At 32.6% G+C, this 104,100-nt stretch overlaps 14 protein-coding genes across 17 annotated transcripts in view; 7 read left to right on the top strand and 7 right to left on the bottom strand.

Annotated features, from left to right (window-relative positions):
- The first annotated feature begins 2,563 nt into the window (after positions 1 to 2,563).
- LOC148202690 (uncharacterized) lies at positions 2,564 to 3,772 on the top strand. The gene is made up of 2 exons (XM_088108970.1): positions 2,564 to 3,456; positions 3,732 to 3,772. Exons 1-2 carry the CDS (start codon positions 2,583 to 2,585, stop codon positions 3,770 to 3,772), a joined length of 915 nt encoding a protein of 304 aa, XP_087965096.1. The 5' UTR covers positions 2,564 to 2,582.
- A 5,100-nt stretch (positions 3,773 to 8,872) lies between these two features.
- LOC148202689 (AT-rich interactive domain-containing protein 5-like) lies at positions 8,873 to 17,211 on the top strand. 3 transcript variants are annotated; one of them, XM_088110618.1, is made up of 15 exons: positions 8,873 to 9,240; positions 9,433 to 9,487; positions 9,583 to 9,789; positions 9,870 to 10,003; positions 10,157 to 10,196; positions 11,248 to 11,300; positions 13,806 to 13,851; positions 14,044 to 14,136; positions 14,856 to 14,978; positions 15,096 to 15,147; positions 15,220 to 15,295; positions 15,888 to 15,954; positions 16,071 to 16,121; positions 16,647 to 16,739; positions 16,869 to 17,211. In XM_088110618.1, the coding sequence occupies exons 2-15, from the start codon at positions 9,470 to 9,472 to the stop codon at positions 16,971 to 16,973; spliced, it is 1,158 nt and encodes a 385-aa protein (XP_087966744.1). In that variant the 5' UTR covers positions 8,873 to 9,240; positions 9,433 to 9,469; the 3' UTR covers positions 16,974 to 17,211. The 3 variants fall into 3 exon arrangements, with proteins under 3 accessions (XP_087966744.1, XP_087966743.1, XP_087966742.1); XM_088110617.1 differs by having other exon boundaries at positions 9,415 to 9,789; XM_088110616.1 differs by having other exon boundaries at positions 8,874 to 9,240; positions 9,433 to 9,789.
- A 5,319-nt stretch (positions 17,212 to 22,530) lies between these two features.
- Positions 22,531 to 23,919, bottom strand: LOC148202688 (AT-hook motif nuclear-localized protein 29-like). Its single transcript, XM_088110113.1, has one exon. It carries the CDS (start codon positions 23,496 to 23,498, stop codon positions 22,725 to 22,727), a length of 774 nt encoding a protein of 257 aa, XP_087966239.1. The 5' UTR covers positions 23,499 to 23,919; the 3' UTR covers positions 22,531 to 22,724.
- Positions 23,920 to 30,228: 6,309 nt separating this feature from the next.
- On the bottom strand, positions 30,229 to 31,332 carry LOC148202687 (uncharacterized). Of its 2 annotated transcripts, XM_088108518.1 has the most exons (4): positions 31,052 to 31,332; positions 30,893 to 30,970; positions 30,739 to 30,801; positions 30,229 to 30,440 (listed from the first exon to the last, which is right to left on the bottom strand). In XM_088108518.1, exons 1-3 carry the CDS (start codon positions 31,214 to 31,216, stop codon positions 30,742 to 30,744), a joined length of 303 nt encoding a protein of 100 aa, XP_087964644.1. In that variant the 5' UTR covers positions 31,217 to 31,332; the 3' UTR covers positions 30,229 to 30,440; positions 30,739 to 30,741. The 2 variants fall into 2 exon arrangements, with proteins under 2 accessions (XP_087964644.1, XP_087964643.1); XM_088108517.1 differs by having other exon boundaries at positions 30,229 to 30,801; positions 31,052 to 31,331.
- Positions 31,333 to 35,680: 4,348 nt separating this feature from the next.
- On the top strand, positions 35,681 to 40,619 carry LOC124834956 (uncharacterized). Its single transcript, XM_047309793.2, has 8 exons — positions 35,681 to 36,705; positions 36,920 to 37,043; positions 37,546 to 37,675; positions 38,117 to 38,153; positions 38,243 to 38,480; positions 39,046 to 39,156; positions 39,239 to 39,337; positions 40,080 to 40,619. The coding sequence occupies exons 1-6, from the start codon at positions 36,475 to 36,477 to the stop codon at positions 39,141 to 39,143; spliced, it is 858 nt and encodes a 285-aa protein (XP_047165749.2). The 5' UTR covers positions 35,681 to 36,474; the 3' UTR covers positions 39,144 to 39,156; positions 39,239 to 39,337; positions 40,080 to 40,619.
- Positions 40,620 to 42,029: 1,410 nt separating this feature from the next.
- On the top strand, positions 42,030 to 45,352 carry LOC124834959 (SWI/SNF complex subunit SWI3B-like). The gene is made up of 5 exons (XM_047309798.2): positions 42,030 to 42,745; positions 43,164 to 43,589; positions 44,273 to 44,408; positions 44,749 to 44,879; positions 44,969 to 45,352. The coding sequence occupies exons 1-5, from the start codon at positions 42,125 to 42,127 to the stop codon at positions 45,158 to 45,160; spliced, it is 1,506 nt and encodes a 501-aa protein (XP_047165754.2). The 5' UTR covers positions 42,030 to 42,124; the 3' UTR covers positions 45,161 to 45,352.
- A 959-nt stretch (positions 45,353 to 46,311) lies between these two features.
- LOC148202686 (psbP domain-containing protein 3, chloroplastic-like) lies at positions 46,312 to 48,545 on the bottom strand. The gene is made up of 10 exons (XM_088108538.1): positions 48,391 to 48,545; positions 48,257 to 48,308; positions 48,062 to 48,165; positions 47,741 to 47,806; positions 47,551 to 47,631; positions 47,357 to 47,439; positions 47,171 to 47,246; positions 46,776 to 46,894; positions 46,659 to 46,703; positions 46,312 to 46,494 (listed from the first exon to the last, which is right to left on the bottom strand). The coding sequence occupies exons 1-10, from the start codon at positions 48,467 to 48,469 to the stop codon at positions 46,468 to 46,470; spliced, it is 732 nt and encodes a 243-aa protein (XP_087964664.1). The 5' UTR covers positions 48,470 to 48,545; the 3' UTR covers positions 46,312 to 46,467.
- Positions 48,546 to 55,223: 6,678 nt separating this feature from the next.
- On the top strand, positions 55,224 to 59,300 carry LOC148202685 (AT-hook motif nuclear-localized protein 10-like). Its single transcript, XM_088110614.1, has 6 exons — positions 55,224 to 55,359; positions 55,922 to 56,456; positions 56,974 to 57,023; positions 57,905 to 58,036; positions 58,337 to 58,498; positions 58,660 to 59,300. Exons 2-6 carry the CDS (start codon positions 55,958 to 55,960, stop codon positions 58,915 to 58,917), a joined length of 1,101 nt encoding a protein of 366 aa, XP_087966740.1. The 5' UTR covers positions 55,224 to 55,359; positions 55,922 to 55,957; the 3' UTR covers positions 58,918 to 59,300.
- A 559-nt stretch (positions 59,301 to 59,859) lies between these two features.
- On the bottom strand, positions 59,860 to 61,486 carry LOC148202684 (cysteine protease XCP2-like). Its single transcript, XM_088110615.1, has 4 exons — positions 60,998 to 61,486; positions 60,569 to 60,804; positions 60,346 to 60,486; positions 59,860 to 60,236 (listed from the first exon to the last, which is right to left on the bottom strand). Exons 1-4 carry the CDS (start codon positions 61,452 to 61,454, stop codon positions 60,021 to 60,023), a joined length of 1,050 nt encoding a protein of 349 aa, XP_087966741.1. The 5' UTR covers positions 61,455 to 61,486; the 3' UTR covers positions 59,860 to 60,020.
- A 1,484-nt stretch (positions 61,487 to 62,970) lies between these two features.
- LOC148202683 (cysteine protease XCP2-like) lies at positions 62,971 to 64,610 on the bottom strand. Its single transcript, XM_088109324.1, has 4 exons — positions 64,128 to 64,610; positions 63,655 to 63,890; positions 63,420 to 63,560; positions 62,971 to 63,318 (listed from the first exon to the last, which is right to left on the bottom strand). The coding sequence occupies exons 1-4, from the start codon at positions 64,576 to 64,578 to the stop codon at positions 63,103 to 63,105; spliced, it is 1,044 nt and encodes a 347-aa protein (XP_087965450.1). The 5' UTR covers positions 64,579 to 64,610; the 3' UTR covers positions 62,971 to 63,102.
- Positions 64,611 to 70,031: 5,421 nt separating this feature from the next.
- On the top strand, positions 70,032 to 72,354 carry LOC148202682 (protein CUP-SHAPED COTYLEDON 3-like). The gene is made up of 3 exons (XM_088110551.1): positions 70,032 to 70,519; positions 71,018 to 71,307; positions 71,700 to 72,354. The coding sequence occupies exons 1-3, from the start codon at positions 70,315 to 70,317 to the stop codon at positions 72,300 to 72,302; spliced, it is 1,098 nt and encodes a 365-aa protein (XP_087966677.1). The 5' UTR covers positions 70,032 to 70,314; the 3' UTR covers positions 72,303 to 72,354.
- A 13,930-nt stretch (positions 72,355 to 86,284) lies between these two features.
- Positions 86,285 to 91,181, top strand: LOC148202681 (monosaccharide-sensing protein 2-like). Its single transcript, XM_088110613.1, has 6 exons — positions 86,285 to 86,644; positions 86,778 to 86,889; positions 87,178 to 87,738; positions 88,323 to 89,260; positions 89,838 to 90,025; positions 90,567 to 91,181. Exons 2-6 carry the CDS (start codon positions 86,811 to 86,813, stop codon positions 91,009 to 91,011), a joined length of 2,211 nt encoding a protein of 736 aa, XP_087966739.1. The 5' UTR covers positions 86,285 to 86,644; positions 86,778 to 86,810; the 3' UTR covers positions 91,012 to 91,181.
- Positions 91,182 to 92,796: 1,615 nt separating this feature from the next.
- LOC148202680 (protein MULTIPLE CHLOROPLAST DIVISION SITE 1-like) lies at positions 92,797 to 95,644 on the bottom strand. Its single transcript, XM_088108513.1, has 6 exons — positions 95,495 to 95,644; positions 95,225 to 95,407; positions 94,970 to 95,127; positions 94,336 to 94,723; positions 93,337 to 93,450; positions 92,797 to 93,226 (listed from the first exon to the last, which is right to left on the bottom strand). The coding sequence occupies exons 1-6, from the start codon at positions 95,537 to 95,539 to the stop codon at positions 93,029 to 93,031; spliced, it is 1,086 nt and encodes a 361-aa protein (XP_087964639.1). The 5' UTR covers positions 95,540 to 95,644; the 3' UTR covers positions 92,797 to 93,028.
- A 7,705-nt stretch (positions 95,645 to 103,349) lies between these two features.
- The window catches only part of LOC124832869 (RING-H2 finger protein ATL80-like), a 949-nt gene continuing 198 nt past the window's right edge, over positions 103,350 to 104,100 (bottom strand). The window contains exon 1 of the mRNA XM_047307189.2: positions 103,350 to 104,100. This exon is cut by the window's right edge and continues 198 nt beyond it. Within this exon, the coding sequence (XP_047163145.1) occupies positions 103,607 to 104,100 (494 nt within the window). The 3' untranslated portion in view covers positions 103,350 to 103,606.

The following is a 104,100-nucleotide window of genomic DNA, read 5'->3' as shown; positions in this document are numbered from 1 at the left end:
TATAAATAACATATTAAATGTTTATAGTTTGGAGGTGTGGTGATATGCACAAATATGGACCAAATTCAGTTCATGATACGATTATATTATTACCAATTTATAGTTGGAATATGTGATTGTTAAATTATATATATATATATATATATATATATATATATATATATATATATATATATATATATATATAGTGATAAAGTGAATAATTTTGACATGAAAATAAGATAGTCCATGTGATTTTGTATGTGGAAGATTGAGGTGAGGTCAACATCTGCGTTTAAAATCTTTAACTTTGAGTTTTTTTGGAGGTATGCTGGGAAGGTTCCCACCATGGTAGCACAGCTCTCATAATACATGTCATCAACCTTTACATCATTTTCTTAATTAAAGCGAGGGGTCAAATCATCTAACGACAAACAAAACACAATAAAGAATAAAATCTATTAAGTTTTATAATAACTTTCACTAATACAATTGTGTATAAATAATCTATGTCACTATATATTATAACTATAAGAATCGAAGATATTACAATTTAAAGACAATATGTTTATCATAGATATGTCTATTTTTTCATTCAGAATGGAGATATGATATGCTTTTTCATTCCAGATTCAATCCCAACACATACATGTAAAACAAATTTTAAGAAAGTTTCAATTTCTATGCGCATCCTAATTAATTAAAATCAAGTTCATAAAAAGTAAAATTTATTTTCTTAGAACTCAAAAACTTTTTTTTTTTTGTATTTTTTGTCGTTTGATTCATGAACAGTAGTAATTCATTTATAAACTTTAATCATAAATAACTGTTGAACTTAACAGTGTTTTAGGAGCATCTCACTAAGTGCGCATAAGATAAAATAAGATAAAAACTATTTTTGTACACATAAATTTGTTACATTGATTTAATAAATTTTTTATTTTTTATTCTTTATTTTTTTTAAATATAAAAATTCACATTTTTAAAAAAATATAACTTTTTAAAATTATTTCATTCTTATAATATAGGTTAAATAAGGTAACACTATTTATCTTAAAACAAACATTAATGTTAAAAATAAGTTTCTTTAATCGATTTCAACATAAGTCATATACAATCTCTTTACGTCATGATGCGTTGGGAACTCAAGTATGAATTAAATCTCACATTGGGAACTTAAGTATGAATTAAATCTCATATTGGATAAAAATAAAAAATATAATAATATATAAAAATAAGAAATCCAATAATTCATCGTTTTAAAATTTTGAATAAAAAGTTTTTCAAAAAAACTCAATAAAAATATCAAATTTTATATAAAATGTTATTGGTATTTGTATAACGTATATAACCTCGTTTTCGACAGTAACACGTACCAAGCGAATGAGTTCCAATCTCGGTAACAATATTAGATCCAGATAAAGATTTTGCCTTTCCAGAATTTACACCCGTCCTTAGAATTTTTTCAAGCTTCTTCTTTTATTATGATTACAGTGTTGTGCATCCTCAATAACATCGCATCTCGTCACGATCATTTCAAACCAAAACTAACAAAGTTCCCACCTTTTGTAGGATTAGGGATAGTGCGTATGGCAGCCCATCACAGTCAACTACTCATTGCGTTTGTAAGCTGACACTTGGCCTGGGTTGATGTGTCAAGCTTGTATTTTATGAGGTACTGCCAATCCATCATCAACTTCAATACTAGCCTTCGATTCTTTGTATTTGGTATTCCCTTTGTCATAAGTGTTTATGTTCGCCCAATCATTTATACTCTTTTTTAGTAGTTAGCACTATTGGGAATGAAGTTGGTTACTGTCAGTAACCCCTTTCTGTTTTCAGTTTGTTAGCAGCTTTAATGTGTTTGTTAGGTTTTACTGTTTTCCTATGTTTTTGATTGTTGTTCAGACAAGAACTCTATAAATAGAGTTCTCTCCATCTTCTACATTAATAATAAGAAATACTATTGCATTCAATCTGTATCAGAACTATTTTCTCCAAGATCTCAGATAACAAGAAAAGGCTAGGTTTTTCTTACCTGGTTTGGCACGCTCTCCATCTTTGCCTTCTTCACCGTCGTCAACCGCTGCCTCCGGAGCCACCAACTTGAACGGACAGCACCCGAGGTTGAAGGTGCTTCCAGAACGCTCCGTTCTCTCTCTTCATGTGCGAACATCACGCAACTCTGCTTGCGTGGCTCTCCTTTTCGGTATTAAGTTTTCCCGGGTGCACTTCCAAAATGGGCTGGGCCGCACAACTGATCACACAGTGCTGGGCCAACCTTAATATGGTATCAGAGCAGGTCTAGTACCTGCTCTGCTGCCTTGCACCTCTGACTCTATTCTTGGTATCTTCTTGGGCTGTTTCTGTTTTTCTTTATGGAAGACCCCACCAACCCATCCAGCCCCTATTATCTGCACCCAGGTGAGAACCCGGGTCTCACCCTCATCACACAGACTTTGAACGAGAGTAATTACTCTTCATGGAGCAGAAGTATGAGGAGAGCCTTGCTCTCCAAGAATAAAACCAAGTTTGTTGATGGGTCCATAAAGAAACCCCAGCAAACTGATGCATTGTTTGATGCATGGGAAAGATGTAATGTGATGATCTTATCCTGGATAACAAAGACTCTCTCTCCACAGATTGCTGAAAGTGTCATATATGTTGAAGAGGCCAAGGAATTATGGGATGAATTGAAAGAAAGATTCTCCAAAGGAGATTATTTCAAGATTTCTGACCTGCTACAGGATATTCACTCTATTAAACAGGGAGAAAGGGGAGTGAGTCAATACTTTACTGATCTGAAAATCCTATGGGAAGAGTTGGAATTCCTAAGACCCATTCCTAGTTGCACATGTAAAGTTCCCTGTAATTGTGATCTTTCAAGAATCTCCTTAAAATACAGGGAGATGGAGCATGTAATATGTTTCTTGAAGGGGTTAAATGACTCTTACAGTACAGTCAAGACACAAATCCTCTTAATGGATCCTCTACCCAATATCAATCGGGTTTTCTCTCTCATTATGCAGCAGGAGAGACAAGAGAAACACAGCTCTCCCGAAGTCAAAATTCTGGCAAATACAACTGATAAGAACAGCCCATGGAAGGGCCAAGGAAGAGGATCTGGTTCTCGTGGCAGAGGAAGGGGCAGAAATCCCAATTATGGGAAACAATGCTCCTTCTGTAACAAGATGAACCACACTATAGATGAATGCTATTCTAAGCATGGATACCCTCCTTGGTACAAGAAGGGTGACAATAACCAAGACAAGAAGACTGACTGGGGCTCTGCAAATGCATGCCAGACCAGCACTGAACCTGAAGGAGTTCAGAGCACACATCAAACAAACAGTGGTAATAATCTTCCCCCCTTCACTGCTGAACAGGTCCAAAAACTACTCAGGATGATGGACAAAATGGATGAACCTCCTCACAAAGTTAATCAAGTTCAGAGAAGTGACACTCAACATAAACAAGGTACCCTTTCCTGGATTATAGACACTGGTGCCACAGATCATGTGACACATGATAGAACAAACTTTGTCTCTTTTCATAAAATTAAACCTATTTCAGTCAAATTGCCAAACAATGCTATTTTAACTGCTGAACATGCTGGAACAGTACAATTTTCCAAGGATCTTATTATTTTTAATGTTCTCTATATACCTGAATTTTGCTTTAATTTAATCTCTGTTCAAAGTCTCATTAGAGACTTAGATTGCAGTCTGACTTTTTACTCTAAGACCTGCCAGATAAAGGAGAATCATACATTGAAGATGATTGGATGTGCTAACTCTTGGAAGGGCCTCTATTATCTACAAGCTTTCCCTAAATCTGATCAAAGATATACTGTTAAGACTGCTTTCTCGTTTAAGAACCTTGATGTTAACTTGTGGCACTATAGATTAGGCCACCCTGGAAACAGGGTTATGAAATTCATATGTGAAACTTTTCCCTATGTTAAGGTTGACATTAATACAGTTTGTGACACTTGCCACTATGCTAAACAACGAAGGTTATCTTTTCCTAAAAGTGATTCTGTCACCACTGATATTTTTGAAATTGTTCACTGTGATATTTGGGGTCCTCTTAATACTGTTTCTGTACATGGCCATAAATATTTTCTCACTATTGTGGATGATTACAGTAGGCACACATGGATTTTTCTAATGAGCAATAAAGGTCAAACTAGGGAGTTACTGCAAAATTTTGTAATCAAAGTTAAAAATCAGTTTGACAAATTAATAAAAACCATAAGGTCTGATAACGGACCTGAATTCAATTGTGAGGATTTTTATAATAAACATGGGATCAATCACCAAAAGAGTTGTGTTGAGACCCCAGAACAAAACCCCGTTGGCCATGCTGTCTATCTTATAAATAGACTACCTACCATGATTCTTAACCATAAAACGCCTCATGAACTCCTCTACAAAATACCTCCCACTTATTTAGATCTCAAGACTTTTGGCAGCTTGTGTTTTGCCTCAACCCTTGAAACTAATAGAAGCAAACTCGACCCTAGAGCTAGAAAGGGAGTCTTTTTAGGATACAAATATGGTGTGAAAGGCTACATTGTGCTGGACATAAATACCAAGGAGCTTTTTATAAGTAGAAACGTCATTTTTCATGAAAATGTTTTTCCCTACAAAGAGGTGCATGACAGCAGAGCAGAATGCAATGGTGCAAGGGACAAAGCTGAGACTATAAATGACCTTCTAAAGGACCAGTATCCCACTGGTGATGAAAAGCAGGATGAGTTAGATACTGCAGATTCTCCTGTGGAGGCACAGCCAGGAGAACAGTTCTCAGACATTGAAGATGACAGTTATGACAGTAATGACAGTGATGGAGCAGGAGACAGCCATGAAAGTCAGGAGAACAGAAGGTCTAACAGACCCAGAAGAACTCCTACATACCTAAAAGATTATGTTCATCAGGTGAATCAATCCTCATCTATTAAAAATTGTTTTAAGACCCCCTACCCTATATCTGATTTGCTATGCTGTGATAACCTTTCAGATAAACATTTAAAATACAGTATGACTGTTATTGGAACCAAGGAACCAAAATCTTACAGTGAAGCCAAAGGGATGACTGAATGGGTGGAGGCTATGCAGAGAGAAATTAAAGCTCTGCAGGACAATGATACATGGGTTATAACCCAGCTGCCTCCAGGGAAAGCGACAATAGGGTGCAAATGGGTGTATAAAACGAAGTTCAAGGCTGATGGCAGCATTGAAAGATACAAAGCTCGCCTGGTGGCTAAAGGTTATACCCAGCAGGAGGGCATTGACTACCTTGACACCTTTTCCCCTGTTGCCAAGCTCACCACAGTCAGATTGCTAATTGCCCTTGCAGCTTCCAACAACTGGTTTCTACATCAACTGGATGTTGATAATGCATTTCTGCATGGAGACCTTAATGAAGAGGTCTACATGGATCCACCCCCAGGTTTAACAGTACACAATAAAGGACAGGTTTGCAAATTAACCAAATCTTTGTATGGCTTGAAGCAAGCAAGCAGACAATGGTTTGAAAAGCTTTCTTCCTTCCTATTAACTGCAAATTTTGTTCAATCTAAATCTGATCATTCTTTATTTACTAGAAAAACATCTACAAGCTTTACTGCTCTCCTTGTATATGTGGATGATATTGTTTTAACAGGGAATTCTATGATGGAAATTAACTCCATAAAAGAGCTTCTCCACAACAGGTTTCGAATAAAGAACCTAGGAGAACTGAAATATTTCTTGGGACTGGAAGTAGCTAGATCTAAAAAGGGCATTCATCTATGTCAAAGGAAATATGCCTTGGATATATTGGAGGAAACGGGAATGTTGGGCTGTAAGCCTTCAACTACTCCTTTTCTTAGTGATACGAGCTCCTTATATAAGTTGGACAGCTACATGAATGATCCAGGTCCTTACAGAAGGCTAATAGGGAAGTTGCTATATCTTTCAAATACCAGACCCGACCTATGCTTTTCTATTAATTTGCTTAGTCAATTTGTTCAATCACCTACTAACTATCATTATCGGGCCATCCAACATATTCTCAGGTACATTAAATCTAAACCCTCTGAAGGGTTATTTTTCCCAGCTGATTCTCCTATGCAGCTAAAGGCATTCAGTGACTCTGATTGGGCAACCTGCCCTAACACCAGAAGATCCACAACGGGGTTTTGTGTCTTCCTTGGATCTTCTCTTATTTCCTGGAAATCTAAGAAGCAGAGAACTGTCTCCAGATCCTCTACTGAAGCTGAGTATAGAGCCCTTGCAGCCACTGTATGCGAGATACAGTGGCTCAGTTATCTCCTACAAGATCTTCAAATTGAAGATCTTGTAGGAGATAACTGAGCCACTGTATCTCGCATACAGTGGCTGCAAGGGCTCTATACTCAGCTTCAGTAGAGGATCTGGAGACAGTTCTCTGCTTCTTAGATTTCCAGGAAATAAGAGAAGATCCAAGGAAGACACAAAACCCCGTTGTGGATCTTCTGGTGTTAGGGCAGGTTGCCCAATCAGAGTCACTGATTGGCCCAGCACTGTGTGATCAGTTGTGCGGCCCAGCCCATTTTGGAAGTGCACCCGGGAAAACTTAATACCGAAAAGGAGAGCCACGCAAGCAGAGTTGCGTGATGTTCGCACATGAAGAGAGAGAACGGAGCGTTCTGGAAGCACCTTCAACCTCGGGTGCTGTCCGTTCAAGTTGGTGGCTCCGGAGGCAGCGGTTGACGACGGTGAAGAAGGCAAAGATGGAGAGCGTGCCAAACCAGGTAAGAAAAACCTAGCCTTTTCTTGTTATCTGAGATCTTGGAGAAAATAGTTCTGATACAGATTGAATGCAATAGTATTTCTTATTATTAATGTAGAAGATGGAGAGAACTCTATTTATAGAGTTCTTGTCTGAACAACAATCAAAAACATAGGAAAACAGTAAAACCTAACAAACACATTAAAGCTGCTAACAAACTGAAAACAGAAAGGGGTTACTGTCTTTATGACAGTAACCAACTTCATTCCCAATAGTCTCCCCTCAAGCTGGACGGTGGATAGTCATCAGTCCAAGCTTGGGAACAATGGATCTAAATCTGACGCGATGGGGAAACTTCGTGAAGATGTCAGCCAGCTGTTCGTCGGAGCGCACGGGAAGGAGGTTGAGAAGACGTTCCTGAATCTTTTCACGGACAACATGGCAGTCTAGTTCAATATGTTTAGTCCTTTCATGAAAGGACTGGTTGTGAGCTATGTGCCTTGCTGACTTATTGTCACAATACAGGACAGGAGTTCCAGATTCAATTTATACTCTTTTTTAGCACCACATCATTTATACTCTTTTTTAGTAGTTAGCACCACATCAATTTATAGTCTCAGAGCTACAAAGAAATTAGCAAGCACGTTGTAAGTCTTATCGGATCAATTCATAAATGAATGTAAATTTTATTCTACAAGTTGGTTGTAGGGTTGAATTAAGTTTAAAGTTTTCCTGTAGATGAAAGTGAAATTGGAAGTAAAGAAAATGATTCTCTCATACCAAACTCATTTCATATGTCAAAAAACTTTTGAAAAAGTGGGAGAAAATAATACTCTTGACTTTCCGTTATACTTTAATCTTTGAAAGCATTGTAGTTAGAAAAGAAAAACTCTCAAAATTTATTTTAATTTTAAACCTTTTATTTAAATACTAAAATAAAATGTTTATATAGTATGATTATTCTATCGGCTCGAAACCAAACGATTAATCAATCTATATTTCATATACAATCGATAAGCAGTTGGATTAAAAATAAAATTAATATTAAAAATAATCATGTTAAACCAAAGTTAGAACATTATCAACACTGCAATCAAATTAGCCTTCATCAGAAACACATATCAAAATCTACAAACATAATTTTGTGGTAGGTTATTTACATACATTATACATTTATGATTAACAAACATTACGTTGAACTTTAAATTTTACTCAATTTTTAGAATATATTGTTTTATAAATAGATATAATCAATTTTAGTTGTTTTAAAAAAATATAATTTTTCTTACCATTTTAAAGACTATAATTTTCAACTCTCAACTTAATAAAATAGATTATTTTAAAGAATGTAAAATTTATAGATTAACTAATACAAAATTAAAATTCGAAATTTCTATTCAAAAGAGAGAGAAAAGAAAATAAAGTGAAATAAAATTTTAAAACATTTGCCAATTATTTGTGGTAAAAAAAGGTAGGTTGAGATTGAATACTCTTTATTAGATATTTTCAATATTGTCTAACTCATTATTTTTTGCCCACTAGTGATTTAAGTGAAAATATTTATTTGTCAGTATATCTCAAACCTGATCCCAATTCTGCATATCTTTTATATTTTACCTTATATTTTAAAAAATGTATAGATAATTAAAATTAAAATTTTCATTATTAATATAAATAAATTTTAATGTTTAAAAATATTTATTTATTTATATTTTAATTATAATATAACTTGTCAAAATTGTTAAACCACACAAAACTACAACTTTAATAGATTTTAATGGAGATTCATTCCTAAATTTGATGCATACCTATTTAAACCTTCCATAACTAGATTATAAACATTTATTATGTGGAAATAATAGGTGCTACTTTATAAAATATTTGAAGTCGAGAGGAATTGAATTGTTTTGTCTTCTATTTAAAGAAAGTGAACTTGTTAACTTTAAAATATAATTATTTTGTTGAATTAATAAGTTAAAGAGACTATTTATAAATGGATAAAATTTAGAGAAAGTGAATAATAATTTATTTTTTATTTAAAGAAAATGAATTTAATGTTGACTTTCAAACATATTGTTATCCACATGTGAAAAACTTAGTGTATGGAAAGAAACATGGAGAAAGGGATAAGACGGTCTTTTGATATTGAGGAAACAAACTATAGTAGTAGTAGAGAGTGGGTGACTCGAGTAGTGGAGGTGGAGGTGAAGGTGTCGCATCTTTAAGTTAACCGGCGTTTATAATTGCATTTCAAACTCCGTTCAACCGTCACCGGAGGCGGAAGATGCAAATTGTTGATAGGAACTTTTGATTTTCATCATAACTTGGTGTAGCTTTTCTGGTTCTGCTCCATTCATTTCAATTCCATTTCTAATTTCATATCTAAAATAGGAACACGTTCTTCCTCATACTTCACATTTCTCATCTGCAATTTTCATCACCCGCCGAAACCCTACATTTTCGCCTAGTGGTGGATCAGTTTCCGGGGATTCCTCGCCAATTAAGGTACGCTGCTTTTACTTCCTGAGCGGTATTTGTTTCGCCATGACTAAGAACCGTTTCCGCTACACGCAATTTTTGCTTAGGGCAAGGATTTTCGTCCTTTTTCTCCATAGTCATTTCGCGTTACTTTGTTTTATGAGTTGAATGAGTCACGAGATAATGTAATTGTATAATTAGTGTTTACGTGGAGTGTAGGATTGCTGTGTGCAAATATAAGGTTGTGAGATGGAGGATGGTGAGAAACCCACGGGTAATTCCCATGGCATTTCTGATATGGATGTTGTTGATGCGGCTTTGCATGGCCAGCATGTGTCGTCTTCCCCTACTGACAATTCCCCTGCTCAGCAACAGCAGGATCAAGTAATGGTCGAACAGGGCGATGATAACAAAAACGGGGATTCTGATCCTAGTAATGTACCAGAGACTAGTGTAATTAGTGAGAATCAGTTTGAGGTTGAAGATTCCAAGACCGTTTCGCACCATGAACTGATTACTCCTAAGCCTAAAGAAAAGAACATTAGAGAAATGAAGAATGTGCTAAATGATACTGAGGTACTTACTTCCAGTAAGATGGCAGAGCTTTTTGTTATTTCTCTTTTGTACATTGTATTTATCTTGCCTTTCATCCACAGATGACTGAGTATGATGAGTATGGCACACCTCTGGACCGGGAAACATTTATGAAAGAGCTTGAGAATTTCTACAGAGAGCGGTCCTTGGAATTTAAGCCTCCTAAGTTTTACGGAGAGCCACTAAATTGCCTTAAGTATGTATAATATCCCCTGTGACGCAAGGGTGTAACCCCTTTCTCATAAGCATTCTAAAGGCTAGTTTAAGTTGGCCTGACCTCCTCCTTGATATTTGAATGTGTTACTATACTGTTCTGATAATGGATCCCTTACTTTTCAATGGGCTGCAGGTTGTGGAAAGCTGTTATCAGACTGGGTGGCTATGATGTGGTATGGATTTGTCTTACATGTTATTTTTGACAGATCATCCCTTTGAATGGTTCTAGGCCATGTTTGTAATTCTTGCATTACTTTGCTTACTTCAAACTCAAGGTTGTTGTTAATGCTATTTCTAATAGCTCCATCCCATTCATATCTTGCGTAAGATAAAAGGGCCGTTTAAACTTAATATAGATTTAAACATTTTACCAAATGTCAGGTGAGTCATCAACACAATTTCCCTATGTTCGATGGCTTTGCTTGTACCTCATATATACTGTAGTTATGCCTTCAATAGTGTTGTTTGTTATGTTTTCCTGATGTTTGATGGCCAAGCTAATTTTGGTATTATCAATGCTGCTCAAATGTTGGGTAGACACTGGTTGTAGCACAGATAGAACCCATGCAGTGGAAGTCAAACATTTTTTGACTTGGTCCTCAGGCCTCCTGACAACTTTTCAAAGAGCTAATCATTTAGGATTTGTCATTCATCTAATAATTTTTTTTTAAAATTTTGGAAGATATTGTAGGGGAAGTTTAAATAGTTATGATCTGACTTGTGGAGACATAGTAATAGCTTTGGCCTGTGATTTGATATGGTACTTTCTATAGTGTCATGAAGCCAGCCCAGATTCTTTTTTTGTTCTGGAACTTGATTTGAATTTATTTTATAAATTTTGGAATAGGACATATCTTTACATGTTTAGTTTACTTGACATTTGGGTTGCTTCTTGTTGGCTCTTGATATCATGTTTAGAATGAAAGAGAATGAGACATATGATGAATTTCATGTACTACAATTATGCAGTCGAACATATATTTATGTCAACAGACAAATACAAGCATAATTACGTTACATTTAAATTCAATCACTCTGATTAATCATAATTAAATGTCACATGACATATAATAGACTGTATTTTCAATTATTACTATAATTGCATTATTTCTATCAACATCCATAAGTTTTATTTCAGTTGGTGCTAAAATGTTTTAGACCCTTTTGTCAGTTATTCATTACTCGTAACTGACAAAGTTGATCTTATTGATTGGTTATATGTAGGTAACTGGCTCCAAGTTGTGGCGACAAGTAGGAGAGTCTTTCAACCCCCCAAAGTAAGGCCTAAAATATAATTGTTTTGTAGTTCTTATTAAGCTTTCGTAGCCTCATCATATTGTATTTTTGCTATTTACTGTCACTGATGAATTCTTTGTAGTTTTCTGAGTTGTTTGTAACTGTTTATTATTAACATGGGCAATTTACTTTCTAAAACATCAAATGCTTAATTGCATTTTTGACCCCCCCAACCACTCCACTAGTTTGGACCTGTCATGTGTGATTTTATTCCCCATAAAAGTTTGCAAGCTAGTCAGTCCCCCTATGATTAACTTGCCATCCAATTGTTAATAGAATTAGTTAATCTGCCTGGCAGTTTTGCAATGTGGCTAGTCATTGTGCTGATTTTGATTAATTAGCCAATCACAATTCGTCACATCAGAAGAAATTGTTTAAAGAAATTAAAAATGTAATTGTTGATAATATTTGTTGAAAACATGAGTAGCTGTGATTATATTGGAAAATAAAAACTATGTTCTATCTGAATTGCCTTGGAGTTTCTGAATCTTGGTTGTTCAGGTTCTTGAGAGTTGAATGAACGGAAAAAAATCAAGTGGGTGATTCTCAGATTCAATGACATATGTCAACTGGTGGTGACGAAAAATTATCTGAACCGTTCTCTCTAATTTACACTGCAAGGTTGTTGACAGAAGATGTGAAATATCTACCCTGTTCCCCTTTGGTTCTTGCACCTTGCCCATCATCTAGTAGTAGGTTTTCTATTATAGCAAAACTCATCACATAACGGGTTCATGTAGACAGCAAAACCCATTACCTAAGTCCATACAGTTTGCTGGTTATAAGACTGGAAATTTGAATGACTATACAGTATGGAGTTTGTGCAGGTAGAATTTCCTTTAACATCATTATCAGATTCTGAAACTATATTATGCAAAATTTGCTTGGATGTAGAATTGGATATTTGTTATTTTATAGCTCCAAGGACAGATTTGTGGTGGTAGTTGACTATAAATGCTAACCATACAAGTGTGTATAGTACAAAAATGAAAGTAAACACCAACCATACAGGGTCAACATGGTGCAGTTCAATCCCAGATTTGACTAAACCATGAATCTCTCTCTCTCTCTCTCTCTCTCTCTCTCTCATTCTACATATATACATCAGTACCACATGGCAGAGTTTGTGAGCATGTATTAGTACAAAATTAACCATATACCATTGATCATATAACGAATCAAATCAGAACCAAATTAGTGTAAATTAACCATTCTGAATCAAATATCAGTTAACCATATCAAATACCATGTTAACCAGGTTTTATTATGAACGGTATCATTGGGCCAATATAAAGTAACTTAAGCAAAACCAAATAGAAGATAGCCGTAGCAGATACCATAAATTAATCCATTACAGTTCAGAATACCCAAAGAAACCCTTGAAAATAAGATTGAAATTGATTTTTAATCGCTTAAGCGGTCAACTCTTTGTAGTAAATTTTAATTATCAATTTGCATTCAAAATGACTTGATTAAAGGAATTAAATCTAGTCATTACCATCTGAAATTTTTACTAATTACTGATTAAACAGACTATTATATAGATGCAAGGAAACAAATATTATTTACATAGGTAAAATATGGAAATAGAGAATATTTCTACAACCAATACATTCAAAAGTTGCTCTTAACAGACTACTTATCCTTAGTAAGCTAGTCACGAGCCACAATCTGAAAAACAAAATACCACGGTCAATCCAAAAAGCTATTTTAATTACAAAAACTGGTCCTCAGTCCATAAATAGTCCACCTGAAAAGACAAACCTCTTTTCAGATTGGCTCATGTTGCTATAAGATTCTTGATTGGGAACAACTTTGCTGGCTTTCTTCCTTGCTACAAATAGTTGATCGAGGTCATTGACTGCAGAAACTTGGTCTGTACTAAATATTCAGTACTGTTTTTGCTTCCTCTTAGAGGTGCAAACACTTGTCCACCAAGAATGGTCCCCTTTGTCGAGTGCCTTTTTTCACTATTTGGAGAAATATCCTATGCCTAATCTCATGGGAAAAACCCTAGGAAATTGGGTCTTTGGTTTCTGTTCTCAATGTTAGCAGACACCAAGAAGGTTGGTATATGGATATCCTTTTTAGTTTCATGTCATGAGGTATTATTTGATCTTAAGTTCCTTTAATTTTTTCTAATCTTATAAATTATTTTATCTTTGTTCCTTTCATTTTATTTAATATAATTTTTTTAATCTTAAGTTCCTTTTTCACTATATGTAGTGTCTAATAATCAAATGGAATTCTAATATGGAATTCCATTGCCATGTCTGTTAAGTATTTTATCTTAACTTAACAGATGGCACATTTGCTTAATTTTAAAAGGGTACTTGATTGACTTGAAAATATTAGGGGGACAAAAACCACATCTGTGCCACAAACTAAGGTTTCCAGATTGCAAAGGCCAAAAACTTTTTTTTTCTCAACAATTCATTTTAAAAAAGTATTACTTTGCTCAGTTATATTGAATTTTTTTCTTGCAGGACATGCACTACAGTCTCATGGACATTTAGAATCTTTTATGAGAAGGTAATTGGTGGATTGAACTTATCTCTAATTATTAGAAATACTTCATCTTTTTTATTGTAAAAATTGATAAATTAGAGTGGACTTAAGTTTTGGTGATTGGAATTGGAAAATGTTTTTTTTTCTGAAATAACCAACGAGCATCAGTTGTATGATCTTCTAGTTTCCTTTTTCCTGAACTGAACATTTGGACAGGCACTTTTAGAGTATGAAAAGCATAAGAGAGAGACTGGGGAGCTACAGCTCCCTGTTGGAGCATTTCATCAATCTCCAAATGTGGAAAAAGAGGTTTGTATAATTTTCCCTTGTGTTCATTGATTTCATATGCTCACAAGAAGATTACTTTATTATATAAGATCATATGTTGTTTTCAGTTGTCATGTGAACTTGAATAAAGCTCCTTCTTTTGTTAGTTATGCTCCTATTTTGCCTGATACACAAAGGTTGAGGAGTGAACTGTGTACAAATTTGAAAAAATGGCTGCTGGAATGAAAACATTAGGCTTTTACGGTTGTGTATGAAACAAAAGACTTAGTCTAAAGTCCTGGGTTTTTTGTTGGTAGAATTCATTAGGAAATTAGGAAACTAATGATGGGGGTGTTTCTTTTATTGTTGATGTGGCTAATAACTTTTGAACTTTACCACTTAGAGAAGAAGTAGAAACCAAAAAAAATTGGCACATAAGTTATCCATCAACAAAAGCTAACCAATCATGCTAATTAATGTAAGATAATGAAAAGGAGAAACCAAAATAGTTGCTAACAATGCCGAAAATTGCAACCATTGTTGGTGATGCTGACTTCAGAGCCTCTAAAAAGTCCTCAATCTGTGACGTCTAGTCTAGGGATCATCAGAGGTGGTCGGTTGCTGTGGATTCTCTACAGAAAATGATAGGGAAGGAGAAATTTTACAGAAAAGAGCATTTGAAACATGACTTGGAAGCATGTAACAACATTTCAACCTCTACCATCTGTTTGTATATATCAAATAATGAGTTTCTTTTTTAGACTACTGTTTACCAGGCTCCAGGATCAGGTAGAGCACGAAGGGATGCAGCAGCCCGTGCAATGCAAGGTTGGCATGCTCAGCGCCTTCTTGGATATGGTGAGGTTGCTGAGCCAGCTACTAAGGTCTGTTGAGACCTTTAAAACTTACATTCTTATCCTTTTTATCATTTTATTGTTCAGTGTAACTCTGTCTTATAGCAATGTATTTACTACTGGGGTGTTTTGTCTTTTCTTGCACAGGACAAGAACTTCAGTTCCACACCAAAGCGTGAAAAGAACCTAAAAAGCATTGGTATGCTCAGTACTAACATCACCGACTTTCTCTGAATTGATTATCTTATTTATTTATGCGTCAATGAATTAGGTATGATTAATAAACAGAGGACGCCAGCTGGTTTGGAGCATGCTGAGAAAGCTGCAAATATTGAAGGAGATAGACAGTAAGTTACTGGTCTTTTCTGTTAATTGACCTGTAGTCCTGTGCATAGATTCATGATCTCTGTTCACTGTTGGCTTCTCCATCCACCATCTTTTAACTCACGGTATTGCCCACCCACCACTTGATCTTGAAGTAACAATTAGTACTATGGAGTAAATTCTTTTTGCTGTTACACAATCAATAAATGCTGTTTTTTCTGTTAGACTCGTCGGTTTTCAGCAAAATAAAATAAGGAATTAACCAGGACAAGTTGGGGGCATTTTAATGATACTTCACTATACATATCTTATTCGAGTCCTAGGAAACATCTGAATCCTTATTTTTCCTTAAGGAGGTTTCTGTATCTATGTCTTTCCTAGCGAAGGTTTTCTGAGCCAAAACACAGACAAACTGACACAGTGAATATACCCTGGGAGATCCTTTTTTCATTTTCTGTCAGTGAGGATTCCTTTCATATTTACTGATTCCCCAATCAAATCAACTACTTAAAATCCCTACTTTCAATCTGGAAAAGATACGTATGCTCACTGATATTTGTTCCAAGTTCAAGCCTGCTTATTAAATCAAGGCTAATCGAGTTTTTCATTTGTTAGATTGGTCACAGCAGTGGTGGACATTGGACCCCCAGCCGACTGGGTGAAGATCAACGTACGAGAAACTGTAAGTCAGTTTGATTTTATTATTTATCTAACTTTTTCACGTATCACAATGCTAAATTTTCTATCCTGTTAATATAATTTAATAAAAATTTTACCGTTTTCTGTATTTGTGTCCAGAAAGATTGTTTTGAGGTGTATGCCCTAGTTCCCGGGCTCCTTCGTGAGGAGGTAAGAACCGTGGTTACTTGTCTTCATCCATAATTATTTTTATCTGGGAAAACTGGCATGATATTTGGGTACTTTATTCTGTTCGGTGAAACATATTAAAGTTTAACTGTCAAAGTCGTACTCCTTAGTTATCTAACAGTGACACTTGATAAAAATAATTATCAAATCCTTAAATTTATTAAATTGTAGCCTAGATTGTTTCATAAGCGTAACTGTATAAAATGGGATGTACAATTTGAAATTTCTACTGTTGTTTTTTGATGCTTTATTGTGACGAGGTAAATTCTGCCAGCATAGCTTTATGAATGTTTGGGATAATGCGACTTCATTTGTCCTGTAAGGAATCCTGTTTATGAAAAGCACCGATATTGTAGTCTATCAAGGAATCCTACTTCTAAAGACTGGATACAACCTTGTTTGCTCATTTTGGAAACAAACTCACTTTAAATGAGTGTTTTGCTGTGTCATCGATTATGGCTTCTTTGGGTTCAACTTTTATTATTGACCTTGTTATAACAAATCCAGGTGCGAGTCCAATCGGATCCAGTTGGACGTCTGGTTATAACTGGTCTGCCAGAACACATTGATAATCCATGGGGAATTACCCCCTTCAAAAAGGTAAAGTACCTTTTCTTAACAGAGATCTTGATATATTTCTGTTTTCAGGAGGATATTATGACATTAAGAGTAAGTTAGGACGTAGCATCTTAATTGAAAGGTATCGACTGAAATTTGCTGTTTTTTCAGGTTGTGAACTTACCTGCTAGAATTGATCCACTTCAGACATCCGCTGTTGTTAGTTTGCATGGTCGACTATTTGTACGGGTTCCCTTTGAGCAGGGAGCTGTATGAATGTTCCTCCCTTGAATGCTTGATTTGTCAAATCTCCTCTTAAGGGGTTAAAATTAAACAATCAGGGCGAGTTTATGCTTGCAAATACTGAAGCCCTGTTGGGTTAGTCGAAACTACCAACTACATTACCATTTTTTCTGGTAAAAATACCCAATTTCTCTAATACAGTATGCTAGAGTTCTCCCATCAAATGCCTTATTATCCATATACGAAAAATTGGACACTCTACCTCTTTTTAGTTATGTGTTGCCGCATTTGTAACATTAACTAGAGCATTTGTTCAGAAGCTCGTCTCATAGGAAAAAACTAAAGTATTGATATTTTAGTCTGACAAAAGTACACAGCATACTTATGTCTTCCATTTGCGTGTGGATACGGACAGAATATGCATTTACGATTACGCACCCATATAAATCCAAATCTAATACACCTTAACTCAGGTCAAGCTTTTAATCGTCTCTTAAGATTTTGGTTCGTTTTCCAGCGTGTCTTTTTGTCTTAGACACTCAGTACAAAACTATTTTACTATAACCTTTACCTCTTCAGAAATAATTTAGATACGAGGACTTTTGATAATACATCACTCTCTGTTACTCTTTCCCCTGCATTGTTATTTCTTGAAACTTATTGAAAGGTAAATAATTATAAGAGATTCATTAAAAAAACCACAAAAAAGTTGTCATTTTAATAAGTTTTAATTCGTAAAGAATGTGTTAGAAATTTTGTTAAGAATAATAATAAATAAATAATTTAGTGAAATATTTATCCTTTTCAACTTCTATAAATAATTTATGCAATTTTATGAATATTCACCAAATATTGATTGCAATTTTTTTACATATATATAAATAATGATGTAAATTAATTTTCATAAATAGGAACTAAGAACATCTAAACTAATTTCACTGTCTAATATTGTAAGGTCCTGAAAATTATGGGCTAGGAGGTCCTATTTTCTAAGGCAGCCAGGCCCAAAGGGCTAAAGGCACCAAGACCTTAGGAGGGGTTTCCTCTTTTTCCCAACTCTGAACCTATTTCCAGTTTCCCTTTCTCTCTCTAAAACTCAGTTCCACTTCTCTTCTCCTTGCTCTGACTTCTCTCTACTTTTCCACCACTTTCCACCGTTTAAATTTCAAATAGGTGGTGTCCTTTCGCTCACGGAGTTGAGAGCTTCCATCCTATCAGATTAGATTTTCATTTGGACGGGTAAGTCAAATTCTCAACTTTCTGGATATTAGGGCATGCAACTTTACTGGTTGCATGGAGCTCATTTTGATTCTCTGTTTATTCGAGCTCTAAGAGCTATGTTCTATCACCAATTTGGTGATCTGTAGGTTCTGTCAAGTTCTGCGCGGTGTGGAGGATACTGTTAGGGCATTTTATTGAGCTGTACTATTTGACTTTCAAGTAAGGGGAGCTAGTTATTTTGTTTGAAATTAATTTGAGATATATGCATGTTAAGTCCTGAATTGGTGTGTTGATTTGAACTGTTATGTACTGTTTAGTTATGTTTTGTGATGAGCATGTTGATTTGTATCTGCTGGATGTGTGGAAGTTGTGTAACCATAGTGTGCTGAACATTGTTTGACTTGGATGAGCATTATGTTGGCTGTACTGAGTTTCTGGATTTGAATAAGATCTCTGGGAAATAATTAAAAAGGATGGTGAGTGGATACATGTACTGCTTTAGGTTACTGTGAGGGAAATGGAATACTAAAATTGGGTGAATGGGGTCTAGAGTACTATAAGGCAATTAGGACTTGTTGAGAGCACTGTGTTGGTAGGATAGAAGAATCATAAAAACCTGAGTTGGCACATCCCTGATCATAGAGCAGCCCTGGCCTGGTCCAGTACGTTGTGACTAGTCATATGTGTTGGCGGCGAAGGTGAGACTGATGAGTTCAGACATCTGATTCTTCTCCGGTGACCAATTGGGCAGTTGGGATAGTTTAGTTGAGTCAATAGAACTGGTGAGGGGTCAGAGAACTGAGTAAGTCCTGAGATAATGGTTGAGATGAGAATGTGTTCATAAGTTGCAAGGATTGATGTTTTAAATGGTAAAACTGAATTTAATCACTTTACATTAGTGCTAGGGAGGGTTTGGATCATCTAGACAAGAAGAATTACTAGTAATAATCGAATAAGAGGTCTTAGAAATTAACCAAGAGTCCTAGAAATGGTAAGGGTTACTGTAAGTGAGTGATTATGCAGAATTCACGTACTGCAGATTATGCAGTGTCGCTATGCGAGTCCTCTCGCATAGCGAGACCCTGAAAAGGGGTGCTCACTGTTTTGGAAATTCGCTGTGCGAGTTAGTGCGCTGTGCGAATTTCCAGAGGGTGATGCTCACTGTTTTTGGACTCGCCATGGCGAATCCTGTCGCTATGCGACTGGTGGTGGTCTGGGATCACTGCCCATTTAATTCGAAGAGCGAGTGGGGTGCATAGCGAGAGGTTTGAGGTGTGATGTATGTTGCGAATTAATTCGCCATGCGAAATAGGGTGCGCTATGCGAATTTTAGATGCCCCTTTGTCAGGAAAATTCGCCCAGCGCATCAAGGGTGGTGCGCTATGCGAATTTTAGCTGAAAAACACTTTCCCGTCAGGGAAATTCGCTCAGCGCACCAAGGGTGGTGCACTGTGCGAATTATGTGTGGCAGATTGAGTGTTTTCGGTGTTTTTGATGTTTTGGGAGTTCCGGATGTCCGTTTCGGACGTTCTTTAGTTCGTTTTGGGGATTTTGGACCTTTCCGGAACTGTTGGACATGGTTTCAAAGTTGTTTTCTTTGTCTAAGTATGAGTTTAAGGGGTTTTGTGTTGTTTAGTGGTTCTTCTTGGACTGTTATTGCCTATTAATGTACAGGGAATGGTTTCGTGTGATTTTTGATGACTTGTTAAGTTGTTTGTGGTCTTTTGAAGTATAATTAGTGTTATATCTATGTTTGTAAGCAATGTAAAAGTGAAAGTATGTGGTTTCTGAAAAGTATGATGGATGGACGTAATTCCATGATCCTCAAGGAGAGGATACATGGTGGTGTTTTGGGGTTGTATAGAATGATTACATGGTAGCTCAGTTTTGGGGGTCATCCTGAAACTCCAATGGTCTTTCTTCTCATGTAGAGAGGATTGAACATGTGGTGAGGAGTAGCAGGAGGTCCTAGTCTTGGATGCTTCCATATGATCCAAGGTGAGTGATAACGGATTAACCTCGTGACTGTGGCCGGGCGGTAGTGCCCAAGTTTCACAAGGCGGTAGTGCCAGGGCGGTAGTGCCCAAGTTTCATAAAGCCACAACGAGTGCATGACCCGCCATAGCTCGGTAATCATTCTAGTCCGGACGAGTCGGTCTATAAAGTAACAGGTCGGGGTATAAAGTAACAAGTTTTGTAATGCCAATTTACCATGATTGATGAACTTTTACATGTCGTGTGAGTGTGTGAACTATGGTTTAAGGAGTATGCCTTAATTGTTCTTTTATATGAATCTATGTATGATAACATGAATTAACTGTGCTATCTGTATAACATGTTTTTTTTTATATCTAGCTCACCCTTGCTTGTTTGTGTTTGTGTATGTTGTATGTGTTTTCTTTTGCAATGATCATCCAATTGGATGTGAGCAGATGAAGAAGAGGTATGTGTGGAGCAAGCACTGGAAGACGGTGATGTTGCAGCTTAGTATGCTTAGGCTTTTGATTTGTAGAACTACTCTGGAGAAAATTTTCAGTGGTCCTCTGTGTTTAAGAGACCAACTCTGATTTTATTTTGGATGATTGTAACTCATATAGTCTGCCTTATGTCTCTAACTGCTTTCCAATATTATAACTGAATGACGTCTTTATTATATATACATGTCGTATATTTTGGGGATGTCACAAATATAATTTTTAAATTACAGTTCTGTTCCATTTTTATTTTTGATTTCAAATTTGCCAATCTTTAAGTCCCGGGACCTCATTTATAATGAACCTGTTTTTTAATATAGACATAATTATAAACAATGTAAAAGCTCGCTGTCTAATCAATTGTAAGTATTAGTCAATTTAATCTATAACATTAAAAAGGCTTAACTACACATTTAATTTAACTTTTCATAATATTACGTCTAAGATGACTCATGTTAACAAGTAATTAACTTTAAGTCATAGTGTACATGTGATTTGTTAGGTGGATATTGCTCAACCCATTGTACATTTATCTATACACTATCTCTTGTCAGCTCATTAACATGTAGATGTAGATGTTTGTCTGGCAGTAGCTAAAACGATATATCCAACAAATCTTGTTAGATTTAATATCAGTGAATTTAAGTCCAATTCTTTTTTCGATAATCCACTTATAATAAGGTGAAGTTTATCTAATGTACCGTAACCATAAATTAGTTTTACGACTAATCAAAATACTGAAATTTCTAATGCTTTAGAAAGTAGTAAAGACATTGTAAGTGAGTTGTTCCCTTCCTTTCTCTTTAAATTCATTGTTTTATGTAATTAACACATAAAACATATATTATTTTGCATTATTAATTGTATTTTTAATTTCTTAAGTGTATGATTAAATTTACATAAAAGTATTTAAAGTTAACATTATCATTTTTAAATAAAATTACAAATAGTTAATAATTCAAAAAGAGATTTTTAGTTCAATGCACGATGCTAAAGCTGTACAATCCCATTTAGTTACATAAGATTTGGAATGAAATGTTTCAGACAATATGTAATAGATACAACATTACAAATAAGTTACAAATAAATTTAAAATGTTAATATTAAATATATAAAAAATAAAAAGCTGAACTTAATTAGCCCAAGCCAAATTCACAATATAAAATAAAAGCAAGACATATTGGATAATTTGTGAAAGAAGAGATTGTGATGCTTTTAAAAACCAATAGTAGCATTATGAGAAAAACTCCTCAATATGTATAGGTTACATATCACTTTTAGTTTTATTTTCTTCTTCTTCTTCCTTCTGTAGTAGTTGAATACAGTATATAATAAGTCTCTCGTACTTTATGTCTTCATTAAGAAGTGATCGGAATAACCGAATAAGTTCATAGGGATAACTGTGACACTAAAATATGCAGACATGAACGTTGGGATCTGCAAATTGGCTCAAACTTTATAAGAAAGCTGGTCAAGTCATTCGGACATAAAAAAAACCATTTAAAAGAATATTATACATGTTATGGTTGATGTTGAAAATCCTACCCATTTAACATTACCCTAACTTTTATAATATCAAGTTTGTATCTTCTGGTAATAGCTTGACACTTGTTTCCAAGTTCTGTGTATCTCAGAAGTACACATCAAAATCGGAAATTATGATGTTAAACTATCATTCACGATGATTTGGACCTTGCAAAAGAGCGTTATTCTTAAAGTATGGTGAGAAAACTTTGGGTTGGGAGAAGAAAAAGGGCTGAAGTTCAACCTTCCCAATGTTGAGATAGAAATAGCAGGAACTAGGGTTACGTTATGGGACAACAAAGGCTTTTTGTCTGTGTTTCTCCCACGTGTTTTAATTAAAAAGCATAAAAAACCACGAAAACAAAAAAGAATGATAGAAATCAGTTCTAATATTTATTGATATGCAGCCTGAATCTTTCTTTCGTTACATGCATTAATAAAATTATATGGTAAAAGCAGATAGGACATAAGATTTATTGATTAACATTAGAAAGAGAAAAGATGATAAGATTGTTGACATGATGAGTGTTGATAGTTGCAGCACATAAAATATTATAGATGAATACTAGAAAGGAGAAGTTTTTGGTGCTGCATGAGATGATACACTTCCACTTCCACCCGGTTCAAATAGCTCACTCTGCAACCACCACCAGAAGGGGTTGTTCGTTCCATCTCCCACCAGTCCATTTCCGGTGACGGCTGCTGGATCTTCATCGTGATCATGGTGGTGATTCAAGGACAAGGGCAACCTTTCCAACATGGCGTTAGCGAAGGAAGCAGCCACCAACACCACGTCACTCGAAGCTATCAGAGGGGCCACCACGATGCCCCCAACCACCTGTCCCTGCGGCCCAGACAAATAAACCGACAACCCGTCCGAACCAGGGAGTGCCGGTGGAGGAAGGACCGTCCCAGTTATGGAAACTATTTCGAACAGTCCGGGGAACATGAGCACGCTTCCCGCCGGTTGACGGAGTGCAACATTGGCCACCGTGCCAGTGCCACTGAGCACACAAACTCCTCTCCCTCGGCGGCACGCATATGTGGAGAGACTCTCCATCACCTCGGCACCGAGGGAGACCTCCAGCACGTGCGAGTGTAGGGCATTCGTACTGTCGCAAGTGACTATGATGGGTGGTGGCTTGGGCTTGTTCTTGGATCCTGGAGGCCGTCCACGTGGGCGCCGGGCGGTGTTGGAGGCCCCATCTCCGTCGTTCTCGGTGTGTTGGGTCGGGTTCTGAGCCTGGAGGTGTAGGGCTGGTCCGATCAAAGCCCGCGGAGCAACAAAACCAGCTAACTGTAGTTCTTCACTTCCCTCAATGTTGTTGTAATCAGCCATGTTCTGATGCTAATGAACATAAAAGAAACATGTTTGATATAGCTTGGAAACACCTTGGAATTGATGATGGGTTCACTAAGATTACAGGGCCACCGACAAGAAGGGGAAGAACATGTGAAATAGTGATTTGTGTGAGTTGTCTGGTCCAGTTGGTGGAATCCGAGGAGAAAGGCGCGTGAATGGATGGTTAGGGTTTGTTAAAGTGTGAAGCGTAAAGGCCAAAGAGACTAAGGTCTTGAAGGATGAAATGGTGGGAAAGCTGCTTTCCCCACGCTCATACCACACGCGTTTCTTCACTGTCACCGAATTTTGCTTTTCGCTTGCGTATGAGAATTATTTTCTTTTGCCTTAACATTATTTCTCATAAAATTTTAAATTAAATCTTACATTATTTAATTTAAATTTATTTATATAATTAAATTTCGTTTCTTTTCTTGAAATAAATTAAAATAAATTTCTGTTAATTTTTATTATTAATATTTTGTGTGAATATTATGCTAAAGAACATGTATTGTTTTCTATTCTTTATTATTACATGACATATTAACAGTTAACAAGAATTACTTAGTTCTGGAAATTAAATACGCAATTAATTTTTTATGAGAATAAGAAAAAATTTAAGTCTTTTGTATAATCATGTATGATTAGTTGGTCTATTCCAGTTTACAAGTACTAAAAAGTATGTCTGCACCCTCTTAATGATCTCTTATAGACTTACACATATAAGAAGTGTTATGTTTAATTCATTTAAATATGACAAAAATTCATTTACCTTAATATTAGTTAATGTTTACTCTCGTTTCAGTTGTTTCCATCAAAACAATAGATTTATTAAAAGGTTGACCAAAGAAACAAATAATTTTTTAATGTTTGAGTTGAGAAGAGTATATCCATAAATATTAGGTTGTTGACGAAGAAAAAGGAGTAAATCTTAGGGATTTTGCATTGATGAGCACAAATAATTAGGCTACTTTTAGCTGAAAAGAAAGACATTATATGGATAAAATATGAACAAAGGTCTCAAAAAGTTATTTTTTTAAAAAAAGAGGAAAGGGAAATCCAACCTCCATCATTCAACTTCCTCTAATTAATCTGCAAAATTCTCTCCCTATTTTATAGACACTTGGGTGAGACCTTGAATCATTGATGGGATTACCGTAATAAAATCAACCACTCTTTATTCCACAAATTCATGATGATGCCATAAAAGGAAGGTAGAACCAACTATTTATTATTCTCTTTCATTTGTATATTGAGAAATAATTCTATATGTTTGTTTTTTCTATTTATTGGTAAAAAGAAATTTCACCACAATATAATTGTCTCAATCTGAAATGAGACGCAGTGAACACACCTAAGAAACGAAACAAAACAATGTAAGATCTTTGTGTTTTGTTTGACATCAATAATGCAAAAGCCTATCATTTAACCAATTTAAAGACTTGACTTCATCTAATTTATTTATTAAAAGAGGTTAGATATAGGCTTTTTAAAAAGTCATTTTGTTTGAGTGGACTAGACTGTGGACTTTTAAAAAAGCCTACTAGACCTAACAATCCACCTCACTGATAAATAATACTATTTAATAAATATATTAACATTGAATATATAATATTCTATGGTTAACAACTGAAATTTATGTTGAATTAAAACTATGTAATACCTATTGATTTATTTGAGGATAGATAACTGGTTTGTAAAGATAGATTATTTAAAAATTCAATGCACAACCAGTATTTCAAAAGGTTTAGAAACTTATTTACGATCCACTTACTGAACACAATATGATATAAAAAAAATTCATTCTATTGTAATTTAGTATCAACATGATATAAGAATTTTATCTTTACACTTATTTTATTGTCACTCTAATATGTCTTATTCTTAGGAACATTAAGTTAGACTCAATAGCATAGGGTAAATTTTCTTTGTATGTATAATCTTAACATATAATTAAATTGTAACGGTGAACTAAATATTAATTTTTTTTTATTCAAACACTTTTGAAGAAAATATTTTAATCATATATAAATTTCACAAAAACATTTGCAATTTTATGACAAACCTTGCTGATATTAATTTATATCATAACATATATCACTACTTTTTTTATTCAACAATATTATATATAATTATAGTGGTAATTATTGTGACACAAATTGAAATTATATTATTTATTAAAATATTCAAGATAGTATTTCAATATTTTAAAAATATTAATTATAATTTTAAAATCTTGTATAAAAGTTTTGTAATATAAAAGCTTACATAAAAAATATAATATTGGATAATTTAGTTAAAATTGTATTTTTATAATTTTCATAATTTAAAAATAAAATAAAATTCAACCTTTAGAATACTATATATAGTTTTAATGAAAAGTCATCTAAACATCATTAATATTATAACCTACTTTTATTTAGTTTGAAATTTTATATGCATAAAACAATGGATAGGATCATTTTTATCTTGTTTTTATTATTATACCATATCTTATTATATTCTATTTTCTTATCCTACCTAATCATATTCACCAAATGAGTAATAAAAGTCAAATAAAATCTAAAAAAGGCAATAATAAAATTAACTTAACTCAAGATTATACAACAGGTCAATAAATAAACAAAACAGATGACAACACTATAAACAAGTGCGATTTTGTGAATGCCGGCTGAGAATGCACACTTTTGTGCAATGCATGCACTCTTATTTTAAAGGACAAAAAGTAAAAATCCAACATTCATTTACTGTTTCATCAGTTATATGTAACTAAGCATCCTAACTATATTTTGATAGTGAATGATCTTTAAACTATATTTTTTAATTATATTTTGGTAGTGAATATATGACATACAGTAATCTATCTCAGTTCAATCTCATGCGTAAGAAAATCACAATCCTGCTACTACACTCAGAAAGAGCAAGTAGAAAGTCAAATTTATTTCAAATTTATTCCGACATAATTTCTATAGCTTTAGTGTCTATTCAGTCATACAGAAGTAGTGTCAACTACTAAGTGCAAACAGTGTACACCAGTGACCAGAGAACAGTAAATAAAGATTAGAGCAGAGCCAATAAACTGGAGCAACAAAACAAGATAGTCTCTAAGCCGACAAACATCACGAAGTAAGGAGAAAAAGTTTAAACATGGAAAACCCCAACAGTACTAAATAGCTTCATGGATGACAAAATTGTTAGTGTTCACAAGACCCTGCTCAGATTACCCCCAGTTGACATTTTCAAATAAATACATCCTTTCTTACTGACGTAACGAAGTTTTTATGATGCATATTCGGCTCTAAATAGCAAATACTTTTTTACTCATTGTTAATCATCCAAAAGGGGCAACATAGAGGAGAGCAACATAGAAGAACTGTTGCAGGATTTCACCTCCAATTAATTTTTACCAAGGGGATCAAATGTTGGTAGATTTCCAATTTATAGTTGAACTTTTGAAGAACAGGGTGAAAACATAGAAAAACAAATATTGGCACCCAAACAGCTTATTTTGCAATTTGTAGATTGAGATCACAATATTATATCAAAAGGTTTTCTAAAAGTGATAGGTGACAAGTTTCAACGCTGCAAACTGAGAAGCATATGACACCAAACACAATGGATCAAGAAACTACATTGGCATGTATAATCTACATAACAAAAATCTAAATGAGATTCAAGACCCGTGTATTCACCTTCTAAAACAATAAACATACGCTTTGGTAACCACCACGATGGTGGAGAGTTACCCTCAACTACAGAAGACAAAGGCACATCTGGCAACAGTTGACACTAACACAGATGTTGAAAACTACAACAATAGAACAAAGCACTGATTAACATCCAAGACAAAAACAAAGTTTTGTGCACAAAGATGTTTGTTCTCAATGGAAGAAGGGTAATATGCTTCACCGTTCATAATATTTTAAAGGGTTAAATATGTTTTTAGTCCCTAAACTATTGGTCGTTTCTGGTTTTCGTCCCTCTTTCAAAGTAAGGTACAATTTGGTCCTCATTCTTTTCGAAACGTTCGTTTTAGTCCTCGGAATTTTGGTTTTAGTCCTCATTTGTTGCTAAACGAGGACCAAATTTTTAAACAGTGTTTAGTTTTCAAGGACTAAAACGAACGTTTCGAAAAGAATGAGGACCAAATTGTACCTTACTTTGAAAGAGGGACGAAAACCAGAAACGGCCAATAGTTTAGGGACTAAAAACATATTTAACCCTATTTTAAATAATTTCAAATTTGTAATAAGTTTAATATTAATAATGTAAGTTTATTTTAGAAAAATTATGATTGAGGTATCTGGAAAGTGTATAGCCAAAAGTAGATATCAGCTCATTTACATTGCCAATGTCTAAGAGATTTTGAAAAAAGTGTTTTTTAATTGAGGTGGTATGATGAGATCCCAGCAAGTGAATGAAGGATTAGATCTAGACACTTGTAGCTTCACAAGTCAAGACACAAAGATGAGAAAGAACGAAAAACAATCACCTAGTTTGTGTGTTTTCTTGGGTAGTTCTTGGATTGAGTAGGTTGTAGTTTGTATGTCTGTGGAAGGGTAAGGATAAGGGTAAGGATGACTGAAAAGTTATGTAAGGTTTAGGTCAGAACATGGAAGAGTCATTGATGATTCTTAGAGCCAAGAATTGGTGAGAAAAATTTGTGCAAGCTACGATCAATGTAGGTTGGAAATTGGATTCTTTGATGACTCTTTGGTAGGGTTCATGGTAGGGTTTTTCTGAACGTGCGAGGAAAAGAATGGTGTAGGTTCTTCAATTACAGTGGTGATTTGGTGGGGAAATGCCAAATGGTCTTCTTGCTTGGCCTCTTTGAGGATTTAGTTTGGTTTCTTGGTTCTTGGTCAAATCTTGGTCTGCACTTGAACCAGGCTACTCTAAATTGTTCTCCAAGAAAAAAAATAAAAAGGAAAGAACAAGAATGGAAACAAAAAAAGAAATTAAATCTCACCATAACATGTGGCTTCCTCTTGAAGTTAAAGAAAGGAGATGAACTTGATCTCCTCAAGGCCTTCCACCTTGGATAAGCTAAAGAACACAGCTAAAAGAATTGTCACTTGACACTAACAAAGGATTAGAAACTCTCTAGAGAGAGAGAAAAACTCACTCACGTATTTTCTTCAAATCAGTTGTGTTATAAAGCTTACTTGAGTTTCTTTATATAGGCCTTTGACCGTGAGCTAACCAAGGCAGAGTGGGATGTGGGACTTCTTCTGTAAAGAAACCTAGGAGTGTTCGAATGTCACGCCTTCCTTATTCTACCCAAGAACTAGCAAAACCTTTATCCAAACAAGTTGGATATACAATTAGCTATCCTATGCCAATATTTACAAGATATTTATTACATTATTTTCTCCAATATTTTCGCAGCATTATTCTTCATCTTCTCTTCTAGTTACATCTCTTCCAAGTTTTCCGTGATGTGAAGACTCCATTTTCAGGACCATATAATGGTAGGTAAGTTGTGTGAAGAGCATGTCCAAGAACTGTTGTTGGCTGAACATTTCCGAGAACTGATGGTCACGAGCACGAAATTCAGAAAGCAAAGTATAGGAATGGTTGTGATTAAGTCCGTTGTGTGGATTTCAAAGAGTATAATTACTTCTTACACTTAGTTTTTGGGAGCAATTATCCACTATTTCTCATGGTTTAGATCACAGAATCTATCAAATTACACATAAAATGATAAAAAGAATTGTGTATTAATGGTTGATGAATGTTTAAATTTTTGTATTAAAGAAGAGTTGAGGAACTAAGTTACATAAGTGAAAAGCTCCATCACTAAAGCAAAATCAGATGAAGAGAGCAAAAAAATGGTGCGTAAGTCAGAATTCACCACACCTAAGATAGAAATCCATAAGCAAGAAATTATCTTGCTGAAGCAAAACAAATTGACGTGACAAAAAGTGTAGTTATAAAGCCAACCACATGGGCGAGTTGGTTAGTTGATTCATTTTTCCATCAAAGAAAAATTTGAATCTGACTATTATCTCCTCACATTTAGTCCAAATTCTTCATCAATTTTGTAGCAGGAGTTGAATCATGTAATCCTTGTATATAGGTGACCTAATTTCTATAGAGTGCAATTATTTCTACTTCTATGCTTTCAATTCTATTTGGCTTGATCAACCAAACATCTATGAAGATAAAAGTGTTGCAAATCATGTTTACAGTTTAGATATGAAGTACAACTTGTTGAATACTAATTTTCAGGACTTAAATCCTCTATTCTAGGGCTGATTTCTATAATTGGGTTTTCCAAGGGATTAGACATCTGAAATTAGGAATCAAACTCATTAATTAAGTTTTGAGAAAACTGAGATGATTGAATTTGCAAAATGATAGAAATAAGGACGAGAGATTCTTCTTTACATGAGTCAGGTTCCTACAAATGTTTAACTCCAACAACGTTCTTCCAGAAAATATTTTTTTATTCCAACTGTTTGATAAAATTCCCCAAAGAGTTCTATTTGCACTAATCTGTTTATAGATACATGTTTCTATTAATGCACTTAGTTTGATTAGTGAATTTGTCGCAGTTATTGTTTGATACATAAATCTCTAGGGATACGATACTCTACTTATCAAAGTACCAAAACGTGATTGGTGCGCTTCCAGATATTGAACACACAAACTCACAAGATTCATTGCGCAACATAACGACTACAGCAACTTTCTAATTTGTTTCACAAAACTGATGTAATGCAATTGATAGAATAACAGTAAGCATGAAACTATCCTCAACATTGCTTCATGCGTAATGGCAGGACTTATTCATTACAATTTTATAGCATCCCTCCAGTCTCGTGAAGCATGGAAGGTTATTACAAACGTTGATTCTCAACACTAAAAAAATAATAACATGACACACCAAAGAAAAAGCTTACCGAAAGAGCACTGCTGCTAAATGTATAACCTAATTTACTGCATCACCATGTAGTATGTTGTCAGAAACAGCAATACAAAAAACAGTACCAGTATATATAATTTATCTGAGATGAAATTGAGCATGCATCAAAACACAAGATATGCCTTATTAATTTGATTTCATTTTTGACCCCTGCGCAGAGCATTACAAGTGCAGCAATAAATCAAGACGAAGCCATGCCCCCTGACACACTTACATGCAGAGGAAAGACAGGGATCTATCTATGTATCTAGCTTCATTGACTATGCGGAATGTAGTGACTGTATAGCAGTATATGATAGGCAACAAACTCACATGCTAATCCTCTGATTTGCTTTCTCTGTCCTCGTTTCTTTTTCCGTATATCAAACCCGTTACCTGGAATTGTTGAAATTGAAACCCAATTCATTACAAAAGCGGAAGAAGAGTACATGAAATTGGAAAAGAGAGACTGGTGCAAAACTGAAACCTGAGGATCGGGGACGGGTTTTCGAGTCTCAACGTATCGATAAGGATCGGCTTCGGAGGCGGCAAGTGCGGCTTTTTCCTGTGGGGTCCACTGCTACAGTGAGTGCGCTGTTTGCAAATTGAAGTTTGGAGAGACAATAGAGTAAAGAGAGAAAAGAACCTGCTGTTGGCGTTTGAGGTCTTGTGAGGGTTTGATCCAGAGGTAGTAGGCTAGGGTTCCGGCGACCACCCACGAAGCAAGGTTGCTTCCGCCCCTCAGACCACCCATCGAATTGCTCACGAAGGACCTCGCGTTGCCCAACGTTCTTCTCCAGCTGCTCGCCATTCAAACCCACCAACAGATTACAGATTATAGGGATTTTTTCTATGGTTTCAGCGAAATTGGTACCGTCTTAAGAATCAAGAGCCACTCGTATTAGCTAATTACACAACAACCCATTTTTTTTTTCTACACCAATTAATTTTTTTTATACAGTAGAGTGAAATTTATAGAATAAATTTAAAAACTAAAATAAAAATCAATAATTTAATTAGAACCCGAATCTGTTATTAATTTCAAAAATAAAAATAACTGTAAATATTTAGGTTGATAAACTAAATTAATAGTAATCTATACATGAAAAGTGCACACAAATATTAATTTTAGCAACAACAAAATTCAAACTAACAAAATTAAAATGACAAACATAAAATTACATTTTCATTTTTTTTTAATTTAGGGAGGATCTTGAAACAGCAAGGTGCAACTGCACGTGTTCAAACACAATCATCAACCAAAATTGCTAACAGTGACACTACATGACCAACAAAGACCCGCAAATACCATTATTCCAACATTTGGATAAACTGCCATTTCTTTTATATTACTATCTAATACAAATTATCTTAAGTATAAATTTAGAATAATTACTAAGAAAGTATTTCTTTGGTATACCAAAATTAATAGTTAAATAATTTTGTGGAACACTTTTATTAATTTTTTTTTTCATTTACCATTTGTGATTAGGCCATGAAAAATTTCCTATTCATTCAAACTTTGAAATATCTCATTGGATAAGAGACATTTAAATTAACAAATTAATTTTTGACAAAATTATGTCTTTTTAAAAAAAAAAGTTAACTTAAAATGTGATATTTCAATTCACTTCTATCTTCTATATTACTAGTATTAAATATTATAATAGAATAAGAGTGAAGAAAAAGTGTTAAATTATTAGTATTTTTATAAATTTTTTAAAATACCTTAAAAATTACAAGTTTACGGGTATATAGGGTTGATAAGTTCCTGATACAAGTTCTTTTGTCTCATTCTCTTTATGTTTTTCAATGTTCATATTTGTGTTTGTTTCAACATGGATAGAAAGATACTTTAATACTAAAATAAGTTTGAAATCAAATATAAAAATAATTAATGTGTATTAAATACCTTATAATTTGTTAATAGAATTTCTATACGAATTAACCTAATTATAATTCAAATTTATTTAATCCTGATTATTAGCTCAATCAAAGTTATTTACTTACCTTAAGTCAAAAGTTTAACCGTCTGATTTTCTTTTCTACGGTGTAACTGACCAATTGTCTGACCATTCGACTGATCATTCGACTGATAATTGACAAGGTCTTTGACTCCAAAAAGTAAAATAAGTATTTTAAAAAATTTAAACAAAATCAATTAAAAAACAAGAAACAATACATAATTTAAATAATTAAATATTACCATATATCAAATCAGCACAGCAATTCCCATCAAAATCGGTTTTTACATTGTTAAATATTTTTCTATTAGATCACAGCTTTTTCCAAACATATTGTTACATGACATTTCATTTCATACTTTATTTCACATAAATTATATATGTAAAATATAATATCGATTTCAAACTATCAAATATATATATAAATTAACCTGACATATAAATTTTAAAATATAATAAGATATGGTAATTTGAACATGTTTTTTAATTTTAATATTTTGTTTATAAAAAAAATATCAGGACATAAAATTTAATTTAATAATTTCATCAAAAGATTTATTTATTTTTTAAATTACTAATGATATACCATTTAATAGAAAATATAATATACAATGTAATTTATTTGTATACTAAAATGGAAAGTAAAAAATTAATTTACATATTTTATATACTTGAGATCAGAATTAAAAAAAGAAAAAAAGAGTAATTTCTTCCTCGCCCAAATAATGAAACGAGCTCTGTTGCTCTGAGAAAGCGTCGCTGACAAGTCACCAACAGTTGCACCGGAGATGCACAGTATCCATCAATCCGTGTCACAGCCGCGTGGGCTCTTTACATGCAAATTCCAAAACAAATACTAACACCTCATCCATCCCAATTTTAACAAAATTTAATATTATGTATATTTCATTAAAGCCAAATATTTGTTTTTCTTTTAATTTTGATATTCAATCGATCCCGATAAATTGGAATCCAACTCTATATTAAAAAATATTGAAGTTAATGAATCATAAAGATTTCCTAAATAATTTTGCCTTTTGATTTTTCAAAATGTAAAAATTAAATGTCTTCTTACAAAACTGTTTCTTTGAAATATTTTATGAAGTATATGTTGTGTTATTTAATATAAAAAATATTTATAGTATGAATGTTTTGCTTGTTTAAATAATTTTAAATTTTAATAAGAAACATTTTATATTTTGCTTCGAATATTTAAAAAAAATTAATTTAACGTAAGATGTAAGAACCTAAAATTTGGGTTTTAAAAGAGTGATTAGAGCTTTAGTATTTTAATATAAATACGAATTTCTGAACAGGTTCATTAGTCTATTTTCATTCTCTCTCTAAGAACTCAGTTATTCAAGTTCTTTGTCTTCTCTCTATCACATATCTGTCTTTTCCCTTCCAGTTCTCTTCACTGAGCTACTGGATTTCTGTTTAGGTGGCGCTCAAACGTTCGCGACGTAGAGGGCTTCACAACCGTCTGATTCGTTTTGGGTTCTAGGCTGGTAAGTCCTTGCATGCAACCTCTTCTCTGTTCTTAAACCTAGCACATGCAATCTTTGTTGGTTGCATGCGTCTTGTGTTTTTCCTTTTTTGTTCTCTGCTAAATTTCGAGCTCTAAGAGTTGTTTCCATCACTATTTCGGTGTTTGTAGGGTACTGCTAAGTTCTTCACCGAGTAGGGTACTGTGGAAGCAGTGTTGTGAGTTGGACTGTTTAACTCTAAGGTAAGGGGAGCTAGAATACTTTCTCATAAGTTGTTATATGTTAGGTGTATGGACCGATTTATGCATCATTGTGCTGTTTGGGTTGCGTTTTTAAGTTTTAAGTGTATGGAATTATATGTGCTGAAATGCTCATTTGTGAATTTGTGAACTAATGCTTGTGAACTGCTTTAAATGTGTTGTGTGACTGCAACTGAGGATGTTCGATGAGTAAAATCTAAGGTAACAACTGTATGTTGAAAGTTAAGAGGATTGGTAGTGTTTTGGGTCACTTGAAAGGAAGTGAGGTAGTGATTTTGGGCACTGGAGGTCTTGTGTGTTCTTGTGCTGTTTGGGTGGCTCATATAGGTCAATTTTGACTTGTTAGGAAGCCCAACTGGTCTAAAACAAGTAGTAAAATTGGATTTGGGTCCATAAGTTGTTGATTTTGGTGTTTTAGAGTAGATTTTGAGTCTAAATCACTTTAGAATTGTAGTAGGAACGTTTATAATCATTTAGATAAGTTCAATTAGGTCTAAAAACATGAATTAGAGGTGTTAGAAGTTGGAGGAAGGGCCTAGAAATGGTAAGGGTTGCAACACAAGGCTTTCCAATTACACCAGGCTAAGCACGCTTAACCATGAAGTTCTTATGGGTTAAGCTACCGAAAAGCAAATGCATTTTGGTGATATGAGTAGCCAAATCAATTCCTTTAAGCTATCATTCAACTGTATAGTCCCATACCTATACAGTCTCTAGATCCCTCTTATTCCGGTGTATGTTCGATTCTTCCACGTGTCCCTCCCAATGGAAGCTTGCCAGGAACCGCTCTTTGATTGTGCCTCTTGCACTTCGTGTCTCTTGCACCGACGATCATTCCCTGCCCTAGTCAGTGTACGAATGCCGGGTGCCCGAGTGTCACATTCTTACTGGTATAAATATTTTTATAGTGATATTTTTTTTAGCAAACTTAAATATTTTACTATATCTTATTATAATAAATTTAAATATTTTTCAAATGATATCTAAATTAAAACATGTGAAATAAAGTAAATAACTTAAATATTAATTATTTAATATAATAATATAAACCACTCAAATATTAGGTATTAGTTTTTAAAGGAAAATTTACAACTAAAATATATCAAAGATATAAACCGAACTATAACTTTACGCTAGAATTATATTAAACTTTTTTATTTAACATTTAAACTTAAAGGTTTATTTTTTTATTCTTTTAATAAACTTTTCAAATAAAAAAGCAACAAAATCGTGTCCTATAATTACTTCGTATAAATTAGTAAAAAGAAATTGAAAACAGATAATATAAAAGAAGTTTAAGAACTATTTAAAAACATGTAAACTTGGGTCTAGAAATAATATTTATAATGATAAAAATATTGAATTGCAGAAAACATTGTGATAGAATTGTTTTGCAAAAAGAAAGTGAAAAGAAAGGAAGGAAGTGTGTGGGTCCCGGGTGACCACAATCGCAGGCTGTCCAGTTGGGTTTGGAAAACTGAAGTGTCGAAAACTGAAACCCTGGTTCTACTTTTCCTTTTTATTTATTAATTTAATTTTGTTTTCCTATTGATATTGATTCACTCATTCATTCCTTTGATCCAAGTCTCTCTCTTTGTGGCCGTTGCTTCTTCCTCTTGCCTTTCAATTTCCTTCATTCTTTGAGCCACAATGAATGACTTTCACTTTTCTCCCACTCTTCCTCCTATTCCTCCATCTCTCCACCCTGTCAACAAACATCATCGTCACCAACAACAACTGCAACAACCATAATTCATAATTCACAATTCATTACCCTAAAAACCAAAACCCTTTTCTCTTGTCGATTCTCTTCTCTTCTCTTCTACCAAAAACCCAGATTCTTTTTCACTCTCACCATCACCTTTTTCACCTTCTTACTCCAATCACTCTTCTATCCCACCACCCTTCTTTTTTCAATTTTCTTTCCCCTTCTTCCCCACCACAATTCTAGGGTTTTTCCATTCTTCCTTTTTTTTTTAATTTTAAATATATAAAGAATATAATTTCCAAATCCCCTTTTTCTCTCCACTTTTAATTCCCTAGGTTACCCTCTCAAAACTGTGCCTTTCGATCTCCCCTTCCTCTCTCTCTCTCTCTGTATATATACTTCCTTTGATTCTCAGTATATCTCTTCTAAATCTTCACTCTCTTCTCCTTTCCTTTTGGTTTTCTCCGCACACCACACCCACACGCAATTCTTCTTCCTTCTCTTTTCCTTACCATGTCTTAGCAGCCCAACCCAAATCTCAATTTATCTCTATTCATTGCGTGATTCATTGATTTTGCCTCTCCTCTCCGTTGCTGCTGCCGCTGCTGCTGTTGTTGTGTGCCTGTGGCGGAGCATAGTGATCGTTGTTAATGGCGTACCAAGCGATCCAGGGTCCGAGTTCGGGATCGAGTTCGAGTTCGGGGTTTCAGCTACTCAATTCTCCTTTCGGAGACACCACTTACACCAAAGTCTTCGTCGGAGGGTTGGCCTGGGAGACTCAGAGCGAAACCATGCGCCGCTACTTCGAGCAGTTCGGCGAGATTCTCGAGGCCGTCGTCATCACCGATAAGAACACAGGGCGATCCAAGGGCTATGGTTTCGTGAGTATCTCTTTTATTCCATTTTTGGATTTTATTCGTTATTACTGCTGTTGTGCTGTCACTACCAACACTACACAACACGCCGTTTGAGAAGTTTGTTGCTTTGTGTGATTCGGACTGTGTCTTATCCGAAGATTCATATTCCATTATATGATTTACATTTACTGTAGAATGACTTGGTTTTATCTCGTGTGCATGGAATTGGAGGGTATAGGTGACTTTCCGGGATCCCGAGGCTGCAAGGAGAGCCTGTGCTGATCCAACTCCTGTTATTGATGGTAGAAGGGCGAACTGTAATCTAGCTTCACTTGGTCGACCACGACCCCCTTTGCCTTATGGTATCGTGTCTGATTCATCTTCCTCGCTCTCAATGAATTTAGCTATGTAACGTGCTGAACTTACATTGCAAATCTGCGTTATAAAATTTAATTGTCATGTTGGCTTCGTCAGTGACGTCATCATCATTGTCGTTTACTGTTGTTGATATTATTATCATTATCGGACTTCCACATTGGCGTGCCTCTGATTTCGTGATAAAGTTATAAGTAGTGATGGAAAGAGATCGAATGCTTCCACCCCTTAGTGTTTAGTACTGTCATTTCCCTAAACTTATCTTCTGACTCGTATGGACCACCGTTTTTAAAAAATTTACTTACACGTGATGCTGTCTGTCTGATCTAGTAACATATTGCTTGCAATTTCTGATTAATCAACGTGTTTATTTTGCTTCAACAACTTTCTTCAGATGTGTAATGGTCTGCATCAACATAATCGTTCTAGTTTATTCTTCCTACTCAGATCGCTTTTATTTTTGTGGTTGCTTCTTCTTAACTTTTACAGGACGGGTAAGACCTGCCTCCCCTTATGTTGGAAGTGTGCAAACACCTCGCGGTGGCTATGTTGGAGGCTTTGGGTACCAGCAACCGCTTTCTTACACCTATCAACAAGGATTAGTTTACCCTCCATATGGGTGAGTGTGGTTTGCAAAACAAATTTGAAAGATTTCTTTTCACTGCTAAAAATCATTATTTTGTTCGTTCCTTGTACTTGGTTATATATCTACACACAATTTTTCTGTACGTTTATTACTTTACTCGTTATCAACTCACATTTCACTTTTGTTGGGTGTTAAGTGACGGTGATGGCCTCTAAGGTCAATTTTCTTCGCGATGCAGTAGTGGTTAATCAGGAGAGCATAATCCTGAGAGATTTGGTTTTTAGTTTTTTTTGTTTTGTTGTGTTTGCAAAGCCTATTTGAATTGGATATAACGAACTAGTAACTGTTTGTTTATCTCAGTGTGTGCAAGGCGTTCCTAACTACATTTAAATTGTTCATCAGGATGTATTACACCAGAATCATGCTATAAAGGTGATCTTTTCAACATTATATGTGGTTGTTTTATCTTTGCAGGTATACGGCATATGGACCAGAGTACATCTACCCACAGGTTGAATTACCTTTCTTAATTGTCTTAGGAGAATTGATCTTGTTGTCTGTTCACTGCTGACCTTTTTCAACTTCCATCTTGTCTAATAGAGTCTGTATAACCCATATATGGGGCAACAGTACCTTCAGTTATATGGAGTGCCTGGAACAGTGAATACAACTATTTACCCCTATGGACAATTGGGTCAGGCTGTACCTAGTGGTCATGGTTATTCGGCAATGCAGGGTTATACAGTACCAGGTCATCAGATTGTGCCCTATGGGGGATCTAATGTTAATGCCATAACAACTTCACCTATGCCTGCCATTCAAGCCTCATTTCCCAGTGGTATTGTTGTCAACCCTAAAGAATTTTCATCTATGACTCAGGATGTGCCCTTTTGTTGCTATGTTAATTTGTACTTTTCACATGCCCAAATTTCGTGTGATTGCAAGAGTGCTGCAATACATATATTTTTCTTCATTTTTCTTTTCAGCAGCCATAGGAATTAACATTAACTTGAAAATACGTAAGCATGGAACCATTTACTTTTCAGCAAGTACTGATAAGCCAATAATGCAATGAAATTTAAGTTACTGGCATATTGTCCTGCAAATATTTATTAAATAGGTGATTTTAGTTATTGTGCTCATATTTATGTTGGAATTTGGAGCATGGTATTGTCTGAGACGAAGCAGTTTTGATTAAATATAGCTAAAAATGGTGTTTTGATTGGTGGTGCATAACAAATATGTGAAGAGTGTTTGATATTTTTTATATGTAGTTTGGAGAGGTACTGTCTGTGTTTGTACTTGTAGAATGAGGCATTGAAGCATCCATGCGGGATCTCTTGACTTCTTTAGTCTCTGTGTAAAAGGATGAGAAATGATTTGCTAGTGTGTTGATTTTTCAGGAATTGCTGCACCGGTTCCTGGCCAACCGCAATTTATTGTTCCTGCTCCTTCTCCTCAGTTCATGCAAGGTGGTGGTCCTGACCAAACAGCTGGGTGAGGGGGCGAATAAGGTGGGCTATTTTTTTTTTGTATCTTACAGTGAGGCTCTTTATTTCCAATGTCAACTTATCTTTTGAAAGTATCATCTTACAGGTATCCTTAGTTTGCAGCAGGACTAAGAGCAGTGGAACTGCTACTTGAGTGGCGGGATTCCAATCTAGCCTTGGAAGTTAATTATTTTGCATTCTAGAGGTATGTTGCTTTGTTTTACATTGCCTTGATGAGGATGGTGAAAATGGGTTAAACTTGCAATTGATAACTTACTTTCTATCTTAATAAGCTGAGAATAGTAAATAGACATCTTACATTTCTTAAAATTATTATGGAATTGGGATCCTTCTTGAGATTATTTTGTCTAATTCTAAGCTGTAACTTGCAATCCTATTTAGTTTAACACAATTGAGTTCATAAGGCTGGGTCAATTAGCTCCAGGTAACATCTGCTTGTTAATTTGCCTCACATTGAATATTAGTGAGCCATGTCTGAATTAAAAACTCAGTTCTCTTGGCTCATTTCCTGCTGTAATAATTGGTAAGAATAGCTCCTATTATAATCTTAAGTAAAAAAGGGGAGAGAAAATTAGTGACTGCAAGATTTGTTAAAGTTCATATTTCATTATGTTTATTTCGTGAGGGTATTAATTCGCCATGTTATTGATGTACAATTCTTAATTTGTCCGTCTCTCTAAGTAAATAGAGGTTTGCAATATAATAGTATTAACTTTTTTTTTATACAAGTATGTCATTATGTCTGCTATATTTTATTTTGGCATCTTATTGATATTTGGGTCTCATTTACTCATGGCATGAAGGTTTTATTGCTCTAGGGGATCTGATTCCTATATTCGTTGTTTTCTATTGATCTGAAATTGAAAAGTTGGCACTGCAAATTATATTCTTTAGCTAGGCTATCTAACAAATGTTATGATATGCAGGTCATATAGTCATGCTCACCAAGTTGTGTCTGAGTCGCTCCAGATGGCGAAGGAAACTGGAATGTGCGGGCTGCTTTTCCATTTGGACATTTACACTAGTGTATTTATACCTAATACTACCTGTACTCGAGAAGAGTGGCAGTAGTATTGAATCAATGGGTGCTGGAATAGGTTTCCAGCTGCCACGTAGGGAATAAACTTCTGTAAAAAGGAAAATCACGTCTGAATCAAAATATGATTCTTTGTAGTCTTGTCCAGCATTGAGTTTGTAGATAGTTGTCAATGTTGGTGCATTGTGTGACGATGGATGGTCCATCACATTGAATGTGATTTTTGTGCATAGTAGTTGTCAGGGATTCTACTAGAAGACACGGGTGTAATTTTATGATTTTAAGATCCTGCCGATTATGCAGGGTAGAACCATCAGTATATTCCATTAGAGAGGATTGCAGTGGTCCTTTAGTGTTATTATTTCACCGTCATTCAGCACGGAGTCAAATGTTCCACATTTTCTTGAATTAATTTTCAACCTTTTCGTCATGGTTCACTCTATAATTGCTACTGTTCACACTTTCTTTTCTGATTTTTGTACATGTCAACTTCTTTGTAATCAATGGTGGAATCGCAATAATTGCAAATCGTGGTCTTTTCGGCTTGACATTGGGTTGGATTGTAATCACAATGATGCATTAGGTTTATGTAATGCGTAGTAGTTTACGTAATACGTACGCATAGATTGGTGACGACTAATAATGCAGGTATGTGTATCAATGCAGGCTTGATCCAGAAGAAAACTTAAAGAAGAAACTTTGTATCGTGCAGCACCAAAATTCCTTCACGAGAACTGAAGGGAGTTGATTGATTGAGAAATTCCCTGATATGGATTTATTTCTTATATATAAAAAAATGAAGTTTTAAATTATGTCACATTAGGTTAGTTCTCTATATTAAAAAAAGTGTGAAGAGCTAAAATTTATTTGTATTAATACTAATTTTAATGTTAATTTAAACATAAATAAGTCATTTATAAATACTTTTATAAAATGATTCATGGTCAGATTTTCTTAATAATTTTTTAATCATTTTATCCCCTGAATTTTAATGATAACTTATAATGATTAAATGAAGAGTTCTGGATTTAAGAAATAAAACGTGAAATTAAGATTTCTTAATGAAAAGTTCGTGAAAATTAAAGATTTTGAATGATAATGAAGTATTTTACTAATAAAAGACTGGCAAATAATAATAATAATAATAATACTAATAATAATTCAAATATTGAATAAAAATGAAAATCTAAACAGAGAGAACAAATGTATCAAGACAAGATTGACTAAAGTTTTTTTTTTCACTTTTGAGGGGCAATATATTTTTTTAAAATGAATGTTTGTTTTTTAAAATAAATAAATAAGGGCAAGTAGTGCTTTAAATATGACTTATGTGTTTTAAATATATATTTAGTTATTTTAATAGTACTAAAATCACATATTTTGAAATCATATTTTATAAATAAACTTTTAAATTATTAAAAGTTAAGCAGTGTTTTAAAATAGGGCTTTTTTGTATTAGAAATTGTATTTTAGAACAAGACATTTTAGGTAGAAGTATTTAAAACAAATCCTTCCCACGTTTGTATTTCTTTCTTTAAAAGATGATCGATTTTAATAATTTTTTTATTGATTTCTATAATTTATTTATTTTATTATTTTTTGTGACATCTAACATACGAGACATTCTAAATATTTTCAAGTTTTAAAGATTGAAATTTATTCAAAGAAGCTATAAAAATACAAATCTTACAAGAATATTGTAAACATAGATTACAAAAAAAAAGGCATAAAAAGACATTTTGATTGAAGAAGAACTTACAACATCCATAAAGTATAAAAAGATATTTGGATTTCAATTTCATAACACATTATTTGAGCTGACGTGTTTATTTATTTCTAAAGATCCGTTGCAATTTCTGAATGAACTCTTAATTAGTTACTTCAAAATCACATAGATACGTAATTCGAATCTTGTAATAAGGGCGGCCCAGTGACATGGCCACCACCGCCACCTCTGCCCCCTCCGCCCCCTCCTCTGCTGCCGAACCTTCACCTTCTTCTGCGGAAACCCCCCCGGCCCCAATTCCCCCGAAGCAACCACCGCCTCCCCCGCAGCCTGCGTTGGCAGCGGTGAAGCCGGAGGCGCCATTGTCCGACCCGAAATCTTCCGCGGACGCGAACGTAATCGTGGTCCCGAGCTACTCTCGATGGTTCTCGTGGGACTCGATTCACGAAAGCGAGGTGCGTCACCTACCCGAGTTCTTCGAATCGGCTTCCAAAAGCCCTAGGGTTTACAAGTACTACAGGAATTCTATCGTCAAGTTCTTCAGGTACAATCCCACCCGAAAAATCACCTTCACGGATGTCCGCAAAACTCTCGTCGGAGACGTCGGTTCGATCCGCAGAGTCTTCGATTTTCTTGAAGCTTGGGGCCTTATCAATTACCACCCGTCTTCGTCGCTGGCCAAACCCTTGAAGTGGGACGACAAAGAGACCAAAACCGATTCTGCGTCCAACCACACCGAATCTTCTTCCGCTCCCGCTAAACAAAACACGAAGAGACTCTGCAGTGGCTGCAAAGCCGTTTGTACCATTGCTTGTTTTGCTTGTGACAAGGTTACTTTTTATCTATTATTTTTTGTCTTGACACAACTTAGAAACAATTTAGTATATCTGGTGTTATTAGCCTATGATACTTGTAGTTCTATCTCGATAATTTAGAGTATAGATGTTTACATTGAAGGACACTATAAGTTATCTAGTGAAATTTTAACACTAATTGGAAAATAATACACGAGGAATTGTTGTATGATCAGAGACCATCATGTCTCCATATATGTGATTAATTTACATATATGCATTATTTTTTTAATTTATGACAAATAATTAGTGGAACTTGATTATGAGTCACGTGATGGTTATGATTTATGGCCATGGTGGTCTGGACCATACCACAGTTTCCCCAGATCTACCTAAACTACAACATCTAAGTTTTCTTTAGCATTTGATAGAGAAAAAGCTGAAGTGTGTGCAGTATGATTTGACTCTTTGTGCGAGGTGTTATGTTCGTGGCAATTATCGAGTTGGTGTGAGCTCTGCGGAGTTTAGGCGAGTGGAGATAAGCGAGGAGACAAAGACGGATTGGAGCGAAAAGGAGACAACAAATCTTCTGGAAGCTATTACGCATTATGGTGATGATTGGAAGAGGGTATCTCAGCATGTTGCTGGCAGAACTGAGAAGGAGTGTGTTGCTCATTTTTTGAAGCTTCCTTTTTCTGATCGATTCCAGAGTTATGAACTACAACCTGCTGTCAATGGCACTGATGACAGTTCTAATCAGTTAAAGAGGGTAACTAATGCTGATACTGAATCTGATTTGGATAATGTTGCCTCAGCTGAATCTAGTAAGAGAATGCGTCTCACGCCTATTGCAGATGCAAGCAATCCTATTATGGCTCAGGTTCTTTCTTGCTCTCTTTATATATGACCCAGGTTCTTTCTTGTTCTCTTTATATAGAAAGACGAAAAAACGAACTGCACTAACCGCGCTATATCTTAATAATTAGATGGTTACCAGTGTTGTCAATAGCAGATCATGGAATATTAGAATCCATTATATCATATACCAGATGTCATTGTGGGAAGATGGAGGAAGTTGCATGGTGGTTGAAATAGATGATATACATCAATTAAGTTCTATGCAAATTAAACTAAAATGCATAAAAACTAGCATAATATTAACTCAAAAGTTCAATTGGTTGGAGAATTGTGGAGATGATAGGAGGTTGAAGTAGGAGGTGACAGAGGCTGATAGAGGAATCCTCCCTAGATCCTTACGTGAAGGTGAACCGAGGTTTCTGTATTCTGTATGGGGGAAGTTTAACAGATTTTGTGTGGGTGGTAGGAGTGCAATAGCCGTTTGTGCGAGGCAATGTCTTCGAGATTGCAGATCCGAGGGACTCCGCCACACAATAGCTCCATAGTGGCTAATTAACTTAAATGACAGCTAATTACTATGGTCTTGGATAGATTTTTTAACACAGTTATTGATAGCTGAACTGACTAATGGAGAAAGATCTCTTTGGAAGTCTTTGTGTGTCATAAATATAATATATTAACTCTTTCTTATACAATGTTTTGCAGGCTGCTTTCCTGTCTGCTTTGGCCGGGTCAGAGGTTGCACAGGCTGCTGCTCAAGCTGCATTGACAACTCTGTCTGAGGTTTACAAAGCAACTAGAATAAATTATCGGTCATTTCCAAGGAGTACATTGCTGCAAGGTGATTACAGACTTATATGAATGAGTTGATATGTCATCGGTATTAAAGTAATTTATCTGGGAATGGATGGACCGATCTGCATTGTGTTCTTGAATTGTTTGATTGGAATAATTTCTGAATGTAGGTTTGCACTGATATTTGCATCTACATTAGTGCACTAAATTTATCATTTCCTCTTTTCAGTGGTTAACTTTTGTACACGCCCGTAGAAAACTCATTTTTTTTCTCTTTTTTTTATGTAGTTGTTACATGATCTATGTGATTCTGTGAATTGAAAATGGAGACATTAATTTTTAAACTCAATTTCCTTAGCAGAATTGTGGCTTTATGTTTTATGCAGATGCCAGTGTCCCATTTAATGGTAGCAATACTTCAGATTCATTCCAAGGATCTCGATTGCATGCACATATACAGCTTGAGAAGGAAGAGTTAGATGTGGAAAAAGGAATTTCTGCAATTATAGAAGTTCAGGTTAATTTGGTCAAAGTTTATCTTGATGGTGTTTGTATTTACTAAGTTCTATTTTATTTTTGCTAAATACTGGATATTCTGTTCTGCAGATGAAAAGTATCCAAGACAAGCTTGTCCATTTTGAAGATTTAGACCTGCTGATGGAAAAAGAAAGGCAGCAGCTGGAGCAAATGAAAAATATGTTTTTCCTTGATCAACTCACTCTTTTATTTAATAAACCATCTGCTCCAAAAGCCGGAGAATGCCAAGAAGGAAATAGTGTAAAGATGAACCATGTTTAAGAAGTCTCAATTAGCTATTGATAAGTCTCAATTTAGCTATTGATCTTAGGTTTAGCGAATGTATTCAATTTTTCTCTGACGGGGTCTTACGAGACTGTTCAATTTCCTGCAACTCTTTCTTCATGTAGAGGGTCGTTTAAATTTTTCAACCAATTGTACATGTAATATGGTAATGCTTTGCTTGGATATGCAGCGGATGCATACGAGCCTTTTTCTTGAATCAACAAAGTAATTTAAATAAATGAATTTAAAGTATGAAACAAATACAGAAACATTCATTCTCCCAATAATGTTGTATTATAATTGGACCAATATTATAATTTTAAGCAACTCTTCAATAATCAACCTTCTTATAGTAAACATGACAACTCATTTTATTTTTTGTGATAACAAAAAGTAATAAAATTATAATTATAAAAATAAATATAAATAATTTTTATAATTTAATCAAGACAGTCTTTGTATATTTATTTTGTAGACAATTTTATTTATTTAGTAGATGATTTTTTATTTATTTAATTTAGAAAAATAGTTAACCAAAAAGAGAATCTCTTGTATGTATAGGTATAGATTTTCTGTTTGCAGTCATGATATGTTTCTTTAAACATTGTACTGTGTAGTAAAATTATTTGAATGTTACTTCCTCTCTTATTCTTTTATAAAAATTAAAAAATATTATAAATGACAATAAGAAATTAATATTATCTAAAACTTTAAATATAACAGTTAAATAAAAATAAAACATATTTCAAAACTCTTTTTGAATTTTTTGTTTTTATTTAATTATAACTTTTAAGTATTAAGAAAACATTAATTACATAATTTATATTTTCATGTGATAAATACTTTATTGAAATTAAGAAAACTTATTGATTTTCATAATTTTTTGTCAAGAAAAAATCTTAAACCAGACTTAAAAAACATGGAAGTAGTAACACTGAATGGAGGCAGGAAGTAATAAGTTATTGGTGGAGATTATTCATGTAACAAGTTTAACCTCTTATTCAAAGGTTTTTTCTCCAGAAATTTGTGAATCGGACATATATGACACAGAATCCTTTGTTCATAACCATATTCTATCAAGGCTATGACCACTAATTTCTTTTCTGGCTGCTTCAGTTAAGGCAAAGTTTTATCAGAGGCACTCACAATCACTGTAAAATATCTTATCAATCATCTCAAATGGTATCTTACTGACACTAACCTTATATTACTTTCATTCAACAATTTTGAAGAAAATCCAAATTGGAATAGAAAAACAAAATGAAGGGTTGTGAAAAGGTTTCTTCCTCGGCATAACCATTTCTTCATATGAACCTAAAAGATGCCACTACCTGCAGAAACCAAGTGGAAGCTGAATTTCAATAAACAACTTAGAAGCCACTTCAATGACCAACGCTACTTCATCTTATCCACTACATGTCTTGGATCATCGTAACTTCGTAACCTTTGTTCTATTATTAAATAAAGGATTACTTAAAAAAGAAAACAAGTTCACCTTCTGAACTTCTGAAGCATATTTGTCTGTTTCTTCTTCCACAAACTGCATGCATAAACAGAATTAGACTGAACAGATATTGCAGTGTATGTTGTGAGTTGTGATGAGGCCACAAACCTGTCCTGTCACCGTATACAGTCTGTTATACCAACCATTTGATGCCATCCCAATAGCTGAATATAAATATCTGCGACTCTCACCAGGATTTTGCAGCCAATACTCGATGTAATAAATGCCTGATCCATTATTGGAATTGAATTAAAAACTGAAACTTTGGGTTTTCCCCACGTTTTCAGAACTTGGGAAAGTTTTTCTATGGTTCATTAAGCTCATGTCAGCATATGAATAGGGATCTAAAAACTAAAACATGTATTCCTTAAGAATGGTTTTCGCAAATTCGTCACATTTTACTTAAAAAGAGAAGGACAAAATTTACAACATCCTTAATTTTTTTCCTTATAATCTCATAACACATACCATAACGAACCAATTTCAAAAGTAAAAGTACACACCATTAGATGATCTGCAATCCATTAGTTTAGCAGCTACACCCGGGGGTCTTTGCCAGCTTCTGTCTAGTCCACTAACCTGTTGAATTCATTTTAACGAAAAAGGGAGAAATTTTAGCATTGGGTGGAATAATGAGAAAGAAAACTCTAAACCAAGTAATAATTTTAAATCTGATCATGAAATCACACCAGAGTCTGTGCAAACTCATCAACTTTGCCAAAGGATTCCATCCTAGTGAAATCCGGTCCCAGCCCAGTGATGGCAACGCTCACTGAAGCCACAACAGTAAGCAGATGATTTTACACAAGAAGAAATTATGATGGCTGAAGAGACAAAAAATCAGAAACTCAAATTGCGAAGAAATAAACGCTGAGAATAACACCATTGGAATTGGCTGTTTCTGTTGGGTAAAAGGCAGTTATTGATTTAAATCCATTAGACTCTCCATTTCCCACTTGCCACCCTGATTCAGCCATAAGAACACAAGGAGTATATAATTCAAGAAACTGAAGTTGAGTTGAGTCTATGGTTTTAACTTTCTCTTCAAAGCTTGCAATTCAATTCAAATTCACCTTGGGGAATCTCAATCTTGAACTTGTTCTCATCATCAGTGTACACACGAACATCCTCAGACACGTCTGAGACTCGCAAAAATTAACATTATACGATGCATATAGCTAATTAATCAACAAAACATACACACAGTTCCATAAATGTTTTTGAAAGTGTTTTCAATCAGAATTGAAGATTGGTTTTTATAATTAATAAGACATAGATTATGCAGATGAAACTTCAATTCAGAATTGAAAAATAGCACTAAAAATATCTATGAAACCGGATCCAAGACACATAATTTATTTTTAAACTAATTAAAAAGAAAATGAGAAAATCACCAGTGAGTGCCAATGCATTGGGGACTGCAAATGCAGGTACTGCTACTGCGGTGTGAAGAAGAAGTTGCCTTCTATTAACCCCACGTCCTTCTTCGATGGAAGAACTGAAAGAACAAACACAGATATGAAGACCATGTTGTGTGTGCATAAAACATTGGGAATTGAGAAGCAAAAAGGTAATACTTGAATTCTTACAGTGAGCATGACTTAGTCTTATGATGTTCCAAGGATGCGAGAAGCGATGGACCTGAACAAAAAAAACCTGAGCGAAATGATGACTGATATTGAAGAACATGAAAATGGAGTTAATGGGTAGGGAAATGTTGGACCTTTATCTGCCTGAGAGGGTGTGAAGTTGCAGAGTGTGGGTCGCACGTGCACACAACAGAACCAGGAAATGGAAGCCATTCCTTTCGGATGAGCTTCTTCTCTTCTCTGCCTTCATTTCTGATTTTGATATTTTTTCGATTTTTAAACCAATAGTATTTCTAGTTCTCCTAAATATCTAAGATTCTGATGGTTTTGTTATAAATGGTTAGCATTTATCCCCTAACCATTATTCGCAAAGGAATGATGAAAACTTATCATGATACACTTTTTAAATTTATGAAAACTTGAGTTTCAAATACAAAATTCACAAAATTAAGAAAAACAAGTTTAATTAAAACATTTAAACGATGTTTAAATGTTCTTAAACCATCCAAGATGAGTTACAATCATCAAGGAGAAATTAATTATGATCATATTCCTAATATTTTTAGAAATTAACCAAATGATACCATATGATGAACATTTAATAAAAAATTAGGGAAAGATCTTTTTTCGACAATTTTTACCGTATTTGCAATTAAAAAAAATAAGAATACAAAGTTTTACCAAAGATTCTAACACAAACTTCAATTTATAAAATGATTTTTAATCTTTTGATAAAAGTAACATAATAGAGTATTTATATTATGAACCAAGATTAATTGGCTCATCACTAATTAGGTAATCCAATAAACCATATAACTCAGAAAAATAGTGTCCATGAAAAAACTAATTACAATGTATAATTACAAAGGTCCAATGCAAAAAATTATGCAATTTTAATATTAATTGTCCTTCTTAATCTTCAATTCATTCACTCGTTGGAAGGTTTCTTACTTCATCTTTATCAATGAAGGTAATGTAGCGTAAAAGAATAGTTATACAAGGTTGAGGTTAATCTCACAATTACAAAAATACAAACACATAAGGTTTTGTTAATCTTACAACTAAATATTTAGAAGAAGAAATGGTTAAAATTAAATATTTACAAAAAAAAAAATTACTAAAATTATCGCAAACTCTACTCATAAATATTTTGGACTAAATAAATAAATATTATCTCATATCTACAAAATGAAATTTATATTAGAGTGTTGATTAAAATCTCATTGTGAAAATATAATTAACTCGACTTATTTTATTTTAATTCATCTTAAATGTAAAAAAGAAAATATTAAAAATTTTGACACTAGAAGTGGTGAAAAAAATTACACTATCATATCGTGAAATTACGTTATATTTAGAAAATAATTAATTTATTTGAAGAATTTGAAATTTATTAAAGTAAAATGACTGGTTTAGAGAAAAATTTAAAAAAATTATTTCAAATAACTGAAACTATAGACACTGAAAAAAAGTTGAAATTCCACGAGTTTTCAAATTCTTCCTTAATCATGATTAAAAAAGTACATAGATATAAAAAAGTCAACTCATATTCAATTTAATCCCAACATTTAGCTTAGGTCAACTCATCTTGATTATGAGTCTACTTGACTTAAACTTCGGCGAGTCAACTCATTTCTATCTATAGCAATGCTTCAAGATTCCAGTCGATTTAGTTCAATCTTTTGTTTGAGTCGACTCAGCTTAACTCTTTGATTCAGTCAGGCTAAACTAGACCTCCATTTTTGGTGATCTGACTCTACTTTCAGCCTATACCTACTCAGCTCAACCTTCGCTTTAGGTCTACTTGAATAGACATCCTTCACCTTAGGCCTACTCGAATTAACCTTCAGCCTAATGCCAAATTGTCTTAGACTTCAACCAATGTTGACTTATATCGACTTAGTTTGACTTTCAATTAACGTTGACTTGTCTCAATCTCTGATACAGGCCAACTGGTCTCGACCTTCAATTAGACTAACTCAGCTTAGTCTTTTGCCCGAGTTGGCTTAGTTCAACCCTTTGGCTCCAACCGATTGGGCTCAGTCTTAAGGTGGGGCCTACTTAGCTTGACCTTTAGTATGGGCTTACTCAACTTAGTGCTGTCAAAATGGATCACTTAGCCTAGCCTACAATGATTTTTTTTGTCTCGCTCACTAATATGGCTCACCATGGGTTAGTAGGTTAAATGGGTTGACTTATTGACTTAATTATAATTCTTTTTTCATTTAAAAAAAGTTACAAATTTTTTTAATTCAAATCTAAGTAAATTTAAATCCGAAATGTTGTTAAATTCCAAAACCAATTCAAAATAAAAAAAATACAATACAAATCCAAAATCTTCTTAAACTCCAAAATATAATCCAAAAGCAAGCTCAAAAAGTAAAATTAGACAGGTTCTACCCGAGTGAGCAGAGTTTTTAGTAAGTCGAGCTTGCTTAAAATTGGTCCTTTATCGAAATTTTAATATTTTTTCTATCCAACCCGGCTCAAGGCCAAATTACTATAGGTTCTAACCATTTTGAAAACATTAACTTAACTCGAGCTTCGACACGCCTCGAACTTCGATGAAGGTCGACTTGTCTTGAATTTTGACCAAAATTAATTATCTCAACCTTCGACTAGGGTTGATCCATCTTGATATTCTATTCAGGTTAACTAAAATTGCCCCTTCGACTTGGACCAATTGTACTCGATCTTTGATACAGACCAACATGGCTTAATCGAGTGACTCGGATCCGCTCACCTCGACTCTTAAGCCTAATCAACTCACCCTTTGACTTTTGCCTAATCAATTTGGTAGTTCTAAACTTCAATTAGTATAAATATTAATTATTTATACTAATAATTATTTCAAAAGTATAAAATATTAGTTATTTAAATTTCATCGGTAAAATATTAAATAATTAATCTTATTTATACAGTAAAATATTTAATGACATCTTTAATACAAAGTTCTCTAAAAAAATGTTATTAGCATTAATATAGTATATTATTACCTATAATTAACTACAATTCTTTATGTTAACATTACTATACTATATATTTCAATTAAAATTATATTACTATAATTCATTTATATTACATTTAACTTAGTAAAAATATTATTTTGTAATGTATTATAACATGTAGATTAATTACTCTATATATAACATTTAAAAAAGATTAATCACATTCATTTTATTTTCAATATTAAAATATAAAATGCAGGCAGACTCCACATATACATTAATAGATATAAATTTTATTATTTATTATTGGAATTATAGACATTTTGTTACAGAAGTTATATACTATTTTATTGAATACATTATAATTTAATATTTATATTAATTTTAATTATATATTTAAAAGTAATATGTGTGTGTGTAAAACATAATGTGTAAATATTTCTTTATTATTATTTAATGATTTTTTATTTAATATTTTTTACATTAGTAATTACTCTTCAATGAGTTTTATAAACTAGTAAGAGTATTAAAGTTAATTGTAGAAAATATTTCGTTCTTTTACATTTTACTATATTTCATATGTCAATAAAATATATATAATTGAATATGTTTTTAATTCTTCAATTTTTATTAAAAATTATAATTAGTTTATTTTCAAAATTTTGAATTAATTTAGTTTTTTATCTTTAAAAACTCGTGAATTCAATTTTCTTTAATTAAATTTTGTTAAATTTATTTGATGTTCAGTTAACATTAAAATAAAAATATGTCAAATTGAATATCTAAATGGTATTATAAAATATGTTTGAAAAGTGAAATAAATCTTATAAAATTTAACTAAAATAACTAAATTTACACATTTTTTAAGTTGTCGAGTAAATTAAACTAAATTTTAAAAAATAATATTTACAATTTTTAATAAAAGTTAAAGAATAAAAACATATTTAATATTTCTTCAAATTATGAATTTATGATTTTAAAATATAATAAGACAAAATATAAAACTAATTTTTCTAAGAAAACAGTTGGAAAAATAATTATGTATTAATATAAATTGTTTTTACCTATCCCCTTTAAATTGATTTTCATAATTATTCATAAAGAACTTTAAATGTGGGCAGTTTTAATATTTAACTTATGCATATGTAATAATTATGTAATTTGTATCTTTCAAATAAATTTTAAATATTTATAAGTTACCACATTTTAAAATATGTCAGCATTAAAAATTTATAAATAACATTAAAATACAAGATTTATTAATATAACTGTTGAAGTAAATAGTTTTAGCATTTATTAATATCATAATATGCCATTATTATTTTATACTAAGATTTATTTCATAAGAATGTTATAATTTAAAAAAAAATGTGATTATTTTTATAATTTTTGTGCATCTGAATTTAAAATAATAATCTTTTTCAATATCTCTAAGATGCTTTGGTTACAACCATTTGTTTTGATAGTTAAAAAGTTATCCTAAGAATATTGGTTTTACTAGTATTTCACATTCTGTGATTCTATGTAAAATTTTATATATGAATTGAAATATATATTAACATTAAAATTGTATTCTTCCCTTAATAAAACTTTAAGTTCACTTACATATGACTATAGAGATATATTATTTGAAAATTACTTAAATGATTTCAGTAATATAATTTATTAACTATTAAATCGGCATTATATTTCTTATGCAAATAAATATTAATATCATTGTTATTTTAAAATTATTTTATAATATAATATATCAATACTTATGGACCATTAAATACTAAATTTATTTTATAAAAAAAATTCTAATAAGTTATATCTAGTATTATTTATACAATAATTTTTTAAATATATAAATGGATCTTTTTTCATTTTAATTTTTTAATTTTATATTTAAATATTTTTTAAAATAAAATAATTATTTTATCAATTTTATCATTTATCGATTCTTTAAATTTTATCTGTTTTATTATGATTTGATCATATTTTAATTAAAAATTATTTATAAAATAAATAAAAAAATGTATAATAATATTATAAAATTATTTATATTTAATTTTATAGTTGTAATAATAATTTTTTATCATAAAATTGAAGTAAATACATGTGAGTATATATATATATATATGGGTTTGCTAACGTGCGTATGCTTGTTTTTCAGTTGGTACATTTTAGCAATAGATACCGGATTTTAGTAGACAAAAATATCTTTATATATCGTGGATTCTAAGTTTTAAGGTTAAGGGTATTTTCAAACCCCCTAAACCCTTACTCACCTTTGTCATTCCTCTCAATTCTTTCTCTTTCATCTCTCTCACTCCAATTCTCTGTCATACCTACTGTAGCTCCAATTCAAAAAATCAGAAACACTTGCCTTTAAACAATTTGCCTTTGTAAATAGTTGAGTCATTGACATATTCACCTTCAGGCAAAGGTTCATTCAAGATCTCTTCAATTTCACCATCTTCACTAACCTCTCTAATTTCATCATTTGCATACGTTGAATCAACATCTCTAAAAAAAACTCTCCCGGCCAATTACCAATTCTTTTGGATGTCATTATGCTTGTGAAAATTAGATAAAATTATATACAACAAAAATTATAAAATGAAAACTCATTATAAAGTCATTTTTTTGTAAGAAATTGTTTAAAAACGAGTGTTTCTGATTTTTTCCAAGCCAATTAGCAATTCCTTTGATGTCATTATGCTTGTGAAAATTAGATAAAGACAAAAATTATAAAATAAAAACTCATTATAAAATTATTTTTTGTAAGAAATTGTTTAACAGCGAGTATTTCTGATTTTTTCCAGGTCAATTACCAATTCCTTTATGCTTGTGAAAATTGGATAAAATTAGATAAGACAAATTATAAGATGAAAACTCATTATAAAATCATTTTTTTTAAGATTGTTTAACGGCAAGTGTTTTTATTTTTTCAATTGGGGCTACACTAGGATGACAGAGAAAAGAAAGATTGGAGTGAGAAAGATGAAAGAGAAAGGGTTGAGAGGAACCAGAGAGGTGAGTAAGGGTTTGAGTTTTTTATGATATATAAGGATATTTTTGTCTATTAAAATCCGATACACATTGGTAAAATATACCAACTGAAAAACAGACGTACGCGTGTTAGCAAACCCCATATATATATATATATATATATATATAGTATAATAAATATTATATTTACTACTTTTTTTGGACTATAGTGTATTTACTACTTTCAAAACATTAATGATATGACACATAATTATTAATCACCCATCAATATTAATTTATTGCACATTAAATAAAATAGTAATAATATCATTTATAAATGATATTATTAACACAGTTAAATTTTTAAAATTTTCTATGTACTATTGGCTTTTGCTATTAAAAAAATATTATGTGTAAAAAATTTATATTAGGTATTATAATAATTTAATTATTTTCATTTTTAAATATATTTTTAATTTATTTATAACATACTATATTTTTCAGAAGTATTAACTTCCAGTCTTTCTGAACAGACTTTGCAAATTCCACTTATAGTCTTGATTTTGAAAGAAATACATAGAATTCATTATAGGTATTTAATATTTATTTAAGTATAGTTATTAAAGAAGAATTATAAAACTATAATAAATATATACCAATAACTTTGTGAATTTTATTAACATGTTTAGACAAACTCTTTTCCTAAGTGCTTCTAAGAAAAAAAGTTCTATCAAAATTAATTTATAATTTTTTTTATGTATTTCTAATTTAATTTATGTCAAAACTTAGTTTTTTTTTAAGAGCTTAAATATAAAGTTGAGAGTGAAAATAATAATAATAAAAAAAGAACGGACAGATGTCAGGAAGGGCAGTGCATGAACGGGATAAGCTTATCAAAACTGAATCCCATTCTTTTTTGAAACCAAACCAAACCCAATTTTAGCATATTTGTTTTACCTCCTTTTTCAAAATACTAATTAATTAATGTTATAGCACTAGGGGCATACCAGGAAAAACATGTTTTCAGACCTATATTTAAGAATAAACTAAAAAAATATATAATAGAAAAGAAATCAAATCTATTGCGAGAAGGGAGCGCCATCGCGTTTCTATCCTAAATCTCACCATTTTCCCTGCCATAATTCTCACTCTCAGCAATTTTATTTTCCATCAAACTCATTGGTAAGTTGCACATATTTTTTTATTTTTTCCTATGTCAGCAATATTCCTCTCCAATATTTTTCTGCTTTTATTTTTTAACCCGATTGTCTCTGCAAATTAAAAAACAATTCTTTCCATCCAAAATTCAATATTTAATATAAACCACAATCTTAACCAAAATTCTCCTCCTGTAAACTCTGCAATTTCATCCAATTTCTGAAGATTTTTTTACTGTTTTGCTGGATTGTAAAATTAGGGTTTGGATTTTGTGCCTTGTTTTCCCTCTTTCCTTTGGGGTTTTGGGAGGAAGGTAAAAAATTTGCAATCCACTGCAAAATTTAAAGAGGAAAGTAAAACAATGTGTGGGTTTCATTTATGAGCAATACTTAGTTGATTTTGAAATTTGAATTTGAATTGTGTAGTTGTACTATGTAAGTAGAAAAAGGAAAGATGCCGATTGTATTGTATTGAGGGTGTAGAGAGAGGGAGGATTTATGAAGTTACCACTTATGATAAGACATACCATAATAGGATCACCCTAGGGGTTATATTAACCTGAGTTCTCACAATGTTCAAATTGCAGTTGTTGTTGTTCTTGAATCTGCACTGAGACCTAAACATGAGCATGTCGGGATCTGACATGGTGGTAACCAGGGACCAATTCTCGGTTGGGATGCACAACCCTCAATCCCAACCTCAACAACAACAACCTCAACTTCATCAAAACATGCGTATGGACTATGCTGCTGCTGATGGGGCCGCGGTTTTCGGCGCCCCTACCATCAACATCAACAACATCAACGGCGGTGAATCCTCTCCAGTGAGTGTGCCTCCGGGCTTGGGCCTGGGCCATACCCATCCCCAGGGCATGGTGGATAACTCTACTGAGACACTCAAGAGAAAGAGGGGAAGGCCCAGGAAATACGGGCCTGATGGTGGCATGGCTTTGAGCTTGAACACTACCTCTCCTCCTGGTGGGGCCTCGGTACCTGTTGGCCATTCCGGTGGGGCATTTCCGACGGCTCCTCTCTCTGATTCTGCCTCTGCCGGAACCGGGAAGCGTAGGGGCAGACCTCGTGGTTCTGTTAACAAGAATAAGAAAACCTCAAAGTTTTCTGGTAACTGCTTTTTCCTTTGTCTTCAATTTTCCTTTCACTTTTCTTCTTGTCTGTTGTTTTATAGGATAAGCTTTACTGTTTTTTTTTTCTTTAAAAACTGTATATACCTTCCGACAGCAGCATGTTTTTTTTTTTTTGCTTAGTTTTATTTTTCTTCCCCCACCTTCGGAGTGTGTGTCTATGGAGGGGTATTTGCTATTATATTTTTTTATTATTTATTTATCTATATATAATCTGGGATCTATTATTCTATGATTTCGAAAATTACTCTTTTGCCCGTGTGTCATGTGCTGTTGCTGTTGTTCCCATTTGTTCAGTGCATTTTATTTTTGTTTTCCCTGAATGTGCGATTTCTCATTTTCTGGTGTACAATGCTATATTGGATTGCTATTTTAGATTGCTACTTTCTAATTTATATTTACTATTATTTTGAAGAAATTTGCTTTGTTTTGCCCAAGAAATTATGGATTAAATTTCAGTACTTGGGATGGTATTCTCTGATTGAATCTTTGTGCAGGGCCAGGAGGTTTCTTTACTCCGCATGTCATTACGGTGAAAGCTGGAGAGGTATTTGCTTAATCTTATAAAATACTAAGTAAATTATTTTGGTTGAGAATTACTGCTGTGGTCTTTTATTTTTCTAGATAATTTTATTTTTTTTGTTTGTGCATTCCTGTTCGATAATTTCTGTTCCATGCCTCTTATCAGTACATTTATATTTTAATTAAAGCTTTAATCTGATGTTTGATGAATGTGGTTGGCGATAGGGGTATTGATCAATATGTTCCTTCTCTTGCGAACTTTATGAAATTGCCAAGTAGGAACTAACTTAGATTATCTATTTTTGTAACTTTGTATGGATCACATAAATGGAAGATTTATATAGAAAGTGTTATTAATTGTAGAAGACACCAAGTGGCAATTTGATCTTTCAAAGGAAGAAATGAATTATGAATATGATACAAGTTGGTGAAGCACTGAAGTTAAATAAATTTTTAAGAATTTATCTTCTACGCAGTTAACTTACTATGAAATTCTTCTTTTGGAATGAATTCGGATAAACTCTAAATTTAGAGTAAACTTATATAAACTCTTGGGTCAAGTTTGAAATCAAATATAATTTTGGTCCCACTATATTTTCATATTAAGAACATATATTTTATTTAGCACTGGTGTACTAGTGTATTTTATTATTGTGATTTGCTCCTTTTATTTTTTATTTTGATGCCGACATATTGAATTATTTTTGTGTTAAGAGGGTTATGTTATGTGTATATGTCATTAATAATAAAATTTAGTGTTATCTTTTACATTGGGTACAAAATTCCACAAATTTAAAATAAATTTTCGAATTCGAAAACCTTGATCTGATGTATAAATGTAATTCTGTTATGACTTTCTGCTGGAACTTAATATTGTGTTTTTTGAATGTATATTTTGATATTCAGGATTTGTCAGCAAGAATTATGTCAATTTCCCAGAGTGGTTCAAGAAATGTTTGCATCTTAAGTGCAAATGGATCCATATCTAATGTGACACTTCGACAGCCTGCATCGTCTGGTGGAACTGTGACTTATGAGGTTTGTCTTCAAGTCAAAATTATATATTTATAAATTATTATAAATTATTTTGTTGCTCTAAATGGAGATTCTTTTGATAAATTTAGTGTGTTTCCAGTTTCGACATCCTTATTAATTGTATATGTTTTTGTGTATATATATCAATTATTTTGATGCTCTAAATGCAGAGATTCTTTTGACAAATTTAGTGTGTTTCCAATTTCGACATTCTTATTAGTTGTATTTGAGCTAGTTGCATGCTCATAGTGGACAAGTAGATCTGTTCTTAGTCTTTTGTATATATTTGTTATTTGTTTTCAGGGGCGATTTGAGATCTTATCACTTGGTGGTTCTTTGTTTCTTACTGAAAATGGTTCTCATGGCGGAAGGACTGGAGGCCTGAGTGTGTCCTTGTCAGGGCCAGACGGCCGCGTTTTGGGGGGTGGAGTCGCAGGCCTTTTGGTGGCTGCCTCCCCTGTTCAGGTGCGTTTTCTTTATTCATCTGTTTATGTTTTATTCATACATTGTTTAAAGAAGAAAAAATGTTCACAAGTTTATAAAAAGCTCATAATCCTTCATCTTTAAGTGCATGTTATGTGTTTGTCAGTTTGTTTGGCCTCTAAACGTGGTGTCTGCTTTTGTAGATTGTTTTGGCTAGTTTTGTTTCCGATGGCAAGCAATCCAAGTCTGCAAAGCGGATGAGGAATGTATCTGCAGCAGAAAAGGTTGCCACAGCTGGTGGCCAAAGCAGCTCACCATCAAGGGGCACTCTGAGTGAATCTTCAGGTGGGGTCGGGAGTGGGAGCCCACTAAACCAAAGCACAGGAGACTGCATCAACAATATCAACAATATCAACAGCACCACCCCAACGCCAGGCTTTTCAGGCATGCCCTGGAAGTAAACTTGACTCTTCACTCATCACTGTTTTCTGTAGTGTCACATCAGGTTCTACTCACTTGTCATGGTATTACTCATTGAAGACACCTGTTACATTAGCTTTGTGTAATGTTAGTTGGAGGATGAACATTTGAGGGATAATACATATGATCTTGTAGCTTAATTTGGTTAGATATTGCGACAGATATTAGTGTATGTGCTCTTGGGTGATTCTCGAGATTCTGGCAGAATGTAGTTGTGTTCTAGGACCATCGTGTAGGATCATGATTAGATAGCGGAGACTTTCTCATCTGTTTTATTGGAATTTGTTGTCGGTCCATGTGTCCAAACTTTCTCCTGTTGCCCAGTTGTTTGGTGGTAATAATACTTAATCTAGTTAGTCTCTCACCCTATCTATCTATCTATCTCCGTAATTTTATGATCATTATTATTAGGCTGTTATATTGTTTTTATACTATTTCCTATTCTGTTTACATCAGTCATGATCGACAAACATTTTCCTGCATAACATCATTAAAACTAAGGCCGTTTGTTTAACCTTTTAAAATGGGCAATTTCAAGTTGTGTAAAAGTATTTTTTTAGAGATTTTATAGAAAATATAAAAGAATTTTCGTTTGGAAAATTAAAAAATATATATATTTTATTTTGAAAGCATTGATTTTTTTTCACTATTCACAAAATTTGTTCGAAATAATCTGAAATATGATTTTTTTTTTCAAGTATAAGATTTTGTAATGTAATAAATGTCAGAACAAAGGGGTCTTCATTGTTTAGATCGATATTGCATTTGTAGTAGTATGATCTATTATGACATGACAAAGGTGTAAACTTCATTTACACCTTTATAAAACTTCAGACATTTGTAGCAACTTTTCATCCAAAAAAGGAATAACGAAAAGCTATATTAATGGATGACATGGAAAAGGCTACATTCGCTCAAGGAAATAATGTAAAGATTAAATCATTTTATTATCACATAGAAATCGTTACACTGTTTGATTGTTTCTATGGACAAGCTGAAATAAGCAGACACTGAGAATGGATTAGTAGATGGAAACAAATTGAGACACGAGTGGAGTAAGCTATTAAGGAAATGTTCTTTTATGTTATTTCTTCTTGGTAGGATAAGAAGCCATCTTATAGATTCCGCAGATTCCTTCAGGTTTTCCGATGTTTCTCTTCATTCTTATGTACCCTTTTTCTCCCCACTTAGATCCCCATGAATTTTTCACGATGATATAATCCACTCCTTTTGAAGTTCCGTATCCAACAGCTGCCACTCCGTGATCTAAGTCACTTCCGCAATGTCCATCAAAAACACCCTGAATACAGCAATCAATTAAACTCAGTTTATTAAAACTAGTTTCTTCTATAAGAAAAAAGTAGTCATATTTGCCATCATAGTAACACTTGGTTTATAATTTAACGTACCCCACTGTAAAACTGGAAATCTCTGCTTGAAGCCTCTATGGCCACACTGAGGGGTTGGTTCGCAAGAGCCTTCAATAGGCTCTGTTCATTGTTTTGTGGGACGTCATGGTACCCGCTAATTGTGACAACTTCAGTTTCTTCCTGGTGATGGAACAGGTGAAAGACTTTTAGCTTATCTATCTGATAGCGATGTTACTTTAAACTTGAATTTTGTTTAGGTTACCTTTGTCATCTCGCAAGTACCCTCCTCCATAATGTAAGGATAGTCTTCCTCTTTATGGAGTCCACCGTTTTCTACTATAAAAGAGAATGCATAATCCATGAGCCCCCCATTGCAACCACTGTTGTAAGTTCTGTCACAGTCAATCAATTCTTGCTCAGACAAAGATGTCAAATTTCCCGTCACAAGTTGGTTTATTCCTTCAACCGCTGCAACAGTGGAAAATGCCCAGCAGCTACCTGCAACAATCAACATGGTAATTAACCATGTCATTAATGGCTAGATGATATCATATAGAGCTGTTAATCTCTATTTGACACGGAATCATGTTTCTTATATTATTGTGTCACAGATAAAAGCTAGAATCACAAACAATATAATAATTTCTTGAGTAGGACCATGAATCATAATTACGATTATGTATATACTTACCACATGAACCTTGGTTCTTGACTTGCGTTACAGCACCCTTCTTTCTCCAATCAACTGATTTTGGCAATTCAACATCCTTGTAAGTGAATTCTTGTTGGGATTCTCTCCTTCTAGAGTAGTCAACCTTAAGCCCTAGATATTTGTTCTTGAACTCTTGGTGGCTCAAATCAGCAAACTCGTTCAACCCAAGCCAGTAGTTGCTGATCACGTTGTTTCTCTCATCTATGTGCTTTAAGTTGTCTTTGAAAATGTCGAACCTCAGCAGCTTCTCCTCAATGCTCTCGTAAATCTTGCCGTACCTAGACATCCACGATTCAAAGAGTTCAATGAGCTTATCCATGGAGTTTAAGTCCTCCGATGAGTACCCCACAATGGAGAAATCGCGTCCAAAAGCCAAAGATGAGAACAGGTAGAAGGAACAGGCAAGGAGAAGTAACTTAGAGGAGGAGAAAGCCATGGCTATGGCTGTTGAAGAATGTGAATAGGTAAGGGATGAAGAAGAATAGGAAAGAGAGCCTTATATATATAGGTTTTGTGCTTTAGATTTTGGAATTGTTATGAGTAGTATGCTTCAAGCATGCACGTTCTTTTGACGTGGCTTTACATCAAAGCATAATAATACTATATCACATGCCGTAATTTCGGTGCAGTAGGAGAACTTATTCGGATACTATATATTTTACTTATGTTTCGGACCAACTAGATTAATGCAAGACAAAGGCTTCAAACATTGATTGAACACATATGTCAATAATATATATATGTATATATTTCTGGTGAAAGGTTAAAAAACGTGTTAGAAGGATTACTTGGTTGAGATTTCTCTTTGAAAGAACAACAACTGTATTTATTAATTTTCCATAAAGAAAAGTTGAAAGAAAACAATATCTGCACTCGGGTGATTCAAGAGATTTTGAGGCATGTAAGATCATGAGATGGTGGAAACGTTTTCATCGGGTTCATGAAATTTGTAATCGATTCTTAAGTTGAAAGTTTTTCCTTAATATCCTAGTTGTTTCGGTGGTAATAATACCTAATCTATTTAGTCTTCACTCTACCTTCACAATCTTATGAAGATTAATATTAATTACATTAAATTAGTCGAGGTTTGTTGGTCGAAGTAGAGTAGCAGGAATTCTTCATTCTATTTCTTATTCTATTAAATTAATTAGATTGTGAATCACATTCTGCAAATTATGAAAACTAAAACTGATCTTTAAGCATTTCGACAACGTAATTTTAAAGTTGTGTAAAAAATTTATTTACTTATTTATAAATATAATACACAGTTTTCTATAACAATTACTTTTTTTAAAAAAAAAAAAATTAATCGTTATCTTCTAGAAGTTATTCGAAGTAATTGTTTAAAATAATTAGAAATATAGTTCTTTTTAATGTTTTGGTGTTTTCCAAATTTTAAACAAATAGTAAAAATATTAAAATTAATCCATGTATAACAAATGCTAAAACTATGGATTTTTTTTTCACTCATACTTCTGTTATTGTAATTATTTATATTTTGAATATCAATTATCAGTGTCTTCTTAAACAAATATAATAAAAAGGCTATGCTTTTTTTAATTAAATAATTTGATAAATGTTAAAACAACGGCTTTTGTTTCTCATAATCATGTTATCGATACCATATTATCAGGGTAGATAGAGTAATAGAGAAGTCTTTTAGGATTTGGTCTGATATCGTGTTAAAATTTTGGGTGCATAGAAAATTTCACAATACAGAATAATGTTATATTTTTTTCTTTTAATTATAGCGTATGAAACTATTTTTCTAAGACAACCCTAGACGAAAGGTGTGCTGTGTTCTTGTCATGGTGATCATATATATGTGTGTGTGCTCTCATTACACTACTTTAAATTAGAGTGGTAACTGTGGTCTGAGTTCTGCATCTTTCGGTTTTGGAAAGGAAACATAGAAGAATGAAGAAGGAAAAATCCCTGAAGATTTAAGGGAATAACGAGAAGAGTTAACGAAATTTTTATTATCAGTATGTGGGAAAAGTTACATTGTTTTCAAGGAAAAGCTGAAACAGGTAGAATGAAGGAAAGAAATTGAGACACAACAATGGGGTAAGCATAGATGAATCTTATTTCTTCTTAGTGGGATAAGAAGCCATCTTGTAGATTCCACAGATTCCCTCAGGTTTTCCAATGTTTCTCTTCATTCTAATGTATCCTTTTTCTCCCCACTTAGAACCCCATGAATTCTTCACAATGATATAGTCCACACCTTTCGCAGTTCCGTATCCAACAGCTGCTACACCATGATCTAGGTCACTTCCGCAGTGTCCATCGAAAACACCCTACGTTAATTTTAAACAAAAAAAAAAAACATGTTTTAGTTGAAACCAGTTTCTCTGATAAAAATAACCACGTTTTTGTAGTAGTTTATAGTAAAACATACCCCGCTGTAAAATTGGAAATCTCTTCCTGAAGCGTCTATGGCCACACTGAGGGGTTGGTTTGCAAGAGCCTTCAATAGGCTCTGTTCATTGTTCTGTGGCACGTCATGGTACCCGCTAATAGTAACAACTTCAGTTTCTTCCTGTGGAACAACCGATCGAAAATATGTTAATGGGCAAGTTTAACATCCTATGACGGTGCTAGGTTAGGTTAGAGTTGATGTTTGCTTAGACTACCTTTGTCATCTCGCAGGTACCTTCCTCCATGATGTATGGGTAGTCTTCCTCTTTGTGGAGTCCACCGTTTTCTACTATAAAGGAGAATGCGTAGTCCATGAGACCCCCATTGCAACCATTGTTGTAAGTTCTGTCGCAGTCAATCAACTCTTGCTCAGACAATGATGTCAAATTTCCGGTCACAATCTGGTTTATTCCCTCAACTGCTACAACAGTGGAAAATGCCCAGCAGCTACCTGAAACAATAATCAACAATTAATTATGAACAAAGGACCATGATGTCTGTAATACTGAAAATACCTGGGTGGTGGTTCCATATTTGTCAAGACAAGTTCTGACGTACTATTTTAGGGTTTGAATTTGAATTTAACTCAATCAAGTTCTTATAACGTTTATACACAGTATTTTATCTAAGAAACGAAGTCTTTCTACAAAGATCATTGAACAATGTTTGGCATAACAGATATACTTACCACATGAACCTTGGTTCTTGACTTGTGTTACAGCACCCTTCTTTCTCCAATCCACTGACTTTGGCAATTCGACATCTTTGTAAGTGAACTCTTCTGGAGATTCACTCTTTCTAGAGTAGTCAACCTTAAGACCAAGATACTTGTTCTTAAACTCTTGGTGGCTCAAATCAGCAAACTCGGTCAACCCAAGCCAGTAGCTGCTGGTCACCTTGTTCCTCTCATCTATGTGCTTTAGGTTATCCTTGAAAATCTCAAACCTAAGCAGCTTCTCCTCAATGCTCTCGTAGATTTTGCCGTGTCTTGACATCCACGATTCAAAGAGTTCGATGAGCTTGTCCATGGACTTTAAGTCCTCAGATGAATAGCCCACAATGGAGAAATCCCGGCCAAAAGATAAGGAAGCAAGTAGGCAGAAGGAAGCAAGAAGAAGTAGCTTGGAGGAGAAAGCCATGGCTAGAGTTGTTGAAGTGTGAGTATGAGAGAAAAGGGATGAAGAAGAATGGGAAAACAGAGGATATATATATATATATATATATATATATATATATATATATATATATAGGTTGTGTGATGATACTTTGAAGTAAAGTCTGTTGGGAGTGTTATTGCAGGGCACACTGAGTAGTAGTAGTAGTCTTCAAGTATATTTTTCTTGCTGCCTTTACATCAAAGCATAATACTAAGTCATATGCCTTTGATTATTAATATATAAATGTGGCATAAGATTGTGTATGGAAGAGTTCCTTTTACAGGAGCAGGAGAACCTTCACATGTAGAATGATTTTTTATACGCCAAGAATACTTTTATTTTCATGAAGATAGCTAAAGTGATTGCATATTATTTAGTTATAACTAATATTTATTATATGAAAAGTCGGTTTCAAGTATGGTAGTCTTGGATTTTGCTTTGAGCAGAAACTAGGTCATGATAAGCTTCTTTATTATGTAAAAATATACTTTTACCCACATAATTCTTTTTTATTTATTTGATTTTTTTTTATATTTTACTTTTTTTTAAAAAAGTAATTACAAAAATTCACTCTTTATAATTTTTTTACTCTTATTAAATATAAATGTGTGATAATGTATTATTATTTTTATTTTTTAAGACTCATAACGGTTATGATGTTAAACTTGTTCGATACAATTTGATCATTCTACATAAAACGAAATTACAAAATTGATTTGAAGAGATCCTTAAGATGCTGGTTATTGTAATAAATTAAATCCCTCGAGTGCTCCATACTAAAAAAAATCGAACATGTGATTTGTGTAATTGAGAGTATAAATAGTCAAGTTAGATAACACTTTAAGTTTGACCTAAATTGCAAGTCCTTTTAAAGGTTTGATGGGTACAAATATTTGACTTAAATATAAGTCTATTACAAGTCTATTTTAACTTTAAAATTATAAAAATACTAATTAACACAATACCATATATATATATATATATATATATATATATATATATATATATATATATATATATATATATATATATATATATATATATATATATATATATTATTGTTATTTATATGAACAGATTGACATATTATTCTAAAAAGATTTTCTAAAAAACACAACTTTTAATTTTCTTTTATTAAAATTTGGTTTATAAACCACCTTCCTTTTTTGTAGAAAACCCATGTGATAGTTTTTCTTTTTAAAAGGAATTTTTTTAATTATATATAAATTTTAATCCAAAATTTTAAAATAATAAGTTTATATATATATATTATAGAATATTTATTTTTATCTAATATAAAAATTTAAATAATTTATTATTCACGTTACACCAAACTTAACTAAATCATAGAAGTAACTTTTAGGAAATTCTTTCTTTGGAAAAATATGGCATATATTCCAAGAGTAAATAGTATACACATTTAATGACATATTACATTATCACCGAATTTATCTTTATTATGTATGCCATTTTATTGATTTCTTATAACTGGATCCTGTGTGGGTGCCGCTACAGTTTCTATATTGGAATTTAATTCGAATATAAAGAAAAGAAAAAAGAAATAAGACGTTAAAACGAGTGTTATGTGAGGAAATTTTTGCTTGTTGTGGAATATTATGTGAAATGTATATAAAGGAAAGAGACAAAAATTAAATTAAAATTATGAGAAGAGAAGAGAATTTTTTATTTTTTAAATGTGGTCAATACCTAAGCTTGTGTTTTTGTCCGTCTGCAGTATTTGTCCTTGTTATTATTGCTCTTTTATTATGTATGGTTCCTGTCAATACGGCCCAAGCTATGATAACAGAGAGTACGTACAGCGTACGTACATGTAGTTCATACGCTAACTTGTTGCATATCCTAAGTCCTAACGGTTACCCATTATTGTATATAGCCGTACCAAATTATTTCCTTTTTTTTCTATATAAATTTCTCACGTTCAAATTTTTCTATCCATTTAAAACGTTCTAAAATAAATTCTCAACATTCCTTACTAATTCTTATTTTTCCCACACAATCTAAAGAAGTCTAAAAAAAATCTTGAAATCATAATGCAATTCTTAAATTAAATGTTATTTAAATATCACTTTCTGAAATGTTTTTGTCTTTTAGTATAAATTTGAGACGGATACGTTTATGCATGCATAGAAACAAACCATGAAATCAAATGATTCAATTGGCATTTCATTCTTATATTTGTTTGTTTTTTCTTTTTATCTTTATATATTTTTATTTAATTTAATATTTATTTTTTTAAATTGTAAAAAAGACTTAAGCTAACTTATTTTCTTAAATTAACAATTCGAAAGTGTCACATATTTAAAAATTAAGTATAATACATGTCCAAATTTTAAATATTTTTTACTTTGAAAATATAATGTGTTAGATGACATATAGATTTTAATATATATACTTATATTTTGACACTTGACACACCAATTTAACAGAAAAAATAACGTTGAGGTTTTTTTATATATAAAATACAGACTCAATTATAATATAATAAAAGACAAATACAAGAACAAAAAGAATAAAAAACTAAATTATTAATTAAATATAAAAAAATTATATATCTCGGTATCCTTCTACACTTCTTTAGACAGTTCTTTAAGGGTGAAATGAAGAGAGAGAGAGAAAAGTGTTGTGGTAATAGAAATATATTAAGAATAAGGCTGTGTTCGCATGAACGGAATTTACTGTTCATGCGAATTTGCGAGCGAAGAATTCAGCTCGTTATGCGTTCGTTTGGAGTGAAATGCGCGGACGGATTTGCGATGAAATGCGGGATGGTTGCACTGTTCAGTCACCCGCGGTTGTGAAGAGATTTGCGCGGATTGTGAGCGAAATGTCGCGTGTGCCCTCGGTTAAGAAACGCTAGAAACGCGTAACCGGTTACATGTTCGCGTAACCGGTTACGCGTTCGCGTAACCGGTTACGAGTTCGCGTAACCGGTTACGCGTTCGCGTAACCGGTTACGCGTTCGCGTAACCGGTTACGAGTTCGCGTAACCGGTTACGCGTTCGCGTAACCGGTTACGCGTTCGCGTAACAGGTTACGCGTTCGCGTAACCGGTTACGTGATTTCCTATTTATTTTTTTTTTCAAGTTTTTTTATAATTATTTTAATATTAATAAAATTAGATATATTATATTTTTTAATTTATTTTTAATAAATTGATTATTATATTTTCTAATTTTTTTTAATAAATTGATTACTATATTTTCTAATTTATTTTTAATAAATTGATTATTATATTTTCTAATTTATTTTTAATAAATTGATTATTTAGTATTCTAATTTATTAAAAAAATTGATTACTTAGTTTTTAAAATTTTTAAACATTAATTTTATAAATTATTCATAATTTTTTTTTCTTTATAAACATTTTTACAATTAAATATAACATTTATAAATAACATTTTATAACTAGGGACATTTTGGTAATCTTCAATTTATATCAATTAAACTAATTTTTAAAATCTATCACATCAATCAAATCCTACACTAATTTTCACAAACTTTACTTCCAAATCCACTCTCAATTACCCACAAATCCACTCAAAAAAACAACAAAAAAATTACCCTCAAATCCACTCAAATCCATTCAAATCATCTCCCCCAAATCATCTCCTCCAAATCACTCCAAACGAACACACCCTAAAGGATCCTCTAAAATGGATGCGATGAAACCCTAGTAATAGATGATGGTAAGAAAAGTGGAAAAGGGTAAGGTTGAAAAGTTATGAATGAAAAATAATGAAGGGGAATTGCAGTGTTTGGAAAGCACCATAAATATTAGTGTATGGCAGGTGAAGATAGTGAGCAGTGTGGAGTGAGGAAGAAGGCATTGCAATCTGGTATGCCATACCCACATCACAGAGAGGGTGGGGATGTGTGCATATGGCATTGCAAGATAGAAAATAATACAATATGATGAGAAAGAAAGAGAAGAAGCAAAAGAAGGTAAGATATTATGAAAATTCAGCACAGAGAAGGTCCAGGAGCTAAGAACATAGGCTTATGTAACCTACACATACTGTAGCCTATGGCGTATTGGATTCTCGTTCTGCTGTTATCTTTTACTTGGCCAACTCACTAAGATCTAACCTCTACGCACATGCACATGCATCTGCACCTGCTCTCAGCTCCTCCCTGCACCATTCAAAATGTTCATGCCATGCTTCTGTTTCTTATTATTATTACTTAATTTCTATTATCTTTCACTTACACGTGCGTTCTATGTTTTGTTTCAATTAATGACAATTCAGTATTGCACCTCTCTCTGCTCAGCTACACCACACTGCTGCATTCTATTTTTACTGTTACAGTTTACTACTCACTAGCTACCTATAACTCTACCTACGTCATCAGGGAGTACCTATTTCCTATTTCCTATTTGGTGCCAACCACAATCATTTACTCTCTCACTAATCATATTTAATTCTTTCAGCTTCTGTCTTCATACTTTAATTTAACCAACTGCTCCTTCAATGTAATTTTATGCAAACCAGTTCGACCTTTTTCGCTTCAAAACCTGCTTCTTCAAGAACCACAACACACAATTTCATTCTCTTCATCAACCACGATCGTTTAAATGATTCGTAAAAAACGTTACAGTTTCCAAAGTTGCCAGTTTCTTGGTGACAAGAGGAAAAAAAGATCACAAGTCGTGAAGACAATAATAGGTGATGTGATGTGATGTGATGAGATAATCGCTGTTGTGAGGCCATGTGGTTTTATCTTATCTTTTCTTTCTCGGTTCAAACTCTGACGCTGCAATTCAATCCCTTTTCTTTTCCACAAACCGAAGAAATTAATTAAACTGTGCACTGGCCTTGAACTTAATGCAGTCACCCTTAAACAATCAGCTTCGAAACCATGCACTTTATTTATGGTTTTGTTAACGTTAGCCGATGGTTTTTACTAGAAAAAATTGTCTGTATTACAGTTCTTTACGTGATGAAAACTTTCCCATGGAAAAAGTTGTTTAGAAACTTCAAAATCAACTTTCAAAGAATGATGTTATCAGAACATTTTATGGAATTCGTGTTTAACTTACCTCCAACAAAAATTTCAAAAAAATTACCTCCAATAAATGGAGTTAAACAACCTTATCTTAATTGGACCACTGCAATCAAGAACGAGCATCCAACTTTAGCTCTATTTTATAACATTAACTATATATTTGATTTCATTTTCGATCGAGGAACTGTTTTTTTTTATTATTTCAATACTGAACGACAAATTTGACTATACAGTAATAATAACAATGAGTTTTAAAAACAAACCGTATACATTTATGTATTTTATTTTTTTACAATAATTCTGGATCATAATATCCAACTATTTTATGTTCTCCTTACCTATTCCCGTTATTATAAAAGCAATTTCTCTTTGTAACAATCATCGTAACGATTACCTTAGTTTTGGTTCACTAAATACTATAGTTTGTAGCTATCCTCTCCGGTTTTTAACTGATTTACTCTATGGAAAATTTTGATTCTGTACTGTATGTCCACGTTTAGGTTCATACGTATACCTGTTCACCTGTTGGTTTCGATCTACTCCTCCCCTCGTTTTCAGTAACATTCATTATATATCTCACTCCAATCCCTTTTCCTCATCACTATTTCCTGTTCTTAAAGCCAGTTATCGCTTGAGTCTTTCACTTTTCTTTGCATAAAAAAGAAAAAGCCTGAGTGGATTTTTGAGGAGGACATGCTGGCAATGGAAGAGGTACTGTGTGAACTCAGTGATCACGAAAAGAGAAACGAGCAAGGTCTGCCACCGGGTTTCAGGTTTCACCCCACTGATGAAGAACTTATAACCTTTTACCTCGCTTCAAAAGTCTTCAATGGCTGCTTCACCACCGTCAAGTTTGCCGAGGTTGATCTCAATAGATGCGAGCCTTGGGAACTTCCAGGTATATATTCTTCTGCCCAAACCCTCACAACAAGGGTGTGCATGCTCAGTTTCATGATGACAGTAGATACTATTTTTAAGCCTGCTCAGAGACAGATTAAAAGAGTTTTAGTCATTAGGTATATATGTATGTTATTATATATCCTATTATATCAGTTACAGTCAGTTCCTGCTGGATTCGGCCTCATATTTAGGTTAATTCGTGAAAACTAAGATTATATTGTGGGCTATCCACTAGCATGTCACCTCAAATTTCTAATGGCGTCATCAACTTCCCATCTTTGGATCTTCTTCTTGTTTTTCCTGTTCCTAATGATTTGTTTGTGCCGAACGATCGAGAGTGGACAGCTATATAACTCCAACAAAGTTTGAACAAAATTTAAGCAATTTCATATAATAGGTATATATTATTGTTGGATGATGTTATAGATGGATGTTTTCCATGGTGTGTGTGGTGTACATGTATTGAATATTGATGTGAGAAAAGTTATGGAAGCAGATGTGGCGAAGATGGGAGAGAGAGAGTGGTATCTGTTCAGCTTGAGGGACAGAAAATACCCTACTGGACTGAGAACAAACAGGGCCACAGGAGCTGGGTACTGGAAAGCCACCGGGAAGGACAAGGAAGTGTTCAGTGCATCAAGTGGAACCCTACTTGGGATGAAGAAGACCCTTGTTTTTTACAAAGGAAGGGCCCCTCGTGGAGAAAAGACCAAATGGGTCATGCATGAGTACCGTTTGGACGGTGACTTTTCCCTTCCTCACCCTCACCCTCATCACGTCTCAAAGGTACCACTCCTCAATTATTATTCTATTTTTCTTCATTTCATATTTAATGTTTCATCTTCTCTAATAACATCTCATTAATACATATTTAAAATTTCAATCTTGTTTCAACAATGGTGGTGAATGCCGAATCGATAGCACGTGCGCCGTGCGAATCAAGTTACCTCCCATTCCTACTCCCTCCTAAACTTTTTGTCTGCTTCTGGGTTGACCCACCTACGTCTACAGCATGCCATCATGTCTTTTCCTTTTCACCAACCAAACATCACCCTTTTCACCTCCCTCCATGATTTTTTTATTATTAACCTTTTCGGTGGTTCTTTTGATACGATCGATCCATTAGCTGTTTAATCAATGCATGTTGATCCTAGTTCCAATGTTTCTTATTTTCACAGGAGGAGTGGGTGATATGCAGGATATTTCATAAATCCGGGGAAAAGAGAACTCCATTGCTCCAAAACCAAGGACAAGGACATTCGGATGCTTCTTCTTCTCCAACAAAAAGTTCTTTACCTCCTTTACTTCCCAGCCCAGCTTCCTTTCCGTTGGAACTACAAGACCAAAATCACCTCTCTCATTCTCACCCTTATCTTTTCCCATTGCATGCATCACCGCAACTCGCTAACACCAGAAACCATCCATCATTTTCTGACCTATTCTTCAAGCCCTCGCCCCTCTCACAGCAACAAAACTGCATCCTCAAGGAAAAAACAGCTCCAAAAGTAATCAAAACGGAGGAGGCTACAGCATTGTATCAGTACCATTTACTGGGTGACAGTGACAACCTGCGGTTAAACCAAAACCTAAGTGATTTCCCAAACCCTTTCGCTGATGTTGAGGTGGATGGTGCTGGGCTGATGGCATTCGCAGGAGGTCCAAACGGTGAAGTTAGGGACATGTCCCCTTCGACAGCCTTCAAAAGGGTGGTAGGGTTGCAGCAGCTCATAGATGCTGCTCATATCGGAATAGATTCTTGGCCCCTGGCCCAGCATGTTTAAAATGTGTCTGTAATATATATTTATTCACAAATATTTACTGCTCTATTATATATACAGACGCCTGAGATCCGCTGCTACCTTATGTATTTGCGTAACATATATTAATTAAATGACTGCTTGTATTGGATACATGCCTATGTCAAGCTAGATCTTCTACTAGATTTGTTGCATTCCGTGACTACAACCTCAGACACGGACAAGATGGATCTGTAACACATTCTCGGACCTCTGATCCACCATTCCTTGTACGTCATCCGTTTTTACATGGATTTACCGTTACATTAACTTTTATTATTATAGGTATGTTATTCAAATCATTCTGAGTATGCCCTTATAAATTCATTTTTATCAACACAAAAAGACCAACAAGTAAAACAATTTCAAAGCTTAGATTTTTTTTTAATTATTAGTGCATAAATCTTGCCATTTTACAAATTAAATTAAGAAATTTCCAAGTTTTATCAGCTCATGCAAACTAATGCTATTTCTGAACATATCCTTGTTTTCAGACATATGAAGAGTTAACTTTAACCTTCCATGCAAGTTTGCTAAACTAGTGAAACCTCGTTCTCCACACCGGGTGCCATTTTGAAGGAATCTTGCTTCGTGATGTTCAGGCTAACCATAAATCTACCGTGCGCATTAAAGGATATACTCAATCAACCTATGTGTTCGTTTATAGACATATCGTCACTAAATTCAATGAAGTAATAAAACTATAAAACTATGATTAATTAATCCGAGACATGAAGAAAGTAACGTAAGAACTATATCAACAGAACGGAAAAACCACAGTTCTGACATTCCAGCATCACCCACTACGAATAATACAACCCCAACACTTTATATAACACAATGAGATAAGGAAAGAAAGAAATATATATGATGAAATGAGTTATGTGAGACAAAACAAAAGAGAGAACGATGTTACTATTGTAAAATTTTATGAATAATATAACTCGAAATTTTTAATGATTATGATGTTTTTGTTAAGGGCAATAGAAGCAGGAACAGCAATGATGGCAGTAGCCCAGTGGCAGTGAGAGGGTGTCTACTCAGCAGTCATGATCAATTTCACTGTTTCTTCTTTTCAGTACTGCCAATATTTATATACATTTCCTTTTCTTTCCTTGTAGCAGTTCTAGTTTCCACATCGTAAATGGCATAGCAGATCTGAGTTCTACCTACCGGTGGAGACTCCGGACAAGAACCTTTGTGTATGTAAAAATGTACATTTTCTACATGAATTTATTTCTCCTTTTTTCTTTTACAATTGATAGTTCTGCAAAAAAGAAATCACAAAATGCTGAGATGTATGGCCCATTGACAGGGTTTTTTTAGGACAAAAAGTGTTACATACATGACATACACTCCTTCCTGCCTTGCAATGCAATAATGCATCTTTAATTTTTTCCGGAAAAAGATACCATAATTCTTTAGAGCATAAACTTTCATCCATATTCATTAAAAAAAATTAATAATTTTTTCTTTTAGGTTTACTTCATTTGTCTTAAAGGGATGGACTTTAAATTTATCTTCATTTTATAGCTAATAATTATATATTATAAATTAAATTTATTTATAGTCGGAGATCTTCTTTATTTTCCTTGTATTTAAATATTTTTTTTTAATGTGAAAGTAGACATTATTAAATAGACAGGTAATAATTCCATAATAAGTGAAATCATATATGTTCATCAAATAACAAATTATTTTAAGATAAATTTCAAATAATTTTGATATTATATTAAAGGAATACATTTTAATCTTAATACAATTTTACAAAATTAGTTGTAAAGTGACTTTTACAAAGAGACTTATATCATATTAAGAATGAGACTTTAAGTTTAATTCATCCTCACAAAACCGGTTTACCCAAAAAAAAAAGAAATATCACTAGGATAGGCTCTAACCTAGCTCTGATATCATATTAAGGAGACTTTAAGCCTAACTCATCCTCATAAAACCGGTTTGTAAGCTGAGGTTTGCACCCCATTTATATATTATAATTTTGCCTTATCTCTAGTCAATGTGTGACTTTCGACACATTTCATTTATATATAATTTAAATTACCTTTAGTAGATATAAGATCTTCAAATAATTTGAAAGTTTTTATTTAAGACACAAGTTAAAAAACAATATTTTCTCGCAATAATATCTTTTCTTTTATTTCAATGAACTTCATATTAATACATGCGATAAAATTCTCATTAAATTGGAATATATCACTAAAATAAAATTCATTAGTTTATATTGAATCGATTCTTTATCTAATGTCACTAGTTATCAATATAGATATAATAAGGTTTCACAAAATATATTAGCGAACCACTGATTCATTTTAAAAGTTTGCAAATTTGTGTTTTATTTTGTAAAAGTACAATCATATTAGAGACAAAGAGACTCAATTTTCATAATTAAATATCTAAAACTCTTAAAACACCTATAAGCACACAGATGAATGGCACTTAATGAAAACTAAATTACTTATTAACACTGTTAATTAATAAGCTATTGCTCTTGCTTGTATGAAACATATTTTTTAATTTAATATATATATAACGTATGGAACCATGAATCTAAATCGATGAAGTGGTTTATTAGGTCCATTTTTAAATGGGTCGGGTTAAAGAGACTTAAGTGCAGACTTAAAACAAGTTCATCCATTAAACCCATATACCCAATTACAGCATATTCATTGACAGAAGAACAAAATGTTATCATATTAGATTTACAAAAGTTAATTCAGTTTAATTGCAAATAACTTTTACTCAAATAATCATTTGTAATCATTTCATTTTTACTAACATCAAGATAATTGAATCTGCTAATTTCCCGTTCAATGTATATTACTAAAAATAGCAGAAGAAAAGGATTGTGTTACAAATCCAAAGTTGAAAATTTGTAACTTTTTTTATTCACCCACTTCCTCTGTGTAAATTATGAATTACAAGTCGTATAAAAAGTATATAAATAAATTGTTTTTTGTGTTTTATTGTTACAAATTTAAACCGTTGATCTTCTGAGCCATTTGTTTTCTTTTAAAATTATTATTTAATTTTATCAAACTTAATTTATATTATAATAATTAGTTGATTTTTAGAAAATATATTCCATTGTTCCAATACTTAAATATAGAATAAGAGGGGGAAAAAAAAGAGAGTTGAAAAATAGTGCATGTGAATTGGGCGAGACATGAAGCATATGGATAATGCATGGCACATGGAGAAAGGACCTACCATTGTTGTGAAGAAGAGTTTTGTCATTATAAGATTCTCCATTCCACCTTTCAACTTTGAATCACCAATTCATTTCAAATTATTACAATTTTCAAAAATTGCTTCCTTTTCCCTATTTCTTCTCTATCTTCCCATTTTAAACATTTTAATTTATCTGCAATATATTTGTCATGATAAGAATTAGATTGTAGTAAGTGATATTTATTGTTCAATGGGGTAGTGTATTTTTAAAAAAACTTAATTTTAAAACATGAATTATTTTATTTGAAAATTATATAAAATTTTAACGACTCATGTTTAAATTTTTTTAAACTTACTTACAACTAATAAAATAAAATATTATAAAATTGATAAACACAATAAATGGTTTCAATATATAAATATATAATACTAATATAATTATTAAAAAAACCATAATAATAAAATATATCTAAAATAATTAAGAAAAACTATTAAGAAATAATATATATATAAGGATTTAATAATAATAATAATAGTAATAGTAATTTTTATAATAATAGTAATAATAATAATAAAATATTAATAATAATATTATTGAGAGATGGATATTAAAGTAATATGTTGAAAGTATTAAAATAAATTGGTAAATGGGTTGTAAAGTAATTTCAGTAGTATTCTATGAAAAGACAAAAAACCCTAATTTTTCTGTACGTGTCAAATAAAGAGGATGGGTAGAATTGTATGTTCGACTGTAATTAGTGTTTATATCCCTGTTGTCAATTCTAATTCTAATAATAATAATAATAATAACAATAGCAATTGTACCACTAATATTAATTGAAATAATAACCCTAAAAATTAATAATGATAATAATTTTAATAATACTAATACTAATAATAAGAATAAAAGTAATCATAATAATAATTTTATTAATAGTACTAATACTAATTATAATGTTAATTAAAAGAACTATAGTAATTCTAATAATAATAATACTAACAATACTAATAATAATAATAGTAATAATAATAATAATAACAATAATAATAATAATAATAATAGAAATAATAATAATAATGCTAATACCAATAATAATAACAGTAATCCCACTAATACCAATAATACAATCAATAATAATAGTAGTAATAATTCTAATACTAATAATAATAGAAAAAATAACACTAATAACAACAATGCTAATAATAATAAAAATAACAACAACAATACTAATATTAATACTACTACTACTAATAATTATTATTATAATAATACTACTATTTCTAATACTAATCCTAATTAAAATAATAATAATAATAATAGAAATATTAATAATACTAATAATAATAATAGTTTTACCAATACTACTAATACTAACATTAATGTTAATTAAAATAATGATAATTATACTAATACTAACCATACTAATAATATTTATAATAATAATTGTAGTAGTAATAAGAATAATAATAATAGTAATAATATTATTTAATAATAATAATAATATATAATATTAATAATACTATTATTATTAATGATAATATATAATAATTTTTATAATAATATTTATTATAATAGTAATAGTAGTAATATTTATAATAATATTATTGAGATATGGGTATTAAAGTAATCTGTTGAGGGTATTAAAGTAAATTGGGACAAGGGTTAAAGTAGATAAGATAGTAGATTTGGAGAAGACTTACAAGTGTTTTTGGATTCAAAATCTTAAAAGATGTTGTCACGTGCGCATTGCTACCAAAATGTTTTAGTTGGAATGATTTTATTTTATGTCTTTTCTAATTAATGATTGAAGTTTTCAAAATAGATAAACAAAATATATATATATAGATATATATATATATATATATATATATATATATATATATATAACGTTTTTTTTAGTAATTTATTTTTCTTTTCAACTTTTAAAATTATTTATTTATCTCCCACGATCCATTTTAAATCTTACTACTTATTTTTAATCTTATTCATGAATGAGTCCACGTGCTATAAATTGTGCTATAGAATAAAATAGTTTTCTTCAACATGTCAAAAAGAGTGAATATAAAAAAATTAAGTATTTAGTCAATATATTATTAAATAATAATATGATTACAATTTCCAGATAATCAAAATATTTTTATTACAAAAATAAATATTTTGAAATAAATTAAAAAAACTTATGCTTTATTTCAATTCAGAAGAGAGTGAAAAAAAATTGAACAGACTGAAAAGTTGAATGCTTTAAATTAAAAAAGAGAGTAGGAAAACAAAGAAAAATAACGAAAGGTGAATATGTAATTAGATAGTGATATGGTTATTGGATTTAATTTATTTTTCGTTCGTATATTTGTATTTATGTTCGTATATTTATATTCTCTTTTTATATTTATATTTTATTTTTATATTATTTTTAAACAATTATATATATCAATTGTACTCTCTCCCATGAAATAATATACACAATTTTCATCCTTTCTTTTCTCGTAACATGGTATCAGAAGAAAATTAATTCTTGTTCACGTTCTTCCACAACCAATTCTATTACTGTCAAGATCTTCATCTTCTACCTTTTGTTCTTGGTCTTCCTACAATTTCTTCTCCTTCTATGGCTACTCCCTCTGTTACTCTCGCATCGTTATGTTTTATGTTTTGACTTTGCTTTCTAGGGTTTTCAATGAGAAATGCTTTAATTACTCGTAACCCTGGATTGATTTTTTAGGAATCTGGAGAAGTTTCTGGAGATTCGGGTTGTGAAATTTTTTGTCCAATTTGAGGTTGTAAAATTTAATGGCTTCTACAGTTGTTCCTTCTTCTACTAATTCTCAGGCGCAACCACATTCCTCAACTCTAGGACTTTCTCAAGAGCAAATTCATGGTCTATTGACACTTCTTTCTCAATCTAATCTCACAGTCACACATTCTACCGATCTAGTAGTTCTCATAATGTTTCCACTTCTTCTCAGGATCAAGGTAATATCTATTCCCAATGGATTTTAGACACAGGTGCTACTGATCATATATCCATTTCTTTATCTCATTTTATTTCTTATCATAAAATCTCACCAATTACAGTATCACTACCCAACAATAACTCTTCATTTGCTCATTATTCTGGCACAGTTTCTCTTAGCCCACACCTTACTTTACATAATGTCTTGTTTGTTCCTAATTTTTCAGTCAATATTATTTCAGTCACAAAGTTAACTAAGTCTCTATCTTGTAAAATTATCATTTCTGAATTTTCATGTGAAATACAGGACAAGTCAACCCTACAGATGATTGGGAAAGCTGAAGAAAGAGATGGCTTGTATATCATGATAGTTCCTGCATCCACACCCCTTGGTTCACCAGCTTCTATTACTCCTGAGAATTCCATTGCTTGTTCTACAATAAGACCTAACTCTATAGATATTTGACACTCTAGACTAGGGCATCCTTCTTCTTCTTGTTATATCAAATTACGCACCATGTATGCCACTTTAACTGATACAAAATACACTCATTGTGATACTTGTCACTATTCTAAGCAAAGGAAATTGCTTTTTCAATTAAGTACTACTGTTTCAAAAGCTCCTTTTGATTTAATTCATGTTGATATTTGGGGGCCCTATTCTACTTCTTCTGTTGATGGTTTCAAATATTTCTTAACTATAGTGGATGATATGTCTAGACACACATGGATTAAATTGATGGCAAGTAAGTCAGATACAAGATCACAACTTATTAGCTTTGTTTCTTATATCAAAACACAATTTGGCATTGATGTAAAAGCTGTTAGATCAGATAATGGTAATGAGTTTGCAATGACAGATTTTTATAGACAAAAAGGGATACAACATCAATTATCTTGTGTTGAAACACCTCAAAAAAATGGAGTTGTTGAGCGAAAACATCAACACATTGTAAATGTTACTAGATCTTTAATGTTTCAATCTCATTTGCCCATAACTTAACTTTCTGGTCTTTTGTTGTTCGTTATGATGTGCAACTCATTAATATTTTACCTTCCAAAATTTTAGCATATTTTTCTCCATCTCAGCTGTTACACAATGTTAAACTTGACATTACTTACGAGTTTTTGGCTCACTTTGCTATGCTTCAACTCTTCAATCTCACAGAACAAAATTTCAACCTCGTGCAAGAAAATGTGTTTTACTTGGTTTTAAAAAAGGAGTGAAAGGCTATCTTTTGTTAGATTTAAACTCTAGGAAAATTTTTCTATCAACAAATATAGTATTTTATGAAAACATATTTCCTTTTGTTACTAGTGACAAACACTCACCTATTGATAGACAAAATTCCTTGGATTTTGTCACCAAAATCATTTCCTCTCCATCACCTATTTTCTCAGAAGTTACTAATCAACCCTCTTTACCACCCACATCTCCTCCTTCTATTGTTCCAGATCCTGTTATTTTTTCTTCTCAACCTATTTTTGTTGAACCTGCCACTGCTACTCCACAAAGGAAATCAACCAGGCCAAAACATAAACCATCTTATCTGCAGGACTATCATTGCAACATGTTATCTACTTCTTCCGCCACTCAGTCATCCACAGGTACCTTATTTCCTATCTCTTCATATCTCTCTTATGATGCATTATCATCTCTTCATAAGTCATATGTCCTTAATCTTTCCCAAGTTAGTGAACCTAAAACCTATAACCAAGCCATCAAACATGATTGTTGGAGAAATGTCATGGATCAAGAAATTGCAGCTTTAGAAAATTTCAAAACTTGGGCTTTGACTGATCTACCTTATGGAAAGCAACCTATCGAATGTAAGTGGGTATACAAAATAAAGAGACATGCTGATGGGAGTATTGAACGATACAAGGCAAGGTTAGTAGCCAAAGGCTACACACAATAAGAAGGCTTAGATTACTTTGAGACTTTTTCACCTGTTGTCAAACTCACAATAGTAAGATTGGTTCTGGCTTTAGCAGCCTCCAAACATTGGTATTTACATCAACTAGATGTAAATAATGCTTTTTTACATGGGGATCTAGATGAAGAAGTATACATGTCTCTTCCTCTTGGCTACAAAACAAAAAAACCATGGCAAGTTTGCAAGTTGTTGAAGTCTTTATATGGACTCAAGCAAGCATCTAGACAATGGAATTACAAGTTAACAACTACTTTACTTTCTTTGGGCTACATACAATCAAAATCAGATTATTCACTTTTTGTCAAAAGTGATTCTGCTCATATCATCATCTTACTTGTTTATGTAGATGATATAATCTTGACAGGTATGACATTCAGGAAATCCAAAATGTGAAGGCTCTATTGAATGCAAAGTTTAAGATTAAAGACCTAGGTCAACTCAAGTATTTTTTGGGCTTAGAAATTGCAAGATCTCAACAAGGCATTAATTTGTCACAAAGGAAATATGCTCTAGAGTTATTAGAAGATGCAGGATTGTTGGGATGTCAACCTGTTTCTACTACCATACAACCAGGCACAAAATTTTCCAAGACAGAAGGGAAACCCTATTCAGATGTGCATGCCTATAGAAGACTTCTTGGCAGGTTATTATATCTAACCAACACAAGACCAGATTTATGTTTTGTTGTTAGTACTCTCAGTCAATTTCTTTCCAATCCTTTGGAATATCACTATGCAACAGCAATAAGGATCCTGAGATATATCAAGAACAATCCAGGACAAGGATTATTCTTTCCCTCCAACACAGAACATGCTCTCAAGGCTTTTAGTGATTCTGATTAGGCTGCTTGCCCTGACACTAGAAGGTCTGTGACTGGTTTTAATGTGTTCTATGGTGCATCCTTAATCAGCTGGAAATCCAAGAAGCAAGGTACTATATCTAGATCATCAATTGAAGAAAAATATAGAGCCTTAACTTCCACAACATGTGAAATTCAATGGCTTTTGTATTTGCTCCATGATTTGAAACAACCTCTACCACAACCAGTTCCTCTGTTTTGTGACAATCAATATGCTATACAAATTGCATAGAATCCAGCTATGCATGAGAGAACAAAACATATTAAAATTGATTGTCATCTCTTAAGGGATAAAGTTTAAGCTGGTGTAATTAAGCTCCTGCCCATTTCTACTTCAGTCCAACTTGCAGACATTCATACTAAAGCTTTGCATCCAGCACAATTTCAATCTTTGTTGTCCAAGCTGAGCATTAAGGATATATATGTTACAGCTTGAGGGGGATATTGGATTTAATTTATTTTCCGTTCATATCTGTGCATTTATGTTCATATATTTATATTCTGTTTTATATTTATATTTCATTATTATATTGTTTTAAACAGTTATATATATCAATTGTACTTTGTCCTTATATGATGAAATAATATACATAATTTTCATCCTTTCTTTTCTCGTAACAGTGGTAATAATAGGATGATACATATTATATTTATTTTATGTACATTGCAAAATAATTACAAAAAAGTGAAATTTTATACTTTTAGAAAAAAATAAAATATAAAAGAAAAAACACCAAATAAATATAAAAAAAATTATATGTGTCGAAATATTATTGTAATTATATATATTTTGTGGTTTACACTTTTTTTTTTTTTACTAAAGTGATAAATGGGGTATGAAATGGATGGAGTACTAAAATAAAAAGGGAATATGCATGGTGAATTTGGTAAAATTGCACTACTCATAACCTAATTAATGTTGCATGTGCCTATGTATGCCAAAAAAATCAAACTACCTAGGATTCTGTCCCCCCACTTCAAAACATATTACATTTTTCTATTCTTCATTTTTGTTGAAGCTTAATAGTATTCAAGTTTATAATTCTTCCAATTCTTATATTCATTTTTATTTTATTTTTAATTTTTCACTCAGTTTTCTCATATTTTATCCATTTATTGTATTTCTAACAAAATGATAATGTACATAGGAAATAAAAAAAGATTGTAAAAATTAGTAACAGACCGGTGTCGTTTTATTTGCTTACACATAATCACTCCATTAGAATTTTAATACATAGCAATTAAAAAATTGATTATAGGATGTCAGAAACTTTAAATAATAAAACACGTCAAATAAAATAATGACAGTGAAGGGATAATATATTGTATACTGATTCGTTTATCAGTTAAAAACATTCCACAGATCTACTTAAAATTTGAAGTTATTCAATTTTTAGTTTTACTTGTTTTGTTTTATTATTTATAAAATTTTCACTACTTTCGTAGTTCAAATTAATCACATTAATTGTTTATAGCTTACACTTATTTTCGCCATTAATTTAGAAATAAATAAGTTTAATTTAATGTGATAAGGATATGCATTAACATTCTTAAAGATCATAATATATCCTTAAACATGGTTGTGTTAAGCTTATAAAATTGGCAAAGTACAGGTTATTGATTTATCGTAAAATGAATATATTAGTAATTTTATAGCATAAAAAAAAGAACCAAAAAAAAATTAATTCTATACTTTTATAATACATGGTTTATATGGTTGCTGTAACAATTTAAAGTGGGTCAGAAAATTATGCTGCATAACTAGTTAATTAACTTTAATTATTTTAATTTATTTTTGTCATTAGAGCTTATGGCTTTCAATTCATCTTCAAGATCTGCGTGATTAGTTGAGACTCCTAAAAGCACGTGTTTCTAAAAATATGCAGAATTAATAGGATGGTCGTATTTTATATTCATTAGACAAATCCAGCTTAACAAGTAAAGGTTCTAGAGCAAGTCTTTCCTTTTTTTTTTCTTTTAATGCAAAATTCACTTAATATCACATATCACATGGAGCAAATGAATATTTTATAATGCTTTATTTTTATTTAAAAAAATTAGCATGCTTTTTAGTGTAAGAAGTAAGTGTATTATTTAAAGAGATGAGAATAGAAAAAAAAATAAAAAGTGAGTTTCACGTGATGAACATGGTAATTTGTCTCTGCCAACCCGATGACAATTAGATAGTGTGAGGTAGATGCATGTACATTTTTTTTTCATAAAAATATAACCTTATTTATAAGAATTTTGACTTCAAATTTAAAAGAAAGAAAGTGATATAAATTTAGAGAGAAAATGGGAATGGGAAAGAATGGGATGAACCCCCTTTCCATCAAGGTGGGTCCTAAAGAGAGAGGGAAGTAGTTTTTGAACGTAAGGTTTGAGATAGAAATAAATAGGGTTATATATATATATATATATATATATATATATATATATATATATATATATATATATATATAATTATGTGAATATATATTTTACAAATATTATCGTTAAAAGTTTTATAGAAAGGACTAATTTAGAGTATATAAGTAAATGTAAACGTCATTTTTTAAGTTGGTTTTATAACATTTAAAGTTTACTTTTTAATATAATTTCAAAATATCATTAGAGTCTATTCTAACAAAATTTGTTATTTATTGGACAAATTATTTCACATATTATCAGACTATTCATTAATGTATATTTTAACACACAGATATGTTGAAAATTTGTCATTGACTAAAAATTGAATTAGGTTTAAAGTTTATTTTTTAACAATTTATTTATAAATTTCATTTTTCATTTGTATATCACTTTTACATATATTTACACGTGATTCTTATAAAACACGTTTATAATAAAAATTAAATGAAGGTATATATATATATATATATATATATATATATATATATATATATATATATATATAATTTGCTTTAACTAAGTTAAATAATTTAGTCATTTTAATAACTTTCAACACTTTTAATATTTTATAAATGCTTAGATGCCCTTTAACAACATAATTTACGAAACTAATATAAGTTAGTTCAAGATATTCAATAGAGTGGCGTTTAGGAGAGTGTAATTTTTTTTAGAAATATATCATCCTTAAAATTGGAGAGTGAATGAAAAAGAAAATAAACCTGCGAAGAAGAGACTAATTAGAATATATGAACATATAGAATAGAAGAATAATATAATTTGAAGGATAATAATTTATTAAAGTGTCTTATTAAAAAAGGCTCAACAATTGTGTATTTTTTTTCGTGGAAGAGCAGGAAGAATAGTAATTATAGTTATACATGATTTCTTAAACACGTAGTCAAAGGGATGATAATTAAAAACACGTGGTCCATTAGAGAATAATTATTAATGTATGGTCCATTAGATATATCACTGTTACTAAAGTATTACACAAATCTCTGTTAACTCAACTACTTTAATCAAATGGTAATTTATATAACTTAAATTACTTTTCTGAAACGATAATTGTATTTTTAGATAATTCGTAATGTGGAAATTTGGTCAAATTTTACTTTAAATTTATATATATATTTAAACAAATGCGAGGTTATTTTGTTTCTTATATTCAATACGAGGGTTGAGTAATTAGAATATCATAATTTTTTTTCATTTTTTTAATTAGATAATTATGATAAAACAATTATTGAAAATCTAAAAGAAACAATAGTTATATTACAACATGATTTTTTTTCTTCGATTTTTGTTATGAGACACGATATTGCATATTTAATTGTTATTGTCCAAATCTCCCACAGTCACATACCATCTTTCTTTTATGTTTTGTTGGAACTTAATTATTTTTTATGTTGCATTTGTAGCATATATCATAAGTTGCTTATTTACTTTTTCTTCAATCAAACATTTTTGTATTTATCTTTTTCTTTTTTTTAGTAGGAGTACTTCTCTTTTATTTTTAACATACTCTTGAACTTCTTAATGCTATTTTCTCATTTGGATATTTTGAGTCTTCAAATATTTATGGAATCTCATATTCCTGCACTTTCAAACCTTTATATAAACTTTTACTCTTTTTTATAAAGTTTATAACATTTACGGAATCTCATATTTTGAGTCTTGATGCATTTATACTGCGAGTTACCTATTTTTTTTATCACTGCTTGAAGTAAATATTATATTATAACTTTTTCTTTTTTCTTTATTTATAACTTTAGTGCACAAAAAATACTAATAAGAATAGCCCACATGCATGACGTAAAAAAAATCCCAACTAGAAGACAAAAGAACCTATTATATATGTTTATCCATGCACATAATGAATTGTGTAAAACACATAATTGATTTCCTTGGATGTTAGGAAAGTAGCTTTAGATTAAAAAACTACATGAATACGACACAATCAATCATATGTCTTTGTTCTTCACCACACTTAACATGGGAAGACTAAGTCTCTCTTAAGTACGTGTTTGATGAGAAATCAAGCAAAAAGAAAATGATAACGCAAAACTTGATATTTTTTTATTTACTTATGAGGACTCAAATTACGATGGTTAGAAATTAGAAAAAATAAATCTAAAAGAAAGGGTAAATTTGTCCTTTGGATTATCACATGCCCACAGCGGTGAGAGTTCGACATTCTGGGAAAAATAGGTTTGAGAATTAAGAATGAGTAAGGAAAAAAAAAAGAATTTAATTGGGCCAACATTGCCAGATGAGTTGAATCAGAAGGAACGTTTATTATAATTATGAGAGTATGTGGTATTGTGTAAAATAATAAAATAATAATTGGAGAGATGTTTGTGTGTGTTGCGTTGGAGGGTCAGGATGGGCATCACCGTCGTTTGATGATTGGTGATACTGATCTGGCAGATGCTGGACCCCTTTTTGTCCTCACGCACAATCTCTCACCACGCACCACACCACACCAGATTCCATCCATCAATCACCCCTTCCAACACCTACCATCCACTTCACGCTCTATCATTAGATTCATATTCACACTTTCTTTCTTTCTTTCTTTCTTAATTATTATTTATTATTATTGCAACATGCAAGAGAAGAAGCTGTTACTACCACCATCATCATTTCAAAATATTTTAAAATACACAGAACAGAACAGCCAAATCCTTCGTTCGTTATCATTATTAATATTAATAATATTATTATTATTATAATCAGTATTACTGTTACTGAAAGAAAGTGATTTTGTTTATCTGTGTGTGTGGTAGGCAAAAGAAAGAAAGAAAGAAAGAAAGAAAAGCTGTTTGTTTGTTTTACTCTGTAGTGGTGTGAGGATTGTGGCGACTGGTTAGTGAGGAAGGGGAAAGAAGAGCGATCTGAAATTTCGGATACTTTAATTGCTTCTCGCTTTCACCCAACCAACTCAATTATAGATACTCCGTCAACCTCAATCTCAACTAACTCTCAGTACTCACTCGCAACCTTTTCTTTTCTTTTCTCTTCTTCCATGCTTGCTTGCTTGCTTGATTCAATAAAGAGAGAAAGCCGTTTTTTTTTTTTTTTGCTTTTTGGTGCGTGATTCTTGCTTCTTATTTAATAGGTACTTTGCTCGCTGCTTCCTCATCTCGCGCAAATGAAGGGTGCTGTTCTCGTCGCTATTGCCGCTTCCATCGGTAATTTTCTCCAGGGATGGGATAATGCAACCATCGCCGGTATGGTTCCGATTCTTCTTTCTGTAACTACTGATTATGTTCGCTTTCGATATAACTGCTTGTTTTGCGGATTGAAGTGGTGAAACTTCAATCTGGATCAGAGAGCTTTTCTAAAGAACTGCATCTGACCTCACTCCACTAGATTGGTTGCATGCAAGTTTTTTATTATTCGAATCTGATGTGTTTCTGCTCTGTTTGTGCGAAATTTATCAGTCAGTCTGATGAGTGATAATTGTTCTCGGTCGATTTTTGAGATTGCCTGACAGATCACTGATTCTTGTTCTGCAGGGGCTATTGTTTATATTAAGAAAGACCTTGCGCTGCAAACAACTATGGAAGGGCTTGTGGTGGCCATGTCTTTGATTGGAGCCACGGTAATCACCACGTGCTCTGGTCCTGTATCGGATTGGCTTGGTCGGCGACCCATGTTGATAATCTCGTCCGTGCTCTATTTCTTGGGTGGTTTGGTGATGCTTTGGTCCCCGAATGTGTATGTGTTGTGCTTGGCCAGGTTACTTGATGGATTTGGGATTGGCCTTGCTGTGACTCTTGTTCCGGTCTATATATCTGAAACGGCACCCTCTGAAATAAGGGGATCTTTGAATACGCTTCCTCAGTTCAGTGGTTCTGGAGGCATGTTTTTGTCGTACTGTATGGTCTTTGGCATGTCGTTGACTCCCTCGCCTAGCTGGAGGCTCATGCTTGGGGTTCTGTCTATTCCTTCGCTCCTCTATTTTGCACTGACAATTTTTTTCTTGCCTGAGTCTCCTCGGTGGCTGGTCAGCAAAGGAAGGATGATGGAGGCCAAAAAGGTGCTCCAAAGATTGCGCGGAAGGGAGGACGTGTCAGGTAACGGCATTATTTTTCAAAGCATTCTTCTCAACTTTTTGAATTAGGTTGCTATGTACTGTGGGAATCCTGTTTGGTAATTTCAGGTAAATGCTAAATTCTAACACGAAATCACTAGTTACGATTTATCGCAACCTTAATCTGTTGTAATGTCATGATCATGTTTATCAAATAACGGTCTACAGTCACAATTGGACTCCATTTGACTCCAATTGCGGCCATCTTTCTTTTTAATTTTCTACAATTAAAAAAAAATCGCAACTGTAGCTGCAACTCAAAACCTTGAACATTTTTTTATTAAACTACACTACAATACCATCTTCAGATTTACGGGGTACTTAACTAATTCCTACATAGTTGCATATCTCCTTCCTGCCATCCTCCTTTTACAAACTGCATCTTATCTCGTATATGTACAGAACTCAAAATGATACTGTACACATAGACCATCAATGTAAAATACTAGGTTGTACATGATTATGATTTTGAACTTTTCATTGCATGGATTAGTTTGTGATTCTCAACCGGTATTGAAATTTGTCAAGGCAATGATGAATCAATTTATGAATTTATAATTCACGCAGGCGAGATGGCATTGCTGGTTGAAGGTCTCGGGATTGGGGGTGATACATCTATAGAAGAGTACATAATTGGCCCTGCTGAAGAGGTGGCTGATGGTCGGGAGCTAGGAACAGATAAAGATAAAATTCGATTATATGGATCCCAAGCAGGTCTCTCTTGGTTAGCAAAACCTGTCACTGGACAGAGTTCTATTGGCCTTGCATCACGCCATGGAAGCATCATCAACCAAAGCATGCCCCTCATGGATCCTATGGTGACACTGTTCGGTAGCATTCATGAGAAGCTCCCTGAGGCGGGAACTGGAAGCATGCGAAGCACTTTGTTTCCAAATTTTGGAAGCATGTTCAGCACTGCTGAGCCGCATGTTAAAAATGAACAGTGGGATGAAGAGAGCTTACAAAGGGAAGGTGAGGACTACATGTCAGATGCAGCTGGTGGGGACTCTGACGATAATTTGCAAAGTCCTTTAATCTCACGTCAAACAACAAGCCTTGAAAAAGACATGCCTCCTCCTCCTTCCCATGGCAGTATCCTGAGCAGCATGAGGCGTCACAGCAGTCTTATGCAAGGATCAGCTGAGCAAGTTGGTAGTACAGGCATTGGTGGCGGCTGGCAACTGGCATGGAAATGGACTGAAAAAGTTGAGGAGGGAAAAAAGCAAGGAGAGTTTAAAAGGATTTATTTACATGAGGAGGGAGTTTCTGCCTCTCGTCGTGGATCCGTTGTTTCAATTCCTGGTGAAGGTGAATTTGTCCAGGCTGCTGCCTTGGTTAGCCAACCTGCTCTTTACTCCAAGGAGCTTATCGATGGACATCCAGTTGGTCCTGCTATGGTTCACCCATCTGACACTGCTTCAAAGGGGCCAAGTTGGAAAGCTCTTCTTGAACCTGGGGTTAAGCATGCATTGATTGTTGGAGTTGGAATACAAATACTTCAGCAGGTAATGTGTGGTTACTATTCATTATTCTCTTCTCCACCCGCCTTGCTTATTATAATGATAAAAGGGTGGTATTTAGTAATTTTTCCTATTCATAATCTCCATGCTCGTTTACACTTCCGTTGCTTTCCTTCTTTTTATTTAATTTTTTGTGGGTAATGTTGGGGAGCAGAGGACTTCGATTGCATTACTTCAACCCAAGTCCAAAACCTTACACAAGCCTTCTGCTTTGAAGACTGCTTACGTTGTTATCTAGTGTCTATTGTTGTAGCCCTTAAATGTTATGTTACTGATCTTGTAGTACTGTTTGTCATTCCCTAGTAAGTTACAAAGAACATTTGAAGTGAGGTTAGATAATGGTGTTCAAGTTAAAAAGTTCATCTGTAGTTAAGTATTAACTGAAATCATGAGATTAGCTAGACTGGAGTGTGACTGGCTTAGAATTCTTTGCTCTTTTCTTCAAGTATCCAAAGCTACTAGAGCGTCTTGCTGAATTTGTACTTTATCCAGTTTACTGCATCAATTTATTAGTCTATGTCCTGTTATCAATGGCTGACTCCTAATTCTTCATGTTCTGCAGTTTTCAGGGATAAACGGGGTTCTATATTACACACCTCAAATCCTCGAAGAGGCCGGTGTTGAAGTTCTTCTTTCAGATGTAGGCATTGGCTCAGAGTCTGCATCATTTCTTATCAGTGCTTTCACAACCTTCTTGATGCTTCCTTGTATAGGCTTAGCCATGAAGCTCATGGATGTTTCAGGCAGAAGGTACGCTTCCTGTTTTTTTTCCTGGCATATAGTTTTCCCTATGTATCCCTGCTTATGTTTTTGGTTGCCGGTATTCGATGACTCTTCTTTTTGCATGCATTTTGTAAGGTGATTACCAGTACTGAACTAGATAACTAGATTTGTTCCTCATTAATTTAATGACGTCCATCTGGTCGATGGAGAACAAAAATAGAGTTTGTCGTCGTTATCCTTGAGGCGCATAGATCCTAGTGACTTTCATTGTACAACACAAGTTAAAGCATAGTTACCAAGGAAAGTGGAATCCTGTAGAATTTAGTGTGTTCAGACTATGTAACTAACTTTCCTGAGCTTGGAGAAATTTAACCCTAACAATTGTTTCACTCGATTACTTGAAAGATTAGCCAAGAAGTAAGACCACTAGTAGATTCCAGACAGGTTTATTCTAAAGGTTACTTGAAACGATTTGCAGAATTTTGTGTCCTTTTTCAAACCAACATATTTTAGTATTTTCTTAAGTTCATCTTGATTCGTTGTCATTAAGATAGTCCGTTGTTTGCAGGCAATTGCTACTTACTACAATTCCCGTGCTGATTGTATCACTGATTATTTTGGTCATTGGAAGCCTAGTAAATTTTGGCAACGTGGCCCATGCGGCAATCTCAACTATATGCGTTGTGGTTTATTTCTGCTGCTTTGTGATGGGTTACGGACCAATTCCAAACATTCTTTGCTCAGAGATTTTCCCCACTAGAGTGCGTGGCCTCTGCATTGCTATATGTGCTCTAGTGTTCTGGATTGGAGACATCATTATCACATACTCGCTGCCTGTGATGCTCAGCTCTTTAGGGCTTGCTGGTGTCTTCGCTATTTATGCCGTCGTTTGTTTCATCTCCTGGATATTTGTGTTTTTGAAGGTTCCGGAAACAAAGGGCATGCCCCTTGAAGTCATCTCTGAATTCTTTTCTGTTGGCGCAAGGCAGGCTGCTGCGGCCAAGAATGAGTAGCACCACCTGTTATATACAGTGTATAACTTTAGTTGCTGAAACCCACCCTATCTCGTCTTTATAGATTTTGCTTGCCGTAAGTATATTTGGAGGAGGAGGATATATGTTCAAGCATGTGATATGGATGTATTATTCTTTCATAAATATAAATTTTTTGCATTTTAGAATTATCCACATTAGGCTTTGATGCAAAGTTTGCGTTGTTCGTGATAAAAGTTTAAGCGTTTGCTACATTATAAAACATGAAAAATGGGAGAGGTACCCTGGTGCAGATCCGAGAAATACAGTAGTTAGACCAGATTTTGATAAGGTATCATTATTCTGCCCATGGCCATCAATGAATTGAACAATTTATCTTTGGCCATGTGACCAAAATCCGTTAATGCTTCAACTTTTACTCATTACTGTGCTAAGGAGATTTTTTGTGGGGGCCTTCGATATTAATGCGCATTCTTGTCCCAGTGGCCACTCAAGACTGCCCAATTACACTTGCTGCATATTTAGTTCTTTATACTTCGACTTTAGAGGGGACAACTCCCTTTAACGACAACCTCAATTCCCTGTTTTACTCTGCTTTTTCTTTTGGTATTTTGGTCGTTTCTAGCTCTTTTCGATACAAGTTGTGCTCACTCGATCTCTATTTAAATTTGTATAAGAGAAACAAGCACTCTTCGCTGTCATGAAGAAAAGAAAGCGAAGGATCGTGAAGAAAGAGAATAAAAAAAATTCAAATATAATAATTTAAAGATACTGAAAATGTGAAACACTCAGCCGATTGTATTTTCGGATAATTTTGAGTTTAAAAAACTACTTAAAAATATTGTCTAGGAGGAATCCTAATCGGCTGAAAGTGTACAGTTTTTTTAGACAACATTAAAAGTTGTTTTCACATGCTAACCTGAAGTTTGGTTAAAGAATTCAAAATAATTTTCATTGAAACGTGTAAAAATGTTTTCTCGTATGACTTGTAAACACATTCATATTATCTATAGTAAAAGTTTTTTTAAATCGGAATATTTAAAATACTAGTTAACATTTAAAAAAAATATATATACATATTTGTTTCTTATTCTTACAAAACTCATTTTCCAACAAATCCTTTATGCTGTTTCCACTTATGCAGATCGGGTGTGGTGAACAAGAGCAAGTGCTGCAATGCAACTTTATTTCCACTAGTACTAATTTATCGGACCTTCCCAATCTTTTGGAAATTCTCATTCTCAATTTAATATTCTTATTGTTACGGACTTCAACAGTGCGGACTTTTAGAAAGGTAAGTTATGTGGCTACAACGAACTTTAAAGCTATGATTATTGAATGATGAAATACGATGAAAGGTAATAGAAACAAGTAACTGCATCTAGGAAATACTTCTAGTATAATTTGTATTTACAATAGCAAATTCTACATATATCAGTTTGGGGGCATGAATTTACAGATGTAAATTAGAATTATATTTAAAATTGGAATTAGTGTAATATTTATATTTGAAGTGTAAACAGAATAAAAAAGAACAATAATGATGACAATAATAATGTTCGCAATAACCTGTGGGAATTATTAATACAAGATTGCAACCGTGCATCTTAAGAGTGAAATTAAGATTTGCAATTAAACAGTTTTCGTTCTTCGTCGTCTTCCTTGCTAATTTGTTATAGGAAATTCTAAACGGTTTTTATGTACAACCAAATAGCATTACGACTAAATTAGGACATGTAAAATTCCCCACAAAAACAAAGACATGTTTTGTTAGGGAAATCTGATTAACTGCGTAGCTTGACAATATGCAGCAATTGCATCCAAATTATATTTTTATACCCGAAATAAGCTCATGCAGAACAAATTATATTTACAGTCCTCGTCTATACAATTAGACAGCTCTAAAGACTCCAAAATGAATAGTACAAAAAATTTGGGTAAATTCAAATCCATACATTAAGCGCTATTGGAGATCTATAGCCCGCCTCATAGTACTTTTAACTTGGATCAAGACGGGTAAAAGCTGTGTGCAAAGAACCTAAAGAGTTGGATCTTCGGATGATGTACTTTCAAAGTGATTTGGGTCACTATCTATATTAGGGGAGTCAGAATCACTCACTTGATTGTTTACAGAGCTCTTCTCTGCTTGATCATTTAATCTGGCGTGGGAGTTGAGCGGTCTCTCAAATTCTTTAGCACTGATAGGATCTATCACTAGTTTATTGATTTTCTGCTCCTGTAGCATAAATAATACAAAAGGATTCAGTGGTGCACTAAATCATGCAAAAACACTTTAGCGATGTCTGCATGCGTGTGTTATTGTTTAGCATTGGTAGGACCACTCGCCTGATTGTTTACAGTGCTCTCTGCTTGTTCATTTAATCTGGCTTGGGAGTTGAATGGCCTCTCAAATTCTTTAGCATTGATAGGATCTATCACTAATTTATTGAGTTTCTGGTCCTGTAGCATAAATAATACAAAAGGTTTCAGCAGTGCTGCATATTAGGTTAAAGCACTTCAGCAATATATCTCCGTGTTTAGTGTGAGAATTACTTTTATGTGAGAATGGGTGACCAAGTTTCGACTATATAAATGGTGAAAATTAAAAGCTACTTAAAAAGGTCACACGTAGTGTGGTGTCCATGCATGCCAATTTCTGATATCAAGGATTTGAATCAGCCAAAATACCAAGAATGAAAATGTTAATTCGTTATGGGATAGAAACAAAGCCTGGTTTGACCGTTTACAGCACATGAAGAAATCTTGAACCCAAATGTCATTCCAATACACTCCCTCCAATCTTTAATATAAGCAAAAAATGATATCTTAGATGCTAATCTCAAATATAAACAAATCTCAACAAATGTATTTTATTTAATGAGACTATCTCCAAAATGCTCTTCATCTAATTGGAGTTTTACTTCGAATAACTCTCTTTTATTCTTGCAATCATGTTTTAAGAAAGAGTAGTCTAAGAAAAGTGTTTTTTTTTTTTAAATGAAAACAGTAAATGAAATGCTACTAACTTTCTTAAATGGTGAATTTGTTGTCTACTCATATTCAAGACTGGAGGGCGGTACTAAATATACCAAGATCAGTCAGGGTGTATCTTCTTTGCTTAGTTTTATATTGGATTTGTGCTATAATAAATGGTCACTGGTTGAATCACAGGTTGATTTCCAAACACTACTATCTTGGATAGGATAAGCCAGAATGCCAAATTTAAAGACCGCCTACTCCTCATGCTTAAGAATTAGGAGAAAGTGATGATAGCATTTACAAAAGAATTTTTAAAACTAAATAAAAGACGTGGAGCCATTGAATTTACTTGTAACCAGAGCTTACATTCTGTAGGGCTTCGAGCTTTTTCTGCAGGGCTTCATGTTCGGCTTGAATCCGGAAAGGAACTCCGTGCTTTTGATACACATTGTTCTGAGCCAAGTCTTCATCCAGATCAGTAGCAGTGGTAGCAAAAGGATGATTAGCCGGAATCCACCTGACAGTATCAGGATCAACATCCGGAGGCACCGAGTCCCCTTCTCTAAGGAAAATAGTGGGTCGCTTCCACTGATAGGCACGCGATCTCCTTCTCTGGTGAGTGGCCTGCTGCTCTTCGGTAAGTGTAACAGGGGCTAAGCGGTAAACCTTACCACACATCTCAACGGTTGAGTTGCTTTTGCCAATCTTAACAAAAGGATTATTGAACGGGTCTTCGTACTTGAGAGGCCTTGATCTGAAAACATGCATACAACAACGCAGATAGACAAATGGGGGGATCACCATTGTTACTTGTTAGGCAGGAAAGTGGAAACTCGATCTCACTGGGCAAACCTTACCAAGTAGTACTAATATATGTGGCCGTTTATGTTAATTATAGTTTGCCACTTATTTTATGAGCATATTAGATAGATAAATACATAATATGAATGAACGAAAGCAAAAAATAGTAAAAATAAGTGGGTATGGATAAAAATCATACATGCCTCTTCTATCAGATTTGAGTTGTCCACGTCTCACAAGATCAGCCACGGAACCTGGACGCTCTTTTTTTCTGGACACGACCCTCAATGCTCCAACCAAAACCACAAGCGCAACACATACCCAGATCGGAAAATTGTTTCCACCGCTTCGATTAAGCTACAAATAACAATAACAACAACAACAACACAACATCAGCAACAAGAAGAAGAAATGGTAAATGAAGAATGAGTGTGAAATGAAAAGGGTACCACACCAGGAAGGAGGGGATGGTGACGGAATTAACGAGTTGATGGTAAAATTTGGAAATGGAATTGATGGAATCGTGTTTGAGTTGTTGGGTGCGAGAGCGCCATTTGGAAATCCCGTTTCTGATAACAATGCGATTTCTAGTTGTGATGATACTGTTATTACTAGTGCCACTGCTGAAGGAACAAGGCTGCAAATTTTTATTTTTTTTTAAAGTTTGATCGTTAATCAGCATTGTGAGAAACAATGTATAGTGTTTGTGGAATTGAAAACTTACGCGAAGAGAAAGCGAGCGAAATTGCAGTGTCCAAACAGAAGCCATACGAAGTTGTGTTGGTGGCAACTCAATTGCAGCTTTCACTTTCCATTCCCTTTCTCTATCTTCTCCTCCGATCTTCAACCTAAGATGTTAGGGTTACAGATATTTTCAAACATAAAATAGTAAGGAAAATATAAATTATAGTGAAAATTATGTTATAATCTAATGTAAATCATAGTGAAAATTATGGATTTTATGTCATTTGTTATCCATCTACAAAATGATTTTGTTATCATTTTTTTCTAATTTTATATGAAAGAAATGAAAACAATTTCTTATTTTTCATTAACCACAATGTTTTTATATATTGTAACACGTGAATATTATGATAGGATAAAATAATAATAATGTCATGCACTTAATAGAAAATTTAATAATAATTCAATTGGAAAATATAAAAATACTACGTATTCATTGTAGCAAAATTGTTTTTTAAAAAATTAATTAAAAATACTTGAGTTTATAATTAAAATTAAGTCCAATAATAATAATAATAAAGTTATGAGGTTTTCTGTTTTTCAGTTGTACATTTTAACAATGTGTACCAGGTTTTAGGTTTTAGTAGACAAAAATACCCTTATATTCTAAGTTTTAAGGTTAAGGATATTTTAATAATTTTCATTCTCAAAACTAAAAAAAACCCAAAACCCTTAGTCACCTCTCTCATTCCTTTCAACCCTTTCTTTTTCATCTTTCTTCTTTCAACCTTTTTCCTCTGTCATCCCTAGTGTAATTCCAATTGAAAAAATCAGAAACACTTGCCGTTAAACAATTTGTCTTTGTAAAGAGTTGAGTTATTGATATATTCACCTTCAGGCAAATGTTCATTCAATATCTCTTCAATTTCACTATCTTCACTAAGCTTTCTAGCATATGTTGAATCATCATCTCTAGACCAATTAGCAATTCCTTTGGATATTATTATGTTTGTGAAAATTAGATAAAATTATATACGACAAAAATTATAAAATAAAAACTCATTATAAAATTATTTTAACAACTAGTGTTTCTGATTTTTTCCATACCAATTACCAATTCTTTTGATGTCATTATGTTAGATAAAATTAGATAAGACAAAAATTATAAAATGAAAACTCATTATAAAATCATTTTTGTAAGAAATTGTTTAACAACGAGTATTTCTGATTTTCGAGGTCAATTACCAATTCTTTATGTTTGTGAAAAATGGATAAAATTAGATAAGACAAAAATTATAAAATGAAAACGGATTATAAAATCAGAGGTGAGTAAGGGTTTGAGTTTTTTTTTTTTTTTAGTTTTGAGAATGAAAATTATTAAAATACCCTTAACCTTAAAACTTAGAATCCATGATATATATATATAAGGGTATTTTTGTCTACTAAAACCCGGTACACATTGCTAAAATCTGAAAAACAGGAATACGCGCGTTAGCAAACTCCTAAAATTATTATTTAAATATTTGTGTTCATGACGTTATATTTTCAATTACTTAAAAATATAAATATTTAAGCTATATGTGAAAGAAATTGTTTTTTAATATCAAATTTTAAACACAAAATTAGTACCTTCAAATACACGGACATTTCCAACACAGAAAGAGTATAAGATAAATACCAATTCTTTTATACTTGTTTTATTTAATTTAAATCTAGGACTATTTCAATTTAGTTCATTCTTGAATGGATTATTTCAATATTTCAAAAAACAAATGTTACAAGCATTAATGATAAGAACATACATCGCTTAAGAATTTACTTTTCTATTGAAAACCTATACAGAAAATCTAGGACATTGGAACTATTACAACTAAAATGAAATGAGAATTAGAGTAAATAATATAATAAAATTTGTAACATTTTTACAGAAATAAGAAAACTTTTTTATAACTTCAATGTAATATTAGCACAGTAACAAACTTCTTGAAAAAAAAAACTCCTAAACTTTAGAGAACATTGAAAATAAACTCTTTATTTGTAATTATACAATTTAAATCAATATAAAAATTTCAAAATTTCATAATTTTTCAGAAACACATTTTATATAAACTTAATCCATTACGTTATTTAGGTATCCTGATCTTGAGTCAGCTGAGTATTATTATTAAAGTCAATAACTACATTGTTAAGATATTGTTCATTCTATGAAAGATTCTATGAAAGATTCGTAATAGATTTATCCTTAAAGGTATCTCAAGGTGAAATGAGTATTTAAATAGTTATAAGTCTCAATTCTTACACAATATACAACTATTAGGTGTTGTAGGAAATTAAACTTCCTAGTTAAGATGCAACTAAGAAAAATGATATTCATCTTCAATTAAGGATTGAAGAGAATTAATAATTCGCATTAAAATCTCATTATCGACCTCAAGTGAATATCAAATAATTTTGTTAAAATCTTAAATATAAATCTAGGAACAAGTGAGAAGATCCTAGTATTAACTTGAATGTTGTTATGATTAGAATAAAATTCTTTAATACTCAAATAAGAAAAATGTATCTGTAAAATATTTATAAGTAAAAATGTTTGAATATTATAAAACAGAAACAAGTAATTTATTGTATTATGCTTAGGTGTTTATTCGTTAAAAGTTTTTTTTTGTTACATTATTTTTAACCATTTTTTTGTTTTCATCTGCATAATTCCTAAAATCATTTGATGTGATACTTAAACTTGAACTTTTATTGTCTAAAAGAACTAGTATTTATAGTTGGCTTGTAAACTTTTAACAATTTTGTTTGGGGTGAAAAATATACTATATGCCAAAAAAGTTAATAGTTTATTTAGGATATGCCAGCTAAAAATAGAAATGAATATTTTGATTTATATAATAAAATAAAAAGTAAGGAAATGTATGGTTATGAATAAAGGAAATAGAACATGATGTTTTGTTAGGTAGTGACGGAAAAGAGGGGTGGCGATGGAATCAGCTTTAACAAAAGTCAAGCAATTATTTAATGATGCATTGAGTCTTTAGAAACTCTCTTTTTTGTCCCAATTCCCCAATTATTGATTCCAACTGGGATATCAACTTCTCATTACCCTAATTGCTTTATAATACTAATCTCATAACTTATAATTATTCTTTATTTTTATAGTGCATGCGAACACTTTCAATGCTCCATCCAAACAGCATCAAATTTCAAATCGTGTAATTAGGGCAAAATGAAAGGACACATTCTTCAAACACACTTTTATTAAGAAAATAATAATAATAATAATAGAATGATATACATTAATTTAACACACATTAAAATTAAAATGATCATAAAAAATAAACTTATATTAAAAAAATAAATAATAAAAGAAAATAGTGTTAAATAAATGTAAATATTGATATCTATCAAAGTATCATTTCTTTTTTAATCAAACTTTAAACTCAATCAACTTTGAAGGAATGGTTATTAGAGTAAGATTCTAATTATTTGTTTTCTTACGACCTAGTACAAAAATTACGTATAACGTCGAATATTTTGGATTTTTTGCAAATGACGTTATATCAGGAGGCGTTAAATTAACGTCGAATTTTGTTAATATATGACGTTAATCAATTTTTTTTTTGTTTTTTTAATTAATTGTGATAATTTTTTATGACTCTACAAAAGAATAAAAACAACAAATTTCAGTTTTTGGTATTTTATAAAACAAGAACTATGAACACATCATCAACCACAACCAACAATAACCAACAATAAACAAGTGCAATCAAACAACAACAACAAACAAATTCAACCAAACAACAACAAATAAGTTCAACAAAAACTAGTTCAACAAATAAATTCTTCAAAACGAAAATGAAAACTAACCTTCAAAAGGTGGGTTCATTAGAATAAAGTGTCGTCACCGGTGACAGAGAAAGCAGAATGAACCTATGGAAAACAAAAGCACGAAAATAATCGGTCAAAACAAACGAAAATCATACATAAAATGCATTTGTATCAAATGAAAAAAAGATTACATGTTATGGTCGTCAAACTTCGTTCCAGAAAATTGAGAAGAGAAGAGCATTTCGCTGATAAAATGAATGAATTTTCGTCAAATTTTTATTGAATTCAATAACCTTTTGATGCGGGACATCCGACATTTTATATCCTTTTACGTCGAATTACAATTCTAAACGACGTTTAATAATTGCATTTATTTACAAAAATGTCACTGATCATTTTTAACGTTGACTATTCATTCATTTTATACAAGACAAGAATATAAGTGTAATTAAATTACATATTTTTCTTTGTATAGAAGCAAGAGTAATTTGTTACCTTACTTACACAAGTATATAAGTGTAATTAAATTACATATTTTTATTTGTATAGAAGCAAGAGTAATTTGTTACCTTACTAAGTAAGATTGCTGGTTTCCATTAATAACAATTAAAAAAAACACAATAACAAAATTGAAAGAAAACATTTTTAGTAATATAAAAAAAAAAGAAAAATCTCACACAACAATTTCTGTATATAAAATTTAAGGGTTGAAATAACAAAGATTATGTTAAAAGAAAACCGTTTAGATAATTACAATAAGAGGTGTTAAAGAGCTTGAGTGAATTTTTCAATAAATTTATTATTGAACATGATTTAGATAATCATCATGAAGATAATTGTTGTATTTTGTAGTTAGAAAAAAAAAGAAATATATTTTGTGTTTTCCTACTGTGATTCATATTTTTAATTTTCAAATTCCTTGAAAATTTTTAGTTTATAAGACTCAAATTCTGATTAATATTTGAAAATTGATAAAAATTAAAACCCACAATGTAAAATATTATGTATTTTAATTGAAAAATATGATAATATTGAAATATGTGTATGATTTTATACTAATGAAAATGCCTAAATTTATCTTACCAATTTAGTGTTGAGTAGAAATGTTATTTTATAAGTCGATTTTTCGATGTTGAGTTAAATTTAAAGTTTATTTTTTCTAATATAGTATCAAAGTTATAAAATGGTTATCGAATCACCTTAATCTGGTACCCGTTATATATATATATATACCTGAGTTGCATTGACACGAGCGGGTTAACATAAATCGTGAGCAAACTATTGGACACATTGATTTTGCTGTTATAACTATTTGAGAAACACTAAAGAAATTTGGTGGTGTAATTTGAATGCCATAGAAAAAGTCAACCGAAAAGTGTGTCTGCACTAAAATGGCACTGAAGAATTTTCTTTTGCATGGAATTGACTTTGTCTCAATCTTCACTCCCTCAACTTCTGCCTATCAGACAACAAAATTCTGACCTTTGGTTGTGGAAGTGTGGTGAGTGCAAAAGCACAATCTCCATAGTATAAAACACACTCACTTAAAGATATATATGTATGCATTCATGTAATAAAAAATGTTATCTATACAACTGCTGCCATTGCCATTGCATTTCCTGTTACAGAATAATTTGTCTTCTTAAAAGATGTAACTGGCAACGTTGTTTAGAACGACAGACATGTTCGAGTCTCGTATGTTTATTTCCTTTTGACAGATGTTGAAGAATGGACTAAATAGCCACTGACACACTCTCAGTGTAGTTCATATTATCGACACTATAATGAACTTTTATGTCAAACTGTAATAAATGACGATTTTTTATTTCTTATTTTTATAAATGCTTCTAAGTTCTCTGATTTGTTTATTTTGTTTACTTTTGTATTTTGAAAGAAAGTTACATATGAGAGGATTTACGGCAATGTAGAATGTATATAGTCTGAGTGAATAAAATTCAGAAATTTATTAGAAATAAAAACCGTTGGTGGGCCCAATAAAAACTTGAATAGTTTTGGTCCAATGTGTACTTGAATCTTTATTATTTATTGAATTAAATGATGTATCAGATTATTTAATGCAACCCAAAAAAGGAAGATTATTCGGATACCTAATGGCGTGTGATTTCAAATATGAGACATTCATTGATATTAGGTCCCGCTGTAACATCCTAGTTAATAGTATATCATTATTATATATTATACTTAAGAATATATAACTCACGAATATGTATTGTTATTGTGGTTATTTAAAATATAATTATAATATTAAAATATTTAAAAAGGTTTTATACAATTAAAAAAATATTATATTGATTGAAAGTATGATATTACTTAATGATATATATATATATATATATATATATATATATATATATATATATAATATCTATACTAAGCACTTGTCCAAAATCATCTTAAATAAATACCGAGTTGATGTGAAAGTATTTTTTCTGATATGCTTCTGGATTCAAATATTGATAAGTTTACTAGGCACGACTAAACAAAAAAAACGAAATTGATATGCTCAAAGGATCTTGATCCGTTGAGAAGATGTAATGCTTTTTTTAAGGAAAATGTTTTTTTAATATTTTTTTTGATAATTTTTTAAAATGATTTATATAATAACTTGTGATTGGTCTGTTTGAAATATACACACCAATAAAACAGTGAGATATAATTTATTATCAAATTTTTTTAAAAAAAGGTTATTAATCTATTATGATATGTTTGTAATTGGGCATTGATATGAAAATGAGTTGTTGCGAATAATAAAGAAATTAAGAATAGAGTATGGTGAAGGTAACCGTCATAATTAGAGGAGTTCTTAATAAAATGTTTGGATAATAATAAAAGAGAAAAGAAAATGAAAATAAGAATGGAGTGAGGGCATTATTAAACTTTAGTGCTTTATGCTCCACTCTCCTTTCTTTCCTTTCTTTTCTTTCTTTCCTTTCCACTAATTCACATTTCAGCGGAAGAATCTCAGATACTTCTCTTCTCTTCTTCTGTAGCTTTCTCAGGCACTCTTCCAATTTCATTTCTTTTCTCATTCCACCCAACCCTCATTTCGGGTCAATAATTAAACACGTCAAACCTAATTTCTTTACACAATTTGCGTCCTCCATCATCAATAACTTTAACCTAATTTAGTATGTACAAAAATCAAATATATATTTCAAACAACCTATTTCCCTATTTCTATATTTTTAAATATTTTATCATCATTATTCTACTTCAGGCTAAGACTAACCATTTATTTATTATAAATTTCAGGTATATGAATCAAACTTTTACATAATGCAAAGTAATAATTTTAAATTTAAATACTTCCTTAAGAATAAAACTCTCTCTATCTTCATTTTCTGATTTTATATGCACACACATTTTTCAATATTTTCCTTCTCTCTCTTTTAAATGACTATTTTTTATGCCTGATAAAAATTAACGTCTTTCTCGATCATTTCAAATTATCATTATGTATATACTTGATTTTTTAGCAGAATATAAATTTCATTCTACAATATTTAATTTATATTTCTACGAATTTCGTTTTGTTTTCTTAAAAAGATAATGTTTATAATTAAAGAAAACTTTATATTACAATTTAAAATGATTCAATATAAGTTGAGCATATATATACTCAATAGTATAATTTATATATTCAAATATATTCATTGTAATTTTAATTATATTAAAAACGAACACTTTACCTTTTGAAATTTCAAGAAAATAATTAAACTAAAGATCATTATTTCTCTTCCAGCCAACTTTTTTTTATACTGTTTTTGAAAAAAAAAAATATACAACGCGACTTCACACATTGATAAAACAAGGTATAAAAAGAATTCAACACAACGCCAGAAGTGTAGTTGAAAAGATAAAATGGCGTCAGGAAGGAATGGACGCCATCTGGAACCAGTTTTCTCTACGAAAAATGAGACATAGAATCTGCCATAACATATGTAGGTGATACGCGAACGAAATCCGATCAAACCAGAGAAAAATTATAAAAAGAAAAAGAAAAAAAAAGGTGAAAACGTAGTACGAACGGAGTAAGAACCAGATTCAACTAAACTGATGCAGGTTGCAGAGAATAAGATATCACACCATTGCCCTGAGAGCGCACAAATGGAATAATACAACTGATAATTACAGCACTAACCATATCAATCTGAAACTAATTAACTAATTCCTAACTGACACTATACTACACACGAGCAACTAGTTCATATTATACATTATACATACTATATAGGCCATATATATTACATATATATTTTAAAAGAAAAGGATTCATGAATTTAGAGTTAATATGATTAGCCTAAGGCAAGAACCTATTGCCGTTATCCTCCCTTACCTTGAATCTGGCCTCGGATTCCGACTGCGGCGGGGGCGCGGAGCTGGAGCTCGACGGAGCCGGGATCCCGCCGCACTTGTCGCACCGAGTAACCACCAGAATCTGACGGCACGATGGACACGAGGAGTGCGATCTGAGCCAGGCGTCGATACAGCTAACATGGAATCCATGTCCGCACTGAGGCAGCACTCGGATTTCGTCTCCGGCGGCGAACTCCGAGAGGCAGATCGCGCAATCGGCGAACTTACCTGCGGATTCGGCTGTGGCGGTGAGCTTGGGGAGGGAGCGGAGGACCTTTTTCTTGACGCCTTTGTTGGCGGCAGCGGGAGGAGGCTGGGGAGTGGGGGCAGAGGAGAGGCGGAGGCGGCGGAGACAGCCGCAGCGCGCGACGGCGACGAGGCCGAGGACGCAGATGAGTGCGCAGAGGAGGGCGGCGAGGACGACGACGAAGTCGGAGT

Source organism: Vigna umbellata, chromosome 3 (assembly GCF_029865625.1).
Source record: "Vigna umbellata cultivar VRB3 chromosome 3, Vumbellata_1.0, whole genome shotgun sequence".
NCBI classification, from domain to species: domain Eukaryota; kingdom Viridiplantae; phylum Streptophyta; class Magnoliopsida; order Fabales; family Fabaceae; genus Vigna; species Vigna umbellata.
The sequence above is the reverse complement of the archived record's forward strand: the minus strand, read 5'-3'. Positions and strand labels throughout refer to the sequence as shown.

Excerpts from the sequence above, each read along its gene's own strand:
- LOC148202690 (XM_088108970.1), top strand. The coding sequence starts at position 2,583 with ATGATCTTATCCTGGATAACAAAGACTCTCTCTCCACAGATTGCTGAA. Across the intron at positions 3,457-3,731 it reads TGACACTCAACATAAACAAG|ATAAAGGAGAATCATACATT; the intron begins GTACCCTTTCCT and ends AAGACCTGCCAG.
- LOC148202689 (XM_088110617.1), top strand. The coding sequence starts at position 9,463 with ATGGAGGATGGTGAGAAACCCACGGGTAATTCCCATGGCATTTCTGAT. Across the intron at positions 9,790-9,869 it reads ATGTGCTAAATGATACTGAG|ATGACTGAGTATGATGAGTA; the intron begins GTACTTACTTCC and ends TTTCATCCACAG. Across the intron at positions 16,740-16,868 it reads GAATTACCCCCTTCAAAAAG|GTTGTGAACTTACCTGCTAG; the intron begins GTAAAGTACCTT and ends CTGTTTTTTCAG.
- LOC148202688 (XM_088110113.1), bottom strand. The coding sequence starts at position 23,498 with ATGGCTGATTACAACAACATTGAGGGAAGTGAAGAACTACAGTTAGCT.
- LOC148202687 (XM_088108518.1), bottom strand. The coding sequence starts at position 31,216 with ATGGCGAGCAGCTGGAGAAGAACGTTGGGCAACGCGAGGTCCTTCGTG. Across the intron at positions 30,971-31,051 it reads ACCTCAAACGCCAACAGCAG|GAAAAAGCCGCACTTGCCGC; the intron begins GTTCTTTTCTCT and ends TGGACCCCACAG. Across the intron at positions 30,802-30,892 it reads AACCCGTCCCCGATCCTCAG|GTAACGGGTTTGATATACGG; the intron begins GTTTCAGTTTTG and ends CAACAATTCCAG.
- LOC124834956 (XM_047309793.2), top strand. The coding sequence starts at position 36,475 with ATGGCGTACCAAGCGATCCAGGGTCCGAGTTCGGGATCGAGTTCGAGT. Across the intron at positions 37,676-38,116 it reads TTAGTTTACCCTCCATATGG|GTATACGGCATATGGACCAG; the intron begins GTGAGTGTGGTT and ends TTATCTTTGCAG. Across the intron at positions 38,154-38,242 it reads CAGAGTACATCTACCCACAG|AGTCTGTATAACCCATATAT; the intron begins GTTGAATTACCT and ends CTTGTCTAATAG.
- LOC124834959 (XM_047309798.2), top strand. The coding sequence starts at position 42,125 with ATGGCCACCACCGCCACCTCTGCCCCCTCCGCCCCCTCCTCTGCTGCC. Across the intron at positions 42,746-43,163 it reads CTTGTTTTGCTTGTGACAAG|TATGATTTGACTCTTTGTGC; the intron begins GTTACTTTTTAT and ends AAGTGTGTGCAG. Across the intron at positions 43,590-44,272 it reads GCAATCCTATTATGGCTCAG|GCTGCTTTCCTGTCTGCTTT; the intron begins GTTCTTTCTTGC and ends AATGTTTTGCAG.
- LOC148202686 (XM_088108538.1), bottom strand. The coding sequence starts at position 48,469 with ATGGCTTCCATTTCCTGGTTCTGTTGTGTGCACGTGCGACCCACACTC. Across the intron at positions 48,309-48,390 it reads ACCCTCTCAGGCAGATAAAG|GTCCATCGCTTCTCGCATCC; the intron begins GTCCAACATTTC and ends TTTTTTGTTCAG. Across the intron at positions 47,632-47,740 it reads CAAGATTGAGATTCCCCAAG|GGTGGCAAGTGGGAAATGGA; the intron begins GTGAATTTGAAT and ends TGGCTGAATCAG.
- LOC148202685 (XM_088110614.1), top strand. The coding sequence starts at position 55,958 with ATGAGCATGTCGGGATCTGACATGGTGGTAACCAGGGACCAATTCTCG. Across the intron at positions 56,457-56,973 it reads GAAAACCTCAAAGTTTTCTG|GGCCAGGAGGTTTCTTTACT; the intron begins GTAACTGCTTTT and ends ATCTTTGTGCAG. Across the intron at positions 58,499-58,659 it reads TGGCTGCCTCCCCTGTTCAG|ATTGTTTTGGCTAGTTTTGT; the intron begins GTGCGTTTTCTT and ends CTGCTTTTGTAG.
- LOC148202684 (XM_088110615.1), bottom strand. The coding sequence starts at position 61,454 with ATGGCTTTCTCCTCCTCTAAGTTACTTCTCCTTGCCTGTTCCTTCTAC. Across the intron at positions 60,805-60,997 it reads CAAGAACCAAGGTTCATGTG|GTAGCTGCTGGGCATTTTCC; the intron begins GTAAGTATATAC and ends TGATTGTTGCAG. Across the intron at positions 60,237-60,345 it reads ATTTCCAGTTTTACAGTGGG|GGTGTTTTTGATGGACATTG; the intron begins GTACGTTAAATT and ends TGCTGTATTCAG.
- LOC148202683 (XM_088109324.1), bottom strand. The coding sequence starts at position 64,578 with ATGGCTTTCTCCTCCAAGCTACTTCTTCTTGCTTCCTTCTGCCTACTT. Across the intron at positions 63,891-64,127 it reads CAAGAACCAAGGTTCATGTG|GTAGCTGCTGGGCATTTTCC; the intron begins GTAAGTATATCT and ends TTATTGTTTCAG. Across the intron at positions 63,319-63,419 it reads ATTTCCAATTTTACAGCGGG|GGTGTTTTCGATGGACACTG; the intron begins GTATGTTTTACT and ends AAATTAACGTAG.
- LOC148202682 (XM_088110551.1), top strand. The coding sequence starts at position 70,315 with ATGCTGGCAATGGAAGAGGTACTGTGTGAACTCAGTGATCACGAAAAG. Across the intron at positions 70,520-71,017 it reads CGAGCCTTGGGAACTTCCAG|ATGTGGCGAAGATGGGAGAG; the intron begins GTATATATTCTT and ends TTATGGAAGCAG. Across the intron at positions 71,308-71,699 it reads ACCCTCATCACGTCTCAAAG|GAGGAGTGGGTGATATGCAG; the intron begins GTACCACTCCTC and ends TTATTTTCACAG.
- LOC148202681 (XM_088110613.1), top strand. The coding sequence starts at position 86,811 with ATGAAGGGTGCTGTTCTCGTCGCTATTGCCGCTTCCATCGGTAATTTT. Across the intron at positions 87,739-88,322 it reads CGGAAGGGAGGACGTGTCAG|GCGAGATGGCATTGCTGGTT; the intron begins GTAACGGCATTA and ends TAATTCACGCAG. Across the intron at positions 90,026-90,566 it reads ATGGATGTTTCAGGCAGAAG|GCAATTGCTACTTACTACAA; the intron begins GTACGCTTCCTG and ends CGTTGTTTGCAG.
- LOC148202680 (XM_088108513.1), bottom strand. The coding sequence starts at position 95,539 with ATGGCTTCTGTTTGGACACTGCAATTTCGCTCGCTTTCTCTTCGC. Across the intron at positions 95,128-95,224 it reads TCACCATCCCCTCCTTCCTG|CTTAATCGAAGCGGTGGAAA; the intron begins GTGTGGTACCCT and ends TGTTATTTGTAG. Across the intron at positions 93,227-93,336 it reads AGAGCACTGTAAACAATCAG|GAGCAGAAAATCAATAAACT; the intron begins GCGAGTGGTCCT and ends TTTATGCTACAG.